At 37.4% G+C, this 144179-nt stretch overlaps 8 protein-coding genes across 20 annotated transcripts in view; 4 read left to right on the top strand and 4 right to left on the bottom strand.

Annotated features, from left to right (window-relative positions):
• LOC310728008 (pancreatic secretory granule membrane major glycoprotein GP2) overlaps window positions 1–770 on the top strand; it is a 4684-nt gene extending 3914 nt beyond the window's left edge. Inside the window, exons 7-9 of the mRNA XM_083545033.1 lie at window positions 1–89; window positions 262–376; window positions 475–770. The exon at window positions 1–89 is cut by the window's left edge and continues 80 nt beyond it. Of these exons, the coding sequence (XP_083401159.1) occupies window positions 1–89; window positions 262–376; window positions 475–647 (377 nt within the window). The 3' untranslated portion in view covers window positions 648–770. The remainder of the gene's footprint in view (window positions 90–261; window positions 377–474) is intronic.
• A 546-nt stretch (window positions 771–1316) lies between these two features.
• Window positions 1317–7986, top strand: fbxo30a (F-box protein 30a). Its single transcript, XM_083543896.1, has 3 exons — window positions 1317–1484; window positions 3089–5207; window positions 5333–7986. The coding sequence occupies exons 2-3, from the start codon at window positions 3141–3143 to the stop codon at window positions 5534–5536; spliced, it is 2271 nt and encodes a 756-aa protein (XP_083400022.1). The 5' UTR covers window positions 1317–1484; window positions 3089–3140; the 3' UTR covers window positions 5537–7986.
• A 1936-nt stretch (window positions 7987–9922) lies between these two features.
• On the bottom strand, window positions 9923–31595 carry LOC310728184 (utrophin-like). 2 transcript variants are annotated; one of them, XM_083545376.1, is made up of 17 exons: window positions 31129–31595; window positions 28038–28168; window positions 27569–27725; window positions 26617–26659; window positions 24661–24926; window positions 23616–23759; window positions 22132–22207; window positions 20955–21015; window positions 20754–20815; window positions 20494–20568; window positions 19757–19958; window positions 19542–19627; window positions 18959–19116; window positions 17298–17464; window positions 16203–16314; window positions 15363–15487; window positions 9923–11050 (listed from the first exon to the last, which is right to left on the bottom strand). In XM_083545376.1, the coding sequence occupies exons 1-17, from the start codon at window positions 31270–31272 to the stop codon at window positions 10921–10923; spliced, it is 2139 nt and encodes a 712-aa protein (XP_083401502.1). In that variant the 5' UTR covers window positions 31273–31595; the 3' UTR covers window positions 9923–10920. The 2 variants fall into 2 exon arrangements, with proteins under 2 accessions (XP_083401502.1, XP_083401503.1); XM_083545377.1 differs by lacking the exon at window positions 23616–23759.
• A 1771-nt stretch (window positions 31596–33366) lies between these two features.
• stx11a (syntaxin 11a) lies at window positions 33367–35803 on the bottom strand. Its single transcript, XM_083545378.1, has 2 exons — window positions 35669–35803; window positions 33367–34712 (listed from the first exon to the last, which is right to left on the bottom strand). The coding sequence occupies exon 2, from the start codon at window positions 34705–34707 to the stop codon at window positions 33847–33849; it is 861 nt and encodes a 286-aa protein (XP_083401504.1). The 5' UTR covers window positions 34708–34712; window positions 35669–35803; the 3' UTR covers window positions 33367–33846.
• A 5939-nt stretch (window positions 35804–41742) lies between these two features.
• Window positions 41743–51101, top strand: akap12a (A kinase (PRKA) anchor protein 12a). 2 transcript variants are annotated; one of them, XM_083543868.1, is made up of 4 exons: window positions 41743–42077; window positions 43983–44082; window positions 44215–50193; window positions 50301–50434. In XM_083543868.1, exons 1-3 carry the CDS (start codon window positions 41976–41978, stop codon window positions 50163–50165), a joined length of 6153 nt encoding a protein of 2050 aa, XP_083399994.1. In that variant the 5' UTR covers window positions 41743–41975; the 3' UTR covers window positions 50166–50193; window positions 50301–50434. The 2 variants fall into 2 exon arrangements, with proteins under 2 accessions (XP_083399994.1, XP_083399993.1); XM_083543867.1 differs by having other exon boundaries at window positions 44215–51101.
• A 1333-nt stretch (window positions 51102–52434) lies between these two features.
• On the bottom strand, window positions 52435–59593 carry rmnd1 (required for meiotic nuclear division 1 homolog). Its single transcript, XM_083543873.1, has 12 exons — window positions 59412–59593; window positions 58600–59053; window positions 58303–58411; window positions 58087–58162; window positions 57776–57815; window positions 57541–57641; window positions 57330–57436; window positions 57152–57216; window positions 56855–56931; window positions 56658–56778; window positions 56092–56208; window positions 52435–52809 (listed from the first exon to the last, which is right to left on the bottom strand). The coding sequence occupies exons 2-12, from the start codon at window positions 59041–59043 to the stop codon at window positions 52777–52779; spliced, it is 1290 nt and encodes a 429-aa protein (XP_083399999.1). The 5' UTR covers window positions 59044–59053; window positions 59412–59593; the 3' UTR covers window positions 52435–52776.
• A 78-nt stretch (window positions 59594–59671) lies between these two features.
• On the top strand, window positions 59672–65147 carry ccdc170 (coiled-coil domain containing 170). 4 transcript variants are annotated; one of them, XM_083543869.1, is made up of 11 exons: window positions 59672–59785; window positions 61184–61316; window positions 61405–61661; window positions 61747–61891; window positions 61971–62156; window positions 62263–62580; window positions 62699–62878; window positions 63042–63215; window positions 63303–63545; window positions 64425–64640; window positions 64751–65147. In XM_083543869.1, exons 2-11 carry the CDS (start codon window positions 61206–61208, stop codon window positions 65012–65014), a joined length of 2094 nt encoding a protein of 697 aa, XP_083399995.1. In that variant the 5' UTR covers window positions 59672–59785; window positions 61184–61205; the 3' UTR covers window positions 65015–65147. The 4 variants fall into 4 exon arrangements, with proteins under 4 accessions (XP_083399995.1, XP_083399996.1, XP_083399997.1 ...); XM_083543870.1 differs by lacking the exon at window positions 59672–59785 and adding an exon at window positions 60695–60790; XM_083543871.1 differs by lacking the exon at window positions 59672–59785 and adding an exon at window positions 60743–60787.
• A 182-nt stretch (window positions 65148–65329) lies between these two features.
• On the bottom strand, window positions 65330–141931 carry syne1b (spectrin repeat containing, nuclear envelope 1b). 8 transcript variants are annotated; one of them, XM_083543859.1, is made up of 144 exons: window positions 136921–137384; window positions 135827–135888; window positions 132761–132856; window positions 132533–132616; window positions 130166–130258; window positions 129125–129303; window positions 128839–129035; window positions 128486–128595; window positions 128028–128060; window positions 127662–127769; window positions 127423–127560; window positions 126927–127091; window positions 126476–126588; window positions 126211–126379; window positions 126028–126124; window positions 125760–125780; window positions 125165–125367; window positions 124733–124897; window positions 124433–124585; window positions 124207–124350; window positions 122689–122856; window positions 122387–122545; window positions 121861–122025; window positions 121607–121741; window positions 121243–121401; window positions 120942–121150; window positions 120328–120436; window positions 120080–120244; window positions 119798–119965; window positions 119508–119684; window positions 119090–119230; window positions 118842–119002; window positions 118402–118552; window positions 118088–118315; window positions 117357–117455; window positions 117035–117222; window positions 116767–116890; window positions 116524–116690; window positions 116268–116421; window positions 115549–116174; window positions 115226–115405; window positions 114989–115139; window positions 114681–114839; window positions 114390–114572; window positions 114202–114303; window positions 113912–114115; window positions 113568–113775; window positions 113326–113438; window positions 112969–113174; window positions 112678–112827; window positions 112271–112562; window positions 112004–112176; window positions 111487–111796; window positions 111229–111393; window positions 110775–111131; window positions 110519–110655; window positions 110196–110373; window positions 109911–110093; window positions 109654–109797; window positions 108875–109030; window positions 108271–108435; window positions 107997–108169; window positions 106850–107003; window positions 106519–106662; window positions 106262–106426; window positions 105729–106046; window positions 105469–105624; window positions 105204–105374; window positions 104797–105123; window positions 103200–103352; window positions 102924–103091; window positions 102348–102524; window positions 101943–102089; window positions 101724–101849; window positions 101446–101622; window positions 100995–101260; window positions 98720–100880; window positions 98254–98591; window positions 97742–97886; window positions 97438–97656; window positions 96992–97260; window positions 96745–96910; window positions 96476–96631; window positions 96220–96372; window positions 95947–96129; window positions 95631–95768; window positions 95331–95516; window positions 94887–95009; window positions 94151–94333; window positions 93531–93674; window positions 93273–93449; window positions 93039–93176; window positions 92819–92938; window positions 92576–92737; window positions 92199–92393; window positions 91873–92034; window positions 90881–91072; window positions 87542–87673; window positions 87220–87320; window positions 86835–86982; window positions 86593–86718; window positions 86341–86499; window positions 85970–86179; window positions 85767–85868; window positions 85552–85671; window positions 85246–85446; window positions 84950–85123; window positions 84697–84828; window positions 84289–84485; window positions 84065–84197; window positions 83719–83901; window positions 83424–83573; window positions 83052–83228; window positions 82812–82967; window positions 82455–82610; window positions 82184–82354; window positions 81731–82069; window positions 81188–81370; window positions 80803–81104; window positions 80546–80693; window positions 79464–79558; window positions 79141–79375; window positions 78654–78848; window positions 78345–78470; window positions 77995–78150; window positions 75348–75506; window positions 75052–75218; window positions 73713–73875; window positions 73435–73622; window positions 73095–73245; window positions 72767–72949; window positions 72087–72224; window positions 71780–71977; window positions 71326–71656; window positions 70953–71021; window positions 70193–70335; window positions 69935–70061; window positions 69603–69814; window positions 69293–69490; window positions 69023–69151; window positions 68720–68932; window positions 68342–68434; window positions 67670–67728; window positions 65330–66274 (listed from the first exon to the last, which is right to left on the bottom strand). In XM_083543859.1, exons 1-144 carry the CDS (start codon window positions 136997–136999, stop codon window positions 66031–66033), a joined length of 26382 nt encoding a protein of 8793 aa, XP_083399985.1. In that variant the 5' UTR covers window positions 137000–137384; the 3' UTR covers window positions 65330–66030. The 8 variants fall into 8 exon arrangements, with proteins under 8 accessions (XP_083399985.1, XP_083399987.1, XP_083399986.1 ...); XM_083543861.1 differs by lacking the exons at window positions 128028–128060; window positions 136921–137384 and adding an exon at window positions 141732–141931; XM_083543860.1 differs by lacking the exon at window positions 128028–128060.
• Window positions 141932–144179: the final 2248 nt, after the last annotated feature.

The raw sequence follows: 144179 nt of genomic DNA, 5'->3' as shown, positions 1-144179 counted from the left end.
TGTTTAAGTTTGTGGGCAGCTCCTACACAGACATCTTCCTTCACTGTAACGTCCAAATCTGCCACAGCAGTGCAGGATCATGCCGACCTGTGAGATCCCACTCTATATGCCATTCTGAGATCATATGTTCCACCTTCACAAATACTACACCATCAATTTTAAATGTTTTATAGATAAAATTAAGAAGGATGAACACACTAAATCAGTTTTATACAAAAGCCAACTAAAATAACATAATTTTTCTCCTTTTTGACCTAACAGAACTGTTCCACCGAGGATGCTTCAGCTCGCATACGCAGAGACGTTGCTCTATCCCACACCGTTTCCTATGGACCAATAAAAAGACGTGAGGTTCCCACTGACAAAACCATTCTGAGTAAGTTTTTACTTCAGTGTTTTTAAGGTCAATAAAAGTGCATGTGATCTAATCACTCTGTCAGGCTCGTCCTGTTTAATTCAATGTCTCTGCTTTAGATACAGGTACACCCTCACTGGAAACATTTGTGCTTGGAGGTTTGTTGGTGGTTCTACTGCTCATCACTGGTGTGTTTGGAAGGCTGTGGCACAAAAGCAAACGGTCTTATCCTACCCAAGAAGCCCAACTCACCCTGTCCAACATCCACCACATCTCAGAGGTGGCTAGCTAAGCCGGGGTTCACAAGAAAATACCTCTTTTACCCATACAGACACAAAATTAAGTATGTATTCTGTACATATAGAATTAGTACTATAGTACCTTGCTTTGATTAAAATAGGGTTAGTATATACATATAGTTTTTTTCTGAAAAATTTGTTAGATGTGCATTTATTTCCATGATTCTTTAATCTGTTGTTTTTATTTGCTGTGAAAAATATGGCTTTGGATTTTAATACATTTAAAATAAAAATACTTTCATATACATATTAGTTTGTGTTTTATATACTTGGCTGTTTGTTTACGAAAGACTATATCTAATTTATGCAGTTAATGCTGGTGTGTAAATTAAGTCCCTAGATTATTAAGTCTTTTCCCTAAATCTCATCCATCTCCACTATCCTGAAACACTGTAGTTGCAGGTATTTTCAATGGTCTTTATTCAACTTTATGACATACTTAACATTTTTTTTTTACCAATTTATATAGTACCATATTTAATATACATGTTATAACGATTTTATAAAAATCGGACTATTTCAAGGTCTATCTTGAGGCTTATGTCAGTTGGTTGATGCTTTTCAGCAGGTGTATCTGCTCATTAAATACTGCTTTGCAGAGGCGGGGCTTCGTTGTGGGGGGCGGGGCACATATGACATATGAAATTCCCTCCCCTTCATGCATATTTAGTAGTTTTGAAGTATCAACCGGTCAGTGTAAATAAACCCAAGGACCCACGAACAGAATTAGTACATTGTGTAAAGAGCTCACTTTGTTAGCCTGTAATTAGGAAAAGAGTTTGAACTACAGAGTTATAATTAATTTAAAGTGCTCATGCCATATTCTCGCGGTAAGTAACGCTACTTTATTACTTACTAACTAACTTGTTAGCTAGCTAGCACATCTTGAGGAAATGTCCAGGCTGCTAGTCGTCTCATTGCCAGTTAACGGCTAATACCTCAGACTAGCACGGATAATGGTGTTACCGAATAACATTGGTATCAAAACGATCGCGAAATACGTTTAAAATACTTTTAATTAAGTATTCAGTCTGGTTGTCTTTCATACCGAATGCCACAAGTGCTTAATATAAGCAGGCTTCTCTGCTAAAATTAGTTAGCATGACTAGCCCCGGCGTCTGACACTCATTATAATAACTTGTATCTAATTAATAATGCGGAGGAGACCGTGTCGTGTTCGAGTAGAGAGATAGCTTTACAGCCAATCCGTGTTTATTGTAATTTATTGTGATATAGTGGTATAGTGTAGATAGAGTGTAGCCGGTTAGCTCTTTAATATGCTTAGTCAGCCAGTGACTGGACTCACATGCTGTCCCGGTTTGCTGAGTAATATGTCCTAAAAAAACTAAGCCAGGTTTTATATAGACGAATCAAGGACATTTTAGTTCGAGTGACTTGTTCGTACATGTTAAATTGTACTAGCCAGATAAAAATTTTGTTTTTATGAAAACAAAGCCAACTGGACCACAGTGTTAGAGCTGTCTGTTTCGTAATGTTTACCCACTGCTGCAGTCACGTGCTTGGGCTGAAAGACAAGTGGCAGAATAAATACATATCGAACTCGAAGCTGTTTAAAACCCCCGCCTGTGTTTATCATCAGACTGAAATAAAAACATAAGGAGGAAGATGTTTCAGTCTAGGAGACCATAAAGAAACTTAGAATTGTTTATGATCAGTACCAAAAAAAATTAATGGCATGTGAAAGAGTCAGTGGTATCAGTCTCTTTTATTGTTAAATTTGGTTTTCTTGGCACACATGTTGTAATATGTGTTTAAATTAGTTTAAGTTACAATGAAATTATAACATTTGGATACTTGGTCTGAAGCAGCTTTTTCCCCAGAGTTTGGATGATGGCATAAAATATGCAATTAGCCTGAAGGCAGATTGTAGTTTGTACAGACCTGCTAAAGCCTTTAGAGTTTGACAGCAAAGTAAAAATTCTGCATTTATATTATTCACTGATGACCTCATAAAGAAGTGTAGTTATATTAGTGGGTAATTTGTTGGACTTCTGAACAAAATGTGATTCTGAAGGTCGTTAGGTCAAATCCCAGCACTACTTGTCTGTTCGGCCCTTGATCTGGTTTGACTTGCATAGTACCTGTGTTTATAAAAATAACCAAATTCAGCTAAATGGGTATTGAGCTATACAGTTGTATAACAGGGGGTGTTTTTTTTTTATTGTAAGCTGTATCTTCCCTTCTATAACAGACTGCTCTGAATTAAAAGGTCATGTTTCCACTGTGCCAGAGGCAATGTAACTGTGGAACCTAAGAGGTGTTGCTGTTGTGAAATTGCATTACACAGACTTTCAGTAAACATAGCTGCATAATACCAGAGAAATACACTACGGCCATCATTCTGGCCGCTTTACATGACCTGTTTTAATTTGTATGACCTGTTTTAATTCAGGCTCTCTTTATCTGTTTGCAGGTAGCCCCTGAGACAAAGCCATACTGAAAAGATTCTACAATTGTTATACATAATGGAGGAGATACACATTCATTGCCAGAATTGTGTGAACAGAAGATGCATGGTAAGACTGGAGACTGGGGTTTCGTGTGACCTCATGGGGTGTCCTCTTGTGTGTGGGGCAGTTTTCCACTCATGCAAAGCTGATGAGCACCATTTACTCTGTCCATATGAAAGAGTGCCTTGCCTAAATAGTGGTTTTGGATGCCCCTTCATTATTGCCAGAATGAAAATGGCACAGCATCTGGGAACATGTCCAGCCAGTGTTGTGTGCTGCACCATGGAATGGAACCGATGGCCTGTTAGCTATGCTGATCGTAAATCTTATGAAAACTTAAGTAAGGAGGTTTATGATGTAGAACAGCTAGATATGGCATTGGCCCTACAAGATCAGCGTATGCTACTTGAGTCTCTCAAAGTGACCACCACTGTGGCAAAGACAGTGAATGAACAAAATGGGGAAAATGAGCGATTCAACTCTAATACTGAAGATGCAGACTTGAAAAACGGACTACTTGAAATGGATGGTGAGACATACGATGAACTCTACAAGGCATCAGTGGAAACCAGCAGAAATTTGGCAGCAGCTCTGGACATTCTCAGCAGTGCAAACAAAGGTATTGACTTGATCATGGAAAACCTCAGCAGTAAGAATGTAGATAAAAATGGGGCTTGTTACAGTGGTATAAACGGGAATCATTGTACAAAAGAAGATAAACTTGAGCTAATGAGGGAAAGCGACACCGATTCGGAGTGTGAGTTGGGAGCTGTAGGTGGAGTAGACTGTGCTTTTCCAGTAGATTTGGATGAAGATGAGAGTGAATGGAGGGAGCAAAGTGCATTTGAGCTTTCTGATGAAGAAGAGGATATAAATGGCAGTGTGAACGTTGACAAACATGGATTTTTAAATGTAGAGGATAATCAAAATCCTGTTAGACTTGAAATGCATGTGGAGAGACCTGTGGAAAATCTGAACAACTATGCAGTTGTTAGGCCAATGATGGCTTATCATTCCATGCCTTTTGTAGCACGACAACCAGAAATGGCTTTTTCACATCAGTTCCCTCTACCTCCACCCATACCTCTGCCTGATTTAGTGCAGAACAATGTTTTACACCAACTCCCTGTTGAAATTGAGGACCGGTGGCTAGAACGCAAGTTGCAGAACCTTCAAGTGCTCAGAGGTATGAGTGTGTTTACATGTAACGGACGCAAGGCTCTACTCTCCAGTCCTTATTTGTTTCGTGCTAGGATGGAAGACAAGGCAGTGGACACTTCTGACCTAGAGGTTGTGGACGATCCAATTGGCCTTCATGGTATTGACTTGATCACTGCTGCTTTGCTTTTCTGCCTTGGTGACTCCCCAGGAGGAAGAGGCATTTCAGACAGTCGTTTTGTGAATGGGTATCGAATTGACTTTGGCACACAGACTTTTTCCTTTCCCTCTGCTGTATTAGCTACCAGCACCATGGTGGGTGATATCGCCTCAGCATCCGCTTGTGATCACGCCAGCCCTCAGCTGTCTAACCCCAGCCCATTCCACACACTCAGACTGGACCTGGTGCTGGAGTGTGTTGCTCGTTACCAGACCAAGCAGCGCTCTATGTTCACATTTGTGTGTGGGCAGCTGTTCCGCAGGGACGAATTCTCCTCCCATTTTAAAAACGTCCATGGCGACATCCATGCTGGACTCAACGGCTGGATGGAGCACAGGTGCCCTTTGGCTTTCTATGGTTGCACCTACTCTCAGAGGAGGTTCTGCCCATCTGTGCAGGGTTCAAGAATTATTCACGACCGGTACCTGGGTTCGTTTGGTGTGCAGTCTGGATTATCCGAACAGCCAATTAAAGTCCAGTGCCACGAACGCTCCCACTGTGACCCCCTCAGCAGCTTGCCTTTTGAGCTACTGCAGCATGTCGCAAGTTTTTTGGATGGTTTTAGTCTGTGCCAGTTATCCCGAGTGTCTCTTACCATGAGAGAAGTTTGTGCTAGTCTGCTAAAATCACGTGGTATGGTGGTTTTGCTTTGGGCGAAGACAAGGCGTGCAGATGGATCTTATTCGTGGCAGATTCATGACAAGGCAAGTTATGTTTTTTCTTATAAAGTAAAATAATGTTAGAGTTTCTAAGCCTATTGTGCTCATAAGCCTATTGTGCTCATAATATTGCGCTTCAATAGAGTTTTTCCTCTGAATGTGCCTCTTAGGTATGGAGATTTAGCACAGCTTTTGGAACAGTGAATGAGTGGAAATTTGCCAACATTTCCAGTATGGCTGATCACCTAAAGAACTGCAAGTTCAACACAGTGGCCCATCGAGAGGAAGCTGTCCCCCTGCCATGCATGAGCCACACCAGAGAACTGAATAAAGGTGGTCACTCAGCATGCGCCATGCTCAGGCCAGTCTTATAGTCTGAGGTGAAAAGAAAATGAATGTTCTGCTGTAATAGCTTTTAGCGTGATATGAGTGTGAAGTTTTCATTTAACTATACTAAGGTTGGTTGTTTTTTTGTGTTTGTTTTTTACTCTGTAGTATCATACAAATTAAATTAAGCAGAGCCTTAATGTAAATATATACTTATTTACATTCATTTTCTAATAAAACATGCTGGGTTTATATTTATTATATATTCAGTTGTCCTAATGGGCAAAACATATTTCGAGGTCAAGTCTAATGCCAAGACAAATAGTGATGAAAATATTTTTTTTTTAGGAACGTAATAATGTTAAAATTTGTCCTCAGTACTAGATTGTATCTACAGGCAAATAAAAATAGGGGTTTTAGAGATACAGTATGTAGCACTTGAAGTTTATTCTCAAAAATGAATCGAATGTCACTAAAACCTGCAATGTTTTGATGTCAATATTTAATGGGGTTCTAAATATACACTAATCTGTTACATAAAGCAGTATGTATATACACTCAGTCCATTATTTTTTTTTTATTAGAAACACTTGCACTTGTTTATGCAATTTTCTAAAAAGTAAATTAGGTAGAAGAAGCAGAATACACTGGACCATGCACATTCAATACCAAAATTAGACCAGTGATTAATTATTATTATAATTTTCTTTTTTTGCACAATACTGTGAAAAGAATTTAAAAGATCAGAAATATTAATATAGTCAGACCAGCTTGTCTGACACCAACAACCATGCTTTGGTCAAAGTCACTGAGATCTCATTTATTCCCAACTCTCAGGTTTAATGTGAACTTGAATCAATTGACCTGAATGCGTGTGATTTTGTGCATTGGGCTGCAACCAAGTTTGTTGATCGGATAATTTCAGGAATTTATAGGTGTTCCTATTAAACTGGCCAGTGAGTAAATTTCAGTGCATTTTGATGTTGATGGACAACTGCATTTCTGTCGTAATTTCTTTCTTGACAAAATGAGCTGTAATGATAGCCTGCCGGACAGGTCTAAATCATCTGCTATTCAGTTAGCAAAAAGTTTTTTTTTTTTTTTTTTTTTGACAAATCACTAAACACATGTGAACAACACATTTCCAAGAGTTTGTCTAGTGTCTCTCAGGGTTTTAAAGCTGAACAGGGTGAAAAGAACAAACAGCTTAAAGAAATGATGTCCTAATTGTACTTGTATATTTAATGTTGAGTATACAAGGTAAGAAGGGCTTTACAGGTACTGGAGTGTCAGTATTAAAAAAAAGAGCAAAAATAAGAAATCTGATGAGAATTTTTTAGTAGAAAGAATTAGAGGTCGACTAATATGGGTTTTTCTCTGGTCGATGCCGATATTTAGAAATTAGGGCAGCTGATGTACGATGACGGGTTTTTTTTGCCAGATTTTCTTTTTTCCCCGCTTCATGCCATAAAATCTAATTAATAATTAATTAGACACGATACAGAAAATTGCTTAAACATTTATTGAACAACACAACCCTCTCTAATCAGTGCATTGGTTGCCAGGTTTTTGTGCTCAGGCCTACCTGTAGCCTAAACTACAGCTGTTTGAAGGCCCACTAACAGTTCCAAAAATGATTCTCATTTTCTCTCCAAAAGTATCATCATATTTTATCAATAAAATAAATAATGCTAGATTAAAAACGGATCTGGCTTTCTGAGTGTTGGTCAGCTTTAGTTTTTTTCTGTACCATTGGCTCTGGTCAGAGGGCATCAGCTGTTTCTCGACTGATTCTGTCGAATCCACCTGCTGGTATGAGAAAGTTATGTTCTCTCATGCATGCACAGAACATATACGCATTTGTTGTCTCAGACACGCCTGCCTATTAATCTGCCTAATTTGCAGCACAATCGGCCGGCCAATCAATCGTTCGACCTCTAGAAAGAATATTCTCACTTGCTCGATTTTGGATTGAGAAGGCTGATAAGTCTGTTGAATTTGTTACTGAGCAGTTGAAACATTTTTGTTTTTAGATATCTTTACTTTTAAGCTTCTTTTAAATGAGAGTTGAAGTGTGCACATTTTGTAGCATGGTTTTAGCACACAGCTGTGAATTAAAACAGCTTACAACAATAATTCAAATTGGTTGCCAAAAGATGTGCATGGGTTAGCATTGCTGCCTTACATTTTTAGTGTTAAATATTTTGCTATGGATAAAATATTTTATAGCATTATATTTCATGTTGATGTAATAAACCCAATGGGGAAATTTACTGCACTTTGCTAAAATTTTCTGACTCTTCATGCATGTGATGCCTGATGCTGGAAATATCAATCTTTGTCTATTTGTAGTTTTTTATTTTTGTGTATCATATATGACGTTTTTTGGAAATAATTTTAATACATAACAATTAAACATAATGTTGATTGTAGATTTAATTGTGTTGGAAAAGTGTGTTTGTATCATTTGTAATAAATATAACCTGTTCTATTTCTATGTTCTGAGGATATGTTAATTAGCAATTTTGTTTCTAAGCCCTAGACCTACATTTGATAGTTTCTCAGTTCACTTATATCTTTTAATGGTTTTTTCCAGAGCATTTAAAAATGAACCCAGTACTTCTGATGAACTTTTAACCCAGAAAGAAGTCTTGTAAAAATGGGTAATATCAGGGGGTGAGAAACATTTTGATCAGTGAACATGACAAATAGCTACAGAAAATATATTGTGAAAATATTCCAAGGAACATCCATATAAGCAGTGTTTCTTTATTAGCACTAGGTGGCGGTGGCGCTTTGTGTTTCATCGCTATACTTTCTGGGACTGACTGGGAAATTAGTTAACAGGGCGTTTGGAAGTTAAATCAGCAGTGACAAAGCTGAGAAATCAATAAAGCATGCAGGGCTGTATGACTGCTACAATAAACCGAAAGGTTTCACTTCATATAAACAAAAGTGTATTGAGCAGATAGTGAAGGAGCAGTGAGCCAGAGTGCCTTTGTTAATATCAGGTTACATAAATAAACAGTCTTAATTGATGAAGCATGAACCGAGGATTGAATTCTGAATTTAACTACTTCATTGCCAGTTCTTTAGAAATAGCATTTAATTTGAAAGCGAGATAGAGAAAAGGTCAGGGGTTCTTACACTGAATCACATTATCCAGCTGTAATAAGGCAGCTTCTGTCTGAAAGGGCACTCTGATGAATACAGCTTCAAAACCTAAATATATTTGACACTGCTCAAGCTAAATACAATGTTTAGACGGTGAGTCATCAATAGACTGATTAATCCGGTGGACAGGTCGACCAAATACTTGATGCATGGCAAGCCCTTACAATTTCATTTGCTAAGGTGACTCACTACAATGAGATTATGGAGTATCATGTGTCTGAGATCTTGCTCAGATTACAAACACAGAATATACATTTTCCAATTGGATTTCATTTAAACAAGGACGAGGACTTTGATGAGTCATTCCACTGTTTATGATCCTTTGTTTTCTCTGTTACACACTGAGAAAAACCGCTGGCGACCAGGATAAGTGTAATCAAATAGCACATCCTCCAAATGATCATGCCGAGCGAGCAAACGAGTTAATACGACTGTGCCTGGCCTTTGTTTCCATTTATATATTAACCTCAGCTAACTTTTTTATCTTGTGATGATGTAGGAAAGTGACAAACATTTATTTATCATTTGTGTATTTTACGTTATAATATATTATTTTATAAACATTTTATACAGTTAGAATTGCAATGCTAATTCCTAAACTACTGCAACTGTTAAAAAACTGAAAAACAAATTGAATGCAATGAACTCCTATCTCATAACGATTCTAGCTGCTCAACAGTCCTGGGATCTTCTTTGTCAAAATTGTTTTTATTTCATGAAAATGCCAGCATGTGACATGTTTTCAATGGGTGAAAGGTCTGCATATACACAGACTGTTCTCAGATGTATAGGGGGATGCTACACAGTAGTAAACATGGCCCTGTTCCACCTTTTTCAGGACACTTTTAGGCCTAAAAATCTAAATCACCTCATTTTTTCCTTAGAATGGTACATTGCCTCAGTTTAAATGTGTTCTCGTGCTTGGAATTTAGGTTGTATATTAAAATGAAATTATTTTGTAATTCATTCATTCAAATAAACTAAAAAAAAAAAAAGGATGTCAAAACAATTCTGGCCCATGTGGCATATGTACTGTAGGCAGACTGGGTTAGATGTTTAGATAACAGAAATCTTTTCCTCATTTTAAAATGAAAAAAAATAACCTTAATCGAGATATGAGAGAGATGGTGGCTTTATAAGACTAATATAGGCTTATTTAAAACTAATCATTTTAATAGATGTAAAAACATGAAAAAAACCCATGCTCTTTTATTTTAGTATAACAACGGAGTCTGTCACCAGGCAGAGGAAAAACAAAATTGAGTAATCACTCAAGCGGGTTTAATTAAAAATAGACTTACAAACAAATCACAGAAGAATATATCTCATTACTGATAAATGAGTTCAGCGACAAAATGCAATTATTGTGAAATTAAAAACAGAAGAAAAAAAAATACGGTTCTTTTTAATCAAAAAGCATCTTAAAATTATGGAGCTGTTACATTGGAACTACATGACAAGAACCGGTATGCAGATTAATATAAAAAAAAAAAAATAGCACAGTGATTGTGTTATGTTGTAGTATCAAACACAAACATGCACATTATCAAGTGGAATCTTGCAAGAAGCAAACAAAACACATACGGTTGCGATATTTTGAGTACTGTGATCTGATTTTTACATTCCTCATGGAACATTTATTTTATTTCAAATCCTATTGATGCTGATATTATGCACTACCAATAATGTTCAATATCCAACTAATAAGACTTCTTCAGTTAGAAAGGTAGATTACAGTTTAAAAGACTATCTGGATGACATCCGGAGTAACGTACTAGCCTCTAACACTTTAATCTGTATTACAATAACAAATGAGAATGAAACTGAGAAAAAAAATCCTTTATAAAAGATATCCAAACTGAGATGTTTATTAATGAGTTAGCATTTAGGTGCAAAAAGCCTTCAAACAAACAATATTACAGTATCTAAACAGTTAAAGAAAAGCTGTAGCGCTACTTGAATTTGTTTAAAATGATCTGTGTATCTTTGTTTCAAAGTTACACACAAAAACATCACAGAATGCCAACACTTAAATCAGCACTTTCCAAGTTTGCTTTGTAAAAATCAAGAGTTCTAGTCTGATTTATATTAAGTTTGTAATTTAGCGTACCAATTTAGATTTATTCATTGCTAGAGACTTAAAGCACATTTGTACGTCGCTCTGGACAAGGGCGTCTGCTAAATGCTGCAAATGTAAATGTAAATTTCTGGGGCCAGATCTATTATTTTAAATAATATTTACAGTAATTGAAAGCAATCATTGCTGTGTAGTCAAACAAATGCAGTGACAGGGTAGTTGTTTGTCACTTCCTCCCGATAAGACATCTGTCTGGTGTGTTCTTGATCCCACATGTCCACCATCCTGGCTGTATGTGTAGTTTTCATTCCTGTAGACATGGAACAGAAAAATACAGTTTCAGAAAGATAACTGTTCCACAAGAAATAAAACCAAATTCAGAGCTTTAGGCTTCAGTGCACTTTTTAAAAGTCCAAGTAAAATTTTTGTTATGCACATAGCCATCAGCTAATACCCCCAATGATGAAAACTCATCCTAGCTGCAAGATATAAAAGCTAATTAAACACAATCTGGCATTGTAAAGGTCCTGTATCAAGTTACAGTTTTAGATCATTAATAACATCTTTTAGCAATGATTCATTGATCTTCTTAATGCAGTATAATAAAATAAAGGATTGTTATCCTACTTTATCATTCGAGTCCATACTGTGTGAGATCGTGTACAGAAAAAGTATGGAGATTTCATCATGTGTCACTGACACATTAGGGATTCAGTTTTTGCACTCTGCAGTGCCACAGCGAGCACCAGGCTGGCATGTTATTAACCATGGGCAGAATCGACGAGGAATGAGTAACAGTCTTCCTGCTAACAAATGTTTTGAAATTCTCAATGTGTCACAGGTTTCCGATTTGTTTTGGCTCGGCTTTAACCAGGTCAGTAAAATACATAATTTGAATAGACTTGTTTTAACTGGAAGTGTTGTGGACTACAAGTCTTAGGTCCAGTAATGAGCTATAGTTTTTTTTTTTTTTTTTATTTGCGCATTTATCATGTTTTAGTGAATGATTAAGGGTTCAATAATTAATGCAGTAGAATTAGAAACGGTGAGCTCATGAACTGTATTTCTTTATATAGACAGTAATACCTCCTGAAAAAATTACACTTTGAGACACTTCTCTTTTCCAATTTTAGCCACGCCCCTGGGAATGGTTTATTATGGCAGTAATTGGACAGTGATTGCACAATTTCAACACACTGATGAAAATTGATTTGCATTGCAACTAGAAATGACATTTTCTATTTGGTGCTTCTCTAGCCCTAAAGTATAATGGTTTTTTTTATTATTATTATTATTATTATTATTACTAACTTCTTATGAGCACAAGATGTGAGAATAAGAATAGCTGTGAGTGTAGATTCACATTTATATTGATCCGCCAAGAGACCAGATGCAGGAAAACCGAGAGTGGTGGAGGAGAACATCATTAGGCAAGATCCAGGATGTTAGCATGAGAAAAATGTTGGTGGCTTGACAGGCAAATAACAATTACAGTGTTGTAGCTGGGTTTCTCGACTCTGGGCTCCAGAATTGAAAATGTTTTATTTAAATAGCGAATGTTGAAAGGAAAGACAGTAAATGAAAGGCATGATGATAAGTAAAATTGGTGTCAGTGTGCAGGGATGTAGAGAGGGGGTGGTAGATAAATGAGAGATTTGCCTCCTGATGTCACAATACAAATGGCTCTTTAATCTCTCTCTCCATCCATCCATCCATCCATCCATCCATCCATCCATCCATCCATCCATCTAATCCCAGAGTGGGAAGTAACTGTATTTAAGTAAATATTTCTGGTATCAGTACTTTACTTCACTACTTATTTATTTAACTTTTACTTATTACATTTTACGCAAATATCTGTACTTTCTACTTCTTACATTTTCAAAACAGGCTCATTACTTTAGTTTTAATCTATTTTGTGCAATTTTTCAGCCCATCAACATATTTCCTGTCATTGCACGACTTTTCCAATCTACTACTGGTGTATAGTTTTCTGAAGCTAACAATGAGCAGGCAGAAGGCAGCAAGAAGTCTGGGGTTAACGTGGATGAGACAGAGGGAGTCATTGATGTAAACATGACTGAGAAGAGAAACTTCCCTGATCACCTGATCATCATCTTTTCTCTGCTTGTGTTCTAGAAGGTGGATTTTCAGCCTTGGCACATTCATTAGGTAACACAATTTAAAATTATTTTGTATTTATATATAAATTAGGGCTGTAAAAATGAATGCGTTAACATTTTAATCGCACTAATTTTATTAATGAGTAATTAATGCAGCGCGCATTTCTGTTTGACCATTTTATTAAAAATATAAAGTAAATATAAAAAAATATAAGTAAATATAGAAGAGGCTAAATTCAAATCTTCAGCGCAACACGTTTATTCACTTTACTCAGATATAAACAAATAAATAAACGTCACTGAAAAACTATTTTTAATCAGTAAACATTTGTTGACGTGCAGTTACCAGAGTGACACTAAAACAGGGAGTAGTAATAAGTACTTTTTACTTAAGTACATGTCAAAGCCCAAACTTCTTTACTATAACTTTCTTTCGGCTTCTCCCATTAGGGGTCGCCACAGCGGATCATCCACATGTTTGATTTGTCACATGTTTTACGCCCTTCCTAATGCAACCCTCCCCATTTATCCGGGCTTGGGACCGGCACGAAGGCTTGTGCAACCCTAATGGCTGGGGTTGGTTCCCTGACCGGGGGTCGACCCGGGCCACAGCGGTGAGAGCGCCGCATCCTAACCACTAGACCACCAGGGAACCAAACTATTTTACTATAACTTGAGTAAAAAGTATAGTCAGTACTTAAACTTTTACCAGAGTATTTTAAAACATGAGTATCTGTACTTCTACTTAAGTGAAGGATGTGTGTATTTTTGCCACCTCTGATGTATATAAATATATAGTACCAGTCAAATGTTCGGACACACCTTATACTTTACTGTTTTTTTCATTGTTAATATTATTTTCAACATTGCAGACATTTAAACTATCAAATAACACATGAAATTGTGTAAGCATGCACAAAAAGTGTTAAATAATCCATCATATGTTTTATATTTAAGATTGTCCAAAGTAGCTCCATTTAGCTTTAATGACAGTTTTGGCAAACTCATGACATTCTCTCATTAGATTCATTCAATTAGTCATATGGAATTTTATTGCCTACCTAGTGTGCTTTAGGCCATCAGTTGTCTTTTGCAGAAGAAAGGGTGAATCAATAGCCCTAGTAATGCTACTACAACTTCTGTACAAATCCATTATATGGAAAGAAACACTTAGTTAAGTCAAAGGACAAAACAGTCCATCATTACTTTATGAAATGGAGGTTTTACTATCCAGAAAATCTCAAGAACTTTAAATATTTTCTCAAGTGCAGTCAACACCATCAAATGCTATGACAGGCTCTCATGAGGACTGTCTCAGGAAAGGAAGACCAAGGGCTAGCTGTGCTGCAGAGTATAGGTTTATTAGAATTACTAGCTTCACAAACCTCAGATTTACATATTTGTTTCTTGAAGTTTAAGTGGCAGATGTATTTTAACATCCACTGTTGAGAGGAGACTGCATGAGTCGTGCCTTCCTGGTCAAACTACTGCAAATAAACCATTACTTAACAACAAGCAAAAGGGACTAGTTTGGGAGAAGAAACACAAGGAATGAACATTAGCTCAGTGCAAAAACTTCCCTTTGGTCAGATAAGTATGAATTCGAGAGTTTTGGTTCTAACCACCAAGTCTTTTTAGATGTACAGAGAGTGATCAAGCGGTTTCTGAATATGTGGTTCTCAAACATGGAGGAGGAGATGTGATGGTGTGGGTGATTTGCTGTTGACGCTGTTGGTGATTTAGTCAAAATTGAGGGCACTTATAATCAGCATGGTTACCACAGCATTTTGAAGTGACATGCCATCTGGTTTGCACATACTAGGACCATCATTTTTTCCCCATCAGGACAATGACCCCAAACACTAATTTTAAAAGAAAAATAGTGATGGAGTGCTGCCTCAGATGACCTGGCATCCACAATCACCTATCTTAATCCAAGTGAGATGGTTTTCAGAAAAGTTGGACAGGAGAGTGGAGAAAATGCAGCCAGCCAGCCAGCAGTCAACATCTCTGGGAACTCAAGATTGTTGAAAAAACATTCCAAGTGGTCATGAGGCTTACTCAGAGAATGCCAAGAGTGTGCAAAAGCAAAAGGTCAAATTGAAGGTGCAAGAATCGGAAACATAAAACATATTCTGAGTTATTGAACATCTTTATGTTGATTTCATAATTCCATACATGTTCTTTCATAGTTTGGATGTCTTCAGTATTAGTGTACAATGTTGAAAATAATAGAAATAAAGAAAAAACAATGAAGGAGAAGGTGTGTCCCAACCTTTGACTGTAGCACTGTACATAACTTATATGAACTTATATATTTTAACAGTGCAGAAAATGGTAAAAATAAGTGATCATGTAGAAGGATCTTTCAGCTACAGCTAAAATGATGAAAGGAGCTGTCCCTTATCTGTGATTTGACTGTATATCTGGACAGTATCTAATATTTATGACATAAATATTGTGCAATGCGCAGTGGAATATTAAATGCTTTATACCTACATGTCTAGATCAATAGTCTGGACTGGCAGGTATCCAAGACGTGGGTGTTTACTGAAGTACTTCTTAGATCGAAACTTGTTTTTCAGCACCTTGGTGAAATCACGCACATCTTCCCCAGAGGTGGTCTGTAACAAGGTGCAGCTCATAAACAAACATTTATTCACAAAATGTACAGAAATTTACTGGAAATATAAATTTTGCAGTTTATTTCATTTACAGTTTGAAACACTATTGTGAGATCACGCCTTACACAGAAGTGCCACATCCTCCAAAGCACATCAGCATTGAGAAACAAAAAACTAAAGCCTTAGACCCAACCTCAGTGCAGTAAGTGCCATCATGAGAAAGCTAGCTTAAGATAGAATGCAAAATGTGCACGCTCAGGAATTCACACATCATTCACTTACTCTTCTCCCTTTCACCATTAGTCTACAGAATAAACCTCCCCCACTCAGATGCATATGATAAATATTATCTTTGTGATTGTGTTCATCTTGGGTCCAAGGCTGTATTGTGTCACACATTTTATTTTTATATTATAGTACTGGCATTACATATGCTCCTTTTTTGGGTTACAAAATATAAGATTAAAAAAAGAAAAAAAAGATTAAAGAATTGGTCCATGGCCTCTGCTCTTTTATGCATACTGAAACAAATGTCTTTTGTAGGTCTTTCAAGATTACTTTAGTATTGGTTTTTTTTTTTAATTTAATACTTAAATTTTCCTTTTCCTCTTTTGCTGTCAGATATACTGTATGAACAAAACTATTAGTGTCTCCCTTAAGATGCAGTCTAATCTGATTTTCATATAAAAAAGCATAAAAAAGATGTGACGCTTACAGGCATACAGTATTCCACCATGGGATAGGTTAATTTGTGACTTCTGGTGGTTCTTCCAGTGAAAAAACATCTTTGACACACATCATAGTTGAAGTGCTTCAGACTGCGATACCTGATAAATGAACATATGCTTTATTCACATTTTCAAATCACATGTAGATTTCAGATTTCTTAGTAATTGTTAGAATGAGGTTTTAGTCAGTTGGGAAAAAATGCTGAGAAGTGAGAATGCTTTCAAAAATGTAACTATTTATTTTGATCACTTCCAGGAAGCGGAGCTGAAGGTGGTAGAGCTAAAGATGTTGAGATTTTCATTGGGCGTGACAATGTTGACAGGATTAGAAATGAGTTTATTAGAGGGACAGCGCGTGTAGGACGTTTTGGAGACAAGGTGAGGGAGGCGCAATTGAGAAGGTTTGACAAAATGAAAAGTAAGTAAACAAGAGAACTCTACAAATCGATATATTGTTTAGACTGCTTTTGGCTTTCAATTCTTTCCCTTACACACTCTGTACACTTGCAAAAAGTAAGGGAATTTGTAGGATTAAAGTCGGGCGCAACCAATTAAACCAAGCAGGTGCTACTGATCATCATTTACATATGTAGGCTGAAACGCAAGCAACCCCTAGTTTTGAAACAGAAACAGCTGTGTAGGAGACATAAAACTGGGTGAGGAACAGTCAAATTCTGCTGTGGTGAGGTTGTGGAAGACCGTGTGTGTGCTGTGTTTTGGCCCTCACATAGTCCTGATCTTAGTGCCAGAGGTACTGTATTTGAGGCAGCCAAAATCTGTAGTTAGTACTCCAAGATGTCGAGATGACGAGTTCTTTCAAACACTGTACATAGAAGTGAAAGTGTACCTAGATGCATTGCTGTTTTGCAGGCAAAGGGTGGTCATACCAAATATTGCTTTGATTTGAATTTCTCTTCTATTCATTTTTAATAATTAATAAAAAAAAGAAACTATTAGCACTTCTTTTTTAAAAGCATTCTTATTTTTTCCACAAGTGCCTAAAACATTTTCACAGTACAGTGCATAATCTTAACTAAATGAAAGAATGATGTATACAAATGATCTTTGATGATTTGATGTACCTAAAGCCCACCATAGGACACTCTTTACAGATGTTACACTTGGCCTTGTGCTTGGCGTTCTCAGCTGCAGCTAATCTGTGCAGCACTGGCAGCCACACCATAGACTGAGGCTCCAAATGCATCCACTCCACAAACTGCTCCAGCTCAACTGTGTCCTTATCGCCAACCTGAAATATATCAACAAAATCTGATTACTCATTTATTCTCTGTAAGAGAAAGGGTTTCTTTCATTCATTTATTTTTTATCTTGGTCATTGTGGTGATATGAAACTATTCTGGAACACTGGGGTGAGGTGAGATTACATACACAAGGGGGACACCGGTTTATCATAGTGTACCATGCACATACTCCTTAACACCTAGCACAATGCACCATAGCCAAAAAAAAATCCAAAAGAACCCAGCAGCAGCACATTCAAACACAGTAACCTGAGCTCAGGATTGAACTGGAGACCATGGAACTAGGAATTATGAGTCAGCAATGTTAACTGCTGAGTTCCCATGCTGTAAGGAAATGTATATACCTTTCAAATTTCAGAACACTTTATTAGAACATTTGGCCAATTAAGTTCAGCTGTTAACAGACCGATAAGTAAGACCATTACATAATTCTGTCCCGTAAGGATATATACCGTGGTTATCTATTTAAAGAGACACGCTTCGTTACAGGTACCAGAAAAGATGTTTGATACCTCTAAATAACTCAATCTACTGCACCCCAACTCCAGCAATTGGGAAGCTACACACTACCAACTACATTATAAGAAAATGAGGGAACAAAAATAATCAAGGATCTTCTAGAAATCTATTCATCATCTTAAAGGCATATTACTCTACGACAAGAGAGTGTAATGTTCCTGCACTTCTTCATCAGCAGGAGGCTAATGTGTAATTGTATCACAGCTGCCAAATGGTGTATTATTTGTCATTCTAAACTTTTCTAATGACATAAGAACTGTTATTGCATTTATATATCAATCAGAGCAGGTCAGTGGAAAGAAGATGAATAAAGTGAGTGTGTTTTATTTATTGGAACTGCTCAGTAGCAGTTAAAAGAGGTTTTTGGATTCTTACATGTTTTGTTCTGAAAACACATGCCCTATATGAGAGAAAGTACATTATAGGGGGAAATAACCTCAGTCCCACAAAAAAGTCAAAACAGTAACTGCTAGACCTTATTGTCCAACATCACTAATGTTCTTGGGCACACAAAACCTTACAGTCACAATTAAAAATTAAAAGATGTCCCAGGACATCTATACAGTGGACCAACTATCTATATATACTGTATTTCTCTGTCTATTATAATTATATATATATATATATATATATATATATATATATATATATATATATATATATATATATACACACACACTATATATTTTATATATATATATATATATATATATATATATATATATATATATATATATATATATATACACACACACTATATATTTATATATATATATATATATATATATATATATATATATATATATATATATATATATATATATATATATATATATATATACACATACATACATACATACATGGAGAGAAAGAGAGATATTGATATGTTTATATATATTTACTTGTGTGAGATGTTAAATGACAGTTTTTAGTGGCAAACAAAAATGTTGTCTTAGACTCACATGCTGAAAGCAACTGTGGACACTTGGTTCCACATTACTCCCCCCAAAAGCAACAGCTTCACCCAGTTGAAAGGGAATCTGGAGAGTGGTGTGCAGCAGCAGTGCCAGCTGTTTTGGGGTACACACTCCTGCAGAGCTTGCCACCTGAGTGAACAGATCTATGGAAAGGAGCCATGAGTAAGAATTTAGACATATTAGCTTGAAAGACAAAAAAAATAAAACAAAAAATTGCATCCTTACACTCTTATGGTTTTCTATTTGATTTGCAGCTCAAGTTACTGATTCTGCCTGTGCCTGTGTGGGTTTCCTTCTAATTCTCAGGTTTCCTCCTACCTCACAAAAACATCCTAATAAGGGTCTGGCTATGCTAAATTATAACTAGGTATGAATGTGTGTGAATGCGTCTACAGCTAGCACTCTATGATGAACAGGTATCCCACCCAGAGTGTATTTACACCATCCTGACCAGGATAAAGTGGGTGCTAAAGATGAGAAATGAATTATTGCTTTCAATATACTAAAGGTGAAATGTCACGGTTTTTCTGAGATTGAAAAAAGGATTTAAAAAAAGTCAAATACTTACATTTATACTTTTTTCCAAGGTGTCCTTTTGAAAGAGAAAACAGCCCAGTCTTTATGGACAGAACTTGAATTTTTCCAGTACGATCTCTAAGACAAATAAAATAATAATAATAAAGGTTAATTGAAGAGATGAGTAGAGATTAGATCGTCTTCAGAGCAAATCATAAAACCAAAGTCAAAAAAGAGAAAAATATTCCTTGTACCATTCATACTTACCTGTCGTAAACATTTAGGAGCCAGTTAAGACACAGGTCCACACACAGGGGGATATCAATGAGCTCTGGATACACCTGATGAAGTTCAGTGTATATTGTCAACAGACATGTAATGATGGCTGGAACCTCCAAAAGTTGCTCATTTTTAGTCAGTTGATGTTGTTTAAAGACAGTCTGAGCCATGTCCAACTCCAAAAGGTCCACTAAAAAAAGATTAATATTCGTTTCATCTCCTCTTCTCTTCCCACAAGAGACAAATCTTGAATCTACTATATTCAGTACGTGTTTATAGAAAACAGAGCACAGCACATCCCCTGGCATACAAAAGCAAACAAAACTCAAAAGCCTGCAGAAAAAAACCTACAAATTGCATTGCATTTGCAGCCAATTAGACATTCCAACCCAATCGAATCAGCGGTTCATTAACATCTAACATTTGCCTTCCAGCTCACTTGATGGAACACATTTCTGCATTGTGCTGAACTAATTCAGCCAGTAGCTCCTTTTTGGCTCCAAATGAGCTTACAGATATTGTGAGATTTGGCACTCAGAGACTGTGCTCACTAATGGTCCTAAATATACTCAGCTAAAAGGCCAGTGGAAGACTGCCATGCTTAAATTCACATTATCTTTTACATTAATTACCAGACTCTTTTAAACACCTTCCTTATTTTGGTATTCAATGGCAAAATGACTGTATCCGAAGCAGAGTGTTGCAGAAAATGAGAAAGTACTCACAGCACAAGGCTTTCTGAACTCTGCGGCTCTTCAAAGCTGTGCGGTAGGCTGAAAATCTCACATGCTGGAGCTCAACTGCAGGAAAAAAGAACAGTGAAAAAATTTATTAATCACAGACCACATGTTGATTTTTCCATTTCCTATTTTAAGTTATTTTTCAGGTAAATATAAAAAAAAATGGCTTAAATGAATCATTATTTTTATTTTTAGATATGTCATGATTTTTAAAGGCACCTACAGACACTGGATTTAAGACTCACTCATTGACTGAAATAGCTGAGTCATTGTTGGATGATCCCAGGATGTGGTCTGCTTTTCATGACTAAAAGTTCAGAATATTTAACAAATCCAATTTAAAATAAAAATGTAACATACTACAGTACTAAGATGAATCTCATATCTTGAATAAAGACAATGATGCAACTATATTGTTATTGGAAAAACATAAATTAAAAACTCACTTGATGTAATAAGGAACAGTGTTATGGAATACAGCCCTCTGCCATGGGTACTGAACAGAGACTGTTGAAGAGACATGAACCAATAAGTTATATATATTTCGAAAAGTATTGGGTCACCTGGTCATTAATATGGTATGTGATTTTAGAGCATTGCATTCCACATTTAGTCCCAATATGCTCTTATAATTCCCTCCACTCTTCTGGGAAGATGTTCCACTAGATTTTGTAGTGTGCTTATGGAGATTTGTGTTCATCAACCACAAAGGTAATATGAAAGGCAGGTACAGTACTGATGTAGTTGAGGAAACCTGGGGTGCAGTCAGCATTCGCATTCATTCCAAAGGTGTTCAGTTGGGATGAGATTAGATCTCTTTAGCAGGCCACTCAAGATCTTCCTCTCCAAAGCATTTAAACCAGATCTTCAAGGAGATCTTCAAGGAGATCTTCACTTTGTGCACAGGGGCATTGCCATGCTGGAACAGGTTTGGGTTTCCAAGTTCAAGTGAATGCAAAATGTTATTATAGTATCATTTTATATCTTGGGACTGTTTAGCAAACATGACACAAGTACTAATTTCTTAGAAACATTCAGAATTTCATTAAATCTTCAATTGTTCAAAAGATGGAACCAATAACAATGCAATGGTACAGGTTACAGAAATTATTTTATATTTGTTTGTAGTGAACAGTAACTGAAGCTATTGATCTATTATATGATTATACAACTGCATAAATGAGCAAGTTTACAAGTGTTTCCTAAAACATTTTAAAGGTAAGACTGGGTATCTTATAACTTTTGAGCAGCCTGATATAGAGCTCTGACCTAAATTCTTCTAAACACCTTTGAGATGAATTGGAATGCTGATTGCACCCCAGGCCTCCTCACCCTAAATCAGTACCTGAGTACCTGACTGAATGATCACTGATCTACTAAAACACAATTTTCCCTGAAGAGTGAAGATTATTCTAACAGTAAATGCGAAATAGGGATGTTCAAAAGCACAATGACACTGACATATATATATATATATATATATATATATATATATATATATATATACACACACACACACACACACACACACACACACACACACACACACACACACACACACACACACAGTATATATATAAAAAAACAGTACAACAATGGCATTATTTTTCTGTACAACTTTACCAGATAAGAAGTGTTGAGACAAGAGTCTGTTATCAACTTGAGCATCTAGGAATGGTCTGTGATTCATTACTGGTGCCTGCAAAAAATTTATTAATGGTGAGAAATCTTTCAACAGCTACTGAGCTTTTTTTTCTAAAGCTTAGACTCTGCAAAAACCAACAACTCCATATTTTAAAAAAAATAGAGATAAAGTATCATATTAACCTTTAGCTTGGAAACAAGCAAAGATTTTTTATTTTACACCTCAACATTGACACACCTAAATGGTGCAACAGGTAATAAAGTCTACATAGGAAACAGGTGTGTTTTACATTTAGCCTAGGTTTACAGCATCCAGCTGTTGTAGCCCCTTTCTTTTAATATTTTTTTCTTTTAGGATTCTGTATGGGCTGAATTGGAATGGTGAACACGAAGGGTACAGTACATTAGTTCCTACATGGCAAAGAATATTTGTATGCAGCCTTTTGCAATCTTGCACATTTAACTTTTATCTGATTTCGTCCGGCACGTTTTGCCTAAGGCATATAGTGACCTCCAATTTTTGGTAAAATACTTGTATGCTTCTGTTAACTATTGACATTGTGGTCACAAATAGAGAGAGATTGTATATCTTTTATGAAAACTTTAGTATAAAAGGACACCTTGAGATAAATGTTTAATTATCAGTGTCCTTCAGAAACCCAGATCAATAGCAAAGGTCGATATCATGGCTCTGAGGATCCACAAAAGATTATGACAGTCACATGCTTATCAAAAGACAAGACACCAACTGCAAACAAGCAAGATGTGACATTGTGCTATTAATATAAGATTAAAAACAATCAATTCCACTATGCCATCAATGATATGTGAAACGGTCAGTTAGAGATGCCTGGATGACTGGTTGCTATTTTTGTCTCTGTTACCAGCTAATTGTATACCACCTAATCCAATAAAATGGATGTCATTTTTGTGGCCAGAAATAGGCTGTTGTTGATGAGAAATTTAAACATAAGATTTTTTTTATTGATCTACCAGGGATATTTCACTTACACTTTTATAGGCAGAAATATATAACCACCAATCATTGTTCCAAAGGCCTGGCATTAACATGGAGTTGGTCCTCCAACTGCTGTTATAACAACCTTCACTTTACTGGGACAAAGGGATATTGGAATGTTGCTATGGGGATTTGTGTTTATTCAGCTACAAGAACTGAGGTAGAATATTGGTTTCAGAAAAGGAGTCCAGGCCTGGCCTTGGCAAACCATGTCTTTATGAAGCTCATTTTATGCCCTGGGGCATTCTGGTGCTTCAACTATTTTGCAGCCTTGCCATTCCAGTGAAGAGAAAACATGATGCAGAAGCATACAAACAAATTAAATACAATTATGTGGAAAAGTTTTTAGAAAAGCCACTATTTGGGGTATTGGTCAGGCTGCCACATTCTATTGGCCATTAGGTGTATTTTAGAGTGAAGTGATGTCACTGTGACAATCTCTTACCTCTGAAATGTCCAGCTGTGTTTCAGCGCTATGAGGTGGCAGTGATGAAATTGGAGCCAGCTGAATGTCAGGAAGTGGAACCAAACTGCTTCTCATATCTCTTGAACAGGGATACATTTCTGTTCTTCCCCTAATAAAACTTTGCTAAACATATAAACATTATATTTTTAAACAACAAACAAGAACACTTTTATGCGTTCAAACATTATCATAACAGAGAGTATGCTGAAAAAAATCTGTTGCAGGTTTTTATTGTTTACTAATTTTTTTATGATTACTAGTTTTTTATGACTACAGTTCTACTTTTCTTTTTATTCAGTTTAATTTCAGTTAGACTTTTTTATAGTTAGTTTTAATCGTGCATGAATCTTTTATTTCATTTTACCTTTTAAAAATTAATTAGCACAAATTTTTATTTCAGTATCGTTTTAGTTCCTATCAGCTACTATATGGTAGAGTCTTGATGGTTGTAAAATGTGTTTGACAAGGTAGAATAAAAAGTTAAAAAAGACAAGATTTTCTAATAGAGTAAGATGTAGCTGTTTTGACATTAAACATACATGTATTAAAAATGTACTTCAAATAGATTTATACATAAAAATGCTGTCTGAAACTGTAAAACTGTAGTTTGTTTTTACTTGCCATACATATATTAAATACAAAGATGTAATTTTGATAAAATAGAAACATCAGAAGGAATTAAACCTTAAAGTAAAAAAATAATAATAATAACCATGACCATTGCTGCCTTAGAACATGGTGAACAGTATTAAAAACTTACAGTTCTGAATAATTTTTGTTCAAATTGCAAAACGTTATTGTTCTAGTGTAGTTTTAATTTAATTGGAAAATCACAGTTTAATTTCTATTTCAGTTAATTTAAGAAAATCTTTATTCACTGATTTGTGTTTTTGATAGTTTTCACTAACTATAATAAATCTGTTATTGTGTGCAATTTCACACATTAAATCTGTTTGATGTCAAAATAATTCACAAAATAATTAATAGAACTGATTTGAGATTTTACAATAAGCAAATCACTCACACTTTCCTCAAAACCATCCAGCATATAGCTGACCAGAGTTTGTCCTTCTGAGCACCATCCCTCCCACTTATCCTCCATCTCTGCCAAGCCCAAGTCTAGCTGATGCATAGCATCCTGGAGGTCCTGCAGTTTTCTCACTATCCAGCTGACCTGCTGGTGCCAGCTGGCTGTGTTAAAACATAAGCGATCCCAGTGATGCTGCTCTTCCATGGCTTCATCTAGCACTGCATGAGCCAGCCACATGCTTCTCCCCTGCAGACCAGATGCTGTTTATTTCAATACAGAAATAGAGTTTAGAGAATAGGCAAAATACAAGTACATTTTACCAGTTACAATTATATTACTATACACATAAACCATGCTAATCATATGGCAGCAGAATAGGGATTAAAATTATTTCATACAGGTCAAAAGCTTCATCTAATGTATAGATTAAACATCAGAATAAAACAATTGTGATCTCTGTGACTTTTACTGTGGCATTTATTGTTAATGCCAGATAGACTATTTTGTATATTCTAGAGACTGCATATGTCCTGCGTTTTACACACAAAATTGTAAGAACCAACATTCTGTTAGGGACAGCTTGTGCATAGTAATGCCTTTTTGATGACAGAGGTCAGCAAAAAAATGCCAGACTGGACTGATCTGACAGGAAGTCGATAGTAACTCAAGTAAGCACTCTTTACAACTGTAGTGACTGGAAAAGCAGAATGCACAATAATGAGCCTCGTTTTACTGGGCTTGTGTCAATTTTAGCCACAGATTCTGTTTTTGGTCAATTTGATCTGATGTCATCTGCTCTTCTACCTTACAGCTCAATGTTATGTAAAAGCTGAAATGGTTTTCTGCTTGTTAAGAGTCATTGAGGTACTGTATATTTCCAGACAACTCAAACCAGTCTAGCCATTTTCCACTGACCTCTCATATCAACAATGCTTTTCCACCTGCAGAACGGCCCCTCACTCAAGTTTTTGTTTTTCGCCCCCTTCTGTATAAACTCTAGAGACTGTTGCATATGCACCAACAACCATGCCACATTTATAGTCACAGAGATTTCATTTTCCTCATGCTAATTTCTGATTTGAAAACTCAAAAAATCTTCACATTTTTCACATTGCACTGCTCACACATGATTATATATAAATATGCATGTTCCTAATAAAGTGGACAGTTGGTGGATAAAATAATGATCGACTGTATATGTACGTAGTTCAATGTTAAAAAATCACTATGAATTTCATATAAAATAACATTCTACTTGATTTCCACTTCTCCCACTTTTGTCTGAGCTTCCTTTTTTTTCCTTTTTTTTCCTTTGTTTTTTTGTTTTTTTTCTTCATCTTTAATATGGGATTGGCGGTGCAAAACCTATTTGAAGCAAGAACCATAAAATTACCTAACTAAAATCTCTCTCAATTTCCTGTTAGACAAGGGGACACATAAATCTCCGCTCTACAATATCATCATCTGAACCCCCACCTGAAAGCTCACAAGCAATTTTAAGACTGTGGGGAAAAATGGCCATAAAATTCCACTCCTGTAGCATTTTTGTAACGGACATCCAGATGGCACAAGACCTTCTTAATGTGCAGTTTGTATAATCATCTCCCCTATTTTATAGATGATGTTATAAATCCAGATCAAATTTACATGGTCATTTTTCTTATTCTTTTTCCCTGAGCTTTACTGTCTCCACTCGGCCATAAACATGATTCAAATCAAGTAATAGCAATGCCTGTAATTCAAAAGAAGTGATGACTTCAGAAAAAAGGCCAAAGTGGTGTAACAAATGAACTTGTTTGCTAAAAGTAATATGAATGACAGACCATGTTTCGCTGAATAACACATCAGTTTAAAAACTTGTATAGATGTTTTAAAGTTGCTGACCTCATCTTATTAAGTGATGTACTGGTAGAGAGAGAAATACTCTCTAATGTGAAAGAGGACTCTGACCTGCTGCTTCTTTCATGCTGTTTTCACTCAGAGGCTCCACACGCTGCAGATGAAACAGAGACACACTTGCAATAAGATGGCAATCAAAATCCTGCCTTTAACTGCTGAACTGCCTCTGCTTCTGAGCCTAAATGATACATTATGCACTGTGTTTTAAAAGAAGTGCCCCATGTGAGCTGATAAAGCTTACATATAATAATCCTACTGATCCACAAGGCTATTCTTGACATTTCAAAAAGGTCAAAAGAAATAGAACTGTTTTTATTAATTCATAAAGCAATTTTTCTGCTCAGGGTGTAAAATTAAATTAGAGAAAAATGGCTATAACTTTTGACAGAAAGTAAAAAAAAAAAAAAAGAAGAAAAAAAAAAAAAAAAACATTTCATGTTCAGCTGAAGGCCACCTTCGCAGTTTAAGCAGATACATTTTATGGTCTATATTTCAGGAGCCAAAGTGTACAGAAGGCTGGTAATATGACAAGCTCATGAAATTACGTGCACTTTTAAGTATTATTATATTTAATAAGGTTACACTGACAGCTCACTGGCTGCAGGTCTGAAAGAGTGACAAGAGATTGACAACCTCACATGATCAAGATAACACAATGATGCAGTATTATTATTTTTTTTACATATTATTGAGCAATGTTTGGGCAGTGAATAAGACTAAGTACCTGGGCTGTCTGTGTTTCTTTAGCAAAACATAATATTATAAAGTCAAGTTCAGTGGTATAAAGTTACATTTTATCAGCATGGAAACCTAAAAAATGCAGTAAAACTATTCTGAGGACACTAAACCAACAACCATCTTGAATTCTGTCAAAATGTATTGGGGAGAAATGGGTTTTAGACTAATTTTCTCATTAAAAATACTAATATAATTTATCACACATTAAAACTCAAGTTCAGGTGTCAAGATCAGGCATGTTCTTCATTGACTTTCTGTAACTGACCATACAGATGTCTGGTTGCTGCAGAAGATTACTCAGATCATCTCCACTGGTGCTTTGCTGCAACAGTTCTTCATCTTTCAGCTTCACCCAGAGCCAAAGCTCCTCCAAGAGAGAAATCAGGCCTGCTCCACTCTCATTCTGAGGTTCCACAAAGTCCCTGTAAGAACAAGTTGCTTTACACAGACTCCTGTAACACTGTAAATATTATCTTTAACATAGTTCAAAATTATTCTTATATCTCAAGATATTGAATATTAAAAGGTCTGACTTTGACCATATCGACGCAACAATATTGTGTTATGTAAAGTTAGCATTTGTAAATAAAATATAAAATAAAAGTTTTTCAAAGATCTTGATGCATCAACATTAATGACATCATATGCAATATACTGTATGTTTGCAATGGTTTATGATCGCTGTAAAAATAAACACTATTTATGAATTTGGACTATGTGTGCATGCAGTTGACCTGTTAGGAAAGATAGAATTTCTATAATTGTAGTTATTTTCATCAGGGCTTATTCCTTGGAAACTGTGAAACTGGTCACTGGACCTCCTTCTTGAGGAAGCACAGTTGGCATCGATCTCTGTCTGAATATCCTGGGGAGAGATTGTAGAAACAAGAACAAGCAGAAACTACAATGATTTTAATTCAAATAAATCAAATGTGAGTTATGGTGCTTATTGTCTTTTATTACTAGAAAAGCACACTAACCTTGCTAAAAATGCAGACACATTTAAGACAACAACATTCTCCTTGTTGTGAAATTCCCTTTTTTTATTATTATAAACTGGAAACATCTCACACTTTCACAGAGTTCGAGATGCCCAATGAACAAGCAAACATATCTGCATTCAATTTATTACTAAAACTGTTTTTTATCCAATTAAGACAACAGTCATTATTTTTTTTAAATACTAAACTGGGATATGCAGATCAAAGTGCACACCATCAATCAGAACAGCAAAATATTCTGCATTTAGAACAAATAAACAATGAATATAATCAACAATTTTAGCAGACTCATTTTATGTGCCTGGTTTATTTGTTCTCTCTCTTGCTGTTTACAAAGGGTTCCATAAAAAAAATAATAAAAATGATATGAGGCCTCACAGAAAGTGTTTTGCTATGAAAATAATTTAAACTTTATCATACGCACTCAAACAGATGAACAAGCGTAAAAATAAAAACAACATAATATTACACATAGATAATATATACCGTCTACAATATTTAAATTGTTGAACAACCCATCCTAAATTAAATTCTTATCATATTCTCTCTGTAAGTCTGTTTGGTCTATTATAATGAATCAGCTTTTCTTATACTATATAATATTTTTGTTAACTCAACATTTTATAATAGAATGTGACTCATGAGCATGTTTCCTCTACCCTTTTACAGTTCTCATTTCTCTGGTATTTCCCTAACAAATATAAAAAAAATGCCTGAACTACATGTCTTATAATAACAAAATGTCTGACATATCTGTGTGCAAGTAATTAGAAAACGCTTGCTAATTGTAACCCAGACTGTAATATATATACACTGTAATATATTCCATATCATTATTTTGTTATTCTTTATAAAATGTTATTTTAATTTTAAACTATCGTGGCAGTCATAAAATCATGGCAGTAATACAAGTGCTAGATTGCAGAGAGGGTGAAGCCAAAGCTAATAAACAGCTGAAGGTAATAAAACCAATCCCAATTTCCAAAATGATCAAAATGATAATTCTTGCTTTTCATTTTCTGTTGCAAAGACAAACAATGCTGCTCTGTTATACACTCTCCTTAACCATGAGCCAAAAAGGAGTTTGTTGAAATTGAAACAGAAGTAAATATAAAATTACTTCATTATAAATTAAATCTAACTTTTTTTAATGGTTCATTCACAAACCGTCATATCATAGTAAATATACCTTTTTAAAACAGTATGGAGGATTATTATGTTATGTTGTTATGTTGTGTTATGTTATGTTATGTTAGGTAAAGTGATCAGCACCTTAGAGTATACTTATACTTATTATAATCTAGCTCAGGTGCAACCAATCATCTTCCAGATCGTACACCAGCTGAACTGCCACAACTGACATTAATTGTATCGGAATAAAACCAGCTGTTTCTTAAAGATTCCACTGTTAGTAGTGCATGGTACTGCAAAGAATTCACCATGGTTGGGAAAGTGCTTTCCAACGGCCTTAGGGATAAAGTTGTAGAAAGGCTACAAAGAGTCCAAAGGTAACTTTAAAGGACTTACAAGCTTAAAAGGATCTCACATGCTTTACACAAAACTGACTTGTACAGCAGGGTTGCAAGAAAGAAGCCTTTTTATGAAAAAGTGGCACACTCATTTGTGCAATAAAAAAAATACCCCACACTTGGAAGACTCTTATACTATCTGGCAAAAGGTGCTTTGGTCTGATGAGACCAAAATTGACCTTTCTTGGACTGAAATCCAAGCATTATGTTTTGGCAGATAGTAAAATAGCACATTACCCAAAACATGTAATTGTAAAGCATGTTGCTGGCAGCATTATTTTGTGGAAGTGTTTCTCTTTAGCTGGGACTGAATGATGGTCAGGATTGAAGAGAAAATGGATGCTTGGAAGTACAACCAAATTATTTAAGAAAACATGCTAGACAGCTGAAAATGGACAGATCATTCACCCTTTAACATGGCAATGACTAAACATAGCGCCAAAGGAACAATGCAATGGCTTCAGGATAGGTAGGTGAATGTCCTTAAGTGGCCAAGTCAAAGCTCTGACTTAAATCCAATAGAAAATCTGTGGATGTATCTAAAAAAAAAAAGTAGTCCACAGAATTTGGCTGAACTTTAGCAATTCTGCAAGGAAGAATGGGCATATATTCCCCAAATTGGGTGTGCAAAGCTAGGACAGACATATCTGAAATTATTAAAGGCTGTAATTAAAGCTAAAGGTTTCTGTTTAAAGTATTACATCAGGGGACTGATGACGTTCCCAACCTTGTTTCTCCAGTTTTATTTTTTATTAATTTTGTAATTAAAGCTTGAAAAGGTTTTATTTTAAATGGGTTTTGATTTCAGGGTGAACTACAAATAAAGTAACTATTTTAAAGGGGTATGATTATTTTCTATAAGCACTGTATATTGCCAGATTTCAAAATGAACTACTCTTGTCTTTTAGTAGTTTCTACAACCAATTAAAATAAATTGGTTACATTACCTGAGATAGTTTGAGGGCATTAAATGTGACTAGGTCATATGTGTATGGTTAATAAGAAGATTAATATTTCTTACACTGCCATCTATGCACATCTAGATTGCTTTATGGTTGACTGTCTAGCTCCACTTCTCCAAATGCTACAATGTACGATTTATCTTTATGAAAGCTTTTAAAACTGGCATTTAAATAATGTTATGACAAAAACTTTGCATACGATTAGGTACTATTTATACTATTAATGTAAATTATTTGCTGTGCATTTAACTACCACCATGTGTAACTGATCGCTCAGATCATACATTTCCAAAAAAAAAGTCAGCAAAGACAAAGATCATTCCTCCACTATACCTTGCACAGTTTCTGATATCTCGGTGATGTGAAAGTCATGGTTTGGACTCTGTGCAGAAACAGCATCACTTTCTGGAGTGAGGATCTCACCATAGCCATTATTTTCCAGTTGTTTTCCCTCCGGAAGCTCCTCAAGATTTTCATCCTTTGGGACAACAGCCACCTGTTCTCTTCCAATATGCAATGAGCATTTAACACTCCCAAAAATCTTTGCTAGTCCACTTCCATGGTTTTAAATGGTCCTCCTCTGAAGCTGAAGGGCATAGCTGAATGTAAAAGGCTGTGAAGGGGCTTAATCCAAGTGCAACCGATAGAGGATCCCAGCTCAATAGCAGTCTTCAGGCATGAACACGTACTGGGTAAAACTAATGCAATACACAACATTTATAAGAATGTTCTGAAAAGACAGTGTCTCACAGAGCAGCAGCATTAGAAGCATCCTCCCTGCTTGGGGATATGAACAAGAAAGAGAAGGGAGGGGTGAAGAAAGCACATACTGAGCTAATACACTCACAGCCTTATGTGATCAGTCCTTAACTTGCCCTTTACAAAGTAAAGTATTGGAAGTGTCACACAGAATTATATTTGTCTAGATTTTAACACAGGTCATAATGTATCTGTATATTTTATTTACATAAACGTCACCAGGATTCAAGAATCAAAGTTCCTGACAACTAAATAATGAACATACAGAATGTCAAGTAAACAGGAAACACATTGATTCCCTACCACATTTTTTTCTTCCATAAGCAGCAGTCTTGGTGTAGAAAGCATCATTATAATTGATTAACTGTATTATTTCAGCAAAACAATGTGTCTCATGATTTATAAGTGTATTTAGGTGACTGTACACTTGGTGTAAGTAAATACTTCATTGTTCCTTCTGTCTTAGTAGGCAGAAAATACTGAGCATTTCTGTCTAAAGTGAAGTCTGACATCTAGTGGCAATAGGAGGAAGAAACGCATCAAGCATTATAATGGAAATTAAACATAATAAATTACAATTTTGTTGTGTTCAATTATACGTTCTTTCACAACAATCTGTTCTATCTGTACATCTAAATTTAGGTTCATGAAATAAATTGAGAAAATGACTATCGTGTTCAATGTTTAACTTTAATAACATTGTAGCCAGTGAAGCATACACTGCCCAGAGCTTGTCAATATGCAGTTCACATCTAAACTGAATACATATACAAAATATTTTTCATTTGTTTGCAAGTTTAGTTTTTGTGGCTTTGAGTTCACTGGGTAGCCTGAGTGATGGCCGAGTGCTTCTCTTCCAACATTGGCCGGTATCACACCTTGAACATCTAGAGTCATAAAATGTGAGTTCCAGGAACTATAATTCTGTAGACAGCCTTACAGATGGCAGACAAACCATAGGGCCAACTTTAAAGTAACACAATGACAGAGCGAAAATCAAGGGGTGTTAAACTGCTGGGACATTTGAACTCCATAGACTTTTGCTTTTGTGATACTTTGATACCATATACAGCCAATGCGATCTTGGTAACCATCTGATTAGTGTACTTACAGCAAGTGTATGGAAATTAAAGACAACACTAAACTTCTTAAGAACTTTACTGGTGTATTACTCTGTGCTAAACGCAAATTTAGTTCCTTTAATCATTTTAAGAGGAACAAATGTTGCAAAATCACCTTTTGTAACAGATTGTTACTCAAGACCACAGACTCACGCTACAATAAAATAAATGTTGTATGATTTGGCTGCTTTGTGATCAATGCTGATGCAAAAAAAAAAATATGCATAAACCCACTGAAAATACTTAGTAATTTTTTTAAAGATTCAAATGTAATACTTAAATTTTTTTTTTGTGGCTAAAAGTACATATGGGTATGGTAGTGGGACACCAAATTTTCCAGCTATATGTGGTTAACCATTTAACATCACTTCCCTTTCAGCACACATGGCAATCTTTTTGTTAATGTACAGTAACAGTAAAGTACTGCACTGAACTGCACTTGAAGACACATACAGAAATCAAAAGGTGTCCAGATCTAGTTATATAAAGACTGCTGTTACTGAAGATTTCCACTCCAACCAAGAGGCAGCATGCATACATACACAATATTTTTTTTATATTATAATTAAAAAAAAAAATTATATAATATATAATATATATATGCACACACACATATACATACACACATACACACACGTATAAAAATTTTAATAGATAAAATATTTTTCTCCAAGCTAGGACAGTCAAGATCTCAAAGTTAGTCATTTATTGAGTTATGAAATCAATTTACATTAATAAAACTTATGTACCAACTTAAATATAAAGCTGCTTTTTCCATTTGCAATTATATTATACATTCTTATTTTAAAACATAAATAATCTACTACAATTAATTTCTACACAGGTATCATAATTTTAAACACAGAGCAGATTCCATTATGATTATAAGCAGTTCTGTTTTTTTTTCTTTTTTTTTTATTGCTCCAGTGGTTAACAAGATACTGGTTTGGTCACACAATGCCACAACATGTTCAGGCAGCTATTGAATTCTCAATAACTGTATAAAAACAGGGCTAGTGAAATGTACACACTTGCTCATGACTATTGTGCAACAAACACAGGCAACTCCACCAAAGCCAAGTCAATTAAATACACAAATGCACTGTGCATTTGGGAAGCTAACCTGTAATACTGAAATGAGTGACATGTGAAAAGGCAGTAAAGGATATACTCACTTATTGCAACATGGGAAACAACAACAGAAAAGTTGCCTACATGGGTTCTTCTTCTGATATACGACAGCTTTCTTAATCTCAACTGTAGCCTTGCCTATAAAATCTACTGTTGCACACACATTAGCCTCAATGTTATCCACCATAGCTCCTTGCTGCTCAACCAGCAGGGCCAACTGAAAAAACAGCTCATGAATGTCCCGAATGCGGCTCTCCAGCTCAAGAAGCTCCTTGTGACGGTTCTCGATCTCGCTGAGTGCTGAGCGGAACGCTCGCTCATCAGTGACAAGGTCATCCGAGAAGACGTTCCACTTACCAGTCTCAATCATTTCTTCTATCTGATCCCCAGTCACCTCCTTGCCCATGATCTCTGTCTGTCGCTGGATGCGTATCTTGCAGTTTTCCCTTTGTGCCATCTCAGCCTCATTATACTCGGACATGGCACCATGAAAAGCACTGGTTAAAGAGTTGTATTGGGAGCGTGCCATACGGGCTAACGCAGAGTGGGTGCCTTGTTTCTCCTCAAGCTCTTTGCACTGTGCCTCCATCTTCTGAAGCCTTGCATAAAGCTTCTCTCCTTCAGCTTTGATGTTGCGTGCAATGGCATTGGAGTCCCGCTTGATGCTGCTGATACGTCGGACTGAAGTGAGAAAACGGGCGTTCTGCTTGCCCAGCCTCTTCACCTCAGTTCTGAGGTGGTCTATTTTTTTGTGCATAGACTGGGCCTCCTTAAACACTTCGTCCAAGATGTCCTCACCCTCAAACACAACAGCATGCTGCTCCAGCTCTCCATTGTCTATGTACTCCTCTGGGGGTTTTTTGGACACAACCCCACTCAGATCAACCAGTCTATCCTTCATTTCTCCTTTATAATAAAGTAGAAACATTTAGTTAGTTCAACAGACAGAGGGTTTGGCTTTTTTCTTTCCAACATTGAGTAATAGGGTTTGCACAGATTACTTAAACAGCTATTAGAGCTGTAGGATTTAAAAGATGTAGACACAGTCATTCTGCAATTACAAACCTTTGAGGTTTCTGGAGATCTACCATCTTACAAAATGCAGTATCATCTCTAAGCCTACACAGTGTCTCAGCATAAGTAACGAACTTCTCAGGTCAGTTGTAAATTCTGTAAGAAGGCTAATTACCAGAAAACAAGCTAAAACCAGTGCAGACATGACCTACCTTCTGAAATGAGAATATGGGCCTCTTGCTAAAGAACTGCGTAGGCGTAGTTCAGTAAAAAGAACCCCCCCCCATCACACCAGTGCCCTTATGTCTTAAGCATCACTTACTTTTTCCGAGCAATGGAAATCACACAGTCACGATGCTTACTTCCTATCAGACCAAATATAACTGCATAGAGAACCAACGGGTGGGGACTTCCTTTAACTTTACATTTAGTAATTAAAACACAAATATGACAAATATACCATTATGTCTACCAAGTATGAATCTAAAACACTTTCAGAACACTTTTTTTTGTGGGGGTCGAATATACTTAAGAAAAATCATATATATGCATTAAATGTTGTGATGTCTGAGTCACAAACAATGTCACACTTCTCCTCAGTTTACACTCAAGAAACTGCATAATTAAGCCCACGTGAAGAGCATCATAAGTCAAAGTGATGTACAGGTGTTGCTAATAAATAAATAAATGCCGAGTACTCTGTGTTTTGTTTGTTTGTTTGTTTTTAACCCACACACCAGCGACATATAAAAACCAGAGTCTGAAACACCAGAACAGTTCAGTTAAACTCAAGTCAGGTGCACGTGTGAAAATAAAAGGAATAAAACTCAAATGTTTATTATTCTTACCTCACTTCATACTCCGTGGACCAGCCAAAATATGAAGATATAATATGCAACTGCTCGACTTTTTCCTTTTCGCTCTTCCTTCTCAGTCTCACATCGTTGCAGGAAATAGCAGTCGAGCTTAGTGGGAGTTACCGAATGTGCAGTGGTCGATTTATCTCTCAGCCTCGAGTCGCACTTCATCCACTCAGCACTAACTACAGTTACAATCTAACAGCAGATAATAAAAAACAGCCATATACTCAATCACATGAACTAATATCAAAAGATAAAGTGAGGAAAAAAGACAACAAAAAAAATTACAACGTGTTTTATTAAAATGAAAACTTATTGCACGTGGGTTGCCAGATCCTCCAAACAAGGTCCATATATTTAGCCACTTTACTGTTCAGATGTTCCAAACTGTTCCACATTTTACTACGCAGAAAAATATCAGGAGAAAAATCACTTTAGTCTTTACAGTATGCATATGCATAGGATGTACTTTTAAAATAAAATGTTCATTGAAATACTGCATTGTAAATGCATTTTGTTTACTAACCAGATACTAGGAGTTTGAGAAAATCTTGTTTAAAATTGCTATACAATTGGGAATCCCAGTGTATATTTAATGTTTATAAAATGAATATGAATAATATATAGATGTTGTTTAGTTGTTTAGTTAAGTAAGTAAGTGCATGTTTCTGCATTGCCCTTAAACCAAAGTGCTGCAAACAGTTGAGAACACATACATTTAAATAACAGAAAATTTAAAGCCCTGGCAACAATATTATACACTACATCCACACAAAAGTAAAGATTACAAGAAATAAACTCAACCAGTGTGTCACAAAAATATTACACACAGTAATCTTCTGCTTTACAGTCGATGACCTTCATTAATTGTCCTGAAGAAATAATCAATCCACTGTGTTTGTTAAAGCAATCTGAAAATGTTCTGCTATGCAAACATGTGGGTAGTTTTTATTATCGCCATTAGATGGCAGTAAAGATAAGACTTTGTGTTACATTTCTTTGGATCTCAAATAGATACTTTTTTACAGAATTTTTAGTCTGCATACGAGTTTATTTTTATGCACGTTAGTAATAATACATAATATAAAGATTTTAAGACAACTACTTTAAGTGGGTTTTACATTTAATTGGCTTGTCTAATAATAAAGTTCAAGATGCCTATATTCATCCGGAACTTGTACTTGTGTGAAGTTTCTGCATGGGTTTGCATGGGTTTCATCCAGGTTCTCCAGTTTCCTCATACTAAAACAGATAGGTGGAGGGGTTACTCTATATCGTACCTAGGTGTGAATATTTGTGGTGCTCTGTTATGGACTGGTGAATTATCTAGGGGCTTTTTGAGGCCAGTGATCAAGATGCTGACGATTACACCACCTGACTTGCATATACAGCTTTTTAACTACTCATACAGAGTATTTCAAAAGTTTCATATGTATTTTTGCAATTTTATATACATATATAAAACTGACACAGGGAAAACGTATTGAACACAATGAACTGAAGGTGAAAAAAAGCATGGAAAACCAAGACACCATCTGAAATCAAACAGTAATTAGAAAGCAATCCTGCCCCCTTTTAGGGCAAATTAATATCAGATGGTTCAATCCAAACTAATGGCCTATATAAAGGTGTCCCACAAGAAACATCTCATGATGGGTAAAAGCAAAGAGCCCTCTCAAGAGCTTTGCAGCTGTATTGTTGCAAATCATACTAATTGCATTGGTTACAGAAGGATTTCTAAACTTCTGAATGTTCCAGTGAGCACTATTAGGGCCATAATACAGAAGTGGAAAGAACATTTCACCATAACCCAGCCCTTAAACAGGTGCTCCTCGAAAGATTTCTGACAGAGGAGTAAAAATAATATCAGAAGAGTTGTCCAAGAGCCAAGGACCACTTGTGGAAAGCTTCAGAAAGACCTGGAATTAGCAGGTAATTGTTTCACAAAAAAAAAAAAACCAATACATAATACAGTGAACCGCCATGGCCTGTCTGTACACTCACCACGCAAGACTCCACTGCTGAAGAGAAAAACATGTTAAAGCGCGTTTAAAGTTTGCTACACAACATTTGTACAAGCCTGTGAAATACTGGGAGAATATAATCTGGTCAGATGAGACCAAAATTTAACTCTTTAAATGCCAAAATACACACCATGTTTGGAGGACAAATGGCACTACACATCATCATGGTTTGGGGCTGTGTTTAGCATACAATACTGGCAAACTTCATATAATTGAAGAAAGTATGAATAGAAAAATTTACAGAGACATTTTTGATAAATACCTGCTGCCATCTACCAGCATGATGTAGATAAAACAAGGGTGAAAATTTCAGCCAGACAATGATCCCAAACACACAGCCAAGGAAAATGGTTAATTGGTTTCAGAGAAAGAAATTAAACCTGCTAGAATGGTCCAGTTGATCACCTAACTTGAATCCAATTAAAAATCAATAGAAAGAACTAAAGATCAGAGTTCATAGAAGAGAAAACAGACCCTTGAAGATTTGATTAGTTGTTACCTATGTCATGTCAATAGCACCTTATAAATATATTTAGTGAAAAGAATTTACGTGTTCGAAACTTATTTTCTGATAGAACCCTCTTCTCCACCCACTCCACCATGCTTGCACTCTTTTCTTCACTTCTCTAACACACTCTCCATTACTGTGCACTGTTGACCTGAGGTCAAAGCTAACATAATTAAGAGCTCTTCTCAACCTGCTCTCTTCTACCAACACAAATCATAATATCATCCGCAAACAACATAGTCAACAGAGACTCCTGTTTAAACTCATCCATCAACCTGTCCATCACCCCTGCAAACAGGAAAGGGCTCAAAGTCGATCCTTGATGCAGTCCAACCTTCACCTTGAACCAGTCTGTCGTTCCTACTGCACACTTCACTGCTGTCACACTGTCCTGCACATGTCCTGTCCTGCACCACCCTCGCATACTTCTTTAACTACTCTTTTCCATAACTTTATGGTGTGACTGATCAACTTTATTCCCCTGTATTTACTGCAAGTCTGCACATCTCCCTTATTCTTAAAAATTGGCACTAGCACACTCTTTCTCCATTCCTCAGGAATCCTTTTACCTTCTTGTTGAACAATCTGGTTAAAAACTCCACTGTCATCTCTCCTAATCATCTCCACGCTTCTACCGGTATGTCATCTGGTCCAACCAACTTTCCACTCTTCATCCTCTTAATTGCTGCTCTCACTTCCTCCTTACTAATCCTATCCACTTCCTGCTTCACTATCTCCACATCATCCAACCTTCTCTCACTCCCATTTTCCTCATTCATCAGCTGCTCTAAATACTCTCGTCACCTTCTCAAAACACTCTCCTCACTAGTCAAAACATTTCCATCTCCATCATTTATTACTTCAACTTGCAGCATATCCTTCCCAGCTCGGTCCCTCTGCCTGGCCAATCGGTATAAATTCTTTCCAACTTCTCATACAGCTCCTCATATGCCGTTTCCCTCTTCACCTGCTGCCGCATCCTCTTGTACCCCTGCCTACTTTTGATATCACTTTGTCGATCCCAATTCTGTTTTGTGAACCTCTTTCCCCTTATGCTCTTCTGCACTTCCTCATTCCACCACCAGGTCTCTTTGTCTTCTTTTCTATTTCCAGATGTCACACCAAGTACCTTTCTAGCTGTCTCCCTTATCACTTCTGCAGTAGGTTCCCAATCATCCAGCACCTCTTCACCACTGCCGAGCCCCTGTCTGATTTCTTCCCTGAACCTTACACTAAAGTCTTCCTCTTTCAGTTTCCACCATCTTATTCTTTTTTCAGTCCTCCCTCTCATCCTCTTCTTCTTCACCCCCAAAACCATCCGATGCTGTCTAGCTACACTGTCCCCTGCAAACACCTTACAGTCTCCAATCTCCAAAGTCCACCTGTGTGCACCTTCCTCCACTCTTATACGTCACCCTATGCTCCTCCTTCTTCTTAAAATAAGTGTTCACCACTGCCATTTCCATCCTTTTAGCAAAATCCACCACCATCTGCCCTTCCACATTCCTCTCCTTAAGGCCATACCTACCCTTCACCTCCTCATCACCTCTGTTCCTTTTACCTTCATGCCCATTAAAGTCTGCTCCAATCACTAATCTTTCTTTCCTTGGTACACCTTCTACCACTTCATCTCAGTCACTCCAGAATCTTTCCTTCTCCTCCATCTCGCAACCCACTTGTGGAGCATAGGCACTGATGACATTTATCATCCCCCCTTCAACTTCCAACTTCACGTTTATCACTCAATCAGAAACTCTCTTCACCTCCACTACACTCTTACTGTACTCTTCCTTCAGAATCACCCCTACACCATTTCTCTTTCTATCCATACCATGGTAGAACATTTTAAACCCCGCTCCAATGTTCCTGGCCTTACTCCCTTTCCTCTTGGTCTCCTGAACACACAACATATCTACCTTTCTCCTCTCCATTATATCGGCTGACTCTCTCTCTTTACCAGTCATAGTACCCACATTTAAAGTACCAACCCTAACCTCCACTCTCATACACTTCTCCTTTCCCTGCTGTCTCTGTAGAAGTCTTCATCCTCTCCTTCTGCTCCTTCAGCCAACAGTAGCCCAATTTCCACCGGTACCCTGTTGGCTAATAATACCTGTGGCGGTCGTTGGTAACCCGGTCCTCGACAAATCCGGTATGTAATTCTGATTTGGGATCCGCATATTTGATTTGGCACTAGTTTTATGCTGGATGCCCTTCCTAACGCAACCCACCCCATTTATCCAGGCTTGGGACCGGCACAAAGAGTGCACTGGCTTGTGCAACCCTAATGGCTGGGTTCATTCACTGACCATAAACTAATCTTGCTAAAATTAGATTCTGTCTTATATATACATTTGCTTCAAATACAGCAGCTCCTGAAAGAAAGAAAAGCTGTTAAATGTAATGATTGTATGCATTAGAATCTATTAGCTATATCCATAGGACATAGAGTTTTAGTTGTATTTACAAGAAAATTTTAGCTTGTTCCAGATTTTACATTATTATACAAACAAAATAATTATATTACAAATCAGTAGACAGATTAATGGTGTAATCCTAAAATCAACAAACAGAGGTTGTCTACAGAGGGTTTGTAGTGAAGTTTGGAGAAAACATCAGCTGGTTTGTATTAGCCAACCTGTGACCTGATTCAATTAACTGCTCTCAGTCACTTCACATGGGAACCTGTATGGCAACGCCACTGTTTTTCCTATTGATTTTTTTAAATCATCCATCCAGAGTGGTTCCTTTTGTATGACCTTTATATGCTTTATGTTGTCCTTTTCTAGTTATATAAATGTATACAGCTGTATACAGCTTTTTTCAGTAGTCATAATATGGAAGTGAATAATGGTTTTTAATGTCATTGATATCATTATTGGTATTTGATCTAATAAAATACTCTACTACAACACAATGTTGAGTGGTCTTGACCACATAACAAAAATAACAGAAGTATCTACACTAGCATTCTTAATGCCTTTTGAGAGGAAATAACTATAGAATTTTCAAAGAATTAAGACCCGAGAAAAGGCTAGAAGAGCAGTTTACCAAGCTCGTGATGCCTGGTTCACAAGGCCAAGTAATCTAAAAATTAAATTAAATGAATACCATCCATCCAGAGTATCACTTGATCTTAATTCACTGTGTCTGTTTCATACCATTTTTTTTTAACATGGTGTTCATCTTGCCAAAACCTTAGTTGTTTTTCTTAAACAGCAGGAGAACACAAAATCATCACACCAACACTGAATCTTTTACTATCATATGTGAAAACAAATCTCATTGTGTACTCATTGTGTAAGTCTGATCTAAACAATGACATTATTAATAATGTAAAGTTATCGTGAGGTTTCTGTGTGATGATGATAATAATAATAATAATAATAATAATAATAATAATAATAATTATTATTATTATTATTATTATTATTATTATTATTATTATTAATAATAAAATTAATAATAAGAAGAAATAAATGTGTTTGGTAGTATACTAGTGTAGATGTGCAGATGTAGATGTGCTAACCGGGTACACAGCAGCAGAAGTTTGATGCAGTGAGCTCTCTGTCTCTCAGTGCTGGAGTATTGAGGCGTGCCGCTGCTCTGTGCATGTGATGGCGAGAGGAGGTTCTGCTTCTAAAAAGCCTTCACAGTGGCACAGCTGCATTACTTGTAAGTCGGACTGAGCTGGGAAAGCTTAGTCAGCGACCTACAGGATATTTCTTGCCGGTGAAATCGTGTCCAAGGACAGGAGTGGATCATGGGAGCGACATTATCCGCGCAGCAAGACAGCAAATGTGAGGAGGACGAGGAGCAATATCCCGGACAGGATGAAGCGCTGGAGGACAGCGAGGAAGACAAGGTAAACATCAAGCTGGGTTATTGGAGCCTTTTACAATCCAGGAAAAGTGAAAGTACATTTAAAGGAGTGTACGACAAGGAAATAATAATAATAATAATAATAATAATAATAATTGTGTGTGTAATAGTGAAACTGCAGAGAACTTTTAGTGTGTTTTGCTGCTGCACTGCAGTGGACAGTGTTATGATGATGCTAGTAGCTCACTGTAAGCTAATCTAGTGACAGTGCTGCATAATAAAACTTCATTGCGTAGTTTGCTTTCAAATTAAGACTTAAAACTTGAAATTACAAAGATCTCCTGGGTGAATAAACGCACCTACTGATTGATAGCTTGTCTTTTAATCTTAACTTTGCAGCAACATTTCACTCTTGTTACTTTTACCACAATGTGGCATTGTGTAGTAGAAAATAATGTTTCTCAATAAAACATCATTCTTTTTGTATCAACAAATATACACAATATGCACATGTATTCGTTGTATTTATGTATTTAGATGGATAGTCTATATTCTCTATGTATTTGTGAGTATGTGCAGACAGACCTATTAAATGCAGTGCTTTATTTCGGGCACTAGATATATAGAATTGCTTCCAGCTGCAATCCAAATAGCATCTGCATCGATTTCCATGGTATACATGAATTCTGCCATAGCAGAACAGGATATGTGAGACAATAGGTGGCTATCTTAGACTTTAGAAATATGAACTACTTTAGTGTAAACTAACATCTTAATGAAATATCATACCAACTGTATTATTCAAAGTAATGTGATACTGCTAATAAATTGTAAAACAACTAAATATGAACATGTGCTGCTATGAAACAATTCAGTATTATTTTAGTTATTTATTTATATATTTGGCTATGTGTAATAATTGTACTGTTTCTCTTCTTGAAAATAGTTGAATATATTTATTCCCAGACATAAATGAAAAATCCATACCAGCAAGATCAAAATAAGAAATCTTATGTGTTATAGTGGAAAGGATTATGTCACTCTAATTTTAGAGCTATAAAATATTTATACAGATGATAAAGTACATATATTTGGGTTTGCTATTTGTTTGTACTGTACATCTTTTGCAGAAAATCCCCAAAACCTGATCAATCAATACATCACTAATCTCTTGTTTTCTGCCATGATAATGGCTGATATTATTAACTTCTACTTCCTGACATATGTTAAAGGCTGCAGTGAAAAAAAAACAAAGAAACAAAAATGGTAATTTATTCCACTACTTCTTCGATTTAGTGAGCAACAGTGCTAATATGGGGCTGGACTTATTTCATTTGTTATAAAGCCTCACTATGATTTTTGATCACTGGATAATTGTTTGTTACAGATAAGACATTTTGCGTTTTGTTCTGACCCCCATGTTAGAATTGAAGCTTACCTCTCTAGCAGGATAATGACTTCAGAACACTGCCTAAATAGCCTTATGATGTATTCACTGTATAATTAACTGTAATTTGTTTAAATAAACGTAATTATTTACTTTACTTTTACTTAACATTTAGGGTTACACTCCTATACATTCACCTACAGACATCTACAAAGGCAGATTCAGCTCTTTACTAAAGTCAGAACCAGATACCAATTAGTGGCAATTGAAAAATTAGAGCTGGAGTGTAAAGTTCTACCAGTTTGTTTGTGATATTTTGCCCAAAATTGACCAGGATGAGTTAGTTTAATGGTCAGTAAACCAGATCTTATTTTGTTTACTTGAACTGAATTAAGTAAATGGAATTCACAGCCCTTTGTTTCATATCTAATGTTTCTAGTAGATAAAACATAAATGCTTTTACTTTTAAAGGCAACGGGAAAGGTTGTCCTTTTAAAGCAGCTTTTACTATTACTGTAATAATTTTTGTTCAGTTCAATCCTTGCTTTACCTTTTACCTAGTTGCTGCAGAACAATGGGCAATTCTCAAGCCAGAGTGAAAAAACTGAAAACCTGACAGATGAGATGAATAGTCAGTCTGAGGGGAGGGACCTTCTAGATGGTGAGGAGATTCTTTACCAATAATTTTCATTAAAAAAAGCAGGTATACGTTTTTTGTAAAGGACTATAGTCACAGTCCGTAGTGAACTATATATCTGAATTTAACCTCAATTAACACTTTATATAATTGCAGTGGGATCTGGATTTGTGACCTTAAAAGAAGATCCTTCAGATACAACCCACAGTTCTCAAGAAGATGTCTCTCAATCGAGCACCAACAACATTAGCGAACAAATGAATAATACAGATGACATGATAGCAAAAGAGGAGAATGAGGCCAACAACAAACAAAATGACACTGAAATTGGCTTCAAAAAAATCTTCAGATTTGGTGGATTAAAATTCACTCTAAAAAAAGACAAGGTTGATGCAGATGAGCCAATCAAAATTGAGGAGGACATAAATGCTGCAAGCCCATCAGAGGACTCTTGGGACACTACAGATGTGAATGCTGCCAGCAAAACTGAGCAGGATACAGAAGTGATAATGAATGAAAGAATGGGAGGTGATACACACGCTGAGTCTCCTAAAACATACAATAAAAGTGCAATAGGTAAAATTTCATCACATATTGAACACCAGGAAGAAGCCTCTCCTGATAAAAAAAACATGGAGGATGTTCCAAAAAGCCCTGAACCTGAGGAACTAATGTCCCCAATTAAGCGATTTTTCTCACAAGGACTTTTGTCTAGCTTGAAAAAGAAGAAAAAAGAGGGAGAAAAACCAAAAGAGAACAAAGAAGAACTCAAAAGTCTGGACAAAATAGTTGAAAAAGAAACAACAAAAGATGACACTACATGTACATGCCTTGATGTCTCTAGTAGTATATTTGACCAAGATAAAGATATACAACTCTATAAGAAAGATGAGTGCAAACCTACAGCTGAAAGAGATATAATGAATTCAGTTGAACAAGATAAAGTGCAAGCAAGTCCATTCAAGAGGCTTTTTAGGAAACTTTCCACAAGGCGACAGAGCGACACAAAACCTGTGGACATAAATTTACCTGACCCTGGAAAAAATAGCAATGAAAATCCTCAATTATCCACAGAATGTATTAAGTCTGAAAAGGAGCAAGAAACAATGGTGGTTGTAACACAGCCTTCTGGTGAGATGGTAGACATGAGCCATGAAGAGTCAAAAAAAAAGTCGGACTCAACTGTTTCCTGGGAAAACCTGATATGTGTCAGGTCTGGCAAAGCAAGATCCAGGAAAACATCTGACTCTGAGAATGAAACTCAAGATAAAGGAGAGGTGTTCAAAAGAACAACCGAATCACCAATTGAAAGTTCCACTGAAGCTGATCATCTTACATCATCCAATGAACAAGGTGGAAGTCCTGAAGAAGACGACAGTGGATCTACATGGAAGTCTTTTAAAAAACTTGTTACACCAAAGAGGAAGAGCAGAATGGAAGAAAGTGGTTCAGTTGAGCAAATCCAGTCAGATACCGAGATAGCTAAAGATGAATCTTCATGTTCCTTAAGGAAACTTATTTCAGGGCGTAAAAAAATTAAGGCTGATGGTCAGCTAGAAACCATGTCATCTGATGAAGGCAGTAAAGAAACAGAAATTATCATCATTGAGGATGATGAAACGCCAGGGGTTGTACCTCTGTCTGAATATGAAATTGTTGACCCTGAAAACCTGAATGTCATAACTGATGGACAAATTAAAGGTAAAAAAGACAAAGAGATGCAGCCTGCAAAGGAAGAGGACAAACCTAAACAAATACAGATTTTATACAATGATGGTGTAATGTCAGGTGTACCTATTCCTACAGAGTGTATGGAAGAATTGACAGAATTTTTAAGCAAACATCAGCAACTTAGTGACATTCCAGAGGAAGGAATTGTTGAGGAAAGTGTTGCAACTCCTCTATCCTTTGTTGAGTGGATAACTCAAGATGACACTATAGATGATGATATAGTAGATATGACAGCTGATGCAGTCACTGCTCCTGAACCTGCATCTGAATGCAATGAGGAAGAATCTACTGAAATGGTGTCAGCTGTTTCCCAACTATCAGAGTCCCCTAAAACATCAGGAAATGTAACACCAGTATCACCTGTAAATGATATGAGAGAATCAGACTTGGAAGTTATGGAATCCATCAGCATGGTTCCAGTTGTTCTGTCGATTACTACAAAAGACAAAGTCCCTGAGGCTCCGGCAGTGTCAGTTTCTCAATTTATTCTAGAGTCAACGACAACAACTGAAACAAAAGTATTAGTAACCCATAAAAAAGAGGAAGCTACATCCATCTGCATAGGCATTGTTTCTCAAGAAATTAGAGCTACTGAAGTTGTTCTTCCTTTGCCCATTGTTGAAGGAATATCAGAAATAACTCATGCAGTACCAACAGAAATTGTCTCTGTGGATTTGGTCGAAGAATCTGAAGCAGCAGGAACAGCAACTGACAATGTCTATAAAGCTGAAATCAAAGAAATTAGAACGATGTTAAATGAAGCTCTTTTACATGTTGAGGAAAGTGTAGTTCTCTCTGAAACTGCAAGTAAATCAAACCAAACAGTTATAATGGTTAAAAACATTGAGGAAGAAGTTTCTCCCGTGATACAGATGGAAGATGTGGTAGACAATTCAACTGAATTTTTTTTTGGAATTCATGGATTTGCACCAGTTCATTCTGTAGTGCAAGGTGGATCTCAGCTTCTTGAGGAGCAGATTATTGCACTGAATATTAACAGGCCTGAAACTGAGGGCCCACTTCAGTCAGCATTAGAAGAACCTGTACATAAATATCTGACAGAAAACACTAAAACACCTGTTGAAGCTGAAAAAGAGCACAGATTTCCAGATGTTGAATCATCAACTGTTGATGTTGAGCAACTTACTGTGGCTACAGTTGTTACACACAATGTAGATTCAGTACCTGACAGTTCTTTAAATGGAGCTTCAAAAATCATAGAGACTATAGTTCAAGATACTGAACTAGCTAAGCCTGTAATGTACAGTGTTGTAGCCTCAACGTCAAACACTGATATGTATCAAGCTTCAGAAATAATAGAGATGACTAAAGTTCTGGTATCAGATGTGAAATGTGTCGAGACTACAATGCCATTTCGTGAGGTTACTCCTATGTCAGATTCTATTAAGACAGAAACGGAATTGAAGAATGAAGTTCAAAAGAAAATTGACTCTCCTCTGCAAAATGCTGAGACAGAACTTGCACTTGGCACCACATTAGATTCAGCAGATGCCCTTGAACATAGAGGGAAAATTGGAGATGAAGAAAAACTAACAATAGAACATACATTTGCAGAAACAACTAAGGACATTGCGGATGAAAAGATTGCTCTCAACCTCAAAGCAGAGAACCTGTCAGAAATCATAGATAAACCAACAAAAGAAAGAGAAGGTAAAGAATGTGATTTGAACACATTTGTCATCGAAAGAACCTTACCAGTAGCAATTCCTTATGAAGACAATGCCGTTAAAGTGCCAGAGGACATGTCAAAAAAACATAGAGAAACAGTCCTTGGAGAAAATTTCGAAAGCGAACAAACCACAGGTGATGAAATATGCATGCTCACGTCTAATACAGCTGAGACAGAAGAGATCATGAAGCCACCTGTCATCTCTGAGCATCCAAGAGTCTATGAAGAAGTGCCAGAGGATGGAATCAAACAAAAAACAACACACAATTTAGAGCCAGTTTCCCAACCAACATTATCCAAAGTAATTGCATATGCACTAACTACAGCTTTATCTCCAGAGTCAAGAAAAGAAATTTCAGCAAAAACAGACACATTAAAAACATCTTGCATGAATAATGAATCTGACAAACTTTTAAAGGATGAGAAAGAACAAACTGAAACAGCAAAGCCTAAAGTTAATTTTAAATTTCTGACAAAAAATGAAACTCTAGACATAGTTAAACCATTCCTTGAACTGCGTCAACTTGATACAGATCAGCCACAAACAGAAAGTTTTAAAACATATGAAGAAAATAATCAAGCAGCTTCACTTAAAATGGCTGAAACGACGTCAGAAGTAGGAATTAAACATGATGAAGAAACAGGAGTGGATTTTAATATATCTGACCAACCAACAACACCTCTACAGTGCCTTAAACAAATTAACAGTGTAAATTCATTAGAAGAAGTTACAAAAACTGACAAGCTTTTAGTAGAGAAGCAAAACGATAACACAACAGCTAAGCCTAACATTACTAAGGGGATCATTACAGAACAGCAAGAAGCTGTAGAGAAATATCCTGAAGTTAAGCTTCAATTAAACGCTGAACAGACACAAAAAGAAGTGCTATCCTTAAAGCCAGGAGAGAGTCAAGTGACTGAGTCCAGTCATGAACCCTACAAGGAAAACCAAGTAACTAGTTCTGCTGAAATAACTGCAACTATTTCATCAGTTAAATATGAAGGAACAGAAGAGGAATGTAAAGTATATGGCCAAAAAGTAGAATCTGGACTGTCTTTTAAGGATGTAGATGCAGTACTAGTTAATACAATGGAAAATGTAACTGAAATACCTCTTAAAGATGAATCCCAAGACGACTTCGTTCAATATGAATCTCAAGGGTCTGAGCATGTAATAGAGGTAAAAACTGCTTACCACGAATCTGTTGGAGTTGGAGAACATGAGGTTGAATTGACAGTGGGCTATGAACAGGACATTGTCTCTCCAGATGTGGCTGAACAAGAAGTAATATCGGAAATAGGCATTGCAAATGCAACTGAAAAGGATACAGAACTAATAGCAGCGTCGAATCTGAAAGACGAAACAACCATGAACCTTTCCGAAGCACAAGCCGGGGTCACACCCAAGACAGTGGTAGAATCACCACTTGTGACTGCAAATGACCCTGAGTCTGAAATGCTAATACAATCAGAAATCCTGGAGGTGACAGAATCAAAGGCAGATATAATTTTAATATCAGAAACACCAGTAGAAACATGTGTAGTTGATTCATTGGTATATGAGCTTGAAGTTAAAACACAGGTGATAACATCAACAGAAAGAAATTCTACCCAATCTCTTGCTTTGACATCAGAAATAAACCATTTTCAGTCAGATTTAAAATCATTAAATACACCAGATGTTTCCACTGCCACCACACTACGAGAATCTCCCATAGTCTCTGAAATACAGACAGAAGAATCTTTAGCATCTTTAACAGCAGCACCTTCTCCAGTATTAAAGGAGGTAGCAGAAAAGGGGGGCATACATATCAACAGACCAGTTACAGTTGAGGTGACTAAACCAAAATTAGAAATGATTATGGTAACTGAGGCAATATCACACACATCTCCAATATCAGCACTGGAAGAACAAACTATCAAGACTTCAGCTATTAAAACAGAATCCTTAGTAAGAAGGTTGAAGGTGGAAAAGAATGTCAACATGCAAGGCTTGGTTGTGACATCCATAAAGCAAACAGGACTTGAGACACCAGATGCAGTTGATATTTATGCGTTAAAGATACCTAGGGCAGAAGAAACAAGCGTAGGAACACCGGATGTGACTGAACAGATTATAAGAGCACCAGTTCTGACATCAGTGATGGAAAACATGGAGTCAACAGTATTTTCATCAACCGATGAAGTACCAAAAGTAGTTTCTTGCATTAAACAGGCAACAGCATCAGTGACTGCAGGGGTCCAAACACCAACAATGGTTCTAAAAGAGTTTCAAATATTGACTGTTCTCCCTGTGGTAGAAACACAGGCCGTTAACAGTGCAGAAAACCAAGTGGATTTGTCAGTCGCTAAAACAGAAGATAATGAAAGACACTGTGATGCACATGATGAAGTTGCAGTTAACGTTGACATTAGACAACCGCTACACACTGAGTCTGAATCCAAAGTAACAGAAATAACTAAACAGGTCATTCAGGATATACAAAATACTGCAAATCCTAAAGAAGACTCTAAAAGCCCTGAAAAAAGGAGTGGAAAATTGCATGAGGTTTCTTTATCCACTGTGGAAACTGCTGAATCCTCACCAGGACCAGATGAGGATGTATGGGAGGATGCTTTTGACTATATTAGTGATTATCAGAGTTCCAGTACTAAAACAAGAGGTGGTCTGCAAGATACTGTTTGACCATGTACCATGGCAACAAGTGAAGCCTGTAAGTGGTCAAACTGAACACAATGTACTGAGTACTAAAAAACAAACATCAATAACCCCTAAATCAGCTTTATTTGGATAATACAATACCAAATCTTTTTATTATAGGTTTGAATGAATGCCACTGAAGAAGAAAGAGTCTACTATCAGTCTTACAGCATCAAAGGCTGCGGATTGTTCCTCTCAGCATGAATGTTTGACTAAGCAATGTGTATAAGCAATAATGCAGTACAGAAAAGACAAATTAGGGTGAAATTAGCCATTTTCTATAGCCATAATCATGCAACTCATAATATGTATTTAATTTGTGCCTTTTGGCTACCTGATATATAAACGCCCAACCTCAAAATTAAAGGTAGATCAAGTATAAAGGTAGCCGTATCATGCTGCAGCATAACAGCATCATGAATTTGTGGATTAGCTATACCTTGCTTTTAATTCACTTATATTCTATAATCATATTTGAATAAAACGAAAATGTCACCAAAGACCCATTTACAATTGTACATAATCTTCCTGGCCTACATATTACCAGAGATACCAGAGACCAGTAAGCATTGGTTAAAAACTGCTTGAGACTAACATTAATGATTATTAATTATTTAACATAATACATTTCTTGAATGATTTAACTTTAAATGTCTGTACTTTTCTTTCTAAAACCTGAGATCTTACCAAATACATGATTCAGAATCTTCTCAAAAAATGTCACTACTCATAAATATGATATAGTTTTGACTATTATTCATTATTATTCAAATGAACATACATTTCTGGACAGTATTAACCTAATCCAAGTAGTACGTTTTTTTTTTTTTTTTTAAGTTACAATAAACCTTTAATTAGCAAGATATTTATGAATTAACCACATTATATTTATTTTATTTAAATAAAATAATCTTTTACAATTCATGTTCTGTGATTTTATTAATTTTGAGTAAAATGACTGTGTAATAAAAAGAATGAAAAAGCATATTTGTCCACATACTGACAAATTCTTTATAAACAAAGAGCAAAATCAAGATCCACTCAGAACCATGTTTATAACATTAACATTATACAGACTATTGAAAGATCTTTTTTTGCTCTATTGGAACATTTATATTAACATATTTTTATTTAAAAGGTAGCTCATGTATTGTAATCAACAATTAATATTTAAATATGATCAGCAAACACAATGAAACATACATTCAGTTCAAGTGCTATGTAGTAACCACTATGGAAATGGTCTTTGTTCCACTAATGGGAACAGCTTCAGTAACTGAGGTGTTTTTGGCAGGGACCTGACAAGTTATCTTGCACAGGGGGCAAACCTCAGAGTGGCTGCAAAATGCAATGCTCATGCACTGCATTCTAGACAGGAAAAGTGCCTCTTCTCTGCCACATAGCATCATGCCCTGTTTGTTTACTATTGTGACCCTGGATTTAGGCAGACACTGAGCGGCCTGATAAGCTTGGCAAGAGGTCATACCATGAGCACTGGGCTTTTCCACAGGGATGTGCTGTGTATATGCTCCCACCACTGGCTATTCAGAAACAAAGTACACACATGTTGGACATCGAAATTTTTTTCTTTATTGCACCATTCTGTGTAAACAGTATAGGGACTGCTGTATGTGAAAATCCTAGGAGATCATTTTATTAATGAATAATCATTTCAATATTTTAATAACTACATGAATCAGTATGTTTAGAAGTGTTCCTAATAAGATGCTCAGTAAGTGTATATCTACCAGTTAACTACTGAAATGTCAATAAATAGCAGGAGATTTCTCTAAATACATGCAGTATGAGCTGGCCATTCAGCTGGTCATGGTGGCCAAGTCCAGCCATCCAGACCAGCTTCTATATAGATTACGGTGTCCCTTGTGTCTTTGCTTCCTGCCAGATAAACAGATCTGAGAATCATACTGTATGGTAGCAGTCTGCTCTTGTGCAGCAGCCTAAAAGACAACAGTTTTGCATAACAGGACTGGGCACTGTTTTGTCTTTTTAATATATAATCACCTATAAAAATGTTTTGTATTCATGCTTACAAAAGAATAAATAAAGGTTTAGTTCCACCCAACAGAGTTTTAGGCTGATGGTATTCTAAGTTAGCAACCTAATTAACCAGAGTTGACTTTTTTGTATGTCACTTTGGATAAGGGCGTCTGCTGTAAATGTAAAGGTAAGATTCCATATATTTCTATTTAAAAATAGCAGAACAAGGTGTAAAATAACGCCTCGTACAGTGATGTCAGTTGCCCCATCTTTATTGAATTTACAGCATTTTGGGTAAAAATAAATACATTTGCTATTACAATAATTCTTTTTTGATGCAGACAGACATACTTATGTAACAGTATACATACTGTTGTTTTGACAATAAATCCAAGTCTTTCTAAATAGTTGTGCAATGAATTTTATTTATATAATGGAAACTTACAGCACAATACAGCACTATAGCAAGCATCTGACCGGTCTACTGATTAAAGGTTACAAAAGACGCAGTCAAACTGTTTAAAGACTGAAATACTTTGGAACATGGTTGTCTGATTGCACAGTAGCAGTGATATCCTCCTCAAAGACTTCTGTCTCCTCAGAAGAGCACACGAGCAAGTTCAAACATCACCTTCAGATTGGAAAAAAATAGAAAAATATTTATCTTTAGATGAATGTAGCCATTTAGCTGTAACTTTTATTTTTATCAGATTATAGGTGAACAAAATAAAAACAATATATTATAATAAATAAATGTATTAGTGGTCACAATTTACAGTTCGGTACAATTTCGGTTAAATAAATGGAAAATGTAATTTAATTGTTTACATTTTTAGACAATTTTGGGTAATACAGACATGTGTGTGCGAATTTAATATAAAATTTTCTAAAGATAGGATCTACTCAACTGTACTTATTTTAGCATACTTTAACAAATGTATTAATACTTTTCATCCTTCAATTATTCACTCCCTCGATATGTGGAATTGCCAGGATTTTCTTCTTTTAAAAGAAATTCTTGAAGCTGGACATAAAATATAGCCGCAAGCCAATTCCTAGTTAGCGGCTAACGCTAGCACTATGGATTCTTTAGCGCTTTCAAGAATGCGCAAAACAAATCTTATTTCCGGTATGGAGTGAGTAGCCACAGTGACACTGTGCTAACTCTAGTTTCTTTTTTTTCTTTTTTTTTTATTCCCTGGCACTGTTGTGTATGTTTTCAAGTTTAATAATATTTTTAAAAATGCAATCAAAGTGAGAGGCGGAGACTAAACAAACTGGTTCGCCATGTTCTGCACATAAATTAGATTGCATTCAGTTGTGTAATCACTTGTGTAATGAACTGGAAGAAGAATTTGGTACGAATATGTGTACTGTTACACCCCTAATATATATATATATATATATATATATATATATATATATATATATATATATATATATATATATATATATATATATATATACACACACACATATATACATATACACATACATACATACATACATACATACAGTGAGGAAAATAAGTATTTGAACACCCTGCTATTTTGCACTGTGAGAGACATAATCTAAAAAAAAAAAAAAAAATCCAGAAATCACAATGTATGATTTTTAAACTATTTATTTGTATGATACAGCTGCAAATAAGTATTTGAACACCTGAGAAAGTCAATGTTAATATTTGGTACAGTAGCCTTTGTTTGCAATTACAGAGGTCAAACGTTTCCTGTAGTTTTTCACCAGGTTTGCACACACTGCAGGAGGGATTTTGGCCCACTCCTCCACCTAGATCTTCTCTAGATCAGTCAGGTTTCTGGCCTGTCGCTGAGAAACATGGAGTTTAAACTCCCTCCAAAGATTCTCTATTGGGGTTTGGTCTGGAGACTGGCTAGGCCATGCCAGAACCTTGATATGCTTCTTACAGAGCCACTCCTTGGTTATCCTGGCTGTGTGCTTCAGGTCATTGTCATGTTGGAAGACCCAGCCTCGACCCACCTTCAATGCTCTAACTGAGGAAAGGAGGTTGTTCCCCAAAATCTCGCAATACATGGCCCTGGTCATCCTCTCCTTAATACAGTGCAGTCGCCCTGTCCCATGTGCAGAAAAACACCCCCAAAGCATGATGCTACCACCCCCATGCTTCACAGTAGGGATGGTGTTCTTGGGATGGTACTCATCATTCTTCTTCCTCCAAACACGTTTAGTGGAATTATGACCCAAAAGTTCTATTTTGGTCTCATCTGACCACATGATTTTCTCCCATGACTCCTCTGGATCATCCAAATGGTCATTGGCAAACTTAAGACGTGCCTGGACATGTGCTGGTTTAAGCAGGGGAACCTTCCGTGCCATGCATGATTTCAAACCATGACGTCTTAGTGTATTACCAACAGTAACCTTGGAAACGGTGGTCCCAGCTCTTTTCAGGTCATTGACCAGCTCCTCCCGTGTAGTTCTGGGCTGATTTCACACCTTCCTTTAGGATCATTGAGACCCCACGAGGTGAGATCTTGCATGGAGCCCCAGTCCGAGGGAGATTGACAGTCATGTTTAGCTTCTTCCATTTTCTAATGATTGCTCCAACAGTGGACCTTTTTTCACCAAGCTGCTTGGCAATTTCCCCGTAGCCCTTTCCAGCCTTGTGGAGGTGTACAATTTTGTCTCTAGTGTCTTTGGACAGCTCTTTGGTCTTGGCCATGTTAGTAGTTGGATTCTTACTGATTGTATGGGGTGGACAGGTGTCTTTATGCAGCTAACAACCTCAAACAGGTGCATCTAATTTAGGATAATAAATGTAGTGGAGGTGGACATTTTAAAGGCAGACTAACAGGTCTTTGAGGGTCAGAATTCTAGCTGATAGACAGGTGTTCAAATACTTATTTGCAGCTGTATTATATACATTTTTAGATTATGTCTCTAACAGTGGACATGCACATACGATGACAATTTCATGACCCCTCCATGATTTCTAAGTGGGAGAACTTGCAAAATAGCAGGGTGTTCAAATACTTATTTTCCTCACTGTATATGTGTGTGTATATATATATATATATATATATATATATATATATATATATATATATATATATATATATATATATATATATATATATATATATATATATATATATAATGTGATATGATCTTCATCTAAGTCAAGAGTATTGAGAAATATAATGTGCATAAGAAATTCTATTCTTTCATGTCTTTATTAAGAACAACCATAATAACCTCATAGTGCTAGTGAAAAAAGTATGTGAACCTATTAGTTAATGACCTCAAAAAAGCTAACTGGAGTCAGGTGTTAGCATACCTGGAGTGTTGTTAAGAAAATGAGTTAGGACTGATAAATACCACTCAAACTTTTTAAGTTTGCTCCACACAAAAAAAATTATGCTTATGTGAGCCTTGCCAAAAAGATATATATATATATATATATATATATATATATATATATATATATATATATATATATATATATATATATATATATAAACATTATACAAAAAAATTAATAAAAAATTTATACATATAATAATGTCTTTTATAAAAGGATGAGATTGTGTGCTTAACTCATGCTATAAGACACATTTGCATTTTCTTATCAAACGATGTCACTAGCGGGTGCACTGAAACTAAAGGTGAGTGGAACAAGGTGAGCATTTTAATGTGCAACAATGATTAAATGGTTTATGATTTAAATGTGTTACAATTAGTTTTTATAATGATTTTTAACAGAGATTTGATTATCTTGAATTCCTTTTGCAATTTTTGCAACCTTCTATTTGTACAGTATTTTATTGTATTTTAATTAAATGTCATATTTATTAAGAGTAACAGCTATTCATGCTGCAAACATTCACAGTATTTGATATCAGTGAATTTGAAAGCAGCAAACACATAAACTGACCTCAATAGTGATCAGGATTACAATCATCCACTCCAATCGGAGACTGTGCTTCTCACTAAGATGATTCCTCATCAGGTCTGTCAGTTCCGTGCAGTGCTGCAGCTTTTCATTCACAACCTGCACAACACCAAATGCATGAGAACCAGCACCATTTTCTACAAGCCAACTATAGAATTAAAGAACACAGCTATCACAGTGTTGACTTAGATGTTGTTTGTGGTAAGTATCCTATAAAAAAAGATTCATCTACAGTCACATTTTACCTTTAAACCTGGCAAAGACAAACAGGTTTGTGCCCACAATCTTTATGTGCATATTGAAATTCCACAAGCCCTGAATGTCTAGCCTCAAAACAATTTCAAAACATTCATGATCCACTATTTTACAGTGGATATTTGTGCACCCTGTTTATTCATATATTTAGGTGATCCACACAAAAAAACTATAAATAGAAAAATGCATAATTTGAAACATGGAAATAGATGAAATTGCAGAAACAGAATGTAGTCTTTAATATTTTGAGTACAAAACAAAGACTGATGATGTGATGGATTTCATATTTTTACCTTGACCCTACGGTTAATACTGAGAAACAGACATGTCTTGTCATACAGTTGCTCCAGGTCCTCTCTGTCCCAGTAGAAATCAGGAGTGATGAGCAGATCTGAACTCAGATTAATGCAATGCCTATACAACAACATCATTAAAATATGAACTGGAGATTTGATATTAAGGTTTTGTTATTTTAAAGCTGGTTTCTCACCTCAGAGCAAAGAGTTCTCCTATTTTCTGCAAGACCTCTGCCCTGGACAGTTTGACTGACTTCCCAGACTTGAGTGTCTGTTTGAAGAGTATATAAATGAATTATGTTTATACATTAAAGTATTATTCTTTAGAATAACTGATATCCAATAGATTTCATATGTGCCATTTCATGCTAAGTAAAATCCAAAACAAAACTGTTCGATTTCATAGATAAATGCTTCTCTTTATCATATAGTTACATGCAGCGCTTCAGAGGTTGTTATGTATAAAATGTACACTAAATAAGTAGAACTACCTCTGGAATTGGCTGAATAGATTCAACAAAGTTATCCAGAGAGATCTCCCATATCGCCAGCTTAACTGTGATAAAATCAGTTTGAATTAAAAACGTATGAATAAAAGACTAATGTTTAAAAAAAGAAATCTTCCAAGACATGTATAATAATGCAGCAATAAATCTCCATCCAGCCCACCTGATAGAGACAGGGCATTAGAAAATGCAAATTTCTCCAGAAGAACTTGCTCATAGTCCATGTCACTATTGAATATGAAGTTTCCTCGATGGAGCTTTGTGCTTCCTCTATGTAACCAAAAACAAAAACATATGTCCCATTAGACACTGCAAAAATACTATATGCAATACTACAGATAAATGTATGGAATTTTTGTGACATCATGACATACTCTTCAATTGAGTAATTAATTTCTTCATTTTCCCAGTGGACCAAAGCCACCTCATAGGGCTGAATCTCATGTTGCTCCAATATCCGCATGACTTTCTTTATCTGTAAATCAAAGTCATAAGAATACAAAAACAGCTAGCAAAAATATACAAGCAAAAGAGTGCTTTTGAGCTTTATTTCATGTGTTCAATTTGAATTCAAACCAATCTAAAAGAGACAGGAAAGCTTTTACTCACAGTTTTGTCATCAACATTCCAGAAAACCACTGAGCCTTCCCTATTGAGAAAAAGCTCTTTTTAGCAGTACCTCAACTGAGTGCCCAAGTTTATCTTTTTATTAAGCCAGTGTGTCTTCTGACTTTCATTTCAACCAAGCAAAAGTCATACCTGATATATCAAACTTTTGAATCAGGTGCCACTCCTGCTTGACTTAAATGAAAAACCAGAAGCCAGACCAAACTTTTGCAGATAAAACAGGACACCCATAGTTTAGATTTGAAATATAAGCAAAGAGCAGTAATGTAAAGAGAACAAGCATTTCAGCTCACCTGAAGAAAAACATCATAGCATTGTCATCTGGCTTTGATGCAATTTCTGTCCCAATCACCAGAACATTAGCTGCATCTAAACACAACAATATAATAACCTATATCAGTCATGTTTATGCATTATGCAGTAAAACCACTGACTATAACATTACTATTAAATCAGTTAACCATCCAAAGATAAATAGAAGAAGCAAGTGATGCTAGACTTCAACCTACCCCTGGGTAAGTCTCTTATTTCAAAAAAGCCATTAGCTATTAGGTCATGACAGAGAGTAGGCAGGTGGTACTGTTCAGCAGTTGCATAGGCGACACATTGCATCATATCCTGTTGAGAAGAAATGATGGTAGCCAATGCATTATTAGTTTTTATTATTATTATTATTATTATTATTATTATTATTATTATTATTATTCATTAGGAATTTCAGCCATTTAAATGTGTAAGTGGTAAAATGGGACAGAGGAAAGTTTTTCTAAATGGGAACTCAAAATGTATTTTCACTATTGACTTGCCTCTTCTGGGGCTGGCAGATTGGCTCTGGACGGCTGCTTCGTCCTTGGTCCCTTTAATGTCTTTTTTCCAGGCATGCCCGCTTGCTTCAGCACAGATTTGGTGGTTCCACTGGTAGACTGAAATGTTCTATGTACGCTCCATGTTTTGATTGTTGTGCCATAACTCGTGTTAAAAAAATATGGGAGTCTGTTAAAGGCTCTGTTATGCAGTCCAGATGACCAGGCATCACTGAGTGTGGTGGTGTGATTGCTCTTGCATTGTGTGTGAAGTTTGTGTGATGAGGTGCTGCCGGACAGCACTCGTGGTAGATTGCACCTGAGCCCAGAACCAGGACATTTCTCCAGTTCAAATGCTGTTCCAGAGACTACTCTGGAGTAGAGTGTCCTCTCCAAAGGCTGATGCAGTCTTCCCCATATTAAAGCAGTCAGAGACCTAGCCAGCATAACTACCTACCTGTGTACAGAGAAGATACAGATAGTGATTGCACCATTAATCGGTTTACCATTATCTACGAGTTTACAAGTTGGATCGGTAGATTCATTAAAAGCTAGTGTTCTTCAGCACATTGACCTTGATAGCAATCAGCAATTGAGCTAGCTCTATAAAGGCCTTTATGATGATATGACTAGCAGTAAATTATGTTCAACTATATCTCTTTTTTTTTTGCATTAATTTTGCACGTTGATCTAGAAAAAAAGTAATGTTAGTTGACTAGATCGTGTACTTTGACAGTCCTGGACTCGTTGTAGCTAGCACACGTTACACTACTCTGTACAATAATACACTAAAACCTCTTTAATTCAGTACATACCTAGTGCGATCTTGAAGAAGACACAACAATATAACTGTCATATCTGAATTTTTCTAACGAGCCGATTCCTTTGTGCACAATTTACACAATTCTGGTATGTTACATGATCTTCATGTCGTACAAATGAATGGAAGTGGCACTTCCGGGGTTGGTGACCTCACGTAATACGTTACACCACGTTCAGTGCTCATGAGCCCCGCCCATTAAAGAGGCTGCGCCACAAACACAGGCACTCAGCTTTAATACAAAGAGGGGGTTTGAACTTCTTTCATTACAGCTCAGTGAAAATCTTTTTTTTGACCTTCCCATCAGTAAGCCAGAGCCTTAACCACTACCCCAAGGGCCTTGCTCAAGGGCCAAAGAGTTGCAGCCTGGTATATTATTATTATTATTATTATTATTATTATTATTATTATTATTGACACCCTAGTACTCCATGCAGGGGAAAGGTGTAAGAATAGTAATGAGGAAATCAATAACTGACATTAGAAACTCTCTGATTAAAGCAGTGTCTCTTGTAGTTAATTAAATAACGCATAAGTTCATTCATTAAAAAAAAATCAATTTTAAGCAAATTAATTATCAGTCATTATTAATAACAGAGTAACCAACAAGATCAATTTTGCATTTGTTATTTTTATTGGAGCATCATAAATTGCAGTTAGAGATTATTTGTGGGAGAGAAGAGCGTTTATTGGAGGCCTCTGCTTTGTTACTTTTGCATAGGAAGCACGTGTCTCATTTCTTTTAAAGAATCGGTTTCAGGAAGCACCTGTATGTTTTTAATATACAAAAACACAAACTAGTACCAGTCTGTGGTCATGTTCATCCACATCTTAAAACGTTAGAAAATAGACTGCAGATGGATTTGTAGAAAGGTTTGAGATTACTGAATGTCTTGGAAGTGCAGTGCTTCAGCATTAATGATGAATCTTTAAATCCAATTAATCATGTTAGGAAATGTGTTCTTTTGTTTTCTGTCCTAGTGGAAAATATGGAAGTCTTATGAAGCCCGTTTCCGCCACATAAAAAAAATGCTTAATAGCGACTCTATTTTATATTATTCCGACTATTTCTTTCCCAATTTCTACTTTATTTCTAAAAATTCTGTTATTTTCTAACAGCTAGGAGGGAGCTTGAACCATCTCATTTTCATTATTTAGAAAAAAACTCGGAATTCCGAGAAATAAAGTCGCAATTATGCAAACTTTCTTTAATGCGTCGGAAACATATTTATAGTGTTCTGTCAGAAGCAGCAGCGCCCCCTAACGGTGACTTTAAAGTTTGGTCTGTTGCTTAGAAACATAAAGCAAAACATTGCGGGTTTTATGCTCAGGTCGAGAGGGGAAACGGCGTGAAAGTGCGCAGAGAAAAAGGTGGTGAGAATAAAAATCTAACTAATATGTACTATTTCCCTGTCAATAAATAGATGAGAAACTTAAGCTGGGACATTTTAATTCATCTTATTTTACAAACGGTAAACATTATATTGTGAATATTATATTTGATATATTTTCTGAAATCAGTATCCATTTTGCCATGATTACTTTTTAGTAATCAGCATTTTATCTACTACACATCTTTTAAAAAGTGTAGCTTTAAAAAACGTCGGTGCAATACATTTTCTTATAGGGCTCACTCTTGGGGGATTATTATAATATTATCATTAGAAGAAGAATCGGAGCTTCTGCTCTTGTAATCATGCTCACTTTAATGAGTTTTAAATAAAGCAGAGAACCACAAAGTTAATCTATACTCAATATCATTAACAGGTAAGCAACGTTTATCATTGTAATGGAGGATTCAGTAATACAGCAGCACCTACACCACTACAAACAGGCCACAGAGTCTGCCCGAGAGGATCTAGCAGCCCTCCAGGCCAAATATCAAAGTCTCAACTTACAGGTATTATGTCTTCAATGTGTCTTCAAAATGTCTATTTTAATTACATCCATCATATTCAATATCAATACTGTATATTTGATCTTGTTAGCTGGTGGATTGCCGGTCCAAGCTTTCCTCTCAAAGGACTACTGTGAAAGACCTGAAAGAGGAAAGTGACAGGTACAAGGAGACCGAAGCCAGACAGGCATCTCTTATCAGTTCCCTCAGGGAGAGCATTTACAACACAGAACAAGAGATGATCTCGATTGTCTCATCTAAAAAAATAACGGATGTGAAATTACAAGAGCTTACCAAAGAAAATGAAGATTTGAAAAAAAGAGTATTGCAGCAGGAGATTCAGTCAAAGTGAGATCTGGTTATTCGTTGTTGTATCTACATTCCTTTATGTACATGAAAAAAATCTGTATACAGTTTAAGTGTTGCTTTCTAGGCAGTATATCAAAGAATGGAAGAAGACAAAGCAAGAGACTGCCAATTTGCAGAGGAAATGTGAAGATTTTTTATCCAGACTAGCCAGCAAGCTTTCTGTTAATTTAGCTGAAAATGATAAACCCATGGATACAATTCTGTCTTCGGTGAGTTCATGAAGAGCTCTTCATTCAACATTAATTTAAAGTCTCTATGTTGCTTACAGTTTGTTTGGTTCATGTTTAGGTGGAACTGTGCTGCAAAGAGAGAGATAGACAGAAGGCTCAGTTATGTGCCCTAGAGGAGAGCATGAAATCCCATGAGGTGGAGAGCAAAGCCAGCAGAGAAACATTGAGAAGATTGGTTGCTGATGTGGACCATGAACAAAACGTCTCAGCCCTCCGAGCAAGTGACCTGAACTCTGCTAGACAGGTATATATTTATTTGCACATATGTGACATTTGACAGGGTTTAAACAATACAAATAATGCTTGTTTAAGTGGCATGTTATTTTCCTGCACTGTGCATTGTCTCTCAGGAACTTCATGCCATATTGCTAAAGAAACAGAGCTTGGAAGTAGACAATAAAAGTCTGAGAAACAAGCTGCAAGAAAATGAACTTGCCCTGGTTGCTGCCAGGGAGGGGTGGAACACTTATGAGACACGGTCTCAGGATCTGGAACAAAAACTCCTCAGGCGCCAGAATGAAGCACAGGCACTACACAGTCGCATGGAGTCCTTTCTCAAAGAAGTGCAAGTTCTGCTTGGAAATGAGCCAGACACTTCTTTGCCTAAAGAAGAACATATTCTGGAGAGACTCGTTGAAGTTTGCAGAAGCGAGAAAAGCAGCACTGAGGTAGACAGAGAAGAAGTTTCCAGTGACATACTCTTTTGGCATAGGGTATATTTATTAAATGTTTTAACTTCACTGTGGTATTCTTTTCACATTGTAATACTGTTTGCCTATACTATAGACTGCTGCTGGGATGGAGGCCAGACTGGCTAAAGTGTTACAGGAACTTGACAGGCAATCAGAGCTGCACAGAGCAGCAGAACAGAAGGTTCATCAGCTCCAGAAAAAGATGCAAACAATGGAGTTAGAGCTGTTAACTGCAGAAGTGAGCAAAGATGAGGACAGTCATGAAAAACAAATAGTAAGCACTCAAAGACGGAAAATTTCCAACACTCTGCATCCTAACACATTAGTAGCGGTACATTTTAAATAATGGGCTGTCTTTACATTTTGATACAAGTAAAAAATTAAAAAATTAAAAATTAATAGTTCCCTACAGAATGTGGTCTACTTTTCTCTTGCAGTACTTAAAGTTCCTGGAGGATCTTTCAGAGAAATTGAAAATTGAGCACATAGCTGCAGATCTGGGTTTTGACATGCGACTTGAGGCCATACTGACCCGTGCAGAACAACTGACCAGACAGGAGGGAACAGCGCTAGTGCAAAACAAAACTCTAGTTTACAGTCTTCAGAAAAAGGTTTGAAAGTGCGAGTTACATCTACAAAAACATTTGACATTGATTGAAAAAAAATTAAGAATGTACTAAAGAATGTTTTGGGTACAGCTGAAGGAGCAGAAACAGCGCCTAGAGAGTAAGGAATTGCACATGGATCTGCTACGGAGGAAGGTGGCCCACCTGGATGAAGAGAAAAGAAGTCTTTCAGCTTTGGCCATAGAGAGGGATGATACTGCACTAGCCAGCAAGAAGCTGCAAAAAAAGGTGGCAAGGCTTCAGACTGAGCTTAATTCTATGCGGCTTTCCACCACTGACCTGAAGGCCCAGCTTTCTCACACCAATGAGCTCAAGGTAGAGGGGAAGAGAGTTCTTACTCATATGCCAACCAGAGACAGACTTCCCTAACCATATTTAAGTGGTAATAAACTATGATTGAATTAACTAAGAATAAAAAATTGTGTATATTAATGAACATAATTTAAGGTTGAACATAATCAGTGCCAAATGAAATGAAACGACTCTCAAAGAGTTTTCTTTGACACATTAATTAAATCTTTCTATACTTCTTCAGACATAAGGTCTATACTGGGGTGCAACTGCACATTTACCAGAGGTAAATATAGGAATAAATACACTACATGGAAAGCCTCCTTGAGTGATGCCCATATGCACTGCATATACTACATACCCCAATTTTGCACCTCTGGGATTATGAGGAGGTGGTAGCTCAGTGTCTCTGGGTTACTTATTAAAGGGTTGGGGTTCAAGCTCCAGTATCACCAAGCTGCCACTCTTGGGGTCCTTGAACAAGGCCTTTAACCCACTGTGCTCCAGGGGTGTTATAATATGGCTGACGTGGTGCTTTGACCCCAGCTTCCCAACATTGCTGAGATATGCGAAGATATAATTTTACTTTGCTGTTAAGCACATGTAACAAGTACAAAGGCACCTCTTTTTTACAGCATGTTTTCTTTATAGTGCAGCAACATTCACCCTATCATATAGAGATTGTGGGTTCCAGTTCCATCAATGCCACAGACATGGAATCCAAGAGAGCAGAATTTGAAGACAATCACAGTAATCCTAGCATGTGACATTATTATCCCATGTTGGTGGTTAAAGTATGGGAGACCTGACTGGTGGGTGGGAATTGGCCAAGGGTAAAATAAAAGGAAAATAAAGTAAAATCACTTACAATACCTTAGGCATTGCTTTGTTTGATACAATAAGATCAGAGTGATGGAACAGAACAGAACCATTGAAGATCAGACTAAAAGTCTGGGAAAACTGGAGAAGAACAAGGTGAAAGTGGAGAAGAGACTTGCAACAGTGAAGACAGAGCTTCAGAATCAGGAGCACAGAGCCAGGGATGAACTAGAGCAAACACAGAGACTGCTCCACAGCCAGGCCGGTGCCATTGCAGAACTCACCCATAGAGAGAAGAAGGTAGTGGATAGTAACTATTACTTAAAAAGTCTGAATGATTCTGCCTTTTGTATAAACTCAAATGTATGTTAAATGTGTCCTAACCTCACTTGCCTCATATTGTGTTACAGCTGCTGGATTTTTGTACTGTCATCGCTCAGATGTTAGGGGTAAATATGCCAGCCTCTGTTCCCAGCTGTGAGGTTATCAAGAGGCTCGAGGTTCTCATTAATTCAGGTCACCACTTTTCCCTCACCAAACAATGTGGAGTGCCACATCATCAGCGCCACTTGGTGCTGATCCCAGATACATCTGCAAGCTCTGTCATTACAGCTGGCTCTCTAGGGCCTGAAGGACAAATGCAGCCTCCACTGAACACTAAAACGGCAACCTGAGCAGCAGTGCAGCCATCATGTATAGTTTTTACAAGACACTGCATTAGGTATTATTTTAAAACACATGTAATTAATAAGCAGGTCAAATATGGGGCACACTGTGAATGAATAAATTCAGATTATTTTAATAAAACTATATGCTTTTTCCATTTAAATATTTGCATATACACATGACAACAAATGACTTCCTTGTTTTATAGTTAAAAACAAATTGTGTTCTACCCTGGCCACATGATGCCAGGAAACTCTTAATGTGGTTTCATATTTGGTTGTGTGCTGTTGGATTATTGCAAAAAATCCACTCTCAAATCCAGATTTTATGTATACTGTCTGTATTTCTTAACACAAATTCATCATAGGTCTGAGCAAACTCTACATAGATCAATATATTATTAGCGAATTTCCACTGAAGACTGTATATTCATGACAACTTGATTATTTCACTAAGTTAGTTATGATTAAGCTCAGTCTTGAACAATGACAAATCCAATAAAATCAAACAATTTTAAAAGCAAAAAAAAAATTACATGCCAAAAATACATATAAAAATAGTTCCCATATATAGCTCTTTAAAATGTTGTTTTACAACACATTTGTTATAAGTAATGCAGTTTATATTCTTTGCAATAAATCAAATTTCAATTCTTTTAATGATTTAACAAAAAAACTAAAATAATAGGCCTTTGTAGATCGTAATCTATAATTTCAACAGTATTTCAGTTTAAAATGCAGTAATATCCCATTAAAATACCTTTATGTATATTTTTCTCCTTTTGAATTTTGGAAGAACTATCTGTACCGCCAGCAATCACCTCTCTTACAGCATATACATTTTCAGTGCAAAGAAGTTTTTTTTCTTCTCAAACATCCACACAATACATGAGTAAATTTAGCAGCTCTATCAAGCTATACAAAGACACAAACATGATCAGCTTGGATGCTAATCTAGTGGTCCCAGTCAGAGTAAAATCTTTAGATAACTCAAAATTGAAGACTGTCTAATGTAAAAACCAAGCTCACATAGGGGGAGGCCCATTTGTGTAGCTGAGCATAGGATGGAAAGAGTGGGCAAAGTTGTTAGACTGGGAACAGCTGTAGTCTTCCTCAGACATAGGCACCAGACAGGCCAAGGCCACCAATAGCAGCAATAGCAGCTGCATAGGCAGTGAGGCCCAAAGGACTCGTTGGAGGAAAGTTCTACACCAGGAGGGCTCCTTCTCCTCAGAATGGGAGGAATCGGATCCAGCGACGCTGAGAGACCTGCTCACATAAGGGACAAAACAGATCAGGTAGACACATTCCAATGCAAAGTTTAGCATATGAACTGGGCTAACTGTAGAGCCTTGATACTTCTTTTTATATTTCTTTTTTGCTATTAAGATCCAAGTGGAATGCTGCATAAAATATATAAATCACACCCTGTGTTTTCTTTGGCATTTTCTCTGTATTTATATATACTGAACTTGCCAGAATAAGAATCATGCACCATCAGGCAAAATGCATTAGTGGCTTTCTATTTAACCAAATAGCATTATCGCTTTTTCATACAGGTTTAGCTGCTTAAGCCAAAGACAAGTCTAAAGAGAAAATGCAGGGCTAAGCAACAAAAAAAGGGTTGTTTTTTTTTGAGTGTATTGTCATTCATATTCTGTAAATATTAGATATATTACAATGCATGCCAAAAGGAAGCTGTCCAGCAGTTGTTCTGAGAAAGCAGCTGCAGTGCCACATGTAGGGTTTTTTCGGAATATGTGCTTGCACTCAAATAATATACCACCAGACAGTATCAGATTACCAGTTTATCAGTAATACAATCATTTCAGTAATCCTAAATAAATAATTCAAAATATAATTGCAGATACTAAAGCAAAAGTCTAAGGTTGTATCTAATTTCAAAATGTTCAACATAGTACTCATGTAAAAAACTTTACTTTTATGTTATACAGTTCAAGTGAAAGTATTCATTTATATATTGTGCATCATTTATAAATGTTTATTCTGGATTTTGAGGTGCTGGGGTCACTAAGCCTATATTCTACACTGTAATGACTTTAGCACTAAGTAATGCTTATAATGTCCCAACGTGCCAAACTATATATTCTGCAAATGAAGAATTGGGAGAATCAAACCACAGATGGCAGATAGGAAGGGGAGGAAAATGGTGGATTAGTTATTGAGAAGACATGAGAGACAAGAAAGAGAGTAAGAGAATAAGATAGGCTGCTGCCAAGACTTTGTTCATTGCAGACACTTGCTCGCCACAGTGATGAAAAAATGCTCAGCAGCAAGTCAACAATATTTTTCGGCCACAGATTATAAGCAGAAAAATATAGCATTTAGATGATACCGGAAGATACTCGTAGTACAGTACATTTTCCTGGTGCATGTCCTCCTGCATGTAATCTGTCTAAAACTCCCTAGCCTAAGCTGTGTCTAGAAGCACAGAAGATGATGGAATCCACAGACATGAGCTTTTAGCTAAATTCTGCAGAATTACTTTAATAAATAAAGGTCATCTGACTGGCTTGGCATCAGTCACATGTACAATAGTTTAGTAAATGTTGAGATCAAGCCAGCAGATGACAACAGCTACAGTCAGGTCATGGGTTGAGTTCCATTATCTTCTATGTGCTCTAGAAACCAGGAGACAGGTACCTGTAGTGTGGACTGCTCACAGAGGGTCCAGGCTGTGACAGACTACTTTTGCCCCGTTTCTGTTTGCAATGAACAGGGGGGTAAAAGAAAGAAAGAATGTTTCAGTCCAGGCAAATAAAGGCAAAGCTACTGATGACAGAAACCCAAAAGAAGACCAGGAACTCAAATAAGAGGGTGACAGGAATTCTCTGACAGCAAAGAAACTGGTTCATCAAAGCACATTCTGGCAGAAAACCTTAAAATACTTAAACAGATTAATGAAATACTGGAACATTTACGTAAATTTCAGGACTAAAATGTGTATTATATATATATATATATATTGCATAGAACTTTTGTGATTTAATATTACTGAACCAGTGTTCTTTGAGAGCTACTACATGGGAGAATAGATGGTCCATGAACACAAGGGAATGTGTTGAAAGAACAAAACGGGGGGTTGTAAAAACAGAATCACATCATACGTGCTGAATGGGATTTAGAAGTGAAGGAAGATGGAAGTGTTGTGAATCTAGAGGGAAATTGATACTGCACAGAAATACTGTGGTGTCAAGCGTGTCTGGTGGCAACGTTCTAGGGACATCAGGAACACAAATAAACATTCTATTGCCTTAATGTGATAGTCACGTTCATGTTTGCACAGCCCCACAGAACATTAGGATGGTGTGTTACCGATCGGTGGCGGCTGGGAGTGCTTCGTCCAGACACAGGACTCAAAGAACCGGATGTGTCCAGTTCATCAGCAGATGACCAAGATGACAGATCCTGTCAGAAAGAAAATATATGGGGTAATGAATTAATTTATGGTGACCAATCTTTACTCAAACCTTAAGCAGGATACCGAGAATAACAGCTACATACATGGTTTGCTAAAGGAAAAAGAAATAAAATAGATCTCCATAATAGCATGCACATGAGCAACCATATAAAACATAAATACATGTAAAGTTTGAGCAGCACTCGGTCATAAAAGGAACAGTATAAAAAAAAAAACACTGAATGAAGGTAATGTATAATTCAGTATTTTGCTAGTTTAAATTATGTCCTGACCTGTTGACTGCTGTTAATGTCCAGAGTTTTCTCCAGCTCTCTGATGTCTCGTGTCACCTCTTTTAAAAGCATCTTAAGTCGATTGCCAATGACGTGCACCTTCTCTTTGGCTTCCAGGCACTCGCTGCCCTCTGAGTGGACCAGTAGCTGCAGAGACATGTCCTGCAATGAGGCCACCTTCAGCTGAGAGTCCAGCAGTTCCCGACGGATTTGCTGGTAAGACAAAGCAGAGATTCAGTACCAGTTATAAATTTAAGAAAAAGTACATTCTGGGCACACTAATATTGATAAGCCATGCTATACCAAGAGGGCTTTATGATGATCGTGCAGAGCATCAGTGTCCTGACTATGATCGATGGGAACAATCTCATTTCTCCTGCGGTCAATATTCTCTATCCACAGCAAAAGACCGTGACTCATTTCATGGAAGTCCTGCAGAACAAACGGTTATAATCTACAGTCAGCATTTAATCTGACAAGATGCAACCCCTGAAAATGACTAAATCGCAGTTACTAAACCACACCTTTTTAGAGCATTTAAATGTTTATTGTAATAGGAGCTGGCACATTTACCTGACATTGCATTAGAGCATTTTGAAGAGAACTCCTCCATTCGTCTAGAGAGCTGGTTAGCCGCTCCCAACGGTTATTCATCTCCTTCAGTCGGCCCTGCAGCTCTTGAGAATCCTCACTGTCTGACACAAACTCAGAACTGCATAGATTTATGGATAGCACTATTGCCTTCCGTTTATCCACAGCCTTCTGTAGTTCCTGGAAAGTAAAATGAGATTATTACTTAAGAAAAATTGAAATATAAGAGAGAAACATTTGACATGGATTATCATTTCAGTGCAGTCATTTTGGGCACTTCGGGATGGATGACCTTGAGTTTCTTGATGCGCAGCTCAATGGTGTGGATATCAGTGCTAGCATCCAGTCTCCGCTGCTGCTCTAGCTCTTCTTTAGCCTGGTCCAGCCAGGTCCATATGCTGTTAAGATCTGAGTTAAATTGTTGCCACTGCTGCAGATTCTGTTTCATGCGTAGCTCTTTACTGAGAGCCTGTGCCTGCAGCAGTTCCCAGCGCTCAATTACGCCTACAGGGCAGTGGCAAAGAGGGAAGGTATGGCAAAATGCACTGAGTAACATATATAAATATGAGTACCAACAAATACATGTAAACTATATCACATTGCACAAAAAAAAGTTAGTAGTACCAGAGGTCTGTGATTCTGAGCTGTTGGGGTTCGCGAACCCTGCCAGCTTGTGTTCTTCCTCCTTCAGATCACAGCCGACCCTCTTCATTGTGTCAATACTGTCACGACACTCCCCAAGCAAACGCATCTGCCAAATTCAGAGATAAATCTGTTTACTTGAGTTGTTATTAAAAGCTGACAGAACATTTGACTAAGTAATTGTATACTGTATTAATTTTGCTACAGCTTCTGAAGAAACAAAGTCGCTAAAGTACTTACATAGCCCAAGTAGGAGGCATCCAGCTCAGGGCCAGTAGGTGTGCGGCTCCGAATAATGTTTTCTGTCTGCTGGAGGTGGAAATGGCTGGTGTCAAGGGCCTTCGCAAACTGCCGAAAATGCGTCTCAATAGAAGCTGCCTCTCCTGTAGATGTGCCATCAAAGTTAACATCAAAGTCAAAAATTTATTTAATCTTACACTGGGACAACTGCTGAAGCCAAACCATTGACAAAAACTATCACTGTTGTATGCCATGCTTTGGGATATACATGTAAACATACATTTACAGTTAATCTCCACCAAAAAATATATTACAGCTGTATTGGGTTTGAACCGCAGTGAGTTTATGGGTATTGTTCATAACTCTCATACAACCAGCAAAACTTTCAATTTACATATAATTTATCGGCTATATATTCATAAATTATAAGTTGCAGTTGTGAGGGATTGTGAATGATACCCAAGTGTTTAGGAAATACACACAGAAGAAAAGAAAAACACCCGTAGCAAAAACAAAAAGCATCAATCACATATTATAAATTGACGTGCAGCAGGTTAAACTCTGAAAATCAACCCATAAGAAAACAAAGAAGGGGAGGTTAAGAAGTATTGAAGATAACAGCAGCTATCTAAATGGCTGTGCTGTGATTTGGTTTGTGAGTAAAAACTGAAAAGAATCAAAGTTGGCAGGCTGTGAGTAAATCTCTCATACTGAGTTACGTGCCGCAGCCCGAAAGCATAGTGTGGCCCTCGTTGCCTACCAGAGATGGATCTCAGTGTTTTCTCTGTTAGTTTTACATATGCCTCTGGGCTCTCTGGGATCACTACATCTGGAAAGAGACATACAATGCATACAGCAGAGTTTTGACAGTATGTCTTAAAATCAGACTACAGGAATTTACTAATAGATAGTTTTAAGGAGTTGACAAATATAATGTTACAAATGCTCAATTCAGAAGTTAGAAGTCAAATTAGGCCTGGGAAGAGCACTGGGATGTTCTGTTACTACCTGAGATTGCTAATTATGAATCTTGCGATTTAAACATATCACTGCAGTTATAATGTAATTTATACACTCTTGTTTATAGGCCTCTATCCTATTTACCTGAAGCTGATACAAAAGTATACACTGACCTAAGAGTGCAGATGCTGATCCATGAAGATCTGCAACATCGTTGCCCTCCTCTCCTTGCTCTGAGGATCTGGCGGTGATCTCAAGTCCACGACTAAGATCATAATCGTGGTCCCATTCCAGGGGGATAGAGTCAACACTAGCTGGCGTGTCTCGGCCTGACTGCTCAGCCTGAAGTGGCACAGCCAGGGAGGCTGATCGGCTTGAGGAGGGCACTGGGGAGACTTGACTATCACCTAGACGCTCACTCCATGTGAAGCTGGACACGTCAGCTGGTTCATCTAAATCATATTCCCGATCGGAGTAGGAAATATCTTGCTCATCATCTGTGAACTACAAATACACAGGACTAAATCTCATCCGGTGGAATACTGACAGTGAAGATACAAATTATTCAAGTACAATAGATATCTACAAAACCTGTATTAATCCTAACAGGATTTTTTATTTATTTACCTGTACTGGTAGCCGCATGAGTTTCTTGTAGTAGCGTTCCACTCGTCCAAAAACCTCCTGGCAGTAGCGCTGTAACTCCTCCAACTCTTCTTCAATAACTGCAGCATCCAGAGGCTCACTCTTTTCTATCAATGCCTCCCCTCGGTGCAAAATGTGCTCAATTTTGGTTGTGTTCAGTGAGATCTCGTGCTGAAATGCCTGCATGGATGACCAAAGGAAGCAGAGACAAAAAAAAAAAAAAAAAAAAAAACTTGAACATGAGTAAAACCAGTAAATAGTTTACACTGATAATTTATTGGAAGCTCACCCTGAGTTGTTTAATTTTGGCCGGGACATCAGACTCAGAGAAGTGCTCAATGTTAGTTAGTTGGAGGTCCATTTCTGTAAGCCACACCAGTATGCTGTCTCTGGCTGTCTCAAACTCCTCTCTTTGGCTAATAAAGTGCTGCAAAGCAAACAGGATACAGTCAAATTAAACAACTACTTAACCAGTTTTAGACATTTTTGTTTTTTTTACTTCTATCAAATTAATATAAATTTAGTTTAAAGATTAAACTAAATGATTCAAATAAACTTGAATATTAGACTTGAACAATAAAATTAAATACTAGTTTTTTTTTTCCATATTCTACAAATTTGTGCTATTTTGTAGACTGCCAGATTACACCATTTATCAGTTTTGCAGTTTAAAACAAGGTGAATCTAACTAGTGCATTTCTTTGAATAAGTTTAATAGCTTTGAAAAATAATATAGTGATCCAAAGAAAAAAATGGTTTGGATTTGGATGATCCTTTGGCGGTTTAGCTTTGAATTAAACCATGAAAACTGGTGCTGAATAATTTTATTTTTTAACATCTTAAACGGGTTCGGGAACATCATGCATTAGAATATAATAATATGCAATACGAATCTAATTTTCTTTGTATACAAGCCATGTCTTAAATCAAATCCTGAACTGTAAAAAAAAGTGCAGTAAGTGTACAGACCTTGAGTCGGCGCAGGATAGAGGATACTCTTCTCTGCAGGTTATCCCAGCGCTGGTTTCCGTTATGCGCCATCTCCCGTAGACGACAAGCTGCATCTGTGCGGTTCTCTCGTGCCAGCTGTCTGTACTGCTTATTAATAAGTTCAAGCTGGGTCAGGCTCTCATGCACCTGCCGCTGGAAAGCCTGGTTAAATGTAGGTAATCAGAAAATTGTTATTGTGTGCATATTAAATATATGTATATTCAATATTGTTCTATTAAAAAAAAAAAAAAAAAAAAAAAAAAAAAAAAGCAGTGTGAGAGTAAAAGTTTCAAGAACTAAACCAAACCTCAAATTTCTTCAGTTCCTCCTTGGCCACTGTATAAAGCACACCTGAAGAGTTTGGTAAGGCTGCTGTCCTTTCAGACATCGCTAACCAATCCTCAAAGTGGGAAAAGTCGGCCAGAAACTTCTGCCAGAGTCGCCAAGTCTCTTCAATCCTTCAAGACAAACACACAGGGCAAGAAAAAGTTATTGACCTGTAACTGTAGATGAATCACTTGTTTAAATACACCATGATGCGTCCACATTAAAAAAATACACTTAATTATATATTCATCAATTAAACTAACTAAAAGACTTTTTTTTTTAAACTGTAGAAGGAATTTTCTCAGGTCAGCCAGTCTTACTTGAGCTTCCTCTCCATTGACATGGCACAGATGCTCCTCCAGCGGCGGTCCAGGCTGCGTGTGGCATGTTGGATTGATTCGCATTCCGCATCCGTGGCACAAGCATCACAATCATGAAGCAGCACCTCACAAAGGTTCAATACAGAAGCCACACCTGTGCTGTGCTTCTCTATGTCTCTCTGCAGCTCCTGAAAATAGTATATGAGTTGAAAAGTATATGAATTGGCTGATGTTTAATAGGATGGTGGCAGGTCTAATATGAGCATGTGTAATTATACCTGCTGCAGATCCAGTTTTCTCTGGATCTCCTGAAAATCACAGGTGTCGTAGACAATAGGACGAGAGAGCTCAGTCTCAATGTGGGCCAGCCAGGAACGCAGGCTGCTCATGTTCTTATCCAGCTGCTGCACAGCTACCAGAGTCTCCCTCAGTTTTTTTGTCCTGGTTATGCACAAGAGGATATAAGCCATACAAAACAATATACTTAACACCAATAGAAACAGATCTTTTTAATGCATAAAAGTTCTATATCAGGAAACACATATATTATTTAAATAAAATAATCATGCTTATAATATATAGTAAAGAGAGCACTGTTTCTGTAGACCAGACCTGGGCATTTTACGGCCCGCGGGCCACATACGGCCCTTTGAGCATCCCTGTCTGGCCCGCGGTATGTCAGTCATAAACACAAATGAATGCAATACAACTGTGTTGCTTTTATTTTGAAAAACCACGGCGTATTATTTACATATGGTCGCGTGCATCTTCGTCTGTCTGCGACAGGTGATGCTAGCCAGCTACCCCTGGACCCCCCAAAAAATGTCGTCTCACATTAAAAAAAGAAAAGTTGATTTTGAATGCCGCGTTTTCAACAAGACATAGACTGCTAAATGTTTTTTTCAGAAGTCAAAGGTAACGCCGTGTGCTTAGTTTGTGGTACACAATTTGCTGTGTTTAAGGATTACAATCTGAATCGCCACTACGTGACCAAACACGAGGAGAAATATAAGCGCTTATCTGACGAAAAGCACACAAAGGAGTCGGAGGCTTTGCTAGCCAAGCTGCAAACTCAACACACGCTTCTTACAAAACTTTGAAAATCCAGAAACAGATCCTCTATAACTGATGATCACCTCTCAGCTGTCTATCGTATAGCCACCTCAGACATTCAGCCAGATTTCAGTGCACTTGTTCAAGCCCAAGACAGACTGGATTTTTCTCACTGAACAAGTGAACTAAACTGAAAACATCTAAAGCACTTATTGCTTTTTGTATAAAGTTGTTCATTTGCTTATTTTTAACATACTGCAAAACACCTTTCAGTATTTGTGAAGATTAACAAGTTAAAAACAAAATGAAACAGTGATTTTTGTTGTTTTGTTTTAAACTGTTTATTACTTGCTTCACTCGCTTTATTACTTTACTTACTAGCAGCTTATCAAAATATATAATTTACTGGTTTTTACAACGGGAGAAAATTTATATTGAGCAGAATTCATTTATCATTATCATATAAGTTATCACTGGTTCGGCCCTCCAACACAGTTCAGATTTTTCATGTGGCCCCCTATAGAAATGAATTGCCCAGCCCTGCTGTAGACTGTGTAGTCTTACCTAGCACAGATGAGGTCAAGAAGGTGTTGCCAGCGATCGCTGACCTTGATGAGTTTGTGTTCAATTTCGGAGGCTTTGCTCTCATGGCTAGCTCGGACTAAACGCTCTCCCATTTGCTGCAGCTGTAGCTTATCCTCCTGAGCAGCTGTTAGCTCTTCCTGATAGTCCTTTAAACATATACAGTGAGATAGATAAAGTCATTTATAAGTGATTATAGAACATACTGGAACTGTTTGTCACTTTAGTCCTTTTAACCGTACTTTCATGTAACATATTTGTGAAGTGAACTGAGTTACCTTTCTGAGTTTCTCAATCAACTCTTCAATGCTGATGTCACCATTCTGGGAGACCCTGTTCTCAATATGTGTTAGCCACTCACATAACTCTTTGTACTTCTCATTAAAGATGGCCCACTCATTCAGCTTCTCACTCACCTGCTGTCTGCGCAAAGACAACTGCAGAGACAAATAACAAATTCTTCATGAAGTAAAAAAATTTGCTAATTATTTTCATATGTCTTTCCGCAATATATACATACCTATACAATTGTTCAAAAGAAATTATAAAAAAGATCACGACAGATGAGTGAAGATGCAGTAGGTTGAGTAGGAAGTGTAAAGATGATTTGTCTTTGCTCATATACTGTAGCTTCCTGTGATATGAAAAGTGTGCACACATCCTGTGGTCTATAGATACATGTACCGGATACCACTCAAGCTAACCGACAGGAAGGCCTTTTTTTACTGCACATCTTGCTTTCAGTCTCAAAACTAATTACTCTGCATAACCTTTTTTAGTTGATATGCACCGGAATTAAATGAAACTAAATACATTTTTATTAAAGAAAATTAATTTTGCATGTGTATGTGTGTATGTTTGTGTGTAACAGATTTTATACAGTATATATATATATATATATATATATATATATATATATATATATATATATATATATATATATATATATATATATATATACATAGAAGGGCTGCAACAACTATTCAATAACATCTATAATAATTGATAATGAATTTTGTTGTCAATGAATGCTGTTATCGTTTATTTTTTCTGCTCAGGTTATGGGTTAGCGTGACAGCAAAGTAACATAGCCGCTTGCGAAATGGCAGCGAGTACGGATCAACTGGCAGCAGGAGAAGAAAACACACCGGTGTCACGGATGAAGGCGAAACATCAACATGGTAAGCAAAAAATGTGTAACCTCATTATGTGAAAATGGTGTAGTTTAATGAAGTGATATTGTGTAAACTGTTTGTTTGCTAATTTTAGCACAGTCACACTGGATCTGTTCTGTCGTGACTCGCGATCATTGCCTCGCTCGCGACACAGCGATGGATTTAATTAAAACGGTGCAAACAAACACTAAATCTAAAAGCAGCAAATAAAAGAAGGAGTAAATAATTACATTTTTAGCCACTGTTATGGCTTTCAGCTAATGCTTATGCATTTGTACGTTTGCTGCGTTTCTCTGTTCCATTCTCTTTTTATGGAATTTTTTTTACTAAATGTGATTGACTACGGTTTTACTACATTCAAATACTTGTTTTCAATGTTTGTATATTTCATTTATGCACAAATCATGTAATTATTATACAAAATTAAATGTATTATATATTGTAGATGCTTATATCTTTACAACTGATCAAAATGTCTGTGTATTTTCTAAACAAAAATTGTCAAAACAATGTTGTATTAAAGTACTCAAGATATTAGTACTTACTTTAACTGACCTTTCAGTAAGAATTAAAACCACCAGAAATAAACTCCCTGGAGCAGATCTGACACATGGTACAACATCACCACCTACTGGTGACTTAGCATTTTACATTTATTTATACAGTAAAGAATTACAGTCATTCTCAGGTTCTCATTTGGAACCTAAATAACAACAAATTGCGGATTATTTTAAAATTAGCGGGAATCCGCAGCGGATGTTTTTGGTCAAATCTGTAAACTAATAAGTTTATAAAGTAATCCCATATAGTTAAAAAAACATTTTTTTGGCCAAAATATATTTTAAATATACGATAAATATACTGTACCTTGTATGCTGTGATGTTAAAAAATATATATATTTTTAATCGAAAATATATTTAATATAAACCAAAACAAATATTTAAAAATATATTTTAGGATCAAGAAAATACATTTCCAACCTTACAGTTGAATGAGGATGGAGATCAAAGAATCTATATATAAAAAAAAAAATATATATATATATATATATATATATATATATATATATATATATATATATATATATATATATATATATATATATATATATATATAAAATCTTCCTTGTTTTATTTGTGAAATGTGTTACTAGATATCTACATCGTGGCTCAGTGGCATGTGGACTTTGGTTCAGAAGGTCACAGCTGGGCCCCTGAGTAAGGCCCTTAAGCCTTCCCTGCTCAGTCGCTCTGTATAAGGACAAATTTTCCTAAAATGTTTCATGTGAATGTATTTGGATGGAACCCCATGGAGGGCAAAATAAATTTTTGAATATAAAATATACAAAATATACAAAAAATGTGCAAAAAACCTATTTAGAGTAAATATATTTGTGTAAATATATTTTGAAATATATTTAAGCTAATATTTTTTATGAGTGAGGGAACTTCTCTTTGCAGTGGGTGCAGACTCCGAGTCCCGACCAGATTCAGTGTGACATAATAATTGACTGTTGACACAGCGACTGTACAAATGAGCGGTAATAAAAAAAAATAATATAAAAAAAAACAAGATCTACTTTTCTACTTTGACTTTGAAATGTAGTGAAGTGAAAGTAAAAGTCATCCCAAATGGAAATACTTAAGTAAAGTACAGATACGCAAAAAAACTACTTAAGTACAGTAACAAATTACATTTACTTCTTTACAGTCCATCACTGTCTGTTGGACAATAAAAATCGGTAAGTACCTGGTGACAAATTTCCTCCCACTGGCGCTGCAGCAGTTCAATGCGTTCCTGCAGCACACACAGGTCTTCACTGCTAATATAGCTTGAAAGAGATTCTCTCAACACTGTCAGATGAGCCAAGTCCTCTGTCCAACCATCAAACATGCTCTCCAAATCCTGCATTTAAAAGAAGAGTTAGTACTATATAAAAAGTATATGATGTATCTGTCAGTATTTGAAAAAAAAGAAGACTTTGACAGTTAGATTTTCCTATTAATATTAACATTAATTACATATTATTATATCAACAGTAAATTTTTATTAGAACCTTAGGTCATTTCATAGTATTGAACTAGTATTGAAAGTGGTACCTTGCATCGCATCTGTTCGGCCTGCAGCTCTTCATGGTGATCTGGTAGAGGCTGTGAGAGTTGACGCTTAAAAGCCCGCAGTTTCTCCTGAGACCCTCCAATGCCTTCCTCACATCTCTGCCAATCCTGCGCTCAAAGATTTTTATTTAGTCATTTTTCTCTGCTCTTGACTTACAGAAAATTAGCAAGACATTTTCAAATCAAAGCAAGAAGAAAAACTACTGTTATCTTCCAATCAATGAAAAAAATCCCCCCGAAGTGCAAAAACTCTAGTATAACAAGGGAGTACTATAATGTATAGTGCTATACCCTGAGTAGGACAGCCAGCTCTCTTTTTTGCTCCTCAATGCAAATGTTGGCATGTCTCCAGCACTCATGTATGCTGAGCAGCTCCTCATGTAGGGATACTTCTGCCCGACTATCTGCAGAGAGCAACAGCTGCTTGCCAGCCTCCACTGTCAGGATGTAACTGCCTTGCTGCCTCTGCAACACCTTTTCTTTCAGCTACAGTGAGAACAGTATGACAGTTAAAATTGAGGGTACATAGTTTTAAATATTTTTTGTTTAATTTTGTTTTATTTTATATACAGTTTTTGTTTTCCATTTCATTATATATATTATGTCACAAAAGTAGATACACCCCTCATATTTTAGCAACCATTTTAGTCTTTTCAAGCGACAATACTATACAAATAAGACTTGAATACATTTTACAGCAGTCAATGTGCAGCTTGTATAGCAGTATAGATTTACTGTTCTCTGAAAATAATGCAACGGTTTTCATCGCTCTGGTTACCTGCACAGCATCCAGCAAAGCTCGGGCATGCTGCAGCGATACTGTAGTTCCAGGCTGCAAAACATCGCTATGCTGTGAGATCTCAGCCAGCCATTTGCGTAGCTTTTCAAGCATCTCTCTGTAGCGCTGCCACTGGCGAAGCAAGCTGTCTATGATGCCCCTCCGCTGTTGTGCCCGTCTCACCACCCCTTGCCACTGGTTACTTAACAGGGCCAACTTTAGCTTGAACTCATCTCTGCAAACAAGAAGGTGAGTATATCATATATCTGATGTATAAAGTGTCAATAATTAATCATAAAATCTCTTCAAACAAACATATTTACCTGTCGTCCACCTGTCCATGCTCGAGCATATGCTGTCCATCACTGATGATAGAGTGAAGGATCTGCTGTCTACTGAACATCTCTGCCTGGAACAACTACATTACAAAAGATAAAAGTTGTTGATTAAACCTTTAAAGATAAATTGCTTTGTCACTATACTCTAAAAGCTAATTTTGCACTTTTCTCTATTTAATGTATATATTTTTTTTTTACAACAATAAGCATGGACTGTTGTGCTATACAGTTTAGATTTGTCATGCAACTTGTTAATAAATAACACTTTAATAAAACCTAATCAGTTGCATATTGATACAGTTATCCAATCAGCTAATCACGTGCCAGCAGCACATTGAAAATTCAGGTCAAGATCTACAGTTAATATTCACATCAAACTTTGGGGAATATTGGGGCAAATTCTGCCTTAACCATCTCTAGAGTTAAACAGAATAGTGCACTGAGGCTGAGGCTGTCGTGGGCATAACCTAAAAAAGACCAGGTGTTTTTTCTAATATTTAACTGTCTAGTTTCTTGAACCTGGGCCCATGATAGCCTTAGATTCTTGTTCTTAGCTGAGAGGAGTGAAACTAGTTTTGGTTTTCTGCTGTTCTAGTCTATCCACCTCAAGGTTTAATGGCTTATACATGGTAAGTTGTGGTATGTGGTTATGAAAAGTTATTATCTTAGTTACTGTTTTGTACTGTATTGATACTTCAAAAGCCATATTTTCTCCAACTGCTCTTATCAAAAAGGTCACTTTTTTTTTTTTTTTTTAGAGACTTTTGTGTGTAAAAATCCGGAAATATCAGCAGCTTTTGAAACCAGCCCATCTGGAACCAGCAACCATGCCATAGTTAAACTTGCAGCTTACACTTTCCCCCATTCCGATGCCCCATTACTTGAAGTACTTGACCTGTAACTGCATGATTTTATGCATTCAGTTGCTGCAACATAATGGCTATGATTTGATATCTACATAAATAAGAGCAAATACACTTGATCCTATTAAAGTAAATGATAATGTATATGTATAAATATACAAATACAATGCATACATAAATTATAAACCAATATGTATGACATACCTCATGAGTTCTCTGTTGCTCCAGTAAGCTCTGGAAGTTTCCGGAAATCTCCACAGTTAGCTTTTCCTCCGTCTGCTCCAAAAACTCCATCCACGTCTCACACTTCTCCAGAAATGTCTGCTGCTGCAGTAGGGTAGCCTGCAGCTTACTGTAGAAAAAGTTTCATTTATTAAGATGGCCAAGTCCTGCTAAAATATAAATCCTTCTTGTGATTAGTTTTTATACAAAGAACCATAATAATATTTTCTAGTGAATACCTGAATCTCTCAGTGGTCTGGGCTGATATCATGGTCCAATTCCTGTTCAAGTTCTGCATGTGTTTAATCTCGGAGTCATTGAGAGGCAGCCTGTAGGCCAGCTCATTAACACGCTCCAGGTCTGAGGCCATGCTACTGAACTTCAGCATCTGTTTCTTGAGCTCTTCCATTCGGCCCTGTATGACAAACTCGTCACAGGATCCACTTGGATCTTGAACCTTTAGAACCTCCTCAGCTTCAACTGTCCACCGGCTAAGAATGCTCAGCTGTTCATTGAAGGTCTCATAGTCCTGCATTCCTGCCTGTAATTAATGAGAGCTGTTATTACAAAAAATGCACATTTACACATTGTTATTTAAAAAAAATCCAGCAATAGACACTGAACCTGAAGGGCAGCCTGCTGACGAATGAGAGTCTGATCCATGTAGTTAAGACGCTGAGAAAGAAACTGGTGGTCTGACTGGATGGAAGCTGCAGCTGATGTGTCCACCTGCTGTTTGAGCTGTTCCCCCAGCTCCAGCAAAACCTGCAGAGAGGCTTTCACTGGAGCTTGAGATCGCAGCAACTCCTGGTAAAATTGACCATAAAGATACAACACATAAAATGAGTTAATGTTAATGATTTAACATTAATGACATTCATTATATATATATATATATATATATATATATATATATATATATATATATATATATATATATATATATATATATATATATATATATATATATAACTTATAAAGGTTATAAAGGTTATAAATTGTACATTTAAGACATATCATTATGGGGCGACCACAGAAATGCATCTAAGCACACATATTAGATAATAAATAGGCCCTAACTCTAAAAGTCTCTGACAACACTTTTAACATGCAATTATTCCAATCCCAAACAAGTATTCACACCAATAGAGAAACTGTCTAACGTACAGTACAGTCTTGAATCCAGGTAGACACCTCGTCCTCTGAAATGTCTTTTTTGTTTGCTATCTTCAGAAGCTGCTCTGCTTTGACCTCCAGGCTTTGGATGTTGCCATTGTTCTGCTCATACAGATCCCTATAGCTCTTCCACAGCTGCAGCAATGCTTTACTGCTCTTCAATCGTTCCACTATCTCTTCTAACAGGCTGCTCCACCTGGCATTGATGTCTTTAAGGGTGTTTTTCAGAGAGTCAGACACAGATGGATGGCATTCCTTTAGTAGTTGATGTGTAACTGCTCCAAATTTCCTTAGACTGCTCTCCTGCTTCTTTAGCTCTTCTTGCAGATTCTGATCAATGGAAAAAAAAAACTTCATTGTTTTTTTTATTCTGTCTAATATGCATTTAACATAATGTTTTTGGCATGTGCACATTTAAATTAGAATAAAAAAAAAGATTGTTACCTGCAGACTGTCCACCTGGAGCTGCACAGCATCCAGAGATCCAGTGAGCAGTCTAAATCGAGACACAGAGTACCTGCCCTCTGTCAGGTAGCTGTTAATCTCTTCAGCTGCCTGCCTGTACTGACTCCACTGCTCTGATACTGACTTCAGGCTGATCTTTAGTTGTCCAATCTGTGAAGCACACCTGCTAGTTTTACTCTGATTACACATAAACACATTGTACATAAATATGAATATCATATGTTAAAGTTATAATAAAAAAATAACATACTAAATGGTCAAGATTGGCCCAAGTGTGATTTAGTGCCTGGAGAGTTTCCATGACAACAGCACAGGCTTCATCTGTTTTATTTTGGACAAGAGCACAGGCCTGCTCTTCAACTTTCTCCACCTCCCTCTCCTTTTCCTTAACCATTAATTCCATCTCCTATGTGCATGTATATGAAATAAAAAAGAGAGAAATGCAAAAATGAGAGAATCAAGATCATAAACACATACAGGATTCTTAAATCTAAGTGAATCTGAAACTTTCCAATGTTCATTCATGAAGTGATGAATAATGAACTGAACAATTTGATCAGCTATTTTACTTTAGTGTATACTTTACAACATTACAATATGGTTTTACCTGGCAGTCTTTAAGCGCATTTTGCACCGAGGGAAGATCCTCAATTTTGTGTTTCCTCTTCAGTCGCTCATCCTGAGCACATAGCCAGGCTTTAAGGCCCTCCACATTGCTTTCATAGTCTAGCCAGGATTGCAGCAAGCCCTCCAAGTGCTCAACCTGAATAAACACATCTTACACATAAATTGACTAAAAACCTATTTACTAATTTACAGCACATTAAAAAACAAGCAGAAGACGTACCCTCTCCGTTATCCGAGCCTGTAGGATTTGCCAGCAGCGGTTCATGGCTCCCAAACTCTCTGCAAAGTCGGTCTTATCACTACGCTTGCTCTCCACATCCTGCCCACTGATATGCAGAACTGACTGGTTCACAAAGTCCACAGTCAACTGCTTACAGTTCACATCTACACGAAAACCCTACAGATCGGAGGAAAATGGTTAGTTAAATCATTTATTAATTAAAGTGTGTGAGCAATAGGAATTTGTTTTGGTGCAGGTATCAACATCTAAATACTATTACAGGACTAAGAGTTTAAATTTAAAAATTCTTAAAATAAAGATGACAGCACAGAATCTAGTAAAAAGTATCTAGTATTTTTGTTTTGAACTTACTTTATAGCGTTGCAAGTACTCCTGGATAACTTTTGACCCCACAGCTCCTTTAAGGTTTTCTTCATCCTCCTCCATCACACTCTCCATCAGTGAGATCCAGTTTACAAGTTCAGTAATGGCATTGCATGAAGCTAACTTGTCCATTTGAGACTGGGACAGGAAGCAAAGATTTTTTGTCAGGCATTATTGCAAGTGAGCAACAGGAACATTATTGCATAAGAACAATTAAGACTTCCTATTTGGCAGGAACGATCACTTCACTTAACAAGTGATATATGGTGGTGCAGGACATTACCTGATGCAGTTTCTCTTGCACAACAGGGATACGAGTAAGCAGCTCAGACCACTGAGCTTCCACACGAGCTAACTCTGCCCTGAGAATGCCTGTGTCTGCCTTTTTCAACCTCAGCAGCTGGTTCCCTTCATTAAATACTGAAGCTTTTAAACTGGAGTGAGCCTCAACTTCCTTACTGAATTCCTAAAGGTAAAATAAAATTTTACATGTTACACAAACTATAGTTACCAACAAAGTTACGTACTTTAGGGTTGCAGATTTACATTCCATTTAAGGATACATATTTAGACAGGTTCGATTTTAAAGTCTGTGAATGCATATTGGTTTTAACTAATATGTTACTAACCAAGAAAGCTGACAGGTGGTCTTTAACTGTCTCCAGCTCTTCAGGCACAATTACCGACTGATTGTTCCAGAATTCAAGACGTTCCAAAGCATCCTGTAGCCATTCATTTAGCTCAGAGGATTCAGTTTGATATCTGAGAAAAAAAATCATCATGTATTATTTGGACTTTAAAACTTGACCTAAATAAAAAAATCTTCAGAATAAATGGTTGTGTCATTCTAGACCTGATCCAGTGTTTGAGAATCGACTCCAGTCGCTGCAGTTCCTTATTGACATTGGTGGTGTTGCTTAGCCAGTGCTCCCCCAGCAGGGTAAGCTGGTTCTCCAGAGTGTGGCAGGCCACGGATTGTAGTAGAGACTTGCCCTCCTCTAATACTTTATGAAGCTTGTGTTGATGCTCTGCCAAAATGGACTTCAGGCCCTATGTAGATAAGAAATAATGATTACCCTAAATGATACCATATTAATTAATTTATTCAATTGTTTATCTGCATTTGCCTGATCAAGATCACTATGGATTCAGCACCTAGGGCTGGAATGCACCATAGAGGATCACAAGTCCCTCACAAAATCCTGCATTAGAACAGAAAATAGTTATATGAGATGTAGAAAAAAAATCTAAGCTTATGTACCTGATATAGATCTATTCTTTCAGTTAACCTCTCCTCTGTCTCCTCCAACAGGGGAACAGCAGGCATGCGGCCCTCTACTGCCTCCAGATGCCGATTCAGACATTGATAATCCAGGAGCATACGACTCCATGTCTGTAAGCACATATACAGATTTTAAACAGGGAAGCAGAACAAAACAATAAGATATTATAAAGACAATAAAGAGAAATTATCAATTTATCAATTTACCATATTCACATTTATATTAACTCACCTCAAGGATGAACTCAAGTTTGACTCCTTTCTTGTGAGCCTGTTTAAGTACCTCCTGAGCTTGTGCCATTGTGTCCTCTAGAGCTTGACTCTCTTGTGGCATGACAAAGGCACTAATTTTCTTGTAGAAAGTCTCGGTTAAGACCATATGCCATTCCAACCCTTGGAAGAACTCCTAAAAAAGCAAAATATTAAACACATATTTTAAGGATTTACTGCCACCCAGTAAGATCTTTACTATCATAGTCTCTACATGCGTCAGAGCATTTCAACATCTCAACAAAAAACATAGCTTGCCTTGTGTTTGTCTAACAAAGTCTGGACTTCATCCACTGAGCCAGCAATTATCTTCTGGTCAGCAGCCATCTTGTCCTGAGCAGTATCCACCAAATCCACCAGGTCTTGTAATGCTCGTTCATACTGGCTCTTTAGAGCCATGCTCTGGTTCAACCCACTCCGGCGAGAGCCCACCATCATAACCAGCTCTTCATAAGTGTCCTATAATTTATAACATAGACAGGAAATGTAGCTCTATAAAGATTCCACTTCCAGAAAATATAAATTTTTTTGTAATTTTATACAATTCCATGTATGGGCCAATACCTGGAGTTTCATCAGTTCATTGTTAGAAATCTGGTCTGGCTGTAGAACCGCTCCTCTGTTTTTTAAATCTGTAATTTTATGCTCCAACTCTCTAAGAGACTCTTCCACTTCAGTAATCGTCTGTTAAGGAAAAGATCACATATAGAACTTAAAAAGTAATAACGATGTAATGACAGTCATTTATTAACAGAAATGAACTGTAAAGATTTTTCTACCTCTAGTTGTTTATCTGGTGGGCAGTCAAGGATCCCTGCTAGCTTCTGTAGAACATGAAATTTGCTCTCACTTATGTCACAGAAGACACGCTCCAGCTCAGTCTGTAAAAAAACAAACAGATAATATCATGTAATGAAGCTCATTGTGTGATGGATGGAATATTTTAGGTTCCACACCAGCTCTAACTAAGATAGCTTTTAACCTGGAATGCTGCGAGATCCTGCATCCTATTTCTCATGTTCTCACAGCGACGATCTACTGCTAAGTCTAATGTTTCCAGTCGCTGAGACAGGCAGTTCAGAGTGTCATCCATCAGGGTATGCTTTTCTCTAGGCAACCCTGCTACACTCTCTAGCAGTCCTCGGATGTGGCCTACTTCACCTGTGACCTCGGCCATGTCTTTTCCTAAAGCCTGAAACACAGACAATTTACATATAGTTTGTAAAATCTAACTGCAAATATTTGATATTGTTCAAGATGTTCTTCTAACCATAAATAAATAACTATATTCTAAATAATTTATCATGTTTAAAATGACTAAATCATTGGCACAGCCAATGGAAATTCACTTACATCATGATTTGAAAGCTGTGTCTCTGCATTTTCCATCAGAAGCATTGACCTCGAGAACATTGTGTTCTCTACATCATCTAGCCAGGCAGAGGTGGCTGTAACTGCTGAATATAACTGTTGTTCTATCTGCATGTATTTCTCTTCCATTAAACCTGCAACCTGCATAGACAAAATCAAAATACTTTACAATAGTTAAATTTCTAAATGTCCAAAGGCAAAAATATTTATTGCCATTTGGTGAATTAGTATTACCGGCGCATTCTCCACAGTCTGGCTGAATTCACTGTATAATGCCATGGCTGTAGACTTGTCCTTAACCTGGGCCTCTCTTTTATAGAGAGGAGAAGAGGTGTTTACACGAGCAGCCCTGGAATAAAACTGGAAAAAAAAATAATAAATTACCACAAGCTTTGCTGTGCTGCACTACAGTGAATTAAAAATAGACTAATGACAGTTACAGATATTTATTTATTATTATAGAAGGATCACAGTACTGGCTGCTTGGTATCCTGCTCCAAAGTGCTCTGCAGAAGCTGTAGCTTGGTGGTCAAGTCTTTTCTCAGACTTTCCCATCTCTGTCTCCTCTGTCCCAATGCAGTTTGACTCTCATGCTCCAGTTCTGGACTGAGTACCTCACAAACACTGTAAATTTCACATAGATAAACAAATTAACTTTTCTTTCTTTTTTTTTTTTACAGTAAATCATACTAAATCAATAATCATACTAATCATATTTAGTAAATGCGCCATCTGAAAATGTGCTCTGAAATGTTTTACAGTTTTAAAACTGCAAATTTGCATGTCAATATGGTCAATATGGCCACAGACTGGTATTGTCAGATTGGTATTGCAGTCAAAGTCAATTTTCTGAGAACTGACCTAGCACTGCTGGGTGAAGCCTGCCGGTTGAGGATCTCCTCACCATGGCTAGCTACAGATTTTAGCAGCTTTTTCTGCTCTGCCAGTTGCTCCTCAAGTTCCTAGTTCCACAGGAAATAATATATATATTAAAATATTTATCTACTTTTTAATGTGTTCTAGGTAATGCTGCTAGCAAGGTGGATTGTGAGACCATTCAAGTGAGAAATAAATTTTTTACCCTGAATAAAACAATAAAATGAAACCTAATCATGCAATGTGATTTCTAATGAGAACATTATATTATAACAAACATTACATTATAACAAAAAATGCAGAGTACCCTCTGTCGCCGCAGGCTGTCCTGTTGGTGTTGGTTCCTTGTGGAGTGGGCATGTGCCAGCCAGTCCTGCACATTAGGACTCTGGGAGAGACTAGACTCTGATTCACTATCAGATTGCTCCTGTAGTGATCCCTGTAAAACAAAAATCATATAGCATTTAAATCAATTTTACTATAATTATTTGCTAAAGAACAAATCAAAATCTCTAAGAGTATAAAACACTAATAGCAAAAGACAAAAATTTGAAATCTGCCAAAAGATTTACAGACAATTAAAGGATATCTTACTTTCTTGCCCCTAAAGATTTTACAAGAGCATTTCAATTACTATATAACTATAAAACAAGAGCAAATAATGCAGAAAAATGCCTCTAGGTTACGTATGTAACCCTAGTTCCCAGAGGGAATGAGACACTGCGTCAAAACGCTTTGGGAATGTGCCTGAGTATTCACGCTCTAAAACAATGTGTGTAATCAGTCAAAAATTGGACGCTGGGCGTCACCGGCGGGGTGACGTCATGACCAGAAAGTATAAAACGCATATCGAGTAAAGGCAAAGGCAGCTTCTGTAAGGGAGAAGGAAGCACTGCAGGGAGGTGTGGCATAGAGACGCAGCGTCTTGTTCCCTCAGGGAACTAGGGTTACATACGTAACCTAGAGACGTTCCCTTTCAGAAACTCGAGCTGCATCGAAATGCTTTGTTAACAAGTGTCCAATCACGCCAGACTGACCAGTCCCTGCCTAGTGTGTGTCTATAGAACACGGCTAGAGGGGGACTGAGGGGCCAGGAGTGGCACTGTGGTCTAGGTTATAAAACCGCAGGAAGGTCAGCGGGGTGGACCAACCTGCAGCATTACCTACAGTATGTCTTGGAGGGGAACTACAGTGGACCAAGATTTTGAGGCAGCTACACTCCGGGTGGAGTGAGCCCTGACCCCGAAGGGAGCGGGGAGACCAGAGGACTCATAAGAAGATGTGATAGCATCAACAATTCCACCTGCTCAAAATCTGCTTATCAGCAAGGAGGCCTCTCTTGGGAGGGCCGTAGCAGATGAGCAGCTGATCTATCTTTCTTCAAGGACCCGGTCTGTGGACGTAGGTGTCCAGTGCGTGACAGAGCCAATTCAGTTCTCCTGGTCTGGGGCCTGGAACGGAGGAGGATAGAATGCCTGTAATCTTACAGGTCGTGGGACGACCGAGGTCATCTTGGGGATGTAACCCATACGGGTTGGGTTAGGGTTACGCTTTCTTAATTGAAAGGTGCCTCCAAGATGCCTCGGCTAGAGGCTCGAAGGGGGGCTCAGACAGAGCCCCCAAAACAACGGCCAGGTCCCACCCAGGCACACTAGGTCATACCAGGGGCCTCAGCCTCCGGGTGCCACCGAGAAAACGCATTACCATCGGATCTCTGCCAAGAGATTGCCCGGCCACGGGGGCGTGATAAGCCAAAATAATGGACGCGTAGACTTTTAGGGTGGACGGAGCCAACCCCCTGGTGAACAGTCTCTGGAGGAAATGGAAGCAGTGCGATGGGGGAAAGGCATACTGACACAGCCTCGGCCATGCCTGAGCCATGGCGTCCAGCCCCAGCAAGGGCTGGAGGAGTAAGGGAGAACCAGAGGGGACAGTGCAACATCTCTCTCAACGGCTCTTTTGAATTTCTCCTAAACCGCCATTCCCGAGTCTCAACCCCTCGACATGGTGTCTACCGCCTTGTTCAACCTGCCCGGGATGTGAACAAAGAGAGGAGTTTCCCATGGGCCCAAAGGAGGATCTGGTGTGCCAGCCTGCACAGGGGCGCAAACACAAACCTCCTTGATGGTTGATGTAGGAGACCACCGCATTATTGTCTGTATGGACCAACAAGTGGTGACCTCTGAGGTGTGAGAGGAAATGCGTCAGTGCTAGAAGCACAGCCAGCATCTCTATGCAGTTACTGTGCCAGTGTAGATGGGACCCTTTCCACAGACCTCGACAGAGCGACCACTCATGATCGCTCCCCACCCCGTGAGGGACGCATCTGTCGTTAGCATTAAGCAACTACCTGGGACTCCCAGTGCAGGGCCTAGAGATATGAAACAGGGATCTCTCCAAACATCTAAGGCACGCAGGCATCGCCGTGTGACCTTGATGGTGTGGAGGGGGTTGCCCCTCTATGAAAACCCACAGGTCCTGAGCCACCACTGAAGGGGTCTCATGTACAGCAGGCCGAAAGGAATCACACTGGACGCAGCTGCTATAAGCCCTAGCAGTTTTTGGAACTGCTTAACAGTGAGAGGCTGCCTTTCTCTGAACTTCCTGACAGCCATAAGGGTGGCCACAATGCGGGCAGGAGCAAGCTGTGCACGCAGTAGTCGAATCCCATATGACACCAAGATAGGTGGTTCTCTGTAATGGAGAAAGCACACTCTTTCCGGCGTTCAGCCGAAACCCCAACGCCTTCATGTGGGCAAGAACGACATCTCGATGCCGGACTGTCAACTGCTCTAAATGAGCTAGGATCAACCAATCGTCGATGTAGTCCACACATTTTGTAAAGGTATGGGGTAAAAGGGCAAGGCCAAACAGAAGAACCCGGTATTGGTAAGTAGGGCCAAAAAAGGCTTAACCCATGACCTGGACACCTTTGCAATTCGCAAAAAGGCGTGCTTCCAAAGCCTGCGAGCGAGCACTGGACCGAGCAGGTGAGGTTGGAGATGGGGACATGCCCGTCTTGAAACCCTCTGCAAGGTCCAGCTGCAAACCCCAGGAGCTAGCACGGCGCTCTGCCTCGGCGAGAGCGGGGCCAGACCCGTGAGGAGCTAGCGCACCCTCCTCGAAGAGTGCCCAGCGGGAGAGGAGCGAGCGCAAAGACATGCGTGCACACTGAATTTATAGTGGGGGCAAGGAGGAGCACACAGCTGGAAAGTGTGCTTCACTTTTTTGATTGCTTCCATATTTTTTTTTTTTTTTTTTTTTTTTAGCCAAAAAATCTGACATACAACACAAACACACAGAGCGCTTCATGAACAAACAGAAGCTACCACTGCCTTCACTCTATACTTTCTGGTCGTGACGTCACCCCGCCGGTGTCCAGTTTTTGACTGATTACACACATTATTTCAGAGCGTGAACACTCATTCCCAAAACGTTTCAACGCAGCCTGAGTTTCTAAATAGAAACTACATATATTACAATCCTAATGTCACATTTAACTGCATAAGAAAGGAGTAATTTAAGCCAATCACTCCACAGTAAACATGGACAACATGTATTTCATTCTTCCAGTTGCTAATTACTGTAAGTGCCTCTATTTTAGGAGCAGTAAGATCAGATTACATTCAAAGTATTCAAAGTTTACCTGAATATTTATTTGTTTGTCTTGTAGCATCCGCTGGAGCTCCACGAGGCTGCCCTTCAAAGTCCGCAAATTCCTGGCTAACTGCTCAGCTTCATCCCTGGTCTCAGGCCGACTTTCCAGCAGCAGAGATTCACTGTGCAAGGAGAGCTCAGAGAGAACAAGCACTTTCTCTTCAATCTCCAACAGCATGTTCTGAAACAGCAACAAGAGAGATGCCAATTCAAACATGATTCTGCCATCTAATCTGCAGAGAACTGTGGCTAGTGATGCTTGGAATTTTTAATTTTCTAATGTTAACCTAGGTCTTTATTCTCTTGAGGACAGCACATTATTTGTAATCTCTTACATCCCATTCTCTAAAAACAGTTTGCTTTTACTATCAATTTTTTATTTTGTGCTATGAACAGACAGCTAGGAATCAGCAGTGTTGCCCAACTGAGTAAAATCCTATTTGTTTGTAACCTTCAGCCACTCCCTATAATGTAGGTACACTTTCTCCCACCCCTTCAATCCAATGAAGGGTATCTTGCTGCACAAAGCTGGGGTTGGGCAACTTTACAGGCAGCACCAATCAAAGCACAGGAATCCACTAATCACCTGAAAGCTGCTTGAGCCACCAGTGACAATTATACTGAGGCATATGCATAATCTGCTTTACCATTGTGCTACAGCTGTTAAGGTATTCTAATATTAGCGTTTACTTACTAGTACCTTAAACCACAATTATAACTGTGTGGAACCATTAGAGTAAAGATAGATAGATAAATAAATAAATAGATAAATAAATAGATAGATAGATAGATAGATAGATAGATAGATAGATAGATAGATAGATAGATAGATAGATAGATAGATAGATAGATAGATAGATAGATAGATAGATAGATAGATAGATAGATAGATAGATAGATAGATAGATAGATAGATAGATAGATAGATAGATAGATAGATCCAGCCATAATAAATGTGTGGCAAGTAGTTAATGTTCTAACCTGGCAGTCTGAGAGCTGCTCATTCGTGTCTAAACCCTGAGGGGTGGAGCTGAACATGCTGCGTGCACTTAGCAACCATTGGTCAAGCTCATCCACTTGGTTGAGATAGAGTTGTAACGCCTTCTCTTGCTGCTGTTTCTCAAGACGATCACTTAAATGCTCCTGATGAACAAACAACCCGTCCAGGCTTTTTAGACATTCAACGCCAAGAATATTATTAAATGTTGCACAATATACTGGATGGTACATTGTGTTACATTGTAGAAAGCAGATAGTGACAGCAATAAAATGATAAAAGGATCCATTGATTTATAGTACTTGTATACCTCTAGAAGCTGCTGTTTTCCAGAGGCTTTCATTTGGATGGTGGCCATACGATCAGATATCACAGTAAGAGTGGATTGCATGGCTAGCTGTTCAGCTGTGTTAGAGTCTACCGTCTCCGAGATCAGATCATCTGCAAAGTCTGATTGCAACTCATCTATGTCATCCTGAAGCCTGGTAATGTCTCCTATGAGATTCTAAAAGTCACATAAAAAATGACCAATGATTAAATGAACACTTCACAAGCACTAGAGAAACTCTATGACCTCTGATTAATGTTTAAAATAGGCTTATAACCAGAAAATAAGCAATTTTCCCCTAAAATATATTAAACCCATCATTATTTGGATTTGTCCTCATCCGTGCAGCACTCCGTTACCTGGTGCAGGATAATTTGTCTGCCTGGGCTGAGATCGTGCAAAGGAGGCTCATTTAGGCAGCCCTCAATAGACTCCATCTTCATGGAAATGGACTGTAAAGAGCTTTGGTATCGCTGTTGTCTCTCCAGAGCCTCATAAAGTGTCTTCTGCTTTTCGCTGATCTATAATATTGATGAAAATAAATTAAAATGTCCAAAGCCTCAGCCTAATCTATCTACCGCTTAATCTCATGCATCACATACCACATTCTTCAGTGTCTCCCATGAACGCTGAAGGTCATCTAGCTTAGCCACAGACTCAAGTGTCGGATCATACAACTCCTGTATAGGAGCTCTAACAAGAGTAGCTCGGCCCATGGACATCTACATGCAAACCATGAACAGTAAACAAATTAATAAACACTTAATATATATGCAATGCTAGATACTAATTAGCAATCAAAACATGCTATAATCAGAGTACCATGCTAGTTGAAGCCTCATCATTAGCGATAGGAGGGTGGGGACGACAGAGCGGAGTGGAAATCTCACTGTTTGTGCCTTCTTCACCAGACTCCTCAGTGACTGGGGACAAGTAGCTGTGACTGTGACCAGGTGTTACCTAACATCACAAAGTGCAAGAATGGTTAGAAAGAAAAAGGTAAGTGTAGGTTTCCTCCAGTACAAGTAAAGAAAAAATTTAACGGTTTATCATTACCATAGATGATTGTGTCTTTCCAGTCCTGTCTAGTTCCTGTGCTTCCTCAGTCAGGTCTTCTGTATCTCTCACAGTCAGCAGCATGGTGGCATGCTTGGCTTTCACTGTTAACATCTTACACTTAGAGTTTAACGATGCGATCTGCTCCTGGTATCCTTTGATTTTCTGAGCCAGCTCCTGTTTAACAAAAAGGGAAAAGCTCCAGTTGTAGAGTACAAATTATGTCGTGCTCTTCTGCCTTGTGTTCTATATGCTAACCTCATGGTGGCGTATCTGGCTCTGCAGCTCCTGGATATTACTGGTGGGAACAGGTCGGTCTTGAATGGTCCGGTGAGAATCCTCAATCAGTCCCTGCAAATGCTGTACTTCTTGCTCATACTGCTCATACTGAACTACTGCCTCCTGACAAAGACATTTAAAAAATACAATTAATAATGATGTCACTATGCCAAGATCTTAGCCTGTATATTTCTCTTTGGTATAAGTAACTCTTTCCAACAATTCTTTCAGTATGACCTTTGCATTTATTACAGCTTATTAACTATAAAAGTTGACAGTCAGACCAACCGCAATATGAAGCTTTTCTAAATCAATAAACCATTTTCATATTAAGTGAAAGGCCAATTAATCAATTTGAAACCTCAAGGAAAAGTTTAACAGTAATAAAATGACTTGCTTTATTGTTCTACAGCTGAAAATGTCCTCCTGAGATAATCACAATATGCTTACTAAGCTACCACTGTGAGTAATATAAATAATATCACTATGCAATATTTTTGTGCATTAGAATATTATATATCTATATTTAATGCAACTAAATCTACATCTAAGTCTAAGCTTCAGGAAATACTTTTAGATCAAGCAGAACTGTCCCATACCTGAAGAATGTTGCATTGTTGGATAGCAGTGTGCTGCAGCTGGCTGGCTTCCTGCTGCAAGTTAAGAGCTGTACGACAGATAGACAGGCTGTTCACCACCTCCTCTGGCATGCGTAGTGCACTTTGACAGGTCTGCACGGTTTCCACCTGCTGCTTAAAGTTCTCCATGTCTGACAAGAGGTGCTACAAAAGAACACCAAACATTAGGATACACGAGTTCATCCCCTACATTTAAACTATTTGCATATTAGGTAGATTTTTTGCCTGCTTTAAACATTATTTCTGTTTAAAGTGATGTGATGTGAAATCTAAATACGATTATGCAATTTTTTAACCGACGATTTTGTTTTGCACTGAAAGACTCTCACACAAAAAGAAAAATCTTAAAATATGTTTCAAACTGTTACCAGTTCTTAATTAATGTCATTCAGACTTGCCACTATTAAATGTAAGGAATAAAGCCCAGATTGTGAAACCAAAATCACATAATTCTTTAGAATAATTTTATAATAATACACCCATAGAACTTAAAATTTAAAGGTGAAATTATAGCAGAAGGATAATAGTTTATTAAACAATAACAGTATAATTTTAAACTTACATGTATAAATTTGGAACGGAAAATTGTGCACATTTTTGCTGAACAATATTTTTAAGATATGTATGGACTATTTTAAAGTACGATCATCTGCAGTGCTAAATTAATTTAAGTTAAATTTAAGGAAGGAAATATTACCTGTCTCTGAGTCAGCTGTTCTTTGAGACTCAGGCGTGCTAGCTCAGGAGACGTGAGGGTTGCCTGGACCTGCTCCAGAGCCATATGCAAGGCTTTTACCTCACTCTCAAACTTTTCCATGTCCTGATGAACAAAATTTTGTACATGATGAACTCATGCAAATGCTACATTAAAACAAAGCTGAAATTAAAACAATATTTAATAAGTTGGGGAAAAAAATCTTTGATCTCAATAACTATTGATATATTTGATCAAAATCTTTCAATAAAATGTTGAATAAATGTAAACTTATTTGACCAATTTATTGTAACAAAATGCAACCCTTCCCAAGAACATGTATTTTATCCATAATCATTTCAACACACACTTACCAAGAGTACCAGTAATACCAGTGCTGCCTATTAATATAACTGCCAAACAGAAATTTAAATCAGGACAGTCTACCGTAGCAGCATCCTGTAAACTCTGCAATCGTGATTTGATGGCCTGCTCCAGTTCCTCTGTGTGGCGACTCAGCTCTGCCACCTGCTGGCCCATGGCTTCCACCTGCAGACACTCAGACAACAATTCCACCTTCTCCTGCATAGCTTCCAGATCACCATGGAGCTCCCTAGATTCATGCAACACAGACTGCAGGACCAGGGAAAATGCATTACTTTACTATAATTAAATATTAATAATCATCTATTAAAAAAAGCAGGTTTTTCTGTGTAAAATTTGCACTATTTGTGTGATGTAGTGTACCTGGTACATTCTGATCTGCTCCTGCAAGTTAGAGGAGGAGTTCCACATGATGTTGGACTTAACTAAGCTTTGTGCTCGTTCTGTCCACTTCACTATAAACTCAAGCATCTCATTGTACTCATCTAGATGTGCGTCAGCCTAATGAACAGATACATATAAGTTATGAATAATTTATCATGACTTAATTATTACCTATGAAGAATTAAACAGAAATGGCAAGCTAGTTTATCTATATATCATTTTTCTGCAAAATGTATTTTATTTTATGCATTTTACACAAGACCATTACAATTGTTATGATTATAATGATCACTACCTTCTTTAGCCAAATTGTTCTGTACTCTGCTAAACGGACAGTGTGATGGTGGATCTCTCCTAACTTAGTAATACTATCGCTTAGTTGTTTGGACAAAATTGGATGACGTCGACCAAGGTCCTGCACAGCAGCAATCAGTTCAGCCAGTGTTCTACCACAGCTCTCCAGTTCAACACAGAAACCCTGCATGAAGCATTAAGAAATAAATAGGGTAGAATTTGACAGTGTTTAGCAAGAGATGGAATAAAAACAGGCAAGTTCATTTGAACCTACTTGAGCTTCTTCTTTAGCTTGATCAATATCAGTGGCCTTTTCTTTAAGCGTTGTAGAAATGCTTTTCATTTTCTCAGAAACATCACTGATCCTTGAATTGAATTCCTCTTTAATAGCTCTAGTCTTCTGAATGTCTCTTTCCTTGGCTTGGATCTTAAAAAATAATGTGACAATTTAAGAAATAAGACCACAGAAGGACAATTTGATAAAGAAAAAAAGAGCTGTGCAAACTATATTAAAGATGCTATTTTTGTACCTGATCTTCAATTGAGCCTAGGGCCAAAGCAACCTCTGCCAACTGCATAGAGATCTCTGAAGGTAGGATAGTGTACAGGTCCAGATATTTGCTCTGCTGATGCTCTGCAATTTTATCCACGTTCTGACGATGTGCTATCAGTTCTCCATGCATTGCCTAAGAAAAGAGAAAAGATACCAATCCACATCGTGTCAGTTAAATAGCTACACAACTATACACATAGATGTGTATGCAAATGTGCAATGTGAAATCTGTTCCAGAAGTGTCACCTCTAGCTCCTGTGTGAGAATATCCATATCAGTTGTAGGATTGAGCAAGAGCTCTCTAGAATCTTGAATCCAGCTTTTTACCAAGCTCAGTCCTCTCTCCACTTCCTCTCTATCTTTCAGTTCCTGCTGCACACGTGCTCTACCTGTTTTGGACTTTTGTAAGAGACTGGCAAAGAGGAAAACACATTTACAAATTAGCAGCTAATACACCTCAACTAAATATTTGAAACATTTGGTAAACAACTACCTTTCAAACTGATCTTGCACCACTTTAATCTCCTTCAGACTAGGCAGCTGGTCAAGATCAGTGGTTGGCACTGAGACTTCCACATCATGTAACAAGCTGAGGGCATACTGCCGCAGGAGTGTGAGAGAGGACAGTTCCCGCTCCAGGTCCTGAGTGACCAGCTCATGCTGATCTTGAATGGACTGAAGTGTGGCTTTAGAGGCTTTTTCAACCGAACATTCAGGAACTCGATCCTGTAGTTCTTCTGCTACAGCCTTCAATTTACCAATCTAGCAAAGGTAAGGAAATAGTCCATTTTACTTTAACGTAATTAGTAAGTAATAACAACATATCCAGTATCTATCATTGTTGTGTAAAAATATATATAATTATTATTATTATTATTATTATTATTATGTATTATTAACTACATTTACAGTGACTATTTTGTGCATATAAATGTTCACCTTCTCCCTGAAAGTTCTCCATTCATGAGCTGTGTCCTCTAGCACCCTCTCTTGACCTCGAGCCATGCTTCGCAGCCTAGTATAGCGCTGCCATACTGTGGTCATAGAGCGACTTATAGTGGCCTTGCTGGTATCACTGCCAATCAGCTCCAACTGAGATGCTTGCTCCTCCAGGCCTGTCAGCTTCTCTTGGAATCCATTCACCATGGACACCAATGACTGTAAAAAAACAGAAAATGTAGACTTGTTAATTAGAATATTATTTTAGATTACTGAATAATTTAGTTTAACAGGTTCTTTCTACCTTATGACTTTTGAGTTTCTCTTCTGCCTCCTGAATAGTTGCTGCCTTGGCTGTAGAGAACTCAGTCAGTTTCTTTTCTGCCTCATTCATCAGATCAATAACTGTCTGCCGGGCCTCTTGATAGGTCTTCCATTGTTCTACACAGCTGACAATAGCATAGAAAATAACCAATACTTTGTTTACATACACATCATGTATTACATATCTTACAGGAAATAATGTACGATAGTCACATTTTTACCCTTTACTATGCTATATTTATATTTATTATATTAATGCTAGTTGTCTTGATCAATTATCCTTTAAAATTTGCTTTTATAATGCAGCTTAGCAGAATGCATTTAAATTTACATTTCAGTATTATAAACACCTGAGAATGAATTAAAACACACTGGTATTAGCTGACCCGATAACTATATTTGTTTTCCCAAATGAAGATAAAAATAATGAAGACCAGTAATGCTCACTCAGCAAGCTGGCAAAAAGCATACACTAGACGTAATATATTGTACCTGTTCAAAACATCCTGATGACACTGAAGCTGGTCTCTAACCTCTACTCCTCTTTGCTGAGCAGACTCCACACTTTGTCGCAGCTGTTCTTTTGCTGTGTGGTTCACCAGACTCTCCAGTTGAGGTGGGAGTGCCTCAAGTTCCTGCAGCACACTGAGGAAGTCTTGCTCAGTTGCCATGATATCCTCCTGCTGCCGAAGACATTCTTCATAGTTCTCTACATCCACTCCCAGACTGGCCTGCTGCAGAAACCCTACAGCATCTTCAAGCCACTCACATGCTGCTTGCATCCGTGAATGGTACTTCTGACACAAAGCCAGGGCTTGTTCTAGAGTAAGCTGAAAACACAAATTTGGAGAAACAAATATATAAACACTCTAAATTTCAGGGTAGAGCAATAAACAGATATAAGTATAGTAGGATTAAAATTAGGACATTGTAAAAATTTAAATTATCTTTGACTTGCCTGCTTAGAATTCAGAGCTTGTTGGACATCAGCTTCCAACTTTGCCATTTCTTGCAGACTAGAATCCACATGAGCTGGAATAAGTTCATTAGCACTGGTGTACTTCTGTTTTTCCCTAGTGCTCAGTGCAGCCACAATCCTTAGTTGAGACTGCACCTCTTCCTGCATGATCTGCTGCTTTCTAATCTCTTCCTGAACCTTTTCCACCTTCATATCCACAACAACAGCACATCCCAGCTCATCTCTGACTTGCTGAAGCCAAGTCAACGTCCGCTTTACTTCAGTCTCAAAATCTTTACTTTGCACAAATCTGTTCTCACACTCCACTATCAGCTCCCCAACAGCTGTCTGAAGAGACTGAAGTTCCTCTTGCCAGGATAACACCCGCTGCTTAGAGGCCTCATGTGCAGCTGGGTCCATGTGAGAAGCAAGGTTTCCCATCTGCTCCATGAGCCGGGAGAGGTGAGAGCTGGCTCCCTGAAGACTGGCAGCCAAGGCATGATAATTTTTCAGTCTCTCTTCAGCTGACTGGGTCTCAGCATTGACTTTGACAAGCTGCTCTTTTGTAGCCTTCAACTCAGAGTCAACCTGCATGGCCATAGCTTGGTGGTCTTCAAATGACTCCAAAGTGTCATCTAGGTGTTCTACCTTCTGTTCTATCAGCCTCTTAAGACCATTATAGAGACTGACAAGTTGTGCCATTTCTTCAGGCTGCCATGGCTGACCAGTGCTGCGAAAGCCCTCTTTTTTCTGGTTGAGCTCACTAACAGCCTGGCCAAGATTTGTCAATTCCTCAAGCAGTGCTTTGTAATCATGCTGCAAACTGATGACCTGCTCTGTCTGCAAACCAACAGGCTGAGTACCAAGATTATGAAACTGTTCCTCAAGCTCTTTCAATGCTTTGTGGGTTATATCAATGAACGAAGAATACTCCTGACGGGCAAGAATGGCTTGTTGTATTTTCTCCTGTTTTTCTTTTGCTAGTGATAAGATGTTGTTGTATTGCTGTGGAAGGCCATTAAGTTTCTCATCTAAGTAGCAGTGGTCAACCTCATTGAGGGTGGGCAAAATTTCTTGACCTGCTCTTTGGACAATGAGAAGGAGATTTTCATATTCTGCTGCTTGCTCCAATATTTGTTGGTATTTTATGAGCTGTACTTTGAGTTCTGCATCTCCATTCATTAGGTTTATTTCAGGAAATGTCACAATATCTGCTTGTTTTAACCACTGACATGTTTTCTCTAGATCTGCCTTAAAGTATTTTCTAGTTACCAGTACCCTCTCTAGTTCCTGTAGTCTTTGATTACACCTTTGCAAAGCTACTTCAAAGCTGTTCTGCAATTCTTGTAGCTTGGTTAGCATCTCAGCCTTCTCATCCTCAGTAGCATCTTTCATCAGATCTCTGCCTTGGGACCATAAGGAAGTTAGCTCACTCTGGTAAGCTCTTAGGCTACTTTGGATGTTTCTGCAGGTCCTCACCTGCTTAGCCAAATCATCTGGTAAAAGGGCTATGTAGTCATCAGAATGTGCTTTCTTTTCATTCTGTTGAACCCAAGTGATAGCCCGACTCACCGCAAGCAGGAACTGAGTCCTCTCAGTAAAAGCCTTGCTCAGGTTTTTCCTTCTCTGGGCCACTTTAATACTCAATGATTCTACCTCAGCCTTGGTCTCTGATATAAGCTGCTGCAATCGCTGCCTTTCATTCAAGCCTAAGTGTGCTAAAACTCTGTCTGAATCACTTTTGGCTTGTGCCAGTAGTAGCTGCTTTGCTTCAAGCTCACTGCATATGCTAAGGTGATCAAATAGGAAGCTCTGTGCTACCTCTGGTGGTGGGCTCATTTTCATGGCCTCAGACAAAGCAGGCCTCTGTTCCTCAGCCCACTCTCTAGCCTCTTTCAGTCGGGCTTCAACTTGAGTCATATCCTCAAGTGTTAGGATAGAGTCCTGAATCTTTCTCTCAATGAGACTTTCTAGATGAGCCCAGCGCTGCTCAAAGTGGCTGATCTGTTCTTTCACCAGCTCTTTATCATCCAGGTTTAAGTGATACATCACTTTCTGCTTCTGGTCTTTAAGATCCTCAAGCATGCTCTTCCTTTCTTTGAGGACAACAGAGAGCGTCCGGAGAGTCTCCAGATGTTCAGATGAGCTCTCAGCTTCAGTTCTAAACCATTAAGTGTAAAAACAAATAATGTTATGTTGTGTTCTGCATTGTTGAACACTGCATTACCAATCCAATTCAATAAGCACAGTTTAAAACAATGTAATAGGAGCCCACCTGGCTAGGTTGTCCCATTCCTTGGAAACCTGCTCGAATAAAGCTTCCATTGCACAGATGCAGTCATGGTACTCTCTTGTTCTCATCAAATCCTCTTCCCTCTGGTCTTGAAGCTTATTGGCCTCATTACATAACTCCAGCCATGCATGACTCAGCCGATTAAGCTCAGTGTGTTCTGGAGAAGGCCTGCCTTCTGTCAGCTTACTTACATACTCTGTCATTTTAGTCAATGTACACTGTCTGCTCTGCAGCTGCTCACCAAATTCCTAAAGAAAATCACAGGTAAATGATAAATGTAGCAGTAAATTTAATCCCATACATCAAAGTTTGGAAGTAGTTTGACAGCAACATAATTGATTACATTTTTATATTTGGGTTGTTTTGGCTCTATACTCAATGACATTAGATTTCAAACAATGCCTAAGAGTAATAATGTCAAGATTTTTCCTACTTTGGCTTGATCAAGCATGTTCTGAGCAATCTTGGGCTCCAGCTCAGCAGGTCTCCTCGAAAGGCTATGCAGTTGTTGTTCCAAATCTTGAAAGAGTGTAGAGAGCTCCTGCTTTTGTTCCTTAATTTCCCTCCAGCAATCTGACAGCTGTTGAGCTTTGGTAATCCTCTCTTCAAACTATGACATTGCAAAAAGAGACAGCAGGATAGCAGCAGCTACATTCAATAATTATAAATGTATTAAATTAAGTTAAAATACATTTAAATGACCAAACTCACCATGGTTTTGATCTCCTGGATCTTAGTAGCTGTAGCTCTTACTGCTTCATCAGATAAATCACACACTGAGCAAACAAGATCAAGATAGGTGCTAGCCTGCTCCTGCAGAGCCCTTAAGTGCTTTACCTGCAAACAATAGTATCAAGAAAACAAAAAAGAAGTTAAGCCTTTGAGAAAATAAATATCTGGTGTATACATTCTCTTTGGTTTTTCACCAACCTGTTTTAGTGCCTCTTGAAGGCCAAAGGGGGTCTGTGAATGTAGCTGTGTTTCCTCTTGGACAGTGGAGAGCCAAGTCTCACACTGCTGCAGAGTGTCCTGATGACTAACATGCTTCTGTAGCTCCCGGTCAAGACTCTGAAACACCTGATGTGGTACAGGCTCAGTGTTTAGAAAAAGTACTTATTTACATATCTATTTACAATGTGAGAAAAACAATGTGTTTCTATCAATGCAACCATAGTCCAGTTCTGGGTAATTTACAGAATCTTATATTTTTGAGAATGACAGCTTCTATCAATAATAGAGAAAATATTTGTATTTATTCATCCACTTTTGGAAGATATAATACAATTTGGTTGGGTGTAAAAGAGTGTAAAAGGAATGAATGATGGTGATACTAACCCGTTGTGCGGTACTGCAGATAGCTGAATAGCTGTCTTTAGTTCCTTGTTGGTGAGCCTGAATCTGCTGGCTGAGCTTGGCCTGAACTTGCTCTGAACAGTGACTGACTAGACTGTCTCCTTTCTCCTTCAGTCTTATCAAAGACTCTTCAAAGCAAGCTATCTCCTCCATTATGGCCTGAAAAATAAAATACTATAGGTCCATCATTACAGTAGTAATTCTATTTAAGTTAGCTAGAACTGGCAGTGGGGTAAAACCCATAACAACATTATAGTATGCAGTCATTTATCTCACCTTGATTTTCTATTATAATGTCATTTTTTTTATTAGCCAGTTTGAATATATATATCATTTTCACTAGTTTAGGATACACTAATATTTACATATATATATATATATATATATATATATATATATATATATATATATATATATATATATATATATATATATATATATATATATATATCAGAACAATCTGAATGAGTTTATATATACTGAGAGCCATAGCCAGTATCTGTGCACATCATACATTTGCCAGTACATAGTCATTCTCAATATATTTAAAAAGTCTACCTTGTGTCGTGCCAGTTGTTGTGTGGCCATCTCTAGATTGCCACTTTGCATGGAATCAGAGTTAACCAGTCTACTAGACATCTGTAGCAACCATTTCTCCACTTCTTGTAGTTCACTGTTATAGTCTTCATGCTCTTTCACTCCCTCTGTCAATTTCTGTACATGAGCCTAAAACAACACAACATTTATTGCACATTTTAGCATTTACCACACTTTTTTATTTTATCTGTATCATAACATTTAATGCTAGATATTTATGCCATCTAATGGAAGTACCTTGGCTTTGCTGCATAGATCTTGATAATCGTTTTGTAGCTTGATCATATTCTCACGGATAAATGGATCATGTACTATTTCAAGCAGAGCTTCTCCTTTCTCAATGACAGACTTCACAGATGACTCATGAGATTGCATAGTTTGTTGGATTGTCTAATAGGAAATAAAAAACATAAATACAAGTACTGATCTACAAGTCTGTGTCTGTTTTTCCAATCCCAGTTTGCAAATCTGAGATTTGCAAATATGATAAACTTATATTTTATTCATAAAAAATGTAAAACATATAATTGAAATGTTACATTTTAAGGAAAAAAATTATAAAATTTTTTAATTTGATGTAACTTGATTTAATTTAATTTGATATAACACTTCTCAAAAAGGTTGGGACAGGATCCAACTAGCTTAAAGGTCCTGGGTGTTTTTTTTGTCATATTTTCCTTTTTGTGATGTGTCAAATGTTTTAAATTGGTGAAGTTCTAGACTGCAGACAGGCCATTTCAGCACTCATTCTCTTCTATTACGAAGCTATGCTGACGAAGCTATTTAGGCCTTCCCTGAAGAAGACATCTTGATGAAAGTATATGTTGCTCTAAAACAGTTTTTTTAAATTTCAGTACTGATGGTGCTCTTCCAGATGTGAAAGCTGTCCATTACATAGGCACTAATGCACCCCAAACCATCAGACATACAGGCTTTTAAACTAAGCACTGATAAAAAAGCTGGATGGTCTCTCTTCTCTTTAGTCTGGAAAACACAGTGTCCATGGTTTCCAAAAAGAATTTTATATTTCGATTTGTCTGACAACAGAACAGTTTTCAAACACCGCCTCAGTTAATTTTAAAAGAGCTTTAATCCATAGACAAGAGTTTCTGGATCATGTTTACATATGGCTTCTTCTTTGCATGACAGAATGACAGCATGACAGAACTTTAATCTGCATCTGTGGATGGCACAGCGAACACTGTTTATAGACAATGATTTCTGCAAATGTTACTGAGCCCATGCAGTGATTTCCATTACAGGAATATTCATAGATGTTTTAATGCAGTGCCACCTGAGGGCATACGATTTTTGCTTTGTCCCATATTTGTGGCACATGACATTTTTTCCATATTGTATGAATCTTTTAATATTATGTACCATAGGTGATGAGATATTTAAAGTCTTTACAATTTGATTATTCTGAAATTATTCCAAAACTGTAGATCTTTCATTCTGAGAGACCTCTCTAAGATTTTTTCTTTTTTCTTTTTATATCCAATGATGTTACTGACTTATTATCAATTAACCTAATTAGTTGAAATATGTTCCTCTAGTTGTTTCTTTTTAGTGACATTTAGTTTTCCAACTTTTTGTTGCCCATGTCCCATCTTTTCTTAGATGTGCTACAGCCACTAAATTTAAAATTAACTTATTGTTTTCCCTAAAATAGTACACTTCCTCAGTTTAAACATTGGATTTGTTTTTAATGTTCTATTGTGAATGAAAAATGGATTTATGAAATTCTTAAATCATTGCATTCTGCTTTTGTTTACATTTCTCTCAGCATCTTTAGTGATTGTACATATGGTACATGAAACATGATGAAACTTACTTTGTACTTGGCTAACTGGGCCTTTTTTTGGTATAGTTCAGCTTTAAGTTCCACAGAGGAGACCAGAAGGGGTTTCATCTCGTTAAGCCACTGGGTCTGTGCCTTATACTTGTCTAAAAAGTCTTTAGAGAGCTGAATACACTTCTCCTGAGCACTGAGCTCACCCCGCAGAGCTCCCATTAGCCCGTCTAGCTGGGAGAGACGGCCATTTATCTCTTCTTTTAGTTTTTCTGCTTCTGACTCCTCCAGGAATGCCATAGCTCGCTCTGTCTTCTCCCGCATAGTCTTCAGGAAAGAATGCCCCAGCTCCATGTCACACTGCAAAACCTGAATAATCAGAATATAGTGTTATCATAATCTCTCTTTTAAACATGCTACTATAGAAGTAAAAATGTTATTTGCCATACCTCTAATTTTTTCATTTTCCTTTCCATGGTAACACAATCAATAACATTAATGTTAATGGCCACACTGCTAAAGTTCTTATGTGCTGTGTTCAGCCAGTCAGAAAAACTACCGAAGATGCTATGGGCTTCTTCAATACCAGACACTTCCTCCTTCAGTTGTTTAATTGTCTCCTATATGACAAAAGCAAGAGCTATATGAAGAAAACTATGTGTACTGTATGAGTATGTGCACACGTGTGCATATATATATATATTTATATCTTACCAGTAGGTGCAGAAGCAGGGCATGGTAGCGTGAGGTAAGTTGTGTAGCCCTAGTACTGACACGACTGCTAATATGTGTTTCTTCTAAGACTTGCTGGGCCAGTGTACTTAAACCCTCAATTTCCTCCTGGTAGGCCAGGACTTCCTCATGCCATCCCTGTGTGACACAATAAACATGCTGTCAATATTTAGACAAAATTAAGATTTAACCTAAGGTCCAAAAACATCAGCATCATTAAAAGACAAAGTGGCTTCACAAACCTTCAGCAGCTCTAGCTGGGCTTCCTTGGTAGGTTTATCAGAACGCCTGCAACATCGCAGCTGACCTTTATTCTCCATTCCCTTTAACCAGGTATCAAGGCGCTGGAACTTCTGCTCCATCTGACGTAGCTTGGCTATAGCACTGTTTAGCTGAGCTCTTGTTTCAGACAATTGGGCCTGGTAAGAGCCCCACTCCTGCTGCACTGTCTCCAGGGTGCGGTCCTCTAACTGGGGTATTCCCCAGGGGATAACCTGCTCTCGACTCTCCAGTACCGTGTTTAGCAGAGCCTGTCCCTGGGTGCAATTCACTTGCAGTTCCTATACAGGATCAAATATATTAGATTCTTTAAGGTATTCTATCCCATAAGACAATAGTCCAAGTTTCTGTCTGAAGTCTGATAAAAACATGTTTAATATTGTTTATAATAGGAAGAGTATAAAATATTATTGATTAACTACATTATTATTAAAAATTGTCATAAAAAAGTACCATTATTTGAGCCTAGAAAAATGGCATGTATTTGTGTTCTTACTTGTAGTTTGTGTAGCGTTTCCTCCAAAGTATCAATATCTCCCTCTAGCTGAGTGCAGCAACTTAGTTTCTCCTGCTGCTGCTCCAACCAGTCCTTAAACTCATTCAGATTGTTCTGATATTCCTGATGACCTGTCAGCAGCTCCTCTGCCTTTCCTACCGCTGCCTGAATAAAAGGAATACCAGATGTTTCTTGTTAATGTTAACAGGCACTGATGTATCTTGTTTTGTGATTGAGATGTGTGCTTTTGTATGTACCTGGGCCCTCTCTTTAATATTCTTGTACTGTTCCTGCAAATCTTGAATCTCCAACTGGGTAACATAGTGCTCAGCCATGTTGGACCCCTTTACATAGATGGTGTCCAGGACAGAGCTGTGGCTCAGAACATCCTCATATAGCAACTACAAAAAAGTCAGAATTTTATATCTAAAGCAGAACTGAAAGAATGATATAATGAAGCAAACTACTATCAGCAGTGAGTCCTAATTATCTCTTGACAAGTAGGTGATAGCTGGAAGAATGTGATGTATCTCCTTTGATTTGTGATTGATGCTGGAGCAATTAAGTACAATGACATGATAACAATACCTTGGTCTTGCCCAGATTGGCAGCTTTATCTCTCATCTCAGAGCACTGCTTATCTGTGGAGTAGAGACCTTCTTCCACACTTTCCATCCAACTCACAAGCTGACATACATCTTCTTGATAACTGGTCCACTGTGAGAGAGCTCCCTCCAGCTGACTGAGAAGTCACAAACAAGTTGCATCCAATAGTACATTTAATAACATCCTCTGAAAATTATAAAGTGTTAAAACCTGTTTCAGTTGTATAGTGAAGATTGTATATATTATAGGGGTGTAACGGTACACGAATTTGTGCGGAACATAGTTACACAGTTATTCGCACTTTGAGCGAATTCTATAAATAATTTTTAAACATGAAATCATACACAACAATGGCAGGGATATATATAAAAAAGAAACTAGAGTTAAAGCAGTGTCACTGTGGCTACTCACTCTTTACCGTAAATAAGATTTGTTTTGCGCATGCACAAAAACGATAAAGAATCCCTAGCTCTAGCGTTAACCTATAACAAATAAGTGGCTAGCGGCTAATGCTAGCGCTATGGATTGTTAGAGTTTTATGTCAAGCTTCAAAAATGAATTTTAAAATGAAAAAATCATTAAAATTTTAAATATCGAGGAGAGAATGAATGAAGAATGGAAGGAATAAAGATATTTGTTAAAGTATGCTGAAATAAGTAAAACAGTTAAGTAGAACATATCTTTAGAAAATTATATATTAAATGTAAAACACATATCCGTATACCAAAATGGCTGTAACAAATGTAAACAATTTATTTTCATTTTCCATTAATTTAATTTTATTAAATCAATTTAATTTGTGCTAATATAATTGAGTTCTTAATTTAATCTATATAATTAAAAAGTGTATTGAATTTATTTGATTTATTGTATTTTATTTTTTATAAAATATTATAAAATACTACTTTATAAACCAAGCAGGCATTTGATTTAAAATTGTTTTAAAAATATAAACTATTGATATTCACAAATGTTTATAACAAAAACGTGTTTGTTAATTTTAATAAAAAATTGACAAGCAATTTTATGTTTTGCATTTCTTCCCCCTAACTGTATCTAAATTGTACCGAACCGATTTTGTGTACTGTTACACCCCTAAAACATAATATTATCCCCCAAAGTGACATACCTCTTGCACTGAATAGCTGCAGAAAGCAGGCTGTCCCATGAATCTTTCAGGTCCTCAATCTGTTTACAGACCAGAGGAACCCCCTCAGCTGATGTATTCCTACGCACAGACTCACCCCTAGTGACCAACATTTTCAGTTGGATCTCCTTTTCCTGGCGAGCTGTAAGCAGGGCCTAAAATAACACCAAAATATTCCATAAATAAATGTAGTTGGCAACTAAGCTAAGTTAATACAGGGTAATGGCAATCATATGCTTAAATTTTATTAGTGTACCTCAAGCTTGATCATCCTACTGTCCAAAACATTTTTATCTGCTGTTGGAGTGCAATACGTCTGCAGCATATGACTGGTGTCTGCCACCCAGTTCTGCAGTTCCTTCAGACCTTGAGAGAAAAGCTGGTGCTCTGACACAATCCTCTCAATTCTGGAAGCTTTTTCCTAGTAGAGCATTTTACAGTAAAAATCTCATTCACACATCAAACTAATTTCCGAACATTTATATCTGTTACATATTCTTAAATGTTAAACGTAATAAGAGGATTACAAATTTCAGATGTTAACACATTGGTCAGTTTGGACAGTATAGTCACTATAACCACTGTGAGTTGTCTTTGGTAATTAGTTATTAGTGATCCTGGATTGCTTTACCCTATTCATGCACAATGCACATCCCTGTGAGAAAAAGGTTGTAGTGTTGTTTTAGGGAAAATATAACAGAATAGCTGCTACAGCTATATTTTATGTACATACATATATACATTAGTATTTGCACATGCCATTACCTATTTAATTTCTATTCAATCAAATGTCCTTTGGGACAAAATATAACAGTCTATCTTGCCTGAGGTCAAGCTGGCAGTAGGCAGACAGACATTACCTTAGTCTGGTTGCTTAAAGCTAGGTATTGAGCAGAGAGCTGCGAAACACGATGCACAAAGCCCTTTCCAGTCGTGTGTTTATCCCAGAGCTGTTGGGCCTTCTCTCTTAGCCTGCTCAGCTGAGCCTCATGAGAGGCCAACTCCTCAAGCACAGACTGTGAATGCACAGGAACATCAGCACAAGCATGCAGCTTAGGAGACAAGCACGGTGTACCTCCATTAGTAAGACTAAAGTGTTAAAATGGCCACATAGAAGCAGGCTGAAAAGATTGATGTAGTTAATTTTAGAAGACATTGAGCCAAACTAACAAAGAGCTTGCAGCAAATTAAAGCAGGATCCAAAGCTGAGGCTGAGCAAATTAAAGGCACTGTTTATCTGGTGTGTGAGCTATGAAATGGTATCAATCTGTAACATTTCTAGTTATGTATTTGCATAGCGATTATAAATCACCTCCGATATTCACTATAAAATAAACCAAATTTTCATAATTTCTTTGCAAATGTGTGTTGAATAAAACTGTGAAGGAAATGGCAATGTACAATAAATACAACACAATTACAATAAATAGATAATAAAATTGTCCTTAAAAAAACAGTTAGGCCGAGGCACATTTTGAACACAATAAAGGCATAAGTTTATTGCAATAAAAGATGCAATGTGCTACAAATGAGAAAATGCCAAAATGTACTAAAAATGAAATGAGGATGGTCACCAGTAACTGGATGAGCTACTACAATTGCAAGTCATGGTCCTCACATCCAATCTAGGATACTGTACCTGGAGTTTGTGAAGCTCATGTTTCTTGGCTGGGAGGTCGTGTAAACGACTACTGCTTTCCTGCACTGTCATCTCTGTCTGGTTCAGCCAATCTTGCAAGGGCTCCACACTGGTCTCAAAGTCCCTCATCTGTGCTTGCAAATTCTTCCACAAAGCACAACATACTGAATTTAGTGCATTTAACTCAGTGATAAACCAACACATTTTTACTACTATAAAATTTTGGAACAGATTAATCTGGCATTAAGGCACTTTACTTGTAAAGCAGTCTCTCTCTGGTGCAGGTTTGTCATAAGCGTCTTCCAGTCTTCTCTGGCACCGCTGACTTTAGCTCGGACTGCAATTACTTGCTCTTTAGGAGCTACATTTATCAGCAGGTCTCCACTAGCAGCCAGTGCATTCAGCTTACTGTGCCCCTGCTCTCTGTCACTTAGGAAGTCCTGCACATCACCACAACAAATTAATTTCTAGTAATTCTCTCTAGTGGTTTACAAATTATTATAGAAATCTTAATTATATATTTATATATATTTAAATAGTACCTGAATCTTCTGAAGACTAGATGAAGCTTCACTGAGATTTTGAGGTGCATCAAAACATTTGGCTGTGTTAATTTTAGCATTGACTAGCCACTGTTGAAACTCTCGGAAAGCAGCACGGAACTTCTGCTCCAGCAGCTTCTCTTTTCTTTGGCATTCCCGAGAGGCATGCAGACTAAGGCTGCATTAGAAAAAATAAACCTTTAACTTTTTATCGGCCTGTATATGGCTTTCCGCAGGTTCAAAATATGGCAGGATTTGACAGACCTTAAGTTTTACATATTCCTGAATCTAAACTTTCACAAGGCTTTTTTTACACTGTTTACCTGTTATACTCTTTGATCAGGGCAGATACCCTTGAAGACTGTGTTCCCAGATCTCTGGAGAAGCGACAGAGGTCATTCAGCTGTGACTTCACACTGTCTGACATTGGTTCTGCATTGAGTAATGCTTCCAGGGTGTCCTAATTCATAGTAATATGAAAGTTTTTATTAGAATCTACACTGGGCAAGATAAGGTGTCTCAATCACTGACCAAGTCTGTTGTTTGTTTCATATATTATTAAAAAAATAAATCCTGTACCTTGGAAATATGCCAGGCCTGTACAGCTTCCTCACTGGTGTCCATGGCCTCAACCTGCTGCAATGTGTCGTGCCATTCATGTAGTCGACAGCTAAATTCCTGCAGGTCCTGCTCCAATTGTGCAGCCAAAGTACTGAACTCTTCATCTGAGCTGGCCATCTGAGCCAGTGTGGCCTCTAGACCAGAGCGCACATGTTTGGCTCCATGTTCCCACTGTTCCCAAGCAGAGAGCAGTCCTGCCTCCTCCCTCTCCAGCGCCTCACACCCTACAGTGGAGGTGTGATCACGTGCTGCAGCCCCACACCGCTGCACTCTCTCCAGCCTCTCTCTGCCCTGCTTCCTGGAGTTCAATAACTCCTGCCATCAAACAGGAAAGTCAGCAATTACTCACGTGCAAAAAATGTAAACACTATTTCAATAGCATATTATATATCATTTGAATTGCACCTGTTACCTGCACTTTGGACAGTTTCTTCTGAACAGAGGCAGCATCTCCGGACATGTCAGACCAGCGCTGGAGCTCCTCTTTAGCAGAGGTCAGCCAGTCATTCATTTCCCGCACAGCCTCCAAATATACCCCATGCTCTTTCACTATCTCATCCATCTGCTGTACTTTACTCTAAGGAGAGAATAACAATTGCGCTTCATCCTCTCTTATCAACATAGTATGTGCTGTGTGAGAATATCGATGCATGTTTAAAATCAAATTTACCTTGATAACTGCTGTTATGTCAGAGAACTGGTCATTAAGTTCTGCTCTAGGATCTTCTGCAAAGGCTTGGTCTCCGGTTTTCTCAAACAGTTCTGTAGCTTTCTCATTCAGGCGATTGAGTGATGCTGAGTGGCTATCAATGTCAGCCTCTATGGCACGCAGGCGCTCCAGCAAAGAGACCTTTTCCTTCAATCCAGGCTGTTGAGGAAGTGCGACTTCAACCTCCTGCTCTACTGTGTCCATCCACTGCTGAAGCTGAGCTTTTCCTTCCTGATAGCTGCTCCACTGGGTCACTGTCCACTCCAGACGACTGTTTTAATACAAATACACAAAGTTAAACCATATCTGAACAATTCTATTAGTTGGTGTTTTTCTTTTTTTTATCAACATCTACATATTTTGACTTATATTTTCATATATATATATATATATATATATATATATATATATATATATATATATATATATATATATATATATATATATATATATATTTATATACCAGCATAACCCATACCTGTGACAGTTAATGGCACTCATTAGCATGTTTGCCCAGGCATCTTTTAGACTCTGGAGCTGAGAGCGGATAGCCTTCTGTTTGTCCTTACTACAGTTCTTCACAACCTGCTCACCTTTTCCGACTGTCATATTCAGCTTAACTTCTCCTTCTCCCTTCATTAGCAAAATATCCTATAACACAATTAAACATTTTTTTAAGACTACAGTTGTGTTTTTCAATACTACTTGTGATGGGTGATGAGTAAAAAGTAATGAGATTAATTACCTGTACAAGCCCCAACCTCTTTTCTAAAGTCTCTTTATTGCCTGTGGTGCTGCTGAGTGCTGTAAGTCGTTCTTGTATGTTACTGAGCCAGGCCCATGTGGTCTGCAGTGTTTCATCAAAAGACTGCTGTTCCTGAAGACTGAGCTGACAGCTGCGCAGACGCTCTCTTACCGCTTTCAGCAGTGTCTGCTGCTGCATCTGTAGCTGTGTGGACACCCGCAACTCAGAACCACTGCCATGACCTCCCTCGATCAGTGTCTGAGCTTCTTGGCACAAACTTTCAAAAGAATCTCTACAGGGAAAAATACACCATTTACAGATGATAAACAATAATATCACCAACCATTAAAATGTAGTTTTACATAAAGTAGATACACATAAATTAATGATTTTTTTAAAAACCAAACCTTTCTTTCAGTGCCTCCTCATAAAACGCCTCAACTCGCTCAAGTGATGTTTTCTCCTGCTCGCCATGCTTGCCTTCAGGCAACTCTGTACTCAATCTCACTTCCATACGCTCCAGCCAGCGACACAGTCTCTGCAGATTGTTCTCAAAGCTGTATAGCAAAAATAATTTACCACTGTATCAGATATTTATTTGAAGATGTGTCTACCATTCTTTACCTACATGGAAATCCAACACATTCCAGACCCATACAGAAATACACAGTACCATGTAACAAGGGTTGTATCCTCACCAACTGAGCAGAGTAGCACTTTCCTCGAGACTCTGCTGGCTTAGCCTGCACTGTTCAACATAACTGTCCCAGTCCTGTTGGATGCATGAGAGGCTCTGCTGCACTTGTCCAGCACTGGCTTTAGGTAGGTGAAGCAGGAGTTTCTCCCCTTCCTGACACACCTCCATTAGACGACTTTCTCCATCCTCAACCCTTTCTAGTGCCCCCTGAGGAACATAACAGCACAAAAGTACTTATTTTAGAGTGAGTAAAAACTGTGTTTAAAAGCAATGCCATTTTTTTACACAATAAAGTGATTGAAGTGAAAGACTGAAGTAAACGTTATACACAATGTATGACTTAAGATTAAGAATGTACCTTCAGCTTCTGCAATTTGCGCTCCACAACACCAATGTCCCCAGAGTAATCCGAGCATTCTCTTACTATTTCTTTTTGTCCAGACAGCCAAGTGTGAAACTGTTTCAAAAGATCTGAAGAGATGTATAATAAAGAGAGAACAGTGCGGTGTGAAAATTGATGACATAATATGAACCAACCATAATGCACCTATTAATAGCAAAAAGGTTTACTGATTTCAACAAGAGAATAATAACTCTTACCACTAAAGAGCTGCTGTAGCCCTTGCTGCATTGATCCCAACCTTTTAACACACAGCTGATTGACAGTTTCATATTTCTTGATGAGATCAGTTAAAGAAGTCCCAAGGCTTGTCAGCTCTTCAGAAGGGTACTTCCTGCAAAGAGTGTTCAGGCTTTCTCGTGATGAGTCAATACTTGTCTGCTGGTTCTGCAGCTCTTTTTGTATATCCTACAAAAAATACAATACACACCCAACTAAAAGTCAGTAATCAAGATATCAGTGTGACATAGTGCTTTTATTTCAATCTGATTACTATAAATTAAATGAGACATAACATTAGAAATTACAGGTATTTTTTTTGCACCTTTACTCTGAAGATCTCTTCTGGAGGTGATCCAGATGCTGCATCCCGCAATGATTCCTCTACAGTTTTCAACCATTCAGTCATCTGAGACAGAAAGTCCTCTAGTTGTTTTTTCTGAGTGCAGAAATCACTCAGATTGTTCTTTGCTTGTGCACACAGCTCCTGCACATTATTTATCTTTTTCTTTAGGTCAGCCTCCATGACCTGCCAGAGAATTTGAGAATATAGGTACAATATGCATAAAACCCTACTCATGCTGACCATTATGTTCATGGACCTGTATTACAAACCTGCAGTGATGTTGGGATGTCTTTGGTACTACAAAGCTGTTTTAGCTCCGACACTTTGGCTTGTATTGTGTCTACCATCTTCTCTTTTTGTTCCACCTCAACCTACAGAGAGACAAACATTAGATTTAACAAGAAAAGCTTTGTAACAGTATGAAGTATGTACTGTATGTCTCCATGATAACACGTGCCTTGACTTCTGCAAGGCGATTTTCAGTCTTCTGGCTGTCATTGAACTTGCTGAGGCTCTCTGTAAGTTCCACCACACAGCTGTTAGACCAGCTATCAATTTCCTCATTGATATGGTAAACATCCTTCCATATGGAGGAACTCAACTTAAGTTTCTCAATGTTATCCTCAATTCTCTCAGACACCTGTTAGAAGAAAGGAAATATGCAGATTTTAAAGTTACAGGGACCTAACCAAATATACCCTTAACAAAAGGCATGGAGGAGCTTTCATTAATATGGCCACACACTTACATCTAACCACTGGTCCACAACAGCTTCCATTTCTGTCTTGATCACTTGAGTTTGACAGTCTGGAATCCTGTTTAATTCACATACCAGTTGCTTTGCTTTATTTGAGAAGTGGTCCAGGTCCCCCTGATTAGCTGTCAGTTCCATTCTGATTGCTTCATGCTGATAATAAAAAATAAACAAAAAATAAGTTTTGCGGTTGTGAAATTTTCCAACATTTGAACAGATACTGCACAATTATTTGCATAATTGGAAATCAGTTTTGCATAATGTAGAAGTTGTTCTATTAAAGGTAATGCATTAAGACTTACCTTTGACAATGACCTCTTGGTGTCATCTTGGTCCTTTAGACCAAGTTTATTGACAGCTACTGACTCAGCATTTTCCACTATTGTATTAATAGAGGATTTCAGACTCTGATAGTCCTTCATGAGCTCAATCATGGCAGTACACTGCTCCTGCCTAGAAATTTAGAAATAAAAAGGTTGGAACATTCAATAATTTAGAAAATATCTATTATACATGACATGATTAGAAGAACAAGTCACCTTTCTGTAATAAGTTTCTTGGTGTCATCCCAGGTGGTCTCGAGGACATTGATCTCCCTCAGCACCTCTCCTGCAAGCTCAGCATCTCTCTGGGATAGCTGGTGCCCTTTATCCCTTAGCCACTGCTCCTCATGCTGGTGCGAGTGCAGTTCATCCTCCAACTGGTTGAAAAACCTCAGCCTATATACCAATACATGCAGAATTTCAATTCATCCTGGTGTAACACAATTTATTTTAGTAACTCAACAGTATGTGAAGCTTTTATGTATTATTATTAGAATTAAAAGATTCTTTGTTTAAAAAAAAATAAATAAAAGTTTTACCTTTGTTGTAATGTGAGCAGGTTGGGCTCTTTAAGACTCTGCTTGTCAGCCTTCTCCTCAATGTCTTCCACACTCTTCAGCAATTGCTCTTTGCGCTGTCTGAAGGAGGTCCACAGAGCCCCCAGAGCCTCCGCCTCACTCTGCTTGGAGCCAAGCAGGGTCTTTACTCCATCCAACTCTGTGCTTAATGTGTCTGCCAATGATCGGCACAAGGTGCGAGCCTCCTTGGCATCAATCAGGTGGAGGTGGGCTTTGCACAGGCTGCTGTCCAGACTGATCGCTAGTGACTCCAGACGGCTGATATCAGGAATGATTCCTTCTAGATCTTGTTGCAGTTCATCCACCCGGCTCTTATCCCAGCTACCAGCACTTTCCACTGTGTGTCTGAGACCTCGAAGAACACCCGCCGCCACATTATGGGTCTGCAGGAAAGCTTCCAGCTTCTCAACACTCTCCCCTCGCTGCATTACCAGTTGCTGGGCCTGCATGTAGGGCTGCAAGCTGCTTTCTAGACGGCTCTGTAGATAATGCTGCTCCATAGGTTCAGAGAAAGCGCACAAGGAATCTGTCTGCTGCTGGAGATGCTCTCTTTCACTATTCTCACTCTGTAGCACTTCTGCCTTCTCCTATCATAGACAAAATAAAACAAATGTTCAGTACTAAAGCTTTTCTGTCACTGGTATCAATGCCTTACTAATAAGAGTGATAATGGGACCCACCTTTATTTCTATGGCAATCAGCTGTAAATCTGTAATATTCACTTGGGAGCATGAGTGGAGAGATGAGAGGAAAGACTCTCCCCATTTGAAGAACTTTTGCAGTGCTTGCTCATGCTCTTCCAACCGTGACATATGGTCCTGAAGCATCTGGATTCTATAAAGACCAGACAGCTTAATGCTCTAATACATTAAGTCTATATAGCATTAAATACCACATCGGTTAAACATATTGTACATGTTTTTTTATATGCCTGACCTATGGGGTATAGCTGCATTTTGAGAGCTCCATCTTTTCTTCAACTGCTCGTGATCCTCTTGAAGTGCCTTCACTTGTTCATCTGATGCAGTGGAGTAAAGGGCTAGAGCTTGGGCCAGTAGTCCCTCATATAGTGACTCTAAAGACTGCATCTCAGAGTAAAGGTGCTAAAAAATGGAAATCTTGTTGAACACCAATGTTCTATATTTCTGAACAAGAGCTAAGAATGGGTTTTTTCCTTACGTTTAGCTCCATCAGCTCTCCTTCAAGCTTTGTCTTGTCTACAGTGAGATACTGGGTCACGGAAGCAGACACAGACTCGCAACTTTCAAGGAATGATTGCAAAGAACAACAGTCTTTTTCTGACCTGAGTAAAAAAATATATATAAACATGAAACTGAGTTCCCATAATGTTTTTTTGTAATATTGTAATTGTAAATGCTTTTTAAATGTATCACAGTTTCAGAGATAAAGTTTGTAAATGAACTCGAAGTAAAAGTTCAAAACATACTTCTGCCATAGGGACAACAGGCTTTCCATATGACTCTGTTTGTCTTTGGCCTGCTTTAAGCTCTGCCCATAGCCGTTCTGTAGAGCTGTTATTGCCTTTTCTGCTTTCTCTCGCTCACTTAGCCTGCGAGCCCCATTGCACAGAGATAGCAAGGTGGCCTTCAGCTTCTCCAGAGACTGGAACACATCCTACAAAGAAAATAATAGACATTTACAAACAAAGTAAAAGTATACACATTGTTTACACACCATTTCTAGTGAGCATGACACGTGTTGACAAAGTAATAATTGGAACTGCAGTTCACAGTGATTTTGTACAATACCATGTGGTCCTGTAGAGCTTTATAAGTGTCAGATGAGGATGCACAGGATGTGAGAGGTTTTTCTAGTTTCTTCTGAATGGCATCAATCTCTAATTGCACCTAGAAAGGAATTGGAGTCAAAGACAAAGCAAATAATATATATATTTTTAGGGCTGTCAAAATTAACGTGTTAAAAATGTGCTAACGTAAAATCTAGGGCTGTCCAAATTAATGCTTTAATAACGAGTTAATAATAAGTTAACGCAAATTCATTTTATTACAAATATAAATAAATAAATAAATAAATAAATAAATAAATAAATAAATAAATAAATAAATAAATAAATAAACAAACATATAAGAGGCGAAATTAAAACCTTCAACGTGACACACATTCATTGACTACGTCCTTTCTTTTCTCAGGTATAAAAATACAAACAGAAAAATAATTTTTGAACACTAAATATTTGTTTTACTAATGCGCCAAGTTTTAAATCAAGCACCAAAATCGGCAATGATGCACACATCCGACAATTTAAACCGTCTGTATGGAAACATAGCAAAAGTTCACTTTGGTGTCCTGATGATTTACGTAATTTAAAACACCATAATTACTTTAAAACATTTACAAGAATATTTTGTCTTCGTGCTCTATGTTGAGTATGGCTTCACTTATAATAAACATACACTTGCATAAAGCATCCATAGTTTCTTATGATATGTACTTAAATAAACATTTGAAATAAATTTACTTGTTGAAGGTTGGTATCAAACTTTTGCTGGTGACCGGAGCTCTCTTTCAACTGTCCATTCAGATGCTCCATGCTCTCCTTAAGTTCTTCCCAGTATCTGCCAATCTGTGTCAGACGAGCTTTAATTCGTGCAGATTCTCCCGATGATAAAAACTGGGATAGAGTCTGAGCTCTGTCTTCCAGTTGGGACAAAATTTGTACTCGCTCTTCTATTTCTGCTGTCACAGCCTGGCAACCAACGGTAAGAATATCAAAACATTATGATCCGGTTATGTAAATGTAAGAACTATTACATGCTGGAACCTTAAATGTACCTTAGCAGTGCTGATCTGCTGCTCCAGTGGTTCATTACAGCATTTTAGTAAGTCAAGCTCCTTTTCCTTCTCAGAGATCCATAAGGAGAATGCATCAAACTCACTTCCAAATGAGTCCCATTGAATTTTTATATCCTCAAGAGTCTGCACACTAAAACATACAGACATAAAACACCACAGGAAACATGACCCTAAACATTAATAAACACTGTTGCCAAAAGCCAGAATCAATTTATGAGTTTGTTCCACAAAGCCCATTATTTTCTACTACTAATAATATAGTAATAATAATAACAATAACAATAATAACAATAACAATATTAATAATAAGAATATGAATAAGAATAATATACTATTTGTGCTATATACCCTGTTTGTGTTATACTATATTTATTAATGTAAATGTCACATTAAAGTACTACACATCTAAAAATTATTACTCTTTCTTGAGGTCAGCCAAAGTTTTGTCCAAATGGCCTTTAAGGGAGTGAGCTTGTGTATGGAGCAGAGAATCATTTTTAGGACCAAGCTGGATTTCTGCAGCCCTCATCAATAGTCTGTTCACCAAATTTGCCTCCGTCTCACTCTGTTTCAGAAGCTCCTAGAATAGGCAATATGACATATTAATGATGAAACAATAAATATATAAAATATAAACAAATGTAGATTAAACCAAACGTATATTCACCTTAGCTTGTTTCAGCTCTGTTGTTAAGCTTTCTGGGCTACTGAAAATCATGTCTCTCTCTGTGACTGAATGTGCTCTGCTCACAAACTCCCCTACTGTTGCTTGCTGGCTGTCAAAGTCCAGCCAGGAAGCCAGTGTTTCCTGTAGACAAAGTGAGAAACTGTAAAAGCTGTGTGTATATATATATATATATATATATATATATATATATATATATATATATATATATATATATATATATATATACACACACATACATATATACACAGCTTTTACAGCTGTGTGTGTGTGTGTGTGTGTGTGTGTGTGTGTGTGTGTGTGTGTGTGTGTGTGTGTGTGTATATACTGTATATACTGTATGTATTTCTGCACTCAACAATCATTGAGATGATACAGGGCATGTTAGGTCTTTACTCACATTGAGTCTCTCCTCCTGTACCTCCATGCTTTGGTCCATCTGGCTTAGGGTGGCACCTAATTTGTGCAAATCATCATGAAGGTCCTCGCCTAGACCCTCCTGCACTTGGAGTTGCTTGCCTCGGCTGATTTGCTGATGCATGTCCTTCATTTTTAGTCGTAGACGTTTTACTTGTTGCTGTAAGGCAGAAGGGTCAAACATAAACTAAACAAATGCTCTTAAATTTTAGTGAACCATTAACATTAATTACTAAAACTCATCCTATAAGATGCAATATAATGTTGTGTTACCTGGTGAATGAGCAAAAGCTGCTGTGCTTCTTTTGCAGACTCTGAGTTAAGGATCTTTGTCACCTCTGCCTGCAGTTCCTGCTGACCTCGTGTTAGTTCATCCAGAGTGTTTCTTACTTCCTCCTGAAACTGCATACAATCTCCAACTGCCGATGCCATCTTCTCTGACTGAACACACAAAGTTTTTTACTGAACCACAGAACCCAAAAGAATTAAGAATAATCTTTAATAATTGTAATGGAATAACAGCCCTAGTAGTTCAGCTCTCCTAATGGGTCTTACCTCAGAGAGAGAACTAAGAAGATTCTTAAAGTCAGTTGATAATTTGGTGAGGGCAGCTGCCTGTCTCTGGGCATCATTCACCGTGCTGATTTCAATCAGTAATGCCAGACGAGATTTCAGCCAGCTCACATTTCCTTCCTGTAGTTCTGCATCATTCCTTAGACTCTGCAAGGTAATGCCCATATGCTATATTACACCATTATACCATTATAACCACATTCTCATATCTTGTTATTTTTCTGTCTTACCTCTATAGTGGATTTCACCTCACTAATTTTACTGGGGTCACTAGCACGATTTCTCAAAAGCCTGAGCTGACTTTCCTTTGAAGATAGCCAGGCAGACAGTTCAGAAAATCTAAAACAGAACAGAACATTTTAAATTTAAGTCCATAATAGGTTGTGCAATGTTCAGAGAACATAAAATACAAGGCACATGTACTGTATACTCCATATTTGCATTTAGTTATTTACATGGAAACTGTATAAAATATCTCCTTGACTTGCACTATCCATGACCATTGTACTCATTCCCACATTCCCGTGTGCTGTTTATTTATATTATTATTTTTTCATATTATTCATTCATCTGTCATTATTTATTTATATCTATCATATAGCATAGCCTTACCAACCTGTACACATGTAAATATTTTGCGCTGCTACCAATGCACTTCTGGTTAGATCCTAACTCTATTTCATTGCTTTGTACAATAACTTGTGCAATGACAAGAAACTTGAATCTAATCTAATCTAATCTAATCTAATCTAATCTAATTAAAACTGAAAGCAGATTTTCTAAGACCAATATGGCTCTTTACAGCTAATTTGATACAATATCGAAATCAAGAGATCATCCTCACCTGGTGTTAAACTCTTTCCATTTGTCAGGGTGCTGCATGAGTTTCTGATGTGTGCTCTTTATCTCATCTTTAACATCGGCATATGCAGTTCTAGCTTTTTCCATTGTTTGGCGTGCCTGTTCACTGTCTGTAAGCTTCAAACAGAGATCCTCCATATGTTGCAACCGCTTTTCACACAGCATCTGAGGGCCCTTATCCCTGAAAAAAGCCTATGCACAGAAACCTGGCATCAAAATGACCTACTCTACACAAATACTGCATGAAGTAACACAGTAACAAAGTTCAACAAAGTGCAACTTACTCTGTGCTCTTTTACTAGTCTCTCACTGCCAATGCTTGGCAGGCTGCGATTCTCTCGGGCCAGTTCAGCTTCACACTCCTGCAGAGAGGCCATCAGACGATTGCGTTCCACCTCCACTTTTAGATGCAAGAGGTGGTACGGGATCTCCGTCTGTACATCCTGAAGACAGAAATTGGATTATATACATCTTCCTAAAACTTCTGAACTTTATGTTAATGACCTCTGACAATGTGTTTCCACTGCCACTGACAATATTAACATTTAATTACACAAAAAGGACTCAATTTGTAACAATTGTTTAATAGATACGTAATTTCTTTTAAACGTCAATGTGATTTTTGGAGGTTTGTGCAAAACTGCTGACCTTCCACTGTTTGTGCAGTTTTCTGACAGTTTCCTGTAGATTCTGCTGTTCTAGCTCAGGCAGAATATCAGTAAGTTCATCACAGGCCTTCAAAAATGAATTAAGGACTCGCTCATCAAGATGTGCAAAGAACTCCTGCAGAAAAGTAAATACATTCATTACATTTACAACTTGTGACTGAATGAGGTGCAAATATTACCCTTGGCCTACTTTAAGCCCCTCAGTAACAAATTTAGTAGAGGTTTTCCTCTTACTGTGTGCTTTTTAAGCAGGTCCTCTGGGTTTCCTCTCTCTGTCATGCAACCTCTGGCTATTTTAAGAACCTTCTCCAGTTCAAGACGAGACTCTTCAAATCGCTTCATCAAACTGCTGTTGGCTTCCACATGCTTCTTCCACTCAGTGGTCTCTTCTACCATAGCCTATAGTCAAATGTATACAAACCATAAAACTCAGCATTGAAATTGAATACCCAAGCAAAGTCATAAATACTGTATGTTGAATTAAAAAAGATATATTTATTATGAATAAATAATTATTCATTTTTAATAGCTTAATATTTGCACCTATTAATTATTTTTGTCTTTAAGGAAAACTATCATCAATCTGTTGTACTTTATTAATTTGATTAATGGTCTACTCATTACGCACAAGGCCATTTGACTATCTATTCATAGTGGTGCCGGTGGCACTGGCTTTATTATTTCTATCTAAAGGATATTACTATCTAAACCATATGGCCATGCCACCCAAATCCTTTATGTAAAATGAAGCAATGTTCACCTGTGAGGAGGTCTGAAGCTCTACTACTCTCTTTTGCAGCAGAGATGTATCCAGGTGCCTCAAGGTTTTACTGCCTTCTAGTGCTTTCATGATAATCTGATGGTTCTTATCTATCACTGTAAGACACTTTTTACAACTTTGCTGGTATGTCACAAGTTCCTGTAGTAAAACACAAAAAGAATAAGAAACAGAAAATCAGTCCCAAATCATATTTCAAATCAGAATTTACTTTTACTTTTGGGCATGATATGTACACCATATATGTGTGTCACTTATCCATTATTATCCATGACCATAATCACCTGGCACTTCTGCTGAAAGTCTCCTGTGGTCTCAGAGTCACGTGCACTACTGATGCGACTGGCTTTCTCCAGAGACTGATAGAAGCCGGTGATGTGTTTCTCCATTTCTTCTAAAGGAGGCAGCAAGGCCTGTGAATCCCTCTGCAAAGGCACTACCTTCTCCCTTATCTAAATTCCAGAAGGGTCATCAAAATATAAGTGAGAAAGTAAAAAAACAACAAACATATAACGTAAAAGAACAGAATAGACACAGAGGTCCAGTTCACACTTTATATTAACATTTGTCTCGGTTGACTGGATCACAAGTGGGCGGTGTAAATTATGCACAAAACACTTGATAACAGCATGAGGGTCATGTCAGCAACAGAACTGGCATCAAAATAAGTTTTAATAAGAAATTAATTAAACTCTAATAAATAAATAAATAAATAAATAAATAAATAAATAAATAAATAAATAAATAAATAGAGCTACCAGAATACAGCACTCACTACAAACATGACCACCAGGGACTACAAATTACAGCCATTATGAACACTCTAATTCTTACCTGGCCACTGAGTGTAAACACCTGGACTCAGATATTTATTAGAATTATATTATAAACTATACTGAAATATAAATCTTTAGTTTGTTATGTGAATGCCCTTAACAAGCATTGTTCACTTATAATTATTCTGGTTTCTTGTCTTGGTTCTTTTTTTTTTTACTTGCTCTTCCCTTACCTAGTTTCCATTGTTGATCACCTGACCATTGCCTGCACCTTGACACTGACTTTGGATTACATATTTGTCTCATTTGCTATGATAAATAAAGCTTCTTATTCCCGCATTTGCGTTTGTACCCACATACCTGACAATTAGTAAATTTTTATTTGAACAGTGCCTAAATATACAAACACAAGTTTTTATATAGATTTCATATAAATGTTACATTTTTTGATCAAACTTTTATATTATATTAGGATGAATTAGGGGTCACTGGAGATAAAGTTTCAAGAAAATGCCAAGTTTGGACAACTATCAATCTTAGTTAAATAAAGCAGCGGACCCCCGGGCCGCGGACCGGCACTGGTCCGTAGGTCAATTAGTACCAGGCCGCACAGAAAGAATACATAACTTAAATTTTTTCCATTTTATTTATTATTTGATTTTGAATTATGTTTTATTTTGAAAAAAATTACCGGATTCTCTCTGTCTATGACTCTTGATGCATGATATGATGCTTGCCTCGGTCACACGTCTTACCTACCTTTTTAAAAGGGACTGCTCCGGCCGCTAACACATAATACATTACAGCTAAAGGATTCACGGTTGTTATTATATTTACAAAATACCAGTTTTTCATGCCGGTTGTATCATTTTATTTTGTTGTATTTATCCACCACACCGTATAGGCCGGTCCGTGAAAATATTGTCTGACATTAAACCGGTCTGCGGCACAAAAAAGGTTGGGGACCGCCGCATTAGAGCACCCAAGATAAATGTTAATACCAGGCTTGAAAAGTTCATGAAGCACCTTGCTAAGCTCCTCTTTAATGGTTTCCATGACACCCAACATGTCTGTGATCTCTTCCTGCGAGGTGTCTTTGGTCAGCTGCTGGGCATTGCGTGTGGCTGTTTTATATACTGCCTCCATTGAGGGCACTTTATGTTTGATATCCTGTGGAAATAAACATTTAAAATGTAAATGTTTGTTGTATAAAAAAACTCTTTATTAATACCTCCTTGAATGTCACTGTTACCTCAATGTCTTGAAGAAATGTTCTTATGTTCAAAAAGGACACTTGGACTGGACTATTCATCCTCTCGTTAGATGTGTCTACAAAAATCTTTAAAGCTAAGACACCATCCTCATAGTCTTTCTTCAGCTTGTCCACTTCATCTGCTCTTGCGTACTGCAAGTAAAGGCAAATTTAGTATTTAATCTCATCTGCAGGACATGGAATGCAATTTGTATTCTTGTATGTATGCATTTAGATCGTGTACTTGTATTGTAAATCATGTACTGAGCAGTGATCCAGCATGGTAAATAGCAAACATACATGTTTGACTTTGACAAACAGCTCCCTCCATCTGCCATTGAGGAGTAGCAACTGCTGCTTCAGGTCTCTAGACACCGTCTCATCACAAGTCTCAATCAGGAAGTTCCCGGCATCGTTCATGTCCATGTGCTGCTGTATCCAGTGTGGAAGATTCCGGAAAAATTCCTACAAAGGATAGGATAAAGGATTGAACTCGGTAAAATTTGCAACTTAAGCGCAGCAAAGGTTGGAAATTAACCCTGTAAAGTGTCATGCTTAATATAACAGCAGCAAAAGACATTACTGATAACAAACAACTTAGAATCCATGTGCCATTTTAATTTGACATTAAATTAAATGTACACATTATATCTTTTTCTCTGAAATCAGAATCAAAATACTTTTATTGTTCCCATAGGGAAATTGTTTCATTTTAAAATCATTTATACATACACGCTTGTCATTTTCCGAGTGGCTGAGCATCTGCTCAGCGTCCTCCAGCCAGGCCTGCAGACTAGCAACCTTGCTGCTGTATTTCTCCCAGTTGGAGATAACCTCTTCCAGCATGCTGCGTACACTGCGTACTTCCACTGACAAGTTTCTCCACTGTGCCATCGTCTCGCTTAAGAACTTGTTCATACCCTCACACTCCTCAGCTGAAATCATACAGCATCTTATAAGTGCATTCACATGCTAAAAAAATATTCTGCCCCTTAAAGGGGCAAAAAACATTAAAATACTTATAAAATACTAATGAAAGTATTGTTTGAAATATTTTGATTCATTAAGTCATGCAAACTATGTCATAGGATATAATCTTCAACATCAGTAAACACTGTGCTGGTCATGGTTACAATCAACCCGCCTAATTCCAAGTAATCATTGTGAGTTGGCAGTAGCTGTTAGCGTGTGAACAAGTCAGATAGATTGAGACTATATAAGTAGGATTAGGTTAAAAGATTAAATATTAATGCACAGTCAATGTTGGAAGAGTACACTGATTATAGTTTCTAAGGATCTAGTAGCAGCTGCCTTTTTCAAGACATACCTCTCCTGGAGATTCTATAGCCTAGAATGTGAAATGGAAAATTAGTCCCTAGTACATAAGGACTACAAGTTTATGGACATGGACCTCCAAATATCTGAACACCAGTGAACAAAAGTTTATTAATAGTAAAAAACACAAGTTATTGCAGTTGAAGAAACATAGTTCTACTAAATTTGTTTTTTTACACACTGTGCTGTATCACACAAGTGTTCAAATAGTTATAACAAGAATCAAAGACAAAGAAACTGAAATGATTGATTAACTTTACCTGAGCTATCAGACTTTATGTAGATGTCTGCAGCTTGTTTAAGGGTCTGAAAAGTTGTCTCGTACTGCTCAAAGAACTTGTGACCTTCAATAAATGCCTGTAAAGAAAAAAGGTTCAATAAGGATCCATGATTTGTCTTGTCTGCATCAGACCTTTTTAGACAGTATAGAACTGTAGACATACAATGTAGTTCTGTAGAAGCAGCTCCACAGAGTCCCGTCGGCCATATTTGATGATCCAAGACTTGAGCTTAGACTCAGCCAGGATAAGGAATGCCATAAGACGATACTTCATTTCCCAGAATTCCAGTTTAATTAGGTGAACATAAGATGAGGTGGACACATAATTGAATCTGTGGAGTGAAGTATTTTAATAAAAGGTACAAACCTAAAAATGTAAATGTGTGTGTTCGCAGACTCATCAAAGTCTAAAAAGAAGCAAATCTAACCTTTCTGCCAGGTCTTGGAGCTGTTCATGTGGTACAGGTACCCCGTTCACTGCTCTATCCTTGTGAATCTGCTGAAATGTCTGCCTGTGACCTTCCAAATTTATTAGTACCTCCTAGAAGAACAAAAATGACAGTTTTAGTAGCAGTTATTACATTGTACTACATTGGCCCTTGATTCCTGAGAGACCCAAAATATTAACAAAATATTATTCTTGTACAAAGTAATTCCAGGTATCTAAAACAAAGAAATAAGCTAAACATATCATAAATACCTAATGATTACCATTTTTATTTTTTTTTAAATCAACCACCTGTCTATTAGTGCTATATCTTTTGTTTTTATTGACTTGATCCAATTGACCCTGGAGTTATGAGGCGGCAAAATCCCTACTGCGCATCGCAAAAGAAAAAACAGTGGGGGCAAATAAATGATATTTCCAGTAAAGTATACCTTATGCTGCTCCAGCTTCCTGTGGATGATGTTGGCCGTCTCTTCATGGGCCTGCTGAATGGGAATATCTTCTCTAAGAGCAAACTCTGCCCGATGCAACCAGGCTCCTATCACTCCTAGGGGACCTGGCAAAGACTTATCAAGATGGATATGCCAGTCCAGAAGCTATGAAACAGAGCACCATTAGCATTTAAATGAATGCTACGCTTTTATTACAGTAAACTGTTCAAAAAGCTTTATTTCAGGCAAGTGTCACTCATGACTTCTGTTGGCTTTTAGGCAAAGCGAATGTACTGGAGCACTCTGTACACATAAAAATCTCTCTCTGTATTTGTTCCCTCACTATTAACAAATTATGAGAGAATGGTCTCTTCTCCAGAATACGTTACAGCTTTTAATAATGAAAGCACACTCGTGCAGCAATGAGCAACAAGAAAATTTGGCTGTGTGTCTTTCAATAAATGAACTGTAAATGAACATATGATAAGATGTATACCCGAGCAGACACATGCTCCCACGCCTGTTTCACCACTGCCTGGTCCACGGACAGTTTACCATCCTTATGCACAGGCTGAAAAAGAGTCTCTATCTGCTTTTTCCTCATTTCATACTGCACCCGGAAGTTCTTGAAGGCCTGATAAAAAAATAAAAATAAATAGGTATGCTCTAATCTTCAATATTTAAGAGAGAATAAATCCTATGTGAGCTATAGGCATGCAGTATAAACTGAGTTACCTGATATTTTTCGGTGAGGTTGCCCTCTGCTCCTTGTGCACGAAGTATATCTCTCTCCAACTGATCTAGCCAGGCCTTCCACTCTCTCAGAATCTTTTTTTCCTCTCTCTGAACACACACACACACACACACACACACACACACACACACACACCTGTACTTATCCTCCATTACTTATTTACAATCTCTCTGTATCGAAATATCTAAGTTCAAACAAAGGAAAAACCCACAGCATTCCGTAGAATAGGTGAAAATATTTTCAAGTAATGTCCCCAGACGAAGACCAAAAATAGGAAAGTCTTATCAAATTGTCATTTCATTAGACATGTTTCACAAAGATACTAACCACTAAGAACAGACACATACCTCAAGCATTAGCTCAATGTCTTGAGGATCATACTGTCCAGGAAAGCAGGGCACACAGAGAGATGCAAACACAACACCATTAAGATGTTAGCAGAAAGACGAAGGGAAAAAAAGCAAAACAAAAAGAGGAGAGAATGGAGGGGGAAAGTTGCCACCGCATACACTAAATCAGAATGCATGCAAACAAAAAGTGAGCTCAGCACTTACCTGCAGCATTGGGATAGAGAGAGCAAAAGTTGGAATGGAACGAAGAAGTAGCTACAAATGCACAAGACAGATGACAAAGTGAGCGCATGAAGCATGAAGGGTGGGTGTAACGCTAGAATCTTTCCTGTGGTGGGTTGGACTGCATGGTAAACAAGCGCCAGGGACAAGATTAATTAACAGCAAGCGGTTACATAATTTTAGTGAGTACACATGCATGCAGGTGACATTTGGTACAAGGCTCTAAAGCAAACCTCCTCTTGCTGTCCATCTGTCTCAGATTGGTGGGGGTCTGGGTAATGCTTAAGGAACTGAGCCACATAGGTCATTATAGACTTCTCATCAGGCTTATCCACATCCACATCTGCAGAAAACACAGATGTTAAACAACAAAACTAAATTACATTATATTTAGCCTGCTAACAAATGCAGTAATTATGTTAGTCCAGTTCATCCTCCTAGTGCAAAAAAAAAATGTGTGTGTGTGTGTGTGTGTGTGTGTATAAAAAATACTGAAATACTGCAGCCTACCTAACAAATACTGTACAGTACAGTAGATATGTTGGAATATTTTGTTATAGAATCAGTCAGAATAAGAGAAAAGCACCTTCAGGATCTAGGAGGCGTGGAATGCCCAGCTCATTCTCTGCCAAAGTAAAGGCATCCTCCAGGTTCTCACGGTTGCCTCTTCTCTTTACAAGCTCCATGTCCACCAGGTCTGGGCGAATAGCATATATCACAGAGTGGAAGGCCACACCACTCCGCCAGCTAGGGCCAAAGTCTTTCACCTCAATCCCCAAACGACTTAAAAAAAAATATATATAAAATGTTTTTCTTGGACATGTATTTGTGAATGATTAAAAGTTATTTAATGTAAAAGAAGCATGGCATACTTGGTTGCTGTGCACTGCACCCATCGGAGCATGGCTCTCTTAGCATTGCCCTGGAACTTGGTCATGACATTTCTCTTCATGTGTGGGCTTGTGGTCTCGGAATTAGCCATGCTATCTACAGACGATGCGCTGTTAGATAGGGCCTTAAGGGCTGGGAGGTTACTTGTCAGCTCTTCAATCTGCAAAAAAAGCATCAGTAAGTGTGTAAAGGTGACCTATATTTTACATTAGCATATATATATATATATATATATATATATATATATATATATATATATATATATATATATATATATATATATATTAGGTTAATCAATGTTAATCAATTCAAATATTTAACTCATGATAAATCGCAATTTAATCGCACATTTTTATGTTATAAATGTACCTTAAACTTTTCAACATGAAATCTCAAATCAACATGAGCAATGGGAGCAGCCGAAAGAAAAAGAAGAAGAAGAAGGAGAAGAAGAGGAAAAGGAAAAGAAGAAGATACCAAATGGAACTTTTGTTATGTTTTCATTGTCGGATGGTTGCATCATGGATTTTGGTGCTTGATCTGAGACTTGATGCATCAGTAAAAAAAAGATTTAGAGCTTAAAAATATTTTTTTTGGGTAGAGTTTGTTATTTTTTTTTATCTGAGTAAAGAAATTATGTTGTGAATAAATATGTGTTGCATTCCAGGTTTGAATTTCGCCTTTTTTATATTTATTTCTTCATATATTTAATAAAAATGGTCAAACAGACATGCGTTCTGCATTAATTGCACGTTAATAAAATGAGTGAGGTTAAAATGAATTTGCATAACGCGATATTGACGCGTTAATTTTGTCAGCCCTAACAGATAGATAGATAGATAGATAGATAGACAGATAGATAGATAGATAGATAGATAGATAGATAGATAGATAGATAGATAGATAGATAGATAGATAGATAGATAGATAGATAGATAGATAGATAGATAGATAGATAGATAGATAGACAGACAGACAGACGGACAGAGGGACAGAGAGACTAGGGTTTTAAAAACATTTACCTGAAAGTACAAGATAATAGTCCACATTAATCCCAAGACTATAGATGGTCTTCCATCAGCAATGTCAGTGGCATTTATATTTACTAGCTTGATCTGTAAAAATACAGACAAACATCTTACCAATGCAAATAATCATATAATTTAGAGAACACAAATATCTGCAACTGGAGCAACAAAAGCAAGCCAGGCAACAAAGGCTAAGGTCATTCATTATTTATTTAAATAAAGTAAAAAAATAATAAAAATAAATAAATAAATAAATAAATAAATAAATAAATAAATAAATAAATAAATAAATAATGACTTTTCTTTTTAAAATACCAGTTCAGACAGCTCTTGTACTAATAAGACTATACCAGCAGTCTGTTTTATGTAAAGAATTATTTTGCATATTGTCGCAAAACAATTCAACACAAGTGCAGTTTAGATTCATTATGTTGACAAGAAAGAAAAGTTCTCTGTATTAACAGCTCAGCAGGAGCAGACAGCCATGACCAGAAAAGTGAGTTGCATCTCCAAAATGTACTAACCGGAGATCCTCTGTACACAGACTGAGAGGAAGCATGACAAGAGAGAGAGTGCAGTAACACATTGGACACTCTAGACACTGACTAAGAAACAGTTATACCTGTGTTCTCCATGTCTATTCTATGATTATTTCATGCTCCAGCACAATTAAAACACAAATTAAAATGTTTGGGACAGGTGTAGATTTAATTAAGGCTGCAACAAAGAAACCAATAAAATCAATAATATTCGATAATGAAATAATTTGTCGAGGAATGCAGTTATCGATTAGTTGCTTCGTTGGTGTTACGGGTTAGCGTGATGGTAAGATAACACCGCTTGAAAATCACAGAGAGTACAGGGTCAACTGGCAGCAGGAAAAAAAGTGTGCGTCCCATGTCATCCAAGGCATGGGAGCATTTTATATTAAACGCAACAAGGAAAAATTTTACTTGCAAATTCTGCAAAACAGAGCCACATGTGAAAATTGTATAGTTTAATGAAGTGCTATTGTGTAAACTGTATATTTGCTAACTTCTGTATTTTGCTAATCGATCTGCTCTGTCGTGACTCGCAACATAGTGATGATTCAATTAAAACGATGCGAACAAACTTCTTCTTCTACTTCTTCTTTTTCTTTCAGCTGCTGCCATTAGGGGTCACCACAGCGGATCATCCGTCTTTATACCCCCCTGTCCTCTACATCTGCCTCTTTTAAACCAACTACCTGCATGTCTTTCCTCACCACATCCATAAACCTCCTCCTTGGTCTTAATCTTTTACTTCTTCCTGGTGGCTCCATCCTCAGCATTCTCCTACCGATATACCCCATGTCCCTTCTCTGCACATGTCCAAACCATCTCAATCTCGCCTCCCTCACCTTGTCTCCAAAACGTCCTACAAGCACTGTCCCTCAAAAAACTCATTTCTAATCCTTTACATCCTCGTCACTCCCAACGAAAACCTTAACATCTTCAGCTGTGCTACCTCCAGATCCGCTTCCTGTCTTTTAGTCAACGTCTCTAAACCATACAACATAGTAGGTCGGTGCGAAATCTAAAAGCAGCAAATAACAACAGCAGCAAGCGATGACATTTTTAGTCACTGTTGTAGTTTTCAGCGAATGCTTATTCATTTGTACACCAATGCATATTTTTTTCCTGTTTTTAAATTAAGCCTGTTAGCTTGCTGCATTTCTCCGTACCATTCTCTTTTTATAGCATTTGTCTACTACAACATTAATTCATCTGTTTTCAAATGTGATTTACTGCGACTTTACTACGTTCAAATGCTTGTCTTCAATGTTTGTATATTTAATTGACATTTATCGTTCAATTATTATAATAAAATGTAATTAGTTACATATTCTAGATGCTTATATCTTCACAACTAAACAAAATGTTTTTTTTTTTACCAGAAATTGTCAAAACATTTTTAAGCATGGTTGTAAACTTACAATCTGTGAAATACAATACAAATTTTGATTTACACAAATTGCATATTCAAATGCTGTTTTATTTTTGTGTTTTGTTTTAACGGAATCAATCCAGCATGAGTGAATTTGTTCAAGGAGAAATCCATGCACTCCTTAACAAGCAGCCACTATAAGCTTTAAAATGACAAAATTAAGGATAGTTAAACTCAATATGATATTTTTTAAGTACAGTTTTATACATAAATACCCTGAAAAAGGGTTTTATAATCATCAGATTAATCAATTATCAAAACAAGAGTTAGTTGCAGCCCTAGATGTAATATATCCTTTCTTGTTGTTAATGTAGAATTGCTGGACATAGACACAAGTTAGTCCTGTGTTAGGTAAAGTGTACTTAATCGTAGGGATGCAAAAAGTCTGCTTACCTTTCTGCCTTCCAGAAACTTTAGAGCAGTGCCAATATTGGACACCCAGTGGATTCTTTTCAACTGCCGACCCTGTTCACATGGCTGTGAGTGAAAGGACAGGACAAAACCAAAATGGCAGTTGAATTAAATGTGATTAATCACTCTTTCCAACTAACAGAAACAGCACTCAAGATACGTTAAATTACAAATCTGTTCATAAACAAAAATATATCATAGGTAACTTACTAATCTCTGCCCAGATAGCACCTCCAACAGAGCCAGCAGTTTCACCCCATCCTTGATGTCCTCAAAAAGGTCATTAATTTCTAAAGGAGGTTTACGCTACAGGAAAGAGCACAAAAAATATATAGATAAATACAATATGTGTCAGCCTGGAAAAACACTGCAACCCAGTTTTAAAAACTATAGACTTCCTAAACTGAAGTATGTTTCTCTTTTACATGTATCACAACCACGAGTAAAGTTCAGACCTTTCCAGACCTTAAAAAATTTAAAAACATTAAGTGCCTCACGAAATAAAAAAAAAACATACACGAAAGGGACAATATTCCTCTCCTAAAACTCCCAACTGGTTTCCTTGGTATCCAGATGTATACGGATATATGTTGTTAAAAGAAGAGGGGATGCTCTACAGTGGTAAACTTTGTCCTGTCTTAACCTTTTTTAAATTCGGTTGTAAAGCTAAAAAGCAAACTAACCAACTGACTGCAACAGTGGAGAATTACATATTTTGATGTCTTTTATCTGATGGAAACTACCATTAGCTAGCGAGGTATAAAAACAGACAACAGTAATCACTTATGTTAAACTGGCTCCTTTCCTGGCATGATCTCTTAATTAAACCATCAAAAAAGCATTTGGTATTTTCATGAAATGTGCCAAAAAACCACAGCTTTTCCCAAACTGCCAAAGAGATAAGCTTACTGTTAAAGTGACATATTTCACCAACCTGGCTTTCCAAATGTATTACATATTACAAACAGGGACATGCAAAGAGCCTTCCCTTTCTCAACAATAATTAGAAGCACCATGTTGTTCATGCTGTGACAGACTGACCTAGCCAAATCAGGAGACCGGAGGCTACCACATGGCACAATTCCAAATCTTCTGTCATAGATAATAGATAAGTCCACCTATTTTTTTATATTTATTTTATTCAGAAATACATTATGACGAATATATTCCTTGCAATCTGATGACTCAAACTTTAAAATAATATACTACCAAAATATCTTTTGTGACAGACACAATGAGCTTTAAAATTGATTATATACAACATGACATGCTCTTTTATTGACTATTCGATATTTAAATAGGTTAACTGAGGTTAACTTTTAGGGCACAAAATGTTAAAGGAAATGAAAACAATAAGAGTGTAAATGCTGATTCAGAGCTCAGTGAGTATTTTCCATGGTGAATTCAAAAAAGCATGTAGACGACAGTTCCTTTTAGATAAAATACAAAGGAGAATCAGAAAAAAAGTGAACAAAAAAAAACAAATGGTATAAGTGGGTATATAGAATCTGGAGCAATAGAAGAATATTTCTCAGTGTATCTTGATCAGTGTTCATGTAGCAAGCAGTTTATGTTTAGCCCAAAAGACACAATTGCAGTGCATTCTTCAGCTGGACATCATAAACAGGTCTAGATTTCCGTAACTAAGTTTCCGTAGCAAATTCTGTGAAACAAAGGAGCCTCTGAATACAATCTGGGTCTGACTGGAATACTTAAATCCACCATGTCTGCTAGCTTATTCTCTCCTGTGGCAGGAAAGTGCCTTATCACCAAAGCAACTAATCATAAACAATGAGTTAAGTACACTAAGAGAGAGATGCTATAAACATAAATGTCTTTACCCACTCCAGTGATACATGGGAAAGCTAGTTATTTAGTGTAAAATCACATAAAATCCTAATATTATCTTTTCAGGTATCATACAAAAGCAATATCCAAAATGCCAAAGGCCCTAGGAGCAGACCTTCTCCTGCTGAGAATTGTTCCAAACCTTCTTGTGCACCATCTGCACACTTACATTTCCAAAGCCTAACTAACACACACACACACACACACACACACACACACACACACACACACACATTCCATTAGACAGTGGGAACACCAAATGCTAATAAGGCTCATTATTTGCAAAGCACCAAACCCTATTCAGCCCTTCCTTTACAACTTGTGCATTCTAAAACATATTTGAAAGTGTGCTTGGTGCAGGATCTGTAAGTTGGTAGCCATACTAAATAAAACTCATAAATCTGCATTGATCACATGATTATCACAACTAGCATTATTTTCACTTCCTGATCAGGACAACCAGTCTGAAAGTATTCACAATTCAGCAATTTAACAGCTTTAAGATCTTTAGTTGAATTTTTTACTCTTTTAAATATTGTATATTATATAAATCTTAAATGCTTTTTTCTCCTTTTCTAAAACATCTTATTGCATCTTGAAAAAAAAAGAAAAAAAAATTGCTCTGCTAGCTTGGATAAATCCTTATTTTTATTATTTTAAGGTAGATATCTAAAAACGATTGGAAACTTTGACAAAAAAAGGCTATACAGAAACCTCTGAGGCATGGAGTGCATATTGGTAATTTAACAAATGCACCTGCACAAACACAGAGTCCAAATACAGAGAACCTGTGTAAATATAGATGTAACATTTTATCATGTCACCAAACCAAAACATAAGCCCTTTCCGTATTACTGAAAACATCTGTAATATTAGCTTCTGGATAACGATTTGCTGTAATACTTCTTTTCAACCCCAACTACAATCTAGGAAATAATCAGACAACTAGCACAAGCTTAGGCCAACACGCAGGCCAAAATAGTGGGAGGCCAATACAATGAACCATTCATGCGGTGCACATGAAACACAAATAACCACACTTTTTTTTTCACTATAACTACAGCACTACATTCAACCAGTGGCCAGCAAACGTGATCTATTGTCTACTCAGCTGCATACGACCTTTAATGACCTTTAATCGTTAGTGCTGCTTCTATTGATTACACACTTGCTTGACTTCTATCAAGACCACAGGACATAAAGCTAAGCACATGAGCTATTCTGTATGCATGGATGAAAGTGCTGGTCAATAAAAGAGATCTTTTTATTCACACATAATAGTAGCATACAATAAAAGAATCTATGCTAATGCACTGCACAGAACAGAAAATGTCACTCATATCAGCTAAAACCTGGTAATGATTTAATTAAGTGACTCAGTCTGTGACTTAAAAACATGCATGCAATCATGTCTGAAAGCAATGTTACCTTGGCCAGATGTGAATTAATCCACTTTGTGAAAGTTCTTTTCTGTACCAACTCCTGTTCATCTGAAAAAGAAGAAAAAATGGTAAAGACATGAACCATGTCACAAACATTACATGTATCTATTTTTGCCAGATCGTCAGTGAAACATTAAAAGCTCAATAGTGTTTATCATCTCCAGCAAGCTAAGCCTTCTTTAGATATTTTTTGCAGTATACACTGAAAAAGAAATTGTTATGTCTGTCTCTATGTATATCTTATTAATAAAGAATTAAATGTCACAACTTCACTATGCACTTGTGTAGGGGAATGTGTTATTCAACAGGTCACTACTGTGGAAAATACATTCTTTTAAATCACAAATAACAGCATGAACAAATACTAATAATTAGGAACTTACCCAGCCAATACAAATAGTAATACATTATCATAACTACAGGAGGCTTAACTATGTAAGCTGTAATTATCACATTATAACAATGTAATTCTGGCATTGCTCAACATTGTAAGTCATTCCCATACATAAAGCTGTTATAGATGAAAAACAACAGCATACACAAAACAAATGAAATATTGAATTGCATTTACCATACCAGTTCATGATAGGTAGTTCAGCTCACCCACATCATTCACAATTAGGCAAGAAGGGCTCAAACATCTCACACGAAATGCATTCACAAGAGACTACAACCTCTTCTTGCATGCAGTCAGCCAATGCATGGAAGCCATTTCCATGTAGCACCATGATTTCCCATAACAAATATTTATGCCAGTGCAGATTCGAGGCAGTGTGGCCATGTTTACATCAAACATGCGCACTTGTATGCAGCTAACATTAATGCACACGTGCAATGGACACCTGTGCTAACTCGGGCACGTGAGCAGCAGCAAAGAGCCAGGACACTGATCAGTAATTACCTCTCTCTGGAGGAGGATCGCAGCTGACCAGCAATGTCTAGTGAGGCCCACTGCTGTGTCACTGCAAATCTCGCTCATGCATCTGCTTCACCTACATACAGCACAGCACACACTACATATAAATCTGTGCTGTTGGTCTCGCTCACGTACATCTCGGGAGAGATGAGACAACCACTTACCACGCAGATATTGAAAGAATCCAGTCACCAGGTTTAAAGATGTGGTCTTTTTCACAGCTACATCCCTGAACTGAGCCATTCTGCTGGGCTGCAGACTCGCTGTTCTTCCTCAGTGTCACTCACTGAGTGTGTGCTTCTGAAGATGCCATCCAAAGAGGAAATTTGAGGAGCGAGGAAAAGATCAGCAATCCTTTTTTTCCTTTAGGAAGCAAAACAGAGCTGGCTGCACTGCTTTCCTGGGAGGAAAAGCTGACCCCCCCCCTCTCTCTTTCTCTCTCACTCTCACTCTCTCCTCGTCTTTTCCTGTTATGTCCCCCTTTTGCTCCCACCGACTCTCGGCTGGGGAGAGGCTCTTAATGGAGGGCTGCTTTTATGAGGCTGGAGGTTTTGTGTTGTCAGTGGTGCAAAGGAGCCATGCTACTGTGGATGTGCCCAACCAACCCCCGCTGCTCTGCTCAGCCTCCAGCACCATCCCCTGCACCTCATCATCTAAGGCACTGCTTATCCAATCAGCATGCAGGGAGCAATGCGCTCATAGGGTGGCTGGTGCTCGTGTTTATTCAGGGGGCAGGGCTAGCTCAAATGCTGTACAGCTTTCCAACTGATATGCCACCAAAACAAGTAATCCAAAACTGTGATGTAAGAAAAACTTTTCGAACAGAGACTTTCTTTCCCAAGAATAAGCTTCAATTGTAATTGAAGCTTGTATTTGAAAATTGTAATTTCAAACAAAATTGTATATACATACATAAGAGTACATCATCCCACACAATCTATTGTTTAACATTTCAGAGGGAAAACTATTATAAGAACTAATATTGCACAGAAAAGTGTATAATAATTGCTTTGTTGACACAAGGGAACCAAAATTAAGCAAAAAGAAACATGAAGGTCCATACAAAATTTAGGTACTGAATCATTTATGTTAGCAAACATTGCTACACATCTGCCACCTGCTGTCTTATTGTCACGGCAACTGGCCTTTTACTCTGAAACCAATGAACAGTCCTGTGTCTATCATGTCTATGCTATTTAAAATATTGTGTCCTCTGGTCTGGGTATAGATATGTCGTATTAAAATATGCCTTATGGATACCAATAGTCAACCTTCAGGTTATAAATATTAGTAGTACTTTCGTCTGAGCTACAAATCCCCTCAACCACTTAAACTACTTGCATAGTTTAAGTAATTCTAAATCAATCTGCTTTTGTAATTTCACTACATGCAGAAAAACAACAATTCTAACTCTATAGAGTTGATTTGTGCTTAGCTAGATGTCATAATAAATGAATACCAACTTGTTACATTAATATTTCTCACTTTTACAGATAACTGGATTGTGATAGATATAGTACCAACCCTACTGACTAATCCCTCAACTCTGGAGATCTATACACTAATGTAAACTCTGGAGGTAATCTGTACACATTTTCAATTGCACTAAAAATAGATATGCAATATTTAAAATTCGTGTAAAAGCATATATTGGTGTCTGACTTTAAAAAAGTTCCTAATTTATAGAAAGATATGAAAAACTAAAATGAGGACTGCAAATTGTAAGTTTTGCTTTAATTATGCATCCCCTAATAGGCAAAGCAACAGTAAGTGCTCTTGAGTTACAGAAGATGCTCTAAATGATGCAGGCTCAAAATTATATTATGCTCACCAAATAATCAGGTCCATTTGGCACTTAACATAAATTAGAGACAGACAGCACCCTTGGCAGTGGGTCAGATGTAGATGTAGTTTCCTGAGTAAAGATGTTCACATTAAGGATTAAGGGATTTGGTTTATTTGTCCATCAGGGACCACTGGAAAAGCCAACCCTTCACTGGTGCATTTAGCCTCTGCACATCCCTGTGATTCTTATGAACCCTGTTGCAGACATTGCAATGTCACATAATAGTCACCAATAAAATACAGAATTATCTATAGGACCGATATTATAGTTTAAATTGTAATAGTGTTTGTACAACAAACATTTTCTACATGGATTTTTATAAGCATTCTCATGTATTATTGAAATGTATCCAAATCCAAATGTTCCAGTGGCTGGTTGAGAGGGACTCAAAACCCTGGACTCCGTTCTGCCAGAAGAGCAAGTAGAGTCTCTGGCAGCTGCTCCTGACAGTTAGAGGATGCTGTTCTGACCAGAGCAGCATACGAGTGTTTTCTCTCTGTGTGTGACAACAGACTTCAACAGACTCAACACAAACACAAAATTATCAACCACGTTTTGCACACAAGTACAAAGAATTCAGAAGCATGATTTGATCTTCTGGAATACCAATGAAGAAGAATGATAAAAAAAAAAGGCAGATACGTTGTAGTGGGAAATGCATGGCACGCTATTTAACCGCATGCTCTTTACTGGTGCGTGTCACTTACCACTGGAGGAAACCACGCTTCAACCTTTCATGATGAAACTAACAACTGTTGCAGTAAACACCCTCTTGTTTCTTAACTTCCTACCATGGCAACCGATTCAATGTTTATTAGACACACATTCATTTTCCTATTCCAGAGAATATATGCTTCAAATGTTAGATACGGTATATACGTAAATTATATGATGACTGAATAGGCTACATCACTAGTGAAACTGTTCACACCTTAAAAACCTTTGACAGCTCAGCTGAAACTATCACAAATCTGCAAATATGTATCACTTCCTTATGCCTGTACTCTATGTGCAGCTGTAGATTTTGTTAAGAGCATTTCGATATATGTGCATTTTCATAGCGGTCACAACTACATACTAAATCAATGCATTGCACAGGCTGTAACATATTGATCCTAAAATCCTATTTAACTAATAAACTAATTAGAATAACTTTTAATTAAAAAAAATGAAGAAAGAAAGAACAAAATGGAATATACTAGGCAGTAAGATCTCTGCACAAAGAATACATTAAAGAGAAGAAGTGTCTCTGAAAATGGATGCTGGTTATAAGCTCTGAACTACTTAAATTATGTATAAAAAGCAAAATAATGTCCTGGCACAACCTATCTTTGCTCGGTCATTACTTACAAACCTCCTGATGGTATTCTTCTACAAAGCAGTATAATAATTAAACTGTCACCCAAGGAAAAAAACACAGTAAACCATGCATTTACTTAGCCATGGAAACACTGTGCTCCGAAAAAAGGTCTCGCTGTGTATCATGGTAAGCTGGAATAAAGATCCCTTGAGGTATCTATATTTCCATTCTACTCCTAGCATATCAATGTTATTACCTATTGATAAGTGGATCACTAGCGTGTGTGACACAGGTGAAATGCAAGCCTGTAAGCAGGAAAACAATGGCTAAACAAACAGCTATAAATACTAAACCGTAGATTCAAGGAGCCCCTCAGCAGGGTGATGTAACACTATGGGGACCAATGAGACGGGAATTCAAAAAATATTGATTTGTTCCCTGATCAAGGACAAGAGTAGTATCAAGTTCTATCTGTCTTCATACATGCTGTTCATTCATTACAAGGCCTGGCTGGGAATGAATCAGTGAAATTATTATGAAAAGAAATTCGTTTTTTGTAATCTGTTTGTACTGTATACTTGTATTTTTACTGGTATACTGGTCTAAAAGATGAGGTATGGGCTGAGTATGAGCAAGGCATAAGCTAGAAGCTGCAAAAGTGGTATTTTATTGCTGTAAAAATAGATGGTGATTGAAAAAATGTGTGAGTCAACATCAGCAGCACTTGAAAGATCAGCAACACTATGATGTCCCTCGAGATTAATAACTGCTTCGTTTTTTTTCTCTCTCCATACCTGTATGGTAAATCCATCTGGAAGCACTACTCACCACTGCAGTCAGAATGACAATAGCCTGGCCTATACAATAGCCTCTTATACCAATACATGTGAGAAGCAGTGAGGGAATCAATTACATACAATGCATTTTTACTAATCCTTTGTTTTAACACTGTGAATACATCTTTCTCTCAGCTCAGACTTTTGTCACAAGGATGTAAAAGTTAGTCTTGAAAAGAAGCCTTGCATGCATTTGATCATAGCTTGGCTCTCCTTGGTAACCAAAGTGTCAGATAAACTTCCAGTTCCGCAAAGCAGAAGTTCTCAAAAATAGAATGGGAGTGAAAGAATCTTTGCAAAAAGCATGAAAAACATACATATTTTATTGCATTTTATTGTTTTTAAACTATAAGTTCTATTTATAGCTTTATCATCACAACCAATATCCAGCTTAATCATATTTCTTAATGATCTAGCAGCAGTGAAACAGCGCTTAAACAAAACCAGCCGCACTCCCAACCACCTGCCATTTTATATATATTATGGTCACATGAAGAACAGGGAAGTGAAGAACTGTGCAAAACCTGGCGTGCCATACAGCAATGCAGCACTGCCAAGGAGCACCAGTCAGTCTAGACATCATGCTGATTATGTCACCATAGACTAGCATTTGGAGTGTTTTTCTTTGATCAATATTTGGCTTCGACAACCCAGCAAGCTTTTACTGACATTCACATCCCTACACACCAAATAACCTAAATAAAAATTCAGCTTTTTAATTAAGTAAAGCATGAAGTGGCTTATGGTCAGTGCATTAGGAAATGATGTAGGACCAGATGGAAGAATCTGTTTTGGCTGTAATACAGACACACACAAACAGACACAGATAGATTTGTGTGTGTGTGTGTGTGTGTGTGTGTGTGTGTGTGTGTGTGTGTGTGTGTGTGTGTGTCATAATCTATGTATGCAAACTCTATCAAGGAACCACACGTTTATCCAAACCTCTCACTGATGCTTGCAGGTGATAAAGAACAGTGAGGCAGCATCACTTACCTTGCAGTCTTTGCATCACATTTCGAATGTCTGTGGTGGACCTTCCGAAAGGGCTGAGTGAAGCCATGGCACTCTTCTACTATAATGTGTTACCACAACCTGCCAAGCACTTAACAGAGCAACTACCGCACTACTTTCTCAGGAGGACATACCCACTGAACCCTTTCCGCAGCCCTCTCTACCTCCCTCTCTACCTCTCTCATGCACAATCCAGGAACTTGATTTGTAGTTGGTAAGCATCCAATGAGAAAGCAGATTTCTTTTCCGGCCCCAGCGAACACTCTGCCTTAGTGTCCAATCACAAGCCTTCTTCCTGTCACTGTCTATAGATTAAAAAAAAAAATGTCATCTGCACAGGAACACAAGGAGTGTATACGAAATATGTAGACATATTACAGTTATAAGCTATTGATCGAGGTTAGTGAATAAAGAAATATCATACTTTAAATATGCAAATAGAGGACACAAATATTTTATTGAAATTAAGACTAAGATTAAATAAATGAATTAAAATAATTTGATTAATTGCATTTTTTTGTGTTTTCTACTCGTTGCAGAATCTTGAGATATATTAGAGTATAATCTCAATCTCTCTCTCTCTCTCTCTCTCTCTCTCTCTCTCTCACACACACACACACACACACACACACACTCTCAATGAGGTGTTTTCCCTTTGGAATGTGATCCCTCATAAATATTATTGCAAACTACCGCCCTCATATAAGATCGACCGCAAAAATGGACTTACATCAAGAATTTATCACGAATTCTCTGAAATAGTTAAAAAAAAAACCATTACGAAGTAAATTACATATAATAAATGTTTGTTATAACTCTACAATGCTGGTGCTGAAGTTCTGCCCCCTTTTCAATGACCTCTGAGTCTCCGAACGCTCATAGTCTGAATATTTTGATGGGGAGGTACTTAAAAAAGTCACCTTTTTCATAAACGTCGCCATTAGTCGGACTAATGTTTCCGCTGAAAGTACGTAGTTGTCTCAAATAACGATCGCGTCTCTCTCGGTCTCTCGGTAGTACAAAAGGCAAACCTGGGATACACACGTTGTCCATAGTAACGGTGTAACAATATTGCAAATCATGGCGTGATTTTGTCGCCATCTATCGGTTCATTACAGCACCAAAAATGTAACTAATTAGCAGCTTTTTATTGATGCATTGTTTATAATATATATATATATATGATATCCCTGTAAATGTATTCCTCATGAGCAATCGAGTGGTGACACTAGGAAGGAAAAAAAAACTCTCTGAGATGATAAATGTATAAAACCTTGAAAGGAACCAGACTCGAAAGAGGACCTATCCTTGTCTGAGTGGCACCGAATGTCCACAACAGGTATGTCACAAGCAGTGGTAGATAGTAACAAAGTAAATGAAATTCAGTACTGTACTTAAGTAGCTTTTTTACTGAAGATTTTTCATTTAGGGACACTTTTGCTTCAACTTCTCTACATTTCAAAGTCAAATATCTGTATAAATACTTTTGTACTTTCACTCAAGTGAAAGTTTCTGGCCATGAATAAATGAAAGAGCAAAAAACTGAACTAAAGTGACAAACCAGAAGTGTGTGTGTGTGTGTGTGTGTGTGTGTGTGTGTGTGTGTGTGTGTGTGTGTGTGTGTGTGTGTGTGTGTGTGTGTGTGCGTGTGTGTGTGTGTGAGGGGAGACAACTCCCAACTCTTGCATCATGGCCAAGACCTAATTTTGCCTCATGTATGTAGCTAACAAAAGAAAGAAATCCATAGAATTGACCTTCCCTTCCCTCAAGTAGACCACAAAATAAAGCACAAATGCAACATACAGAGAACATTTCCCATGGTGTTATGAATATACTATAACAAAAAAGATAATTCAAGGCACACTTCCAGTTAAGATTGTAAACTCTTTTCTCTTTTTTTTTTTTAGCAAAAATGCCTTATTCATGCAACAATCCTAAACAAAACGAACTGTAAATTAGACACACATTAGCTTGAATTATACAGGGTTATTCAAAAAGAATGAACTGATACCATGTCGCATTGCTTCAGTTTTCAATCATCATGGAATGAGTCAGTGACTATTTGAAAGAGAAGTTATCTAAGTTTTGAATGGCTGCCACAGGGGCGATGTACTCGCATCGTTCTTCCGGAAACGTTTAGTTGTTATATTGCGAAATGAAATCGGTTCATTCTTTTTAAATAACTGTGTATAATAGATGTCTACTATCCTAAATTAATACAAAGTTTCCAGCTTACTAAGGAGAAAATTTACTAGCCTCACACGTTTTAAATAGGGCTTACATTAATGTGGTTAAAATGTAAGTGTGCCTTGATTAACTTTTACATTATATTCCTTCCCCACAAAAGAGCATCTTCAAACATACACTATATGGACAAACGTTTGTGGAAACCTGACCATAAGGTATGTAATGTGATTTTTTAAACATTCC

Source organism: Silurus aristotelis (assembly GCF_946808225.1).
Source record: "Silurus aristotelis genome assembly, chromosome: 6".
NCBI classification, from domain to species: domain Eukaryota; kingdom Metazoa; phylum Chordata; class Actinopteri; order Siluriformes; family Siluridae; genus Silurus; species Silurus aristotelis.
Note: the sequence above shows the minus strand (reverse complement) of the source record. Positions and strands in the feature narration are given on the sequence as shown.

What these genes read in the sequence shown, in the direction of transcription:
- fbxo30a (XM_083543896.1), top strand. Translation starts at nt 3,141, where the DNA reads ATGGAGGAGATACACATTCATTGCCAGAATTGTGTGAACAGAAGATGC. An exon ending in CGTGGCAGATTCATGACAAG is followed by an intron (nt 5,208 to 5,332) that starts GCAAGTTATGTT and finishes TGTGCCTCTTAG; the next exon opens with GTATGGAGATTTAGCACAGC.
- LOC310728184 (XM_083545376.1), bottom strand. Translation starts at nt 31,272, where the DNA reads ATGAAAATCTTGAGGAGCTTCCGGAGGGAAAACAACTGGAAAATAATG. An exon ending in ACTGTTCCTTATTACATCAA is followed by an intron (nt 20,816 to 20,954) that starts GTGAGTTTTTAA and finishes CTGAACTTTTAG; the next exon opens with TCATGAAAAGCAGACCACAT. An exon ending in CAGACTATTGATCTAGACAT is followed by an intron (nt 11,051 to 15,362) that starts GTAGGTATAAAG and finishes CCATGTCTACAG; the next exon opens with GAATGAAAACTACACATACA.
- stx11a (XM_083545378.1), bottom strand. Translation starts at nt 34,707, where the DNA reads ATGAAGGATAGACTGGTTGATCTGAGTGGGGTTGTGTCCAAAAAACCC.
- akap12a (XM_083543867.1), top strand. Translation starts at nt 41,976, where the DNA reads ATGGGAGCGACATTATCCGCGCAGCAAGACAGCAAATGTGAGGAGGAC. An exon ending in AGGACAGCGAGGAAGACAAG is followed by an intron (nt 42,078 to 43,982) that starts GTAAACATCAAG and finishes CCTTTTACCTAG; the next exon opens with TTGCTGCAGAACAATGGGCA. An exon ending in GGGGAGGGACCTTCTAGATG is followed by an intron (nt 44,083 to 44,214) that starts GTGAGGAGATTC and finishes ATATAATTGCAG; the next exon opens with TGGGATCTGGATTTGTGACC.
- rmnd1 (XM_083543873.1), bottom strand. Translation starts at nt 59,043, where the DNA reads ATGCTGGCTAGGTCTCTGACTGCTTTAATATGGGGAAGACTGCATCAG. An exon ending in GGAATGTTGATGACAAAACT is followed by an intron (nt 57,642 to 57,775) that starts GTGAGTAAAAGC and finishes TTTGATTTACAG; the next exon opens with ATAAAGAAAGTCATGCGGAT. An exon ending in ATTAATTACTCAATTGAAGA is followed by an intron (nt 57,437 to 57,540) that starts GTATGTCATGAT and finishes TTGGTTACATAG; the next exon opens with AGGAAGCACAAAGCTCCATC.
- ccdc170 (XM_083543869.1), top strand. Translation starts at nt 61,206, where the DNA reads ATGGAGGATTCAGTAATACAGCAGCACCTACACCACTACAAACAGGCC. An exon ending in GCGAGAAAAGCAGCACTGAG is followed by an intron (nt 62,581 to 62,698) that starts GTAGACAGAGAA and finishes CCTATACTATAG; the next exon opens with ACTGCTGCTGGGATGGAGGC. An exon ending in CTCACACCAATGAGCTCAAG is followed by an intron (nt 63,546 to 64,424) that starts GTAGAGGGGAAG and finishes TGATACAATAAG; the next exon opens with ATCAGAGTGATGGAACAGAA.
- syne1b (XM_083543859.1), bottom strand. Translation starts at nt 136,999, where the DNA reads ATGGCTCAGTTCAGGGATGTAGCTGTGAAAAAGACCACATCTTTAAAC. An exon ending in CAGATGGACAGCAAGAGGAG is followed by an intron (nt 128,061 to 128,485) that starts GTTTGCTTTAGA and finishes TTTCCTGGACAG; the next exon opens with TATGATCCTCAAGACATTGA. An exon ending in CAGACCACTGAGAGATTCAG is followed by an intron (nt 80,694 to 80,802) that starts GTATTCACTAGA and finishes CTTTTTCTACAG; the next exon opens with TAAGCTGCAGGCTACCCTAC.